The sequence below is a fragment of the Bubalus bubalis genome, chromosome 6 (genome assembly GCF_019923935.1).
Source record: "Bubalus bubalis isolate 160015118507 breed Murrah chromosome 6, NDDB_SH_1, whole genome shotgun sequence".
NCBI lineage: Eukaryota > Metazoa > Chordata > Mammalia > Artiodactyla > Bovidae > Bubalus > Bubalus bubalis.
In genome coordinates this window covers 8,212,575-8,334,470 of record NC_059162.1, presented here as the reverse complement: position 1 = coordinate 8,334,470, position 121,896 = coordinate 8,212,575, and the positions used below count along the sequence as shown (strand labels likewise).

General features: G+C 41.7%; 3 protein-coding genes, 1 long non-coding RNA gene and 1 other non-coding gene across 9 annotated transcripts; 2 read left to right on the top strand and 3 right to left on the bottom strand.

The window, feature by feature from the left end:
- Window positions 1-12,148: 12,148 nt before the first annotated feature.
- MPZ (myelin protein zero) lies at window positions 12,149-17,073 on the bottom strand. Its single transcript, XM_006048460.4, has 6 exons — window positions 16,935-17,073; window positions 14,542-14,708; window positions 14,075-14,288; window positions 13,698-13,833; window positions 13,506-13,566; window positions 12,149-13,403 (listed from the first exon to the last, which is right to left on the bottom strand). The coding sequence occupies exons 1-6, from the start codon at window positions 16,999-17,001 to the stop codon at window positions 13,302-13,304; spliced, it is 747 nt and encodes a 248-aa protein (XP_006048522.3). The 5' UTR covers window positions 17,002-17,073; the 3' UTR covers window positions 12,149-13,301.
- Window positions 17,074-20,135: 3,062 nt separating this feature from the next.
- SDHC (succinate dehydrogenase complex subunit C) lies at window positions 20,136-50,128 on the top strand. 3 transcript variants are annotated; one of them, XM_006048458.4, is made up of 6 exons: window positions 20,137-20,239; window positions 25,443-25,499; window positions 28,668-28,769; window positions 36,060-36,121; window positions 42,941-43,104; window positions 49,264-50,128. In XM_006048458.4, exons 1-6 carry the CDS (start codon window positions 20,175-20,177, stop codon window positions 49,366-49,368), a joined length of 555 nt encoding a protein of 184 aa, XP_006048520.3. In that variant the 5' UTR covers window positions 20,137-20,174; the 3' UTR covers window positions 49,369-50,128. The 3 variants fall into 3 exon arrangements, with proteins under 3 accessions (XP_025143269.2, XP_006048520.3, XP_025143268.2); XM_025287484.3 differs by lacking the exon at window positions 42,941-43,104 and having other exon boundaries at window positions 20,136-20,239; XM_025287483.3 differs by lacking the exon at window positions 25,443-25,499 and having other exon boundaries at window positions 20,205-20,239.
- On the top strand, window positions 36,128-38,055 carry LOC112585521. Its single transcript, XR_003109880.3, has 2 exons — window positions 36,128-36,619; window positions 37,822-38,055. It is a non-coding gene; the product is annotated as an uncharacterized LOC112585521 (long non-coding RNA).
- A 2,001-nt stretch (window positions 50,129-52,129) lies between the features above and the next one.
- On the bottom strand, window positions 52,130-103,700 carry CFAP126 (cilia and flagella associated protein 126). Of its 3 annotated transcripts, XM_025287482.3 has the most exons (6): window positions 103,684-103,699; window positions 83,141-83,692; window positions 54,385-54,447; window positions 54,109-54,189; window positions 53,442-53,618; window positions 52,130-53,068 (listed from the first exon to the last, which is right to left on the bottom strand). In XM_025287482.3, the coding sequence occupies exons 2-6, from the start codon at window positions 83,225-83,227 to the stop codon at window positions 52,802-52,804; spliced, it is 675 nt and encodes a 224-aa protein (XP_025143267.2). In that variant the 5' UTR covers window positions 83,228-83,692; window positions 103,684-103,699; the 3' UTR covers window positions 52,130-52,801. The 3 variants fall into 3 exon arrangements, with proteins under 3 accessions (XP_025143267.2, XP_006048518.2, XP_044800049.2); XM_006048456.4 differs by lacking the exons at window positions 83,141-83,692; window positions 103,684-103,699 and adding an exon at window positions 55,971-57,702; XM_044944114.2 differs by lacking the exons at window positions 54,109-54,189; window positions 54,385-54,447 and having other exon boundaries at window positions 103,684-103,700.
- On the bottom strand, window positions 91,453-91,525 carry TRNAV-CAC. The gene has a single exon. It is a non-coding gene; the product is annotated as a tRNA-Val (tRNA).
- Window positions 103,701-121,896: the final 18,196 nt, after the last annotated feature.

The following is a 121,896-nucleotide window of genomic DNA, read 5'->3' as shown; positions in this document are numbered from 1 at the left end:
CAGGTGGCTTCCCAACCACTGGACCACCAGGGAAGTCCTCATGCATGTTTTAAAGAAAGGCTATGGTAGCAAAACATAATCTGTTGCTTTGGGAAAGATAGTTCAAACTGGAAAGAAAGGTTTAGGCAGCTTTTGCTAAACAAGTGGCAGTTCCCGTAAAAGTTCTGAAAGCTGCTTTCTATCTGCCCAGGCTACTTCTACCATGGAGCATTCAAATTGAGCCTCTGCTCTCTGATATATCTGTAACTCCTTCTTGGGGCCCTAGAATTCTGTCTTTCTGCCTTCTGATTCCTACTACTGGAAACATGATCCTTCAGTACTAATCACTGAGGAATTATTCCTGAGTGCTTTGTTTTGTGGAGCAAAACCTGCAAGTTCTTTGAGGGATCGGTGAACGCTTTTATAATAAGTGGTTAGGTAGAAGATACACACATTAGAAACAGTCAGGGAGGAAAGCAAATGCAGCTATCACGCCTGTATCACTGAAAACTCTTTTGGTGTTTTTTCAGTTGTGTAGGAGTGGGAGCTGGGAGTCGGGTCCTGACAAAGGTGGAAGGCTGGAGATCTGAGCAATGGCTACTTTGAGATATGCTCCCAAAGCCCAAACTTGAGGTGAAAGTCTTCAGAGAAACTCAGGTAACCAAAGGGACAAGGATTCTGCTTCCCTGGACAACCGACTTTCAGGGACTTGGTGTCATTGCGGGGTAGGACTCTTCCCCTCTCCTTGAACTTGCCCCAGTATAGAGCCAGCTTTCCCACTTTGATCTCTTCCGTCGTTCACTGTTACAAGGAACCCCTGTTCTATTGTCCGTTTTGGAAGTTCCTTCCTGTCCACCTCTGCCTCTCTCTGTCTGCCCTTCTTGTCCTTGCTGAGTTTTCTCTATTTCTGGAGTTGTTTTCAGTGGGGGTGGCTCCTGGCAGCTCCTTTGTTCCTGCTGCCCTCTCCCTGAGAACTGGTCCTCACTGGAAGCACTCTCCAGTGAATTGCTGTCTTCCCATGTTAATCCCCTGCTCTCTGTGCCTCTGAAAACGGACGCTTTGGGGCTCAGGTAGTTTGTTGAGATGGACATCACTGGTACCTTCTGTTCTGGCTGTTTGGGTGGCCGTCCTGACTCCAGATCTGCAAAGGCAGAAAGTCACAATCCACAGATGGACAGAAAGTCAACCTGTTCACAAGGCTGCAGGAAATGCTTCTGCATTCCCTCTTGGACTCCTTCCCTCCTCCAGGCACTGGGTTGGGGTGACATTGGCAGCCCTCCCTCCTGCTAAGCATTTTAGCCTCCCTTGTTAGACTATTATTACTACTACTACAAATGGGCTTTTCTTAGGCCCTGACCACCTAGATCTTTAAGCATGAAGCAAGAGAGCCTTCTTCCCTAGATCACCTGAGTATTCTTACCTACACATAATGTTCTGTTAACATAGGTTTCTTCATAGTGTCTTCAGGGATGTTCAACCCCCAAGTTGGGGCAACTCCATAGTTTTATGCTACCTTCAGGGCATGAATGGTGATGACAAGAGTAATATCTAGATTTGGAAAGTACTATGTGCCAGACCCTATTCCAAGTCCTTTTACATACGTAAACCCATCTAATTCTTACAACCCTATGACATATTATTCTCTTTTACACATGAGGAAACTGAGACCCACAGAGATTAAATAACCCTCCCAAAGCAAGTGAATAAGAGAGTTACAATCAGAACTCAGGCAGTCTGTCTCCAGAATCTGTGTTCTTCATATCACCTTGATAAAGGACTGGGTGAGTGAAGGATAGAGACCTTGGTTATTAAGGATGTTGTCTAGCCTAATACAGAGGGTAGAGAGGGCCAAGTTGCCCCTAGCTGAGCCCAGGCATACCTACTTGGTCCCTCACAGCCCACACAAGATCTAGACCCTCTCAATCCCTCATATTTCTAGAGAACCACCAGCCCTGGCTTTACCTGATTGTTCTGCCAAACTCCTCCCAGAGTTCTATCACTAGCTTGATCTCATCCAGCTGCCTCTCCTGGTATTCCAAGGAACACAGGGGAAGGCTCTCTGGAATTAAAAGTTGTTTGAAGTGAAATGAACAGAGAAATGGGGCTCAGAACTTGGGAGGCAGGACTGATATGCATGCTCAGAAAGGAGGAAAGGTCAACAGGCTCACATTAGGATACAAAGGTGAATAGAAGGGACTTCCCTGGTGGTCCAGTGGTTGAGACTCTGCCCTTCAATGCAGGGGACGTGGGTTCACTCCCTGGTCAGGGAACTAACATCCCACATGCTTCAAGGCATCTGAGCCTATGAGCTGCAACTAGAGCCCCAATGCCATGCCACAACTAAGACCCATTGAATCAAAAAATAAATACATATATTTTTTAAAAAGCTGAATAGACATGGGCATTATGAAATGAAATCAGACTGTAACTCCTGGGAGGGCGCTAGGTCTCACTTACCCCCCAAGCCAACAGGAGGATGGCTTGCGGAGTTATCAATGGGAGGATGTACTGCCCTCTAGGGGATGTTTTGGAAATCCATGGGGGTATTTTTTGATTGTCATGCTATATTGGGGGGTGGGGTGGGGATGGGTAGGGTTTCGTGGTTTTGAGTGCTCAGGAGCAAAAGATGTTATAACCTGGATAGTAACCTGCAATAAGCAGGATAGTGCTGCACAAGATAAAATTGTCCCACATCCCACATGTCCTTTAAAAATATCATTGAGGACTCCCCTGGTGGTACAGTGGGTAAGAATCCACCTGCCAATGCAGGGGCCAGGGGTTTAGTTCCTTGTCTGGGAAGATTCCACGTACTAGGGAGCAGTTAAGCCTGTGCGCCTCAACTACTGAGCCCACATTCCAGAGCCCACAAGCTGCAGCTTCTAAAGCCTGCACGCCTAGAGCCTGTGCTCTGCAGCAAGAGAAGCCACTGCAGTGAGAAGCCTGTGCACTGCAGTGAACAGTCGCCCCTCTCACCACAATTAGAGAAGTCCCTTGCATCAGTGAAGACCCAGCACAACCAAACATAAGTAAATAAATAAAAGTATTAGAGTAAATAAAAATAACGTTGGATATTAATGTGAAAAACCTGTTACAATTTGAGTGCACCTAGAATCCAACCTGATTTTACATATAAACACAAAGTACTTTTTGCACCATTTTAAATATCGAGTTTCCCAGAAATGCAACTAAGATGTAGATTGAGGGGATTTATAATTTGTTTTGTTCAGATCTTTACCATGAATTGCTTACCGCTTCAGAAATCTGTGTCATCAACAACAGTGCTGCTTATGGCATCAGAGTCACTGATACCCATGCAAACCCACCAGTTGGCATTTGTTGCCGTTGCATTCACAGTGATTCTACACGTAGTTCAGGTCTCTGACTACTACATATACTACATACAGCATACTATATATGCTTCCAGTCGAGTTATGTCTGAATATTACATATTAAAATATTTATAATCTTATTATAAATTATTTTTTATTTCACCTTTATAGTATGGTTAGAGTATTATATTTACCTTCTAAAATTATGTTTATTGTTTATATTATATACACATACAAATCCTGGGTAATAAAAGGGACACTGGGTCTGAGGGGTTTGGGAACTATTGCTCTAAGGTTTTGAAAAGCCATGCCCAGCACTAGCCTGAAGATTCAGGAATTCATCTTCCTCCTGCCTCCAACCCTTTTCTCTCTAACACAGCCCCTGAACCTTGCTGCCAAGCTGTAAGTTAGGGCTGGACACTCAGAGCGAGGCCACAGGATAAACAGTGGGGGGCTCCCCTGGGAGCCACACTTCCTGCCCGGAAAGGAAAGCCTTAGCAGGATCGTGTCTGTGTTGTGACGATGTCTGAATTGTAAAGCAGACAGCCGTAGACAGAGATCTAACCTGTGGGCGAGTTAGGCCCTCTTGCCTGAGTGTGCGTTGGGTGAGAGGTCCCCCACTTGCTTCGCTGAACAGAGGAAGAAAAAAGAGGAAGAGGATGGATGACTAGGAACTAACATGGGTGGAGCTTCTACTCCATGCCAAGTACTTAGTGGTGTCGTTTATATCTTCAATTTCTTCTTTTAAATGCACCATAGGGTAGATATCAGCTTAACAAAACTCAAGGTTCTGCAGTCAGGTGATTTGTCCCAGGTCACAGAGAGCCACAGCAGGAATTAAAGCAGGACTGGTTTGATCTCTGTTTTAGATCTTCCCAAAAACAGGGATGAGTTCCTTCTTTAGACAATTCCTAACTTTTGGTTCTTTTAGAATAAGCAAAAAGATTTAAGTGAATCAGAGATTCTGTTGAATTTTTATTCTACCCTTGAGAGAGTCATTTCCTAGGCAGGTTGATAGGGAGTCTAGGGGTCCCCAAGGAGAGAGGGGTCTGGAATTCTCAAGGAGGAAGAAAGGACAAACTTTTTTTCTTTCTCCACATTCCTAAGGATTATATAACAATAATGTATCCTGCCTAAGGACAGTCTTTGGATTAAACCTTCTGTTATCTTAAAATGTAAATTATGGGAGTAGACCTGGTCTTTACAAGGATGTATCCTGCCTGAGGACAGTGTTATCTTAAAATGTAAATTGCCTCCAGACATTCTTTGGATTATATAACTTCATTGTTAACACTAGCAAGGGGGTACTCTTTCTGCCCCCTTCTGATGCCTATGTCAGAAGCTTTCTCTATCTCCTTTATACTTTAATAAAACTTTATTCCACAAAAGCTCTGAGCGACCAAGCCTCCTCTCTGGCCCCGGATTGGATTCTTCTCCTCCAGGGGCCAAGAATCCCGCACCCTAAAGCAATGTTAAAGAACATTCGCACACATCACTTCAGCTTCTAAGACCTCTCTCTCACTGTGTACGCACACATCTGCTAAGACCTAGACTCCCCGCTTTTGTTGGGGAGACCACACATGCAGCTTCACCCGCACTGGCTGATGCCTCCTGAGGAGGAGGAGTTCTGATCCTTTTACTTCTTGTGCGTCCCTAACCAGGAGGCAGGAGAGCCAATAAAGACTCCCCTATCTCATGGAGCCTGGCTCAATGGACAGGATACTCTGCTCTTCATCTAATTTCTCACAAGAACTTTGCAAACATTACATGTTCCATTTATCTCAATACATCAAAACTGTCTTCTGGGACTTCCCTGTTGGTTCAGTGGCTAAGATTTTACTTTCCCAATTCAGGGGGACACAGGTTCAATCATTGGTTAGGGAATTAGATCTCACAGGCTGTAATTAATACTTCTGCATGCTGCAACTAAGATCCAGTGAAGCCAAGTAAATAAGTGAATATTTGTGACGTAGATTTTAGTATAACCCATCCCACCACCCAGCTCTATTGACATATAACATTGTGTAAGTTTAAGGTATACAGCATGACGATTAGACACATTTATAAATCACAAAGGACAACCACCATAGTATTAGCTACTACTATATATCATCACGTAATTACCAATTCTTTTTTCATGCTGAGAAATTTAAGATCTACTCTCTTAGCAACATTCAGGTATATGATACAGTATTATTAGCTATTATCCGTATGTTGTACATTTGATCCCCGAACTTGTAATCTTATTGATACATTGGTATAACTTATTTATTCACTTTTTGCTGCCTTGTGTCTTTGTTGTGGCGGGGGCTTTCTCTAGCTGTGGCGGGGGTAGGGAGGATGTTGTGCTTTGTGGTGCACTGGTTTTTCATTGTTACCGCTTCTCCTGTTGCAAAGCGCGGGCTCTAGAGTGTGCAGGCTTCAGGAGTTGCAGCACCCAGGCTCAGTAGTGGCGGCTGGCAGGCTCCGAGACGCAGTAGTTGTAGAGCACTGGCTTAGCTGCCCTGAGGCATGAGAGATCTTCCTGGACCAAGGATCTAACCCATGTCCCCTGCACAGGCAGCCGTATCCTTAAGAAGTTATACCAGGACTTCCCTGGTGATCCAATAATTAATAGTCATATTTGTTAATTCCATTTTTCTAAGGGAAGAATACACTAAATTACATGGTAAATATTAGGAGGGCTTCAGGACTAGAAAGATAAATATAACTTAAAGTCTTCCAGATGACTTCAAAGTTGAGTGCGTAATATATCAAGAGCAGAGGCCAATACTGAGTCCCTGATATGTACTATTCTTGTGGGGATCAGCCAGACATTTGATGTCAAGTTAATTATATTGGATTTCTTTCTTCGTGGAGAGGGCATAGATTTATCTTTACTGAAACAGGCACATTTTGGACATGCCAGCACCAGCATTGGTAGATCCACAGATACGCCTTATTCATAGTTACGATATTGCCCATAGCATTGTGTCCAATCAAGGAACTTACTTCATAGCAAAGGAAATGTACTTGTGCTCATTAAATTAAGTGATCTCTCCATGTACCCCATCTGAAAGCAGATGCTTATTTTAAATGTAGAATGTTTACTGAAGAGTCACAGCAACGGTTGGGAGACAATTCTCTGAAAGTACGAAGTTATGGCTTACAAGATGTGATATAAGCTTTGAATCAGGGACGATTACATGGTGTTGTCTCCCTCATGGCCAGAATATAAGGGTTCCGGAGTCAGAGGCTGAAAGTGGGGGTGGCTCTTTCACTATTATACCCAATTATAATTATACCCAAGTGTAATATACACTTACAGAATTTTTGTTTTTCCTAGAAACTTTGAGCTCTGCTGGTTTGGAGAACTTGGGTTCCAAAATGAGAATGCTTCTACCATTAGACACTATGGTTCCATTGAATTAGAAGAATCTGCTACCTAGTCATTTGGGGGTCTATATATCACTGAATCAAGAAGCAAAGAAAAAAAGTGATTACTTGGCTCTCTGGTGTGATTGATCCTGATTCCCTAGGGGAGATTGGGATGCTGCTACACAATGAGAGAAGGAGAGCATTTCTGGAGCCCAGGAGAGTCTCTGGGGCACTTCCTTGCCTGGTAGTAAAGGTTAACATAGCAACCGAAGGGGGAAAAAAAGGCAGCACAGACCTTGAGTTGGCAACGAAAGCTTTGATCATTCTACCACGTAAAGAACCCTGACTATCTGAAGTTCTGGCTGAAGACATGGGAAATATGAGATGAGCAGTGGAAGTGGTTCAGAGATGTCAGTTATGGCTTCCTAACCAATTACAGAAATGAGGGCTGTTGTAACTTAGCATATTTTCTGTTTGTTTGTTTTAGGTGTTTGTCTAAGTAACCATTATATTCCTCTTTCCCTTTCTTTCCATTTTTGTTACTATACAAGTTGTTGGAAGTGAACTTCCCGATTTAGTCTTCTTAAAAATTCTTATTTTTGGCTGTGTTGGGTCTTTGTTGCTGCACTTGGACTTTCTCTAGTTGCCTCGAGAGGGGCTACTCTTTAGTTGCTGTGTGTAGACTTCCTGTTGTGGTTGCCTTCTCTCATTGTGTAGCATGGGTTTTAGAGTGTGCAGGCTCAGTAGTTGTGGCGGCTGGGCTTAGTTGTCCCAAAGCATGTGGAATCTTCCTGGACCAGGGATTGAATCTGTGTCCCCTGCATTGGCAGGCGTATTCTTTACCAATGGACCACCAGGGAAGTCCCTAGCACTTCTCTTTAAAAAAAATTTTAATTTATTTATTCGAGTGTGTTGGGTCTTAGCTGCAGCATGCAGGATCTTCGTTATGTCATCCAGGATCTTTTGTTGCAGTACCTGGACTCTCTAGTTGTGGCAGGCGTGTTCCAGAGCATGTGGGTTCAGTAGCTCCAGGGCATGTGGGATCTTAGTCTCCAACCAGGGATCAGACCTGCATCCCTTGCATTGCAAGGTGGATTCTTAACCACTGGACCACCAGGGAAGTCCCACACAATTTAGTCTTTTTTTTTAAAATATTTTTTTATTTGGCAGCATTGGGCCTTAGTTGTGGCATATCGCATCTAGTTCCCTGACCGGGGATTGTGGCGTATGGGATCTAGTTCCCTCCCAGGCCCCCTGCATTGGGAGCATGGAGTCTTAGCCACTGGACTACCAGGAAAATCCCTAGCATTTAGTCTTTAGATAACAAAGAATTCAGTGGGACTCTGTGTTTGATGAGTAACTAATATAGCCAGAGAAGAACATGGTGACTGGTGGCCTGTTTGAGGAACTGTGAGAAACTCTGGGTGTAGTCTGAAATGAAAGTGAAGTCGCTCAGTCATGTCCGACTCTTTGTGACCCCATGGACTGTAGCCTACCAGGCTCCTCTGTCCATGGGATTTTCCAGGCAATAGTACTGGAGTGGATTGCCATTTCCTTCTCCAGGGGATCTTCCCAACCCAGGGATCGAACCCAGGTCTCCCGCGCTGTAGACAGACGCTTTACCGTCTGAGCCACCAGGGAAGTCTGGGGTGTAGTCTGACTATACCTCAATTCTGCAACTTCACTCCCACTCATAAATGTCCAGTTTCTTAGACATTATAAGACAGAGCAGGTAAGACAGAGTATGGTAAGAGTGGTCAAGCAGGTAAGGAAATAAGAGTGATGAGAATTCAGGCTCTATCTAAAGGGAAAAAACAATATTCAGTTCTGCATGATTGTTGCTATGTGATGACCAAATGTAGCTTTAAATAAACAAACACATCACGTGGGACAAACAAAAGATGTCTTTCTGGTTGTTTCAGTCTCTACTTTAAAATTAAGTCACACACACACACACAAAATAAAATAAAATTAAGTCACATGTGCTGTGCTAAGGCATATCCAGCTCTTTGTGGCCCTTTGGACTGTAGCCTGCCAAGCTCTTCTGTCCATGGAACTTTCCAGGCAAGAATACTGCAGTGGGGTGCCAATTCTATTCCAGGGAATCTTCCCGACCCAAGGATCAAACCCAGGCCTCTTGCATATCCTGCATTGGCAGGCAGACTATTTACTGCTAGTGCAACCTGGGAAGCTGCATCTCCCAAATGTGTGTGTGTGTTGGTTGCTCAGTCATGTCCAACTCTTTGCAACCCCATGGGCTGTAGCCAGCCAAGCTCCACTGTCCATGAAATTCTCCAGGCAAGAGTATTGGAGTGGGTCGCCATTCCCTTCTCCAGGGGATCTTCCTGACCCAGGGATTGAACCTGGGTCTCCCTCATTTGAGGCAAATTCTTTACCATCTGAGCCACCAGGGAAGCCAAAAAGGTAGGGGTAAAGCCATGCGAGTGTGTTTCAAAAAAGCCAAGTGATGAAGTGTCATCCAAAAGAGGAAGTGGCCAATAATGTCAAATGCTGCTGAACAGATGAGAAGGGCTGAAAAATGACTATCGAATTTGGCGAAACGGTCATCCCTAGTGCCCTTGGACAGGAGCAATTTCAGTAGAATGGGGGACAGAGGGTTGAAGAGGGAATGGGAGGTTGGAGACAGTGCCCTAGACTTGTCCAAGCAGCTTTGCTATAGAGGGAAGCAGAGAAATGGGACAGTAGCAGGAGATGGGAATAACAGAGATACTAGATTATTATGTGAAGAAGTGCAAATACATTTGCACTGCATTTTTCTCCATGGTTACCAAGTGTCTTTTGGTTTCATTTATAATATATTCTGCCTTTAAAGAGGTTCAAGATTTCATGTACTTCCTTTAAGATTTTTACATTTTTTTTCATGTACTTCCTTTAAGATTTTACTTCCCTTAAGATAAAGTCCCTTATTTAACGGCCTTTCCCATTTGAGGATTAAATGAATATGCTTATCTCCTTCAGATTCTTGTATTTTATTTCATAATATTTGGGTTTTATTTTTATATATGATGTAAGATAAAGATTTTACTTTGTTTTCTTCTAGACATATGTCAATATAACTATTTTTGATTAAATAATCCATTCATTTACCACTTAACTAGAATGTTATTTTTATAATATAGTATGTTCCCACACTTATATGCATTTCTGAAGTCTGCATTCTGGTTCACTGATAGATTCTTTATCTTAGATAGTCTCAACTTTATTGAGTTGTGACTAAGCTTCCTCTATCTCCCTGAAAAAAGCTATATTGACTCTGTTAACTTTTATTTTATCAAAAAATTGTAGTAAAATACATTTACCATAAAATGTACCTTTTAATCATTTCAAGTGTATAGTTCAGTGGTATTAAGTACATTCCTAATACATGCAACTATCAGCATTATCCATCTCCGTAACTCATCATCTCGTAAAAGTGAGACTCTATCCTAATTAAACAGTAACTGCCCATTCTCCCCTTTCTCCAGCCCCTGACAACTACCACTCTACTTTCTGTCTCTATGATTGTGACTATGATAAGTAACTCATATAAGTAGAATCACACTATTTGTCTTTTTATGGCTGGCTTATTTCATTTAACATAATGTCCTTAAGTTCACTCATGTTGTAGCATGTGTTAGAATGTTCTTTTTACAGCTGAGTAATATCCCATCGTATGTATAGATATACCAAATTTTGCTTATCTAGTCATCAATTGTCCATGGACTTTTGGGCTGCTTCCACATTTCAGCCATTGTGAATAATGCCACCAAGAACATGGGTGTACTAATAAATATATCAAGACCCTGCTTTTAATTTTTTTAGATATATACCCCAAAATGGAACTGCTGGATAACATGGTAATTTTATGTTTAATTTTCTTTAGGAACTTCCTACTTTCCACAGAGGCTGCACCATTTTACATCCCCACAAACAGTACACAAAGATTCCAGCTTCTCCACGCCCTTGTCAATACTTTGCTTTGTTTTTGAAGACAGCTATCCTAATGGGTATGAGGTGGTATCTCATTATAGTTTTGATTTGTATGTGCCTAATAGAATCTATTGGGCTTCCCAGGTGGCACTAGTGGTAAAGAACCCAGCTCCCAATGCAGGAGACATAAGAGACACAGGTTTGATCCCTGGATCGGGAAGATCCCCTGGAGGTGGGGGCATGGCAACCCACTCCAGCATTTTTGCCTGGAGAATCCTGTAGACAGAGGAGCCTAGGGGGCTACAGTCCATCGGGTTGCAAAGAGTTGGACATGACTGAAGTGACTGTGCATGCACACAATGGAATCTATTAGCTTTTACATTCAAATGAATTTGGGTTAATTTTCCTTTTAAGAGAAATGGAAGACAGCCCTTGAAATAAATGGAAGCACTCAGGGTTTTGCAAAACTGCTATTAAAAATCTTTTATTTAACCTTTTAACAAGATGAAGAAATGACTTATGAGACTCTTGGGTTTTTTGCCATCAGTAACCAGCAAGGTAAAAAGATACATATATGTTTTTCCAAAGTTATTTAAGGACTCTGGATATTAATGGTGTACCTAAATTAGCATGCCAACAAACTAGCTAATGAGCTATTAATAGTATACCTAAAATGCAACAATGAAACAAAATTGTGTGTGCATTTGAGTTTATATGAGTGAATGAAATTAGTGCTAGCTTGTAAAGTGTAATCCGTTAGGCAAGATTGAAAAACATCTGTAAAGGACTGATCCTTAATATCTTTGTTGTGTATCAGTTTATAAGTTACAAAGGTTTCCATACACAGCATGGAATCATGTGATTCTTACAAAAATCCTGGGAATTCAGCTGAGCTGGTATCATTATCTCAGTTGTTTACAAATGCAGAAACAGGCTTACTTAAATCACGTAACTAGCCCTGGGTCACACAGCTTGCGAGTGGCTGAGATATTTTAAGAATACACAGTTTGGCGAAGAGGGAATCTGTTATAACCCATGTAAACGCAGAGCCTGACACACAGTTTAGCACATAGTACAAGCTCACTGGATAGTTGTTGAATGTATGTCTATGTCTTATGAGTCTGTCTCACAGTTCTTTCCACTAGACTGCTGCTGCTGCTAACTCACTTCAGTCGTGTCTGACTCTGTGCGACCCCATAGACGGCAGCCCACCAGGCTCCCCCGTCCCTGGGATTCTCCAGGCAAGAACACTGGAGTGGGTTGCCATTTCCTTCTCCAATGCATGAAAGTGAAAAGTGAAAGTGAAGTCGCTCAGTCGTGTCCGACCCTTAGCGATCCCATGGACTGCAGCCTACCAGGCTCCTCCATCCATGGGATTTTCCAGGCAAGAGTACTGGAGTGGGGTGCCATTGCCTTCTCCACTAGACTATGTAACCCCATATCATGAAATCAAATTCTTAACAACTGAAATCAGTTGGGGAAGAGTGGGACTGGGGATTAGAGGCAGGGATTACTCCCAGGAGAATGAGGAAACTGGAGATGGAGGCAGCAGCTTCTGGAAATGTCAGTGTTTATTAAACATTTAAGGACATTTGGGGGGTTTGAGAAGAAATATACAGGATGTAGAAAAATCTTAAGAATCCCCTGTGGCTGGGAGTGCAACCTCTTCCCTTTCCCCCTATTTCCCATTTGTTTTTTCTGCTTTTTCTTTGATTATTTAAAAGCTATTTCTTAAGGCTCACTTGCCCCTTCCTCAACCCCTGACCTGTGAGGATCCTTTGTCTCCCTCTCTCCATTCCCGTCACCTTGAGTCCCAGAACAGTGCTCCAGAGTGGTCAGGGGGCACCATTCCTGTAGCTGAGGTTTGAGGATCAGGAGCTGCTCTGCTTGGGCTGGCTCTCCATTAAGGATTTAAAGGGGGGGTGGTGGTGGTGGTGAAGAATTGCAAAAGCCACATGACGTCATTGGTACTCAGTCATGGGGGGAGGGTAGAGCATGGGTACAGATAAACAAACAAAGAAGAATGGATTAAAGAATAAAAAATAACTAACAACCTAAATAAACCCTGAAGGAGAGTCTGATTTGGGTGACCTGGGTGTTAGCTAGGAGGGTAGAGTATGGAGCTTGACCACCTGAAGGAGGGGAGGGAGGGTCAGAAAGAAGAGAGCCAGAGGGACAGGCTAGCTGGTGCAGGGGATCGAAACATCAGGTGGCCTGGATTTGAGGCAGGGGTATCAAGGTCCCTTTCTTCTCGGCGCCAGAAGAACAGGCACCAAACACATAGTCCTTGGGGCAAGGGGAAGATAGGATGGGGCCTGGGCTTCCAGAAAGCCAGGGGGTGAAAGTGGGGGAGAATATGAAGTGCCTGGGTAAGGAAGTCTGGAATGAAACTTACATCTCAAAAGGAAGTGAGGGCAGGGCAGGGCAGGGCTGGGGAGCTAAGGAGGAAAGCACCTAGACGGGGGATAGAGGACCGGAGGTCCCCCTGCTCTGGCAGGGCCTTGGGGCGGGTGATCACTTTTCTGAGTCCAGGCCCATCATGTTCTTGAGGGCGTTCTTGAGGCTGGTTCTGCTGGGGGACTTGACGGCAGGCCGGAGCTCCGCGCTCTGCTCATCCTTCCGTAGCTCCATCTCGATGACCACCACCCGAGGGCCTTTGGAAGCCTCCGCCCCTAACCCCCGATCCCCCGCCCGGCCCGCTAACCGCTATTTCTTATCCTTGCGAGACTCCCCCAGCCCTTTAGTCTTCTTCTCACTGGCAGCTTTGGTGCTTCTGCTGTGGTCCAGCATGGCATACAGAACCGGCGTCTGTGGGGAGGAGCGCATGCATCAGGGACCCGTTGGGTAGGGCTTGACTGTTCCCAGCCCGCCCTCGACGGGCTGCCCGGCGGCTTCCCAAGCCCCGCTAACCTGCCGGCCGCGCTTTGAGGCGTCCTTCGCAGTCTTGTGCAATTTGCCCTTCTCCATGGCACTGCAGGGAAAGGGGGTGCTGTGGATTCGGCGGCTTCCTCTTCCCTTCCGCCCTCCCACCCCTCGAAGTAGTCTCCGCTCAGAGGCCGGGAGTAGTGGGTCGGGGAAGGGGCGTCAGGCTCCGCCCTTTACCTGAGCCTCCTCTGCAGGGCCGCCTGCCTGCGTAGCCAGCAGTACCGAATCAGGTAGAAAAGCAGCAGCGCCAGCAGCACCACGCCCAGGACGCCCCCGATCACGGCTCCCAGCACCACCCCGTACCTCGTAGGCACTAAACGGGGCAAGGCAAACACGTGGGGAATGAGCAGAGACAAGTGTCTTCGGTTCCTAGCCACACACCTATTCCTTGCCGCTGGGGATCTAAGATACCCCAACAAGGCTGCCTTCTGCCCACTGTCCCAGAGCCTGAGGGGCATTAGCCCGGGCATTTTGCCCCTTGCCCCAGACTCTCAGCCAGGCCTGATCCCCTCTCTGAACTGCCTCCCATACTCCCGTCCCACCTCCTCTCACACCTTTTTCAAAGACATAGAGCGTGACCTGAGAGGTCTTGCCCACTATGTCTGGGGGGTTTTTGACGTCACAGGTGAAAGTGCCGTTGTCGCCATAGTCCAGGTTGTGTATGACAATGGAGCCATCCTTCCGGTGAGGGTCCCCTACCCACTGGATGCGCTCTTTGAAGGTCCCCACCTCATCGATGTAGGGCTGTCCCTTGGCGTAGTGGAAGATCTGTGAGGAATGAGGGGAAGCATGCAACTCTCGCCTCAGGGTGAAGGATTCTGGGCTGGAGAGGGTAGGGCTGGGGAGGGAGTGTCGGTGTTGGTAGGTCCCAGTCAGGGAGACAAGACTTGCCACTTACCTTGCCAAAGTTGGAGTTATGGCTCAAAAAGGATTTCCCCTTCCTTAGCCCAAGTTCTCTTTCCTGTGGTTGTTTGAAGCCCCCTTTCTGTTATGCAATCCCAGTATTCCCCCAGGCACTCACCGAGATGGCATCACGGCCCCCTTCGGGCTGGTAGCGCCAGGTGAAGGAGAGGTCATCTGAAACCCACTCACTGGACCAGAACGAGCAGTACAGGGTCACCTGGGAGCCCACAGCACCGTGGACCTCCTTGTCTGTGTAGACCACAATGGCCTGGACAGGGGAGAGCACTGCAAACATAGGGGGGAAATCAGATGCACGTGTGGGCCCGGCAAGGCGTATAGAAGGAGTGAGACCAATGGGAAGTCAAGCCTGAGTCACAGACCATAGCGAAGATTGGGGCAAAAATGATGAATTCTGAGGCCCAGGTCTCTCTGGACTAATTGAATAGAAGAGTAGAAATACTGTGTTGGCTCAAGTTCTTCAGCATGTTTGACAGAGGAAATGAAATCAGCAGTACCAGAGTTCTCCGGAGGACTTTCAGACGTTGGATTCAGTCTCCAGAATCTTCCTTTGCCTTTAGATCAGTATCTAATTCTTAAGCTATCCTTTAGATGCAGGCTTAATGATTTTTAAAACTTATTATAAATTATACAGGTAACACCCTGTGCATTCTTATAACTATGCAAGCAGTATAGATAAAGAAAGCTAAAGTCTGTCTTGACAGCTCCCAACCAATTCCTCTTCTGTGGTCTCCTTCCAGATAGAACCAATGTTATCAGTTTAATGTGTGATCATTTTCTCTGTATCAGACTCAACATAAACTCAAATAGTTTTGTTCTATGAAGCTTTTTTTAAGAAACATATATTGCATTACAGTCTACTTTTTTCCTTAAGAATATACGTATATAAAAGAATACAGGTGTCTGGGAGGGTGTTCCACATTGATGCCTAGTGATCAATATTATTGCTGCATATTATTTCATAGAATGGCAAACTCAAGTTTCTTGCAGAAAAGATGAACATAACTGGAGACTAGAAGTCTTTTTCCCTGGCCCAACTGTCCTCACCGCTGAATCCCTACTTTCCATACAATTGCTCCTGACTGGAAGGGTCAGGGAGGGGAGCACCTCATAGCCCTCTCAGGGGAAGCTGGATTCAAGCAGGAAACCCCCTCACCCCCACCCCAAGCCCCAAACTCAGATGACTCTGCTTGTGAGCCCTCTGTGGTTCTGATTTGACCCTCCTCACCCTCCTTCTGACCATTCTGGCCCAGTGCCACTCCCAAGACTCACCCAGACAAGGAAGGCCATTCCAGGGAGATTATGTGTGTGGGTTGGCCCTGGCTGGGGGCAACTGTAGACCCTTTTGTTCTATGGGAGGGGGAGGAAGCAACCAAATAAATAGAGACCCATTGTCTGACCATTGACCAGTGTTGGGGGCTTATGCCTCCTCTCCCCTTCCCCCGAGCCCATCCCCAACTCCACAGTCCCAAATCTCCCACCTCAGCATGTAATACCAGTGATTCACCTCCTGGAACTCAGCCTTGGAGCCTTCTGGGGAATCCCAAATGTAACAAGTAAGCTTATTCATTGGATCTAACTTCTATTCCTCCTGTTCAAGTATAAACCACTGCCCTTCAGCTCTGTTCAAGGGTTCTATGAGTGGGGCAGATGCTGGACAGTACCCTTTTTCCCTCGTAAACTCCAAGATTCCCTCTCCTCATTTCCCTCGGCATGTCCTTCTCCAATTCCCTATCCTTAACATTTTCTTAGGGTAGCTTCAAATAGTCCAGTACAGCCCAGAGGAGTCTAGATTCTGGGTTTAGCCCTAAAGGAGCTGACAGCAGAGAAATTCAGACATTCTAACCAGCTCTTCCTCCCCTCTCTCTCCCATTTGCCCTACTTCTCGCCCATTGCACCAGGCTTCAGGGCAGTTTGGAGAGGGGAAGGATCCATTCAAATAACCCTGCTTTGAGTTTTTCTTGCTCAGGCAGCATCTGCCATGGGAGGGTTTGGCCAGCTTCTGTGGAAGATAGCTTTAGATGCAACAAGACCCTAGAATCTGACGGAGCCTTCCTTGTACTCTGTTCACCCACATAATGGACAACAGATGCAGAGTTAGAAACTGAGGCAGCAGATCCAAAGAGCTGGGACCACAACCCTTGGACTCCACCCTGAGATCACGTTCCCTGACTCTTTTCTTTGGGGAGACTAAGGTTAAGTTACCTCCTACACTACTGAGGAATGAGAAGGACCAGTTTCCAACCCCTATCCAGTCAAGTCCACCTTGGTTCTGGAAACACTCTACACTCCCTTCTCCCTTCACAGAATACCTTTATCTTAACAGCTTCTCTCCAAACTATATGTATATATATTTTTCTACAGATAATATCACCTTCCTGCTCTTGCTCATTCTTTCTTTGGTTGCAGAGGGCAGTGCAGCGAAGGCCGTGGAAAGGTTGCTGAGAGACAACCTGAGCCCCAGGGCTTCCAGACTGGGTCAGCTCAACTTACCCAAGGAGGAGAAGAGTAGCGCAGCCAGGATAGGACTGGGGCTGGATGAGGGAGCCCCAGGAGCCATCGCTGGGGCAGGGCTAGGGCCCAGAGCGCCTGCGCAGTTGGGAGAGTGGGGGACAAGGAACTGAGCGGGGGTTCCTGGAACCCGCTTAAAATCCCCCGGGACCCCAGTGTGAGGGGGCTGTCCTGAGCCAGTAACCAATTGCAGCCTGGCATGTGCAGTTGAGAGGTGGTGGGGAGCGGGGCAGAGTGCAGGGAGCAGAAGTGGCATTGTGTCCTCTGGGTGGAGGGGTTGGGGGTCACATACCACCCCACACACTGAAGGCTTTGTGTCTGCTGGCCTCCCCCTGGCCTAGGCTGGAATGTCATGTGGTGGGGGGGGGTGAAGGAGAGGGACAGAAAAAGGGACACAAACACATTTCTCTGAGGGACAGATGGGCAGGAGAACCTGAGTCTTAAACCTATGAAAAGGGGTTTTTCCATAGTCTCCTTGCCTGAGAGTGGCTCCTCTAGGGCCCTGGGAGTTAGCGAGCCCCAGAGAAATTTGAAAACAGGATATCCCTACACTCTTGACTACTATGGGCTGGAATACAGGCTTCTTGAGATGACCAGGTCCTTTGGGAGTCTTTTTTTTTTTTCATCTCTCTGCATTTTGGGTGATTCTTTCCAGATAAAACCTTTTCTCCATGGGAAAATATCCAGGGGATAATCCTCTGATCTTACCCTTTTTCAGGAAGCTCTTCACTGCCTCATGCTGAAGTTTCAGTCCATTTCAGTTAAGAGCAAGGCAGCAAAATCACATTGAGTGCCAGCTACAAAGATGAGTATATATGTGGGTAGCTGAGTAATAGAGAGAGGAATAAAAATTAAGATCTTCCTTCAAGGAGTTCAAAATTTAGTTTGGGGAAGTAGAGAGGGGAGAATCAGAAGACAAACCCATTAACAATGAACTATAATAAACCATGATGCTTGGTATAGTAGTGTGATGAACAAAGTGCCAAGAGCATAAAGAGGGCATGCAGAGCTACATTAGGAAGATTAAGTTGTGTAACAGATATTAAACACAAAAATAACTTTCATTTAATAAATGAAGTTCAGAGGAAGGGGGAGTCATGTCTAGAAGTCAGTATTAGATGCAGACCAGCCTTTAAGGATGCATGGCATTTTGAAGAGGAGAAATTGGCAGTGCAGGTATCTGGGAAGGTAGAAGAGCAAGAGCAAAGACAAAGAGATAAGAAAGCATGTGTGTGTGTGTGTGTGTGTGTGTGGAGGGGGCGTTGGGTAGATTTGTGAAGTCTGGGGAATATTCAGGGCAGATCTGGTAACCCCCATTTTGACTTGACATGGGGGATCTTGAACAGGCATCACAGGAAAGGAGGCTGCACAGGAAAGCTGAAGTCAGTTTGTGGAGGGCCTTAAATGACAGACTAAAGGGGTGAATTTAATTTGGTACATTATAAGAATTTGCTGAAGGTTTGGGGTTTGTATTTGGGGATAGGAATGGGAGTGTCTATATAGTCAGAGCTGAGTTTTAAGACAGATAAGTTAAGTGAAACTATTTAAAGAGCTAAGTGAAAAAGACACTCAATGGATTTGTTAATGTGAAACTTCAGAGGGCCAATGACTGGAAGATCAATAGCAGAAAACTCTAACATAACAACTTCCTAAAGACTAAATTGCTTATTAAATGAAACCTGTTTTTTTGAGATACCCATTAAGGAATACATTAAAGCACAGTCTTGAAGATCAGCTGTCAGCCGTGTTGCAGAGGAGATTCCTGAACTAGATAGAAAAGCAGGTTGGAGCACCTCAAAGGTCTCTTCCAAAACCAGAAGCCTATTAAAGTGCTTTCTTTGCCAGAATTATAGAAATGCAAAATAGTATTTTCATTTGATGCAGAAATAAGTGAATCTCCGCTATTTAAGTCCTGAAAGGAAAAGCATAGGAGTGCTAAATATAAATAAGATCTGAATATTAATATAATGAATGTTTTTATTGTAGAACAGGAGTTGCCCTGGGCTGCTGTCTTCCTTCACTTCTCCTCACCCCACCTCCTCAAAAAGGGCTCAAGAACTTTTTCTCTCTTCCATTCCTTGCCACTTGTTTGCTTCTCCCTTAAGTCCTAAGTTCTCTGGAAGTGACTGCTGTGCCAGGTTTCCTCAGAACTGCTTTCCTGCATACAAATCAAAGCGAGCTCCCCCCACCCTCACTCCAGGTTATTCTGGCAGTGGGTGTCGCCCACATAGCCCTGAAACAAGGAACAAGGCAGCGCTGTTGTTAGTGGGCATCTAGCTCATGTGGCAGCTCGAGCCCAGGAATTGTGAGACATAAAGCTCATGGAGGTGGTTAGAGGATGCTCCCCATCCTTGGCGAATAGTGGTCTGGGAGGGTCTATCCCCCACGGATCTCAACTTGTGCACTATTTCTGGTGAAGAAGGTTCACATAAGAATGGGAAGGAGCCCCAAGTATCTTTAATAAACTTTTCTTAAGTATAGTTGATTTACAAAATTGTGCTAGTTTCTAGTATGCAGCAAAGTGATTCAGTCACGCATCTAGTCATACGTAAATATATATATATATATATACACTATTTTCCATACGGTTTATTACAGGATATTGAATGTAGTTTCCTATGCAGTAGGCTCTTCTTGGTTATCTATTTTATATATAGTTAATTTATATCTGCTAGTCCCAAACTCCTAATTTATGCCACCCCCACCCCCATTTGGTAATTAAACATTTGCTATGTGTTTCTGTTCTGTAAATAAGTTTATCTGTGTCATATTTTAGATTCCACATATCAATGATACCCTATTTGTCTTTCTGACTTACTTCACTTAGTATGCTAATCTCTTCGTTCATCCATGTTGGGTAACCCAAAGTATCTTTTCCCTCGGTGTGTCAATCATCCTATAAGACGTTTTTAGTCCCACCTGGGAGGGGGAAGGAGTGAAACCAGACTAAGACGTCTTCAGTGAAGAATCTAGGCAAGTCCTCTGTTTTGTGGGGCTGAACAAACGAGTGTGTACAGCGGTGAAATGTACGCTGCAGAATCTGAGCCCGCCGCACTTCTGCCGAAATCTTCTCATTTTCAAATAGAAGTCAGCTGAGAGACAAAGAGGCAGACACCATAAGAGCAGATAAAACCAGCCAACAAACTGAACTCGACAGGAGCCCAATCCTCTAACGTAGTCGGTGTTGTCACGTGACGGAAGCCCCGCCCCTCCCGCCCAGAGATGGTGGGGCCGTCTCGCGTCACTTCCGTCAGGCCGGAACCCAAGATGGCTGCGCTCTTGTTGAGGTGACTTTAGTTTGGGGCTGGGACTCCGTGCTGGCGGCCCTCAGGGGACCTGTATTGCCCCCTCACGTCTTGCTGATAGCTGTTTACCCCGTGCTTGGGCACGGAAAGGACCCGTGGGTGGAGGCGACGCAGTCTAGAGGTCTAGAGACCCCTTCCCCTCCCCCAGCCACTCCTGTATATCGTGGAGAGCTTCGGAGTCACTGGCGGTTTATCTTTTCCTTACTCCGTTTTACGGAGGGGTCGCGGGGTTCTCGCTTCTTTTGTTTTCCCACTTCTAATAGTTCTTCCCCAGCTTGCTCTCTGGGCCGCGGCCAGAGCCGAGCTCAAGAAAACAGCTCTAACTTTTTCATTTAGGGCTTGAGCTTGGAGAAGAATCTTCGTGTACTTTACTTGTGCATTTTACTCCTGCAAACACCAGCTGCTGGCAGTGGGTGGGCACTGTTCGAGTTCCTAACCGGCCCCTGGTAGAAATTCCGGGAACCCCACCGGGCTGACGATTAGTAACAGCGCCTATAGCTGTCGCTCTGCTGCGCCAAAGCAGCCCGGAAATTCAGTTTTAGTTTATTTTTTTATTTGGTGGGTGAGGGGAGTAGATATCTCAGTTTTTCTCAGCAGTGTCAACTCGTCCAGAGAAATATCCTAGATTTTCTTCCATTCTGAATTGTCCGCTTTTTAAGAGGCCTCGTTCTCACAGCCTTTATAGCTGTAGCCGCTTTAGTGACTTTAGACGCTCTTGGTACAAATCCCAGCACAGTTTTGTGCCAGCACTATTTTTGGAAACGATTTGTTATGGAAAGTTAGCTTAAATGCTGTTGAGATTTAATTCCTGATTTCCCCAAATATCTTCTCGTTCTCTTTCCACTTCAGTCACCCGGCATAAAAATAGACGGACTTTATTTAGTTTTTCTCTGTGACAAAATGATTGCTCTTGGGAGTTGAGATCAGGAATGGTTTATCTTGATCCTTCATTTTTCTCCCTGTCTGTTATTTACAATTGTATCTCTTTCTAAAATGTGTCAGGGCTAGTCTTGCCAGATTGCCTCCTTTATTACAGGTAGTTTGACCATAATTGAATGCTTCTAAATTCCTTGGTATATACATTTCAGTAGATGTCATAGGCTTTTTGGTGGCATTACCTTATAGCTTGTATTGATCATATTGGGTCTGAACAGTTCATTTTAGGAGTTTCATGTTTAGTACTTAGAAAGTGAGGATCACTGTATTCATTGAATATGTCCAAACTAATTTTGAGCTATGGAGGACTATCATTAGGATTCATTAGTGATAGTACAAAACTCTTATGGGAGGGACACCTCTCTTCATTTCTCACAAGGGCTTTTTAAAAGGAGAAGTAGCAGATTTCAAAAAACTTCTTTTTTTTCTTGATGGGAGTTCTGGGGTCTAATTCCATTTCACTAGAGGGATTTGTTTATAATGTGCTGATTTCACCTCAAAGGAAAATACCTTCTAAGAAATTCTAGGAGCTGGTTTCTAGGTCTAGTAGTGTCACTAATTCCATTTATTTTAGACAAGTCTGGGTCATTGATTACATGATTGTCATTTCTTTGCAAATGAAAATAGTCATAACTTGAACTCAGGAGAAATATTTTCTAAATGTTTTTAATGCTTGGTTAACTAAAAATTATTAGTATGGAAGTACTGTATGTTACGGATTTTGAACAGTATTCTATATTTTGTATAGTCCCTGAACAGTTCACAAACTAGCTAGGGATGAATAACCAGCTATGTAGCACAAGCTCCATTGATAGTCAGGGAATGATTTGCCAAAGCCAAGAAGACCTAGATGGAGAACTAAGCTAAGAATAGCTAGGCTTCTGTCTAGTAATATTCATGCAACTTAAGCACAAACCCACCAAGAGTCATTAACTCTCTGGGCATTGCCCATCATTTTAAATACTATATGTGAAGCCCCTCTAAAAACAAGGCTTAATTTGTTTAAAGTCTGAATTCTTAAGACTGCTTTTTAAAATAAGCATACTCATTCACAGACCATTTTTTTGAGCCTGTTCTATGTGTTATGTTGTTATAGGTGCTGTAGATGTAAAGTATTCCATTCTATGCTGGAGGAACTCAAAGTTTAGCACAGGAGATTAATTAATAAGCAACCTAATTTTGATTTAGAGATATGAACAATTGCTTTGGGAGCATGGCAGGTGCAGCAGGTAAGGCTAAAGGAGTGAAGTCGCCATTTGGGAGTTGCTGGGTCTTGAAAGATGAGTTTATCAGACTGTAAGGGGTCAACTCAGAATAGCCTGAGCAAAGGCATGTGGTCAAAAGAAACTATTGCTCTGTCTGTGGGTAATGTAACTTTCAGTTTGGTAGTATAGGGGGCTGAAGGGAACTTGTGGGGGAATAGTTCTAGAGAACTGAATTGGGTCATGTTGAGAAGGACCTTGTTTGACTGTGGTATGAACCTTGTAATCAGTGGGGAACTGTTAAAGACTTTTAGGCAGATGATTGATGAAGTCAGCTTTCTTTTTCAGTAACTTAACTGGTTATATTGAATGATAGGGAAGAGATTGGTGGTGCTAGGAGATCAGTTCAGGAGTTCTTGCTGGAGTTGGTTGGATGCTCATACAGTTAATCAGAACTTCCGTGTATAAATGATTGTTCTTCATTGTGTCCTTCAAGATTATATATTTTAATGTTGTTGTTAACCTCAGACATTTATGAAACTAAGTTTTCATGTGCCATCAGATCAGGTGTAGAGGATGTGCAAAAGAAAGCCATTATATTATACTCATATCTTGTTTTGGACTAAAAATGGTTTTTATTTAATTTGATGACATAGACTTGGCTTTGAATAACTTTTGTTTTTTCCAGAAGTCAGATCCATTTTCGGCAGATGAAGAATTTTAACACCACAAAGAATTTAAAAGAGAATGTGATGTGAAGTCTAAGGACCTTTGGGAAACCAGTGAAATATTAATAAATTACATTTATGTGGTATAGTGCAGTTTAGAGAGTGCTTTCCTATACATTTTCTTATGTTATCCTCCTAGTAATCAATAATGTAGGTTTTATCATTCCCATTTTACAAATGAAAAAGCTGAGGCTCAGTTACTCACTATACACCTTAGGGTGTATCTAGACCTCCAGTCTGACTTTTATTACTTTGTCCAGTGTTCTTTCTACATTACTGTTGTTGCCTCGATACAGGGAAGAGCTTCAGAAACAATTTGAGCAATGATTACATTTAGGGGGAGACATGTATAGTGCATTTAGAAAGGGACAGCACTAACTGGAAATTATAAGTTCTGGTTTGTTAAAAACAAAACAAGGCAACTACTGTTACTTTCTAGCTGTAACATAAAGTGCTATTCCTGGGTTGGAAAAGAAATCTTCTCTGGGTTTCTGGTTTCACATAAAAGGCAAGGATAGATTAGATATCTACTCTTGTCATATTTCAAATAAGGTTATGTAGTTGTGCAACCAGATTCTGTTAGGGCCTCGTGGAAAGTTTACATTGGTATTTGTCTGGGAAACAATAGCACTAGACAGAGAGTGCTGTAGATTCCAACCCACATCTGAAAACTCTTGCTGGGTAGCTGAGTGACTGGACCTAGCCTGGTGTGAGGAATGCGTGCCCTGCAACTTCAGAGTCACAATTACTTCAATTGATATAAAGAGATTTGTTCCCACTTCTTTCTTTCTGGGAGTCTTGGGTGCACAATGTCTGTATTCACCCCTTGCCTCCAAAGCTGGGAAGAGGGAAGAGCTGAAGGAAGTGTTGGTTGGATTATTTTTCCTTCCAGTAGTGGGCCCTTCTAATTTTCTAGTGTAAAACATAAGGTTCTTGAAATGTTTATGCCTCTAATATCAATGATGTGAGGGACATCATGCACTTTTTTTTAGAAGTGTTGGATCTTAATGTGATCTTGTATCCCCCATGTACATAGTGGATATATGATAAACTTTTGTAGATTCTCAGTGTATTTTTAATTTTGGTCCCAGAGCTTCACTCTGATACCTTTCTTAAATAAAGATTTGATATAATGTGAGTTAAAGGGGTGTAGTGATCATGTATTTTTCATGATACCATGTAAACGCTGGAACAGAGCCTCTTTAGGTAGAATGGCTGGGTACATTTTAGTCTTGGACTTGGAAAGCAGTTCTGGTATTGATTGCTATTTAAAAAATAGCAGCATTTTAGTGGAAAGCTTATGTATCCTCTTCAAGTACCTTTTCATGTGAATAGCAGAGAAATCTGCTCTCTCATATTTTTGCATTATTGTATGATGACCTTTTTCACTTCAAGTTCATCCGGGTAGTTCCCTAAAATAACAGTGTAATACTTAGACCCTCACTCTTCAAACCCCTGTTCTTTAAACCTTTTAAATTCATCCATTTGCGCAGGTGTCTGCTTTAGCTAAGCTGTATAGTACTTGGGGGGCTTCCCAGGGGGCAGTAGTGCTAAAAGAACCCGCCTGCGAATGCAGGAGATGTAAAGAGATGTGGGTTCAATCTCTGGGTGGGGAAGCTCCCATGGAGGAGGGCACGGCAACCCACTCCAGTATTCTTGCCTGGAGAATCCCTTGGACAGAGGAGCCTCGTGGGCTACAGTCCATAGGGTCGCAAAGAGTCAGACATGACAGAAGCGACTTAGCACACAGTACACACACAGTTCTTGGTGTTGCCAGTGGCTTATTCTGTCCCTCTGCCTTTTTTTTGCCCCCCCACCCCCCCCCCCCCCCAGAAAAAACCATGTCTTTTAACCATCACCTCCTTTAAGATCTAGCTTGAAAAAAATTGCTTTCTATATTTCTTTTTTTGGCCGCCCCCTGTGGCATGTAGGATCCTGGTTCCCTAACCAGGGATTGAACCTTTGCCTCTTACATTGGGAGCATGGAGTCTCAACCACTGGACCACCAGAGAAGTCCCACTTTCTATATTTCTTTGTTGAGTATTAACTAACTGATTATTCTTCTACCTTGTATTATTTGTGTTTAGCTAAAACCTTATTTTGCATTTGAAAATAATGTTTGTGATTATTCTCAAGTTATTAAAGTTGTAGCTTTCCAACTAGAAGAAAAATCTCAAAATCCTGATACTGTCATTGTTCCCATCTTATTCCTAATTTTCCCCTCCACCCTAAAGTCTTACACAGTACAAAAATAGAGAAGTTGATACACTAAAGTTGGTCTCTAAATGTTTATTGACTGTTGGTTCTCTTATCTTGCAGGCATGTTGGCCGTCACTGCCTCCGTGCCCACCTTAGTCCTCAGCTCTGTATCAGAAAGTAAGTTCCTAAATCTGTGGAGATTATTATTATTTAAACTTTTTCTCATCAGAGAAAAGCAGTATGTTTTTGAGATTTTGGGGATATGTACAAAAGCAGATAATTGTAGATGGTTGGCTGAAAGTTTAGTGACTGTGGTCTCTATTTTTCTTATTTGGTAGTAGAAGAAAGAAGGAATTTGAATATATCTTTGGTCTTTTCTTAATTTTCCTCACTTTACGCTTTTCTGCTATTTTTAACTTCATTTATTTGCTCCATTTTTTGGTTCCTTTCTTGATATTTAATTCTCTTCTGTCTAATCTTTCTTCCTTTTGTACTTCCTTTTTCTTGTAACCTTTAATTTTGGGCAGCTCCCAGGAGTTAAATCTGTTTCTTCTTAACAGTATTCATTTCTAGTCTGTTGACCTCAACAGTTGCCTCTGTATGTTTTTTTTGTCATAAAAAACTTTAAAATATTTATTTATTTATGGCCACACCCCATGGCATGTGGAACTTCTCTGACCAGGGATTGAACCCATGCACCTGCATTGGAAGGTTGGAGCATTAACTGGACTACCAGGGAAGTACCCCTTAACTTTTTTTTTTAATTTATCTATTTTTGTCTGTACTGCATCTTCATTGCTGTGAGGGCTTCTTTCTAGTTGTGGCAAGCAGGGGCTCCTCTAGTTGCAGTGCAAGCTCATCTCACTGCAGTGGCTTCTCTTATCACAGAGCACACGCTCTAGGGCATGAGGGTTTCAGTAGTTGCAGCAGAACTTTTTTACTTATTTTTTTAATCCCCCTTTAACTTTTAATTTTAGAAATATTTCGTACTTTTAGGAAGTTCCTTGGTTGCCTAGTGGTTAGGATTGCAGGCTTTCACTGTGGTGGCCTGGATTCAATCCCTGTTGCATGAACTGAGATTCTGCATGCTGAGCAACGCAGCTGGGGGTGGGGATCGGGGAGGGGGGGGGGGGCGTGGGGGGGTGTGCCGGGAAACAGTAGAAATATTTGGTACTTTCAGAAAAGTTGGAAAAATAGTACAAAGAAGTTCTATATATCTTTCACCTATATTCTCAGTTGTTAACGTTTTGGTGTGTTTACATATCACTCTATATTTTTGGTTGTGCCATATGAAATTATATTTTTGTAGCTCAAAACTTGTGTAATACTGACAATTTAGTGTGGTTCAGCACAATTTAATTATGGTGATTTTCTCCGCATTCTTTGAGATTAAGCTGCAGACATCATGACCTCTTCTAAATACTTCTCCTAAGGGAATTCCTGGTGTTCTAGTAGCCAGGACTCCACACTTCCACTGTAGGGAGCATGGCTTTGATTCCTTGTCAGGGAAATAAGATCTCACATATCTCACAGCACAGCAGAATAAACCCCAATTTGTCCTAAGAACAAGAATATTACCTTATAAAACACAGAATAATTATACAAATGCAGTTATCAAACACAGAAAATTTAACTTTGACCTAATCTTACCTGATATACAGTCAATTTTCAGATTTTTCATTTGTCCCAGTCTGTCTGTCCCCTATCCAGGATCTAATTAGGCTCACATATTATATTTAGTTGTCTTATTTCTGTAGTATCCTTTAATCTGGAACTATTTCTTAGCCTTCTTTGTCTTTTATGACATTGAGTTTTTTCAAGAATACAGGTCAGTTATTTTTCAGAGTTTCTCTCAAGTTAGATTTGACTGATTGTTTTCTAATGATTTAGGTTATGCATTTTTGGCAGGAGTAATACATTAATGATGTTTTATCCTCAGTATATCACATCAGGGACATATGCTGTCATTTGTCCCATTATCAGTGATTTTAACTTTGGCCATTTGAATATAGAAATGTTTGCTGAGTTTTTTCCCAGTATGAAGTTACTGTTTTTAACTTTTGTAATTTGTAAGTAATATATGGGGAAATATTTTTCTTGAGGGGGATGGATCATGTTTAATGTAGGTACATAGTAAATTAAATTGTTGAACATAGCTGTCTAAAAATTGGCTTCAGCCTAGCTTCAGTTCAGTCTCTCAGTCATGTCTGACTCTTTGCAACCCCATGGACTGTAGTATGCCAGGCTTCCCTGTCCATCACCAACTCCTGGAGCTTACTCAAACTCATGTCCATTGAGTTGGTGATGCCATCCAACCATCTCATCCTCTGTCATCCCCTTTTCCTCCTGCCTTCAGTCTTTCCCAACATCAGGATCTTTTCAGATCAGTCAGTTCTTCGCATCAGGTGGCCAAAGTACTGGAGTTTCAGCTTCAGCATCAGTCCTTCCAATGAATATTCAGGACTGATTTCCTTTAGGATGGACTGGTTTGATCTCCTTGCAGTCCAAGGGACTCTCAGGAGTCTTCTCCAACACCACAGTTCAAAAGCATCAATTCTTCCAGCACTCAGCTTTCTTTATAGTCCAACTCCCACATCCATACATGACTACTGGAAAAACCATAGCTTTGACTAGATGGACCTTTGTTGGCAAAGTAATGTCTCTGCTTTTTAATATGCTATCTAGGTTGGTCATAACTTTTCTTCCAAGGAGCAAGCGTCTTTTAATTTCATGGCAGCAGTCACCATCTGCAGTGATTTTGGAGCCCCCCAAAATAAAGTCTCTCACTGTTTCCATTGTTTCCCCATCTATTTGCCATGAAGTGATGAGACCAGGTGACATGATCTTAGTTTTCTGAATGTTGAATTTTAAGCCAATTTTTTCACTCTTCTCTTTCACTTTCATCAGCCTAGCCTAGTGACAAGAAAAATCATGAAACTATTTAGAGGTACTGAACTGAATCTCGTTCTCAATTTTTGAGAACTTGGAAAGGAGTCTTGAAGAGCTGGATGAGAGCAGGTGTTATGAGATATCACACATAACCTGGGTGATATGTAAATGGTTTTGAAATACTGTATTTGCCCTGCTGCCCAACAAGAGTTAATCTTCCATTATGTACTTGGGTGTTGGGGGATTGAGAAGAAGAGTTGCTCTCTAATATGACCTCATTGGGTGGTTGAGGTTATTAGTAGCTGAGTCATACTTGGCAGAAAGATAAGGTGAGTGGACAGACATGTTTTCTTAATATATGGGTTCATCTAGCCCAGCTTACGTTTAACTTTTTATTATGTAAAATTTTAAGCCAAGTTTACTTTTAATCATTTAAACCTTTTGGTTTTGTTTTAGTGCTGTTCCTTTGGGAACCACAGCCAAAGAAGAGATGGAGAGGTTCTGGAATAAGAACACTAGTTCAAACCGTCCTTTGTCTCCCCATATCAGCATCTACAGGTAAGGGCTCTGGAACCAGGGAATTTAGTAGTAGCAGGTAAAAGTTCCGGAGGTAAGTCAAAATGTAATTTGTATTAATTGAAAGAAATTATTTTGAAATCATTTCAGATTTGCATAAATATTGCAGAAATAGTGTGCTGTGTTACTATATACCCTTATGCAGACTCCCAGTGTGTTAACATGTCTGAATGATTTTTAAAAAGTGCAGCGATGATGATACTCATTACTCCTGTGTTAGTTTCTATTCCTGCTGTCATAAGTGCTCATAAACTTGGTAAATGAAAATAACACATTTATTATCTTACAGTCCTATAGTTCAAAGTCTGGCTTAGGTCTTACAGGGCTAAAATTAAGGTGTTGGCAGGGCTGCGTTCATTTCTGGAGGCTCTGGGGGAGAATCTGTTTTGTTGCTCTCTCCAGCTTCTGAAGGCTGTTCTGAATCCCTTGGCTTGGAACCCGTTTCCTCTATCTCAAAACCAGCAGTGGTGTGTCAAGTTCTCCCATCATATCACTTTGAACTTGCTTCACTGTCACATTTCTTCCCTGACTCCCTCCTTCTGCCAGCCCCTTCCACTTTTAAGGACCCTTTGTATTCTCTTGGGCCCATCCAGATAATCCAGGATAGTCTTCTTATCTTAAGGTGAGGTTATTAGCAACTTTAATTTCACTTGCAGCCTTAATTCCCCATTGCTATTTAAGGTAAATATTCACAAGTTTCAGGAATTAGAATGTGGACATCTTTCTGCCTGCTGCAATCCATTAATACTTGAGTGTATGTTTCTTAAATTTGAGGAAACTCTGTATACTATAGCCATCACAGTCAGAAAATTAACATTGATCCTGTGTTAATCACCTCATCCTCAGATCCCATTCAGATTTTGCCAGTTGTCCCAAAAATGCCCTTTATAGGTCCAGGATCCAACTGAGGATCATGTATTACATTTAGTTGTTTAACTACTTGGAATTAGCACAGACCCCACAGGTAGGGGTTCAGTCCCACAAGACTGTCTCCCACTTCAGATGCCAATCCCAAATCCCAGCTTGTTACTTGTACTTCTAACTGAAAGTGTTAGTTGCTCAGTCGTGTCTGACTGTTCACAACCCCATGGGCTGTAGCCTGCCAGGCTCCTCTGTCCATGGGATTCTTTAGGCAAGAATACTGGAGTGGGGATCCATTCCCTTCTCCAGGGGTTCTTCCTGACCCAGGGATCAAATGCATGTCTCTTAATGTCTCCTGCATTGGCAGGCAGGTTTTTTACCACTAGCGCCACCTGGTACTTCTAACTAACCAACTATAAATCAAGAGTTCTCACAACCTCCTCCTTGGGTTCAGTAATTTCTTAAAATGGCTCAAGAAACTTGGAAACATTTACTTAAGTTTACTGTGATTATAAAGGATATTACAGATGATACAGATGAATAGCCAGGTGCCCTCTTAGGTCGTCCCTCTGTGTCTAGAAGGATCCTGAGCACAGGAGCTTCTGTCTCCATGGAGTTGGGGTGCATTATCCTTCTGATATGTGGATTTATTTACCAACCTGAAAACTTCCCAAACCCTGTACTTTGGAAATTTTTATGGAGGCTTCATCATGTAGCCATGATCAGTTATTAACTTAATCTCTAGCCCTTCCCTCCCTAGATGGAGGTGGGGGTGGGGCAGAAAGGTCCAAGCTTCTGGTCACGGGTTGGTCTTTCTGGCAGCCAGCCCCCATCCAGAGTCACCTCATTAGAACAGAGGTCACTCTTACCTCCCAGGAAATTCTAAGGGATTTAGGAACTGTGTGTTGGGAACCAGAGTCAAAGACCAAATAAAAAGATCCTCCTAGCACCCGTATCAGTGAGGAGATTGATAAGGGTCCAGAAACTAGGAACAGATATGTTTTACACACACACACACACACACACACATAAACACACACATTGGTGAAGGTTCAGAAACTAGGAACAGATGTGTGTGTGTGTGTGTGTGTGTGTATATCTCCCCTCACCACATTACTTCTCAATTCTTGTTTTGCCCACAGTTACACTGCTACTCTGATTTATTTTGATGTTCAGATTGTCCCAGACTTGGCTGGTGGAAATTTTTCAAGATGACTCCTGTGAAATCAAGATCTGGGTGCTAGATGTACTCACTGCTAACAGGATATCATTGCTTCTAGACTTTTTCTGACAGAGCTATGATATATATGTACAAACACACACACACACGCACACACACACACACATGTTCATGTGTATATATGAGTATATACATACGTACATCTATTTCTGTTAATTTGTTGTCCTCAGAAGTAGCATTGATGGCTGTTACACTAGTGTCTTCCCAAAAAACTCCTAACCCAGCAAAGCATCTTGAGTTCTGCTACCGTATTTTCTTGAGTTCCTGCCAGGGAAGCTGGTCATTTTTTAACCACCTCCACAAATACCACAACCCTTCAGATTTTTTCCAAACTAGATTCCTGAAATAATTCTGATTGTAGAAATTGGACAGTCTACTAAAACAGAAGAAGATGAATAAGTGTTTGCTACTTTATGGTAAAACTTTCTTTTAAGAGATGAGAGATTTGGGGGAGGATTATAATGAAGAACTTTTCAAATTATCTTGAGTCTATATTTAAAACCTTTTTTCACAAGTCATATTAACAAATGATAATAAGCTAGTGGTATGAGACTTAAACTACTTTGTTTGCTCTTCTGATGATAAAACTCTAGACATACTCATGGAAGAAAAAAAAGAAAAGAAATAGCAGGAAACATGGGGCTGTTTCCAAGGTGATATGTCTGGGAAAGATATCTGAGATATCTGGAGTCATATTTTCTGTTACTAACTTTTATAAATTTTTGGAGGTAGCATGGAAATATATGGTTAAGTTAGCCTTTCTGAAGTATTCTTTATCTCTTAGTAAATTACCATTTTCAAAGCAAAAGTATATATAGGGAATTGCATTTTCAGGAAAACAAGTCATTTTAAAAGATGTTAGAAAAATATTTTAAAAGTTTAGAGTTGGAAGAGTTCTTAGATTTTAATTTAATTTTCAACCACATTGGTTTTAAGAGTGCTGCTTGGAGCTTGGGATATTCCATTAAGTATCACAACTACCCACTTCTGTGGGTAGTTGTGTGGGGCTGGCCAACATGCAGATTGTATTGTAGGCCCTTAGACCTGGCTATAACCAAAGCAACTTGACTTTAAGGATTTTGCTTTTGAAGAAAGGGTGCTACTCAAAAAAAGAAAAAAGTTTAAAAGCCACAAATGAGTAAATTTCCTCTGCAGTACTTTCATAAACAAATGTCTACTTAGGCTTGCATGCCTCCAGTGACAAGAAACTCACATCACCCTTTTCCAGTTTGGAAATTTCTCTTATTATCAGAAAGACCCTTATTTTATTGAACTTACCGTAACTTATATCTTCTGCACAGTTCAGTTCAGTTCAGTCGCTCAGTCGTGTCTGATTCTGCAACCCCATGAATTGCAGCATGCCAGGCCTCCCTGTTCATCACCAACTCCCAGAGTTCACCCAAACTCATGTCCATCAAGTCGGTGATGCCATCCAGCCATCTCATCCTCTGTCATCCCCTTCTCCCCCTGCCCGCAATCCCTCCCAGCATCAGAGTCTTTTCCAATGAGTCAACTCTTCGCATGAGGTGGCCAAAGTATTGGAGTTTCAGCGTTAGCATCAGTCCTTCCAAGGAACACCCAGGACTGATCTCCTTTAGAATGGACTGGTTGGATCTCCTTGCAGTCTGCACAGTGGCTCTAGTTCTACCATAAACTATGTAAAATAGATCTAAGCCTATTTTTTTCCCCTGATGACCTTTTTTGATGTTGAACGTCTTTTCATCTGTTAACTGGCCACCTGTATATCTTCTTTAGAGAAATGAATATTCAAGTCCTATGTTCATTTTTATATTGGGTTGCCTTTTATCCTTGTTTAAAATTTGTGGTAAAATATACATAACAAAATTTACCAGTTTATTGATTTTTAAGTGTACAGTTCAGTGGCATTAAGTACATTCACGTTGTTGTGCAACCATCACTACTCTTCATCTCCAGAATCTTTTCCTCTTCCCAAACCAAAACTCTGTACAGTAATTACCATTCCCCCGGCCCCTGGCAACCACTGTTTGAGCTTCCATCTTTATAAATTTGACTACTTGTATGTTGTGCTTAGTTACTCAGTTGTGTCTGACTCTTCGCGACCCCATGGACTGTAGCCCACCAGGGTTCTCTGTCCATAGGGATTCTGCAGGCAAGAATACTGGAGTGCATTGCTATTTCCTTCTCCAAGGGATCTTCCCAACTTGGGGATCAAACCCAGGTCTCCCACATTGCAGGTGGATTCTTTACCCTCTGAGCCACCAGGACCTCATAAAGTAGAATCATATGATGTTTTTCCTTTTGTATTTGGCTTATTGCATCTGGCATAATGTTCTCAAGGTTAACCTGTGTTGAAGAATCTATCAGAATTCCATTTCTTTTTAAGACTGAGTAATATCCCATTGTACATATGTACCACATTTTGTTTATCCATTCATTTGGATTGTTTCTATCTTTTGGCTGTTGTGAATAATGTGCTATGAACATGGGCACACAGATATCTCTTTGACCCTCTGCTTTCAGTTCTTTGGGGGTATATCCTAGAAGTGGAATTGCTGGATTATGGTAATTCTGTGCTTCATTTTTTGAGAAAACAACGTATTGACCATAGGGGCAGTAGCGCTGTTTGCATTTCCACCAGCAGTGTGCACAAGGGCTCCAGGTTTTCCACATCCTCACCAACACTTGTGATTTACTGTTTTTGTTGTTGTTTTAATACTAACCATCCTAATGAATGTGAAGAGGTATTTCATTATGATTTCGATGTGCATTTCTCTAATGATTGGTGATGTTGAACATCTTTTCATATACTTACCGGCCATTTATATATCTTCTTTGCTTTTTGGTTTTTTGATGGTATTGCTTGCAGTATGATTGTTAGATCACTTGTTGAAATTCATATATCCTCTGTCTCTAGCTTTTTATTGGTTAACATTCTACTAACAGTCAAAAAAAGGAAAAAGAATTAGCACTCTTCAAATCAGGAGATGTTTGTTAATTGCTCAATGTGCCTGGTACTCTTTGAAGTTGAAATACAAAGGTGAATAAGATATAACCTGTTTTGAAAAGGATCTCAGTGTTTCCTGAAAAAAATTGTTCCTAAAGGAAATCTTACTGGCTTCTAATCGTCACTTTTCTCTAACTGAGTTGAATCAGTCTTGATTTTCTGTGCTCGACTCTTACATAATGTTCAGAAGGAAATAGTGGGGGTGACCTATTAGTCTCTGCCCCATGATTTCTGAGGCCTCAATGAGAAAACACAAACTGGGGTGAAATAATTTGAAGATTCATTTACTCACATGTCTTGGGTTGATTCTGGCTTTTAGAGGGGGCCTTCATTTTCTCTCTGCATGGATCTTTCTACTTGATCTCTCTGCATAGACTATTTGAGGCTTCCTTACAGCATGAGAGAAGGATGAAGGGATGGAAGGAGCACAAGTGATTTGGAAGTCATGCAGTGCCAGATCTGCTGTGCTCTGTATCTTGAGGCAGTCAGTCATGAAGTCCTGCCCAGAGTCAAGGGGCTAAATATAAATACGGTGTGATGAGGAGTGACAAGATTCTAGAAGATCATATGGGACTGGAAATACTGTCATGATTATTTAGAAAATAAAATTTCCTTTAGCAGCTCGGTACTAGGCTAACCAGTCTATGATTTTAACCATTTTTTAAAGTTAGGTTAACATTTCACTTCATATCACTCCCATTTTCCATTTCAGTATTTCCTAAAGATTACAAGATCAGTGGTTATATTTCATCTGGGATTTAGTTCATCTGGCCAGGAGTCCTAAGTGCATTTGGAATGCTAAGTAATGTCTTATAATTTCCCCACTCCCCCCCTCAACCAGTTCTCTCAAATCAATATTAGTTCTGTCTTTTTTAGTCTGATAATCATTCTCTTTGACAAATAAAATAGTTGAGCAATCTGCTTTGCACTCTGTCATCCATTAACATAAAATTGTCAGCCCCAGTTCGGAGGCTTGCTTTCCCTGAGTACAATCTTAAAAGCTCCTTTTTGTTGTCCTTGACATTTTTGCAAGCCTCAGCTCATTCTGGGTTTTAGTCTCCTGATTCTTCTGATCAAATTATGCCATTGTTCTCTGATTGTCCTTTGTTATGAGGCTCTTCTTCTGCCTTTTATATTTATCTTGTTAGTCTGAGTTAATCTAGAGTGGTGTCTAGTCAGTATTCTTGGTTTCTTTAGACATTATTCTTTTTTTTTTTTAATACTGTGACCATTTTTTAACATAGAGTTTTTTTAACAGACATTTATTACACTTATTATTGTGACCATTTTTATTACATAGACATTATTTATTACACTTATTATTGTGACCATTTTTATTACATAGAATTTCTTTTCATGATCTTTTCAATCTGCTGGAATTCCTTTCCTTTGGAGTATGGATTATGTGGTCTGATGATGCTCAACATTCTCTATCTAAGCTGACTTTCCAGGATGAATGTTGTTAACTTTATCCAAAGATACCTGTTCTTTCCATTTTTCTAACCATTTCTCTCTTGAGCAAGAGAACTAGGTCCAGATTATACAAGTATTGGTTATCCTTCTAAGGAAAAGCATTGGCAGATAAACAGATGAGAACATGATTTTTAAAAGGGTTTGATGACAGAGTATTTCAAAACACCTGTGGATTTAAGAAACATATACTAAATCCAGCAAAATTAGATTTTAAATTTGGGATAAGTAATTTACTAGGGAATGAATGATATGCTCAATTTGGATATTTTTGGTTATATGATAATAAAGTTCATGGATGACTATGTTATATGAAACAGTAGATAAATAAAACTCATTTTCTTCTACTTCTGTCTTATTACTGGAGGAAAGGAAGGACCCAGATGGTTGTATTCTAGTGTTTATTTTCTAACTGTATGCAACTTTAATTGATGTTTTTGACCCATGTTCTTTCTTTTATGAAAGGAATCTGAGTCTTAATTAATTTCTCATCTCTGTTAGTGATGCAGTCTAGAAAAGGGAGGGACTTCTTAAATAAATCATTTTCTTACTTTTAAACTGGAGAGTAGAAACACAGGAATATGAAAGCTGTTTGGTTTTGCTTTGTGATAAATAGTTGCCTATTTCCAAAGTAGTTTATATTTTCTTTTCCAAGACAGATTCTCTACAATGGTGCCCTCTATCCCTCTTATAAATGGCCTTTGTGTCTTTTCAGCTGGTCCCTTCCCATGGCGATGTCCATTTGCCACCGTGGCACCGGTATTGCCTTGAGTGCAGGTATGTATGTGTGTTTTTAATCTGCATATGAACACACAAACACATACACACATTATTTCTTTGAAAAACTTTGCTATTTCTGTGGCTCTTGATAGTGCCTCCTTTGCAACTCAGCAGCTTGATTTAGAGAAAACGATAAGTCCATTGAAGCTTATTGTTTATTCATTTCTTTAACTGTTAATTATGAGTTCCCACAATGCTCAGGTTCTTTTCTTAACCAGTTTTTTTTTTCCTTTTTTAAAAATTTTTCTTATTTTTTCTTACCCAGTTTTTAAACTATTCCCAGCATGTCCTGATATTATATTTATTGATGTTACAGAGAACAGATACAGAAATATAATGGAGATAGCCTGGCTGACTGAACATTGACCAAACACAGTCCAAGATTAATCATCAACCTTATTCTTTCAGAAAATCCATTTTAACACCCATTTTTCATCACCTGGAATTGATCAAGTACAGAAATACTAACTCATTCTCCATTCTCAAAGGACCCTGGTAACAAACCACAATTTCTGTTTGTTTATTTATATAATATGAAATACAGCTGCAGCATTTGTTTTTCATAATACACTTTGGGGTCCCTCCTAGTCTTCCATAGAGGATGTTTTTACTGAAGTGGTCATCAACAGGACTAGTGGCTCAAGTATAGGGATCCTGCATTTAGAAAGCTACTGCTGCGACATTGGAGAAATTATCTAAAACTAAGTCTGTGATTCAAAATTAATCAAGTAAGGATAGGAACTCCTATCTTAAGATCCGATGTTATTATTCCTGTGTTACCTTTTCTTTGGTTGGTACAGTAATAATGGAATCCGGGTATAAGGATGATTGGTGGTGTCTGAGAATCTGTACAGTTTCTGATTTTTAACGTACTTGCACTTAAATAATAGGATAAATTTTAGGATTAGCCTGTTCTAACTATAAATTCATAGTTACTTTATTTTTTCTTAGAATCTTTATAACTTTTAGATTGATGCTTTTTGCTTAGTTTGGTGGTGTTTATAAACAGATTCAGTCCTAAAAATCATTGGAAGGACAAGAACAATTTATTTATTAGGCTATAGTTTCAATTATTGGGCTTCCCAGGTGGCTCAATGGTAAAGTATCCACCTCCTATTGTGGGAGACGTGGGTTTGGTCCCTGGGTTGGCCAGATCCCCTGAATCTTGAATGGCAACCTATTCTAGTATTCTTGCCTGAAAAATTCCATGGATAGAGGAGCCCAGCTGGCTACAGTCCATGAGGTTGCATAGAGCCATGAGGTTGCATAGAGTAGGACGTGACTGAGTATACACACAGTTACATTATTATCTCAGTATATTTATCGCTACTGAATGAAAAAAGAGGATATTGACTCTTTCATAGACTATAGTGAAAGGAAATATTAGTTAAGTATGGCTAAAGTTGTATGTATTTTTTTCACAGCTGAACTTAATAATTATTTTTTTCTGTTTTTACCCCTTTGAATGATCTTGTATTTGTTAGCATGTATACCCTTCTTCCCAAACCTTTTCCCTTAATTCCGTAACAGTAGCTGATTGCTGTAGAATAGTAGGTACCATGTTTCCCTTAAATTCTGAAAGTCCCTACTTCAAAACTGGAACATATTTTTGCTAGGTGGATGATTTAGGTAACTTAGTTACCTCTCTAACCCTCTGTTAATTCCTTGTTTTAAAATATTAATAATGCCTATTCCAGAGTTGATGGGATTTCAAGAAACTACACTCTGGATGTTGACTTAGGAAAACAGGGATGAGAAGCACAATAAATTTGATAGCAGTAGTCTCTTGGAAGATGGTGTGTACTGGACCAAATGCCGAGAAGAATTGGATCATTTGACCTGAAATGAAGTCAGTCCCAGCAGCTGTGATCATTGCAATCTTGTTGCAGTCCTCCAATCTATTTTTCACACAACAGCAAGAACAATAAAAATCTCTTGAAAATAAATTGAATCAAGTCACACTTAGGATCTTCCTATTATAGTATTTGCCTTTGCACTTAGATTAAAATTCAACTCTCCACCATGACCTAAAATGCTCTACCTGATCTGGCTCTTGCTTAAGTCATCCTGCCGTTTCTCCCCTTGCTTACTCTGTTCTGGCCACACTTGTCTTTGAATTCTTTGGAACAGGTAAATCTCTTTCTCATCCCAGAGTCATTGCATGTTTTATTCCCTTGATCTGAAATGTCTGCTCCTACCTCTTGCTACAGAGTGTGTGGTTAGTTCCTTCTTATTTTGTAGCTCTCCACAAAATTGTCAGCTTAAAGGATACTTTACTCAGCACCATACCTAAAGTAGTAGCTCTGGTTTGTTTCTAGTTCTGTTATTAGTTTTCAGTTTCACAACACTATTCATAGTTCTTATTGCACTGTTTCTTCACAGCTTTTTATAAATCTGTCTCTTTTATTAGACTGTAAACTCTTCAGAGAGTAGGCCCTGCATCTACCTTATTTATCATTCATATCTTCTAGCACTCAGTGGGTGCTTCTGTGAGTGTCTTAGTCAATCAGTCATGCCCAGCTCTGTGACTCCATGGACCATAGCCTGCCAGGCTCCTCTGTCCATGGTAAGAATACTGTAGTGGGTAGCCATTACCTTCTCCAGGGAATCTTCCCAACCCAGGGATCAAACCTGGGTCTCCTTAATTGCAGGCAGGTTCTTTACCTTCTCAGCCACCAGCGAAGCCCAGTAATGGAAACTATTAACCTAATAAACAAACTGCTCTTGTCCTTCCAATGATTTTTAGGCTAAATGAATGCAACCATGTCAGTCACTTTGCTTATGGTGGTCAGTTCAGAAATGTTTGTTCTTCCTCAGTCAGTTTAGTCGCTCAGTCGTGTCCAACCTGCGACCCCATGAACTGCACACGCCAGGCCTCCCTGTCCATCACCAACTCCCAGAGTCCACCCAAACCCATGTCCGTTGAGTTGGTGATGCCATCCAACCATCTCATCCTCTGTTGTCCCCTTCTCCTCCTGCCCTCAACCTTTCCCAGCATCAGGGTCTTTTCAAATGAGTCAGCTCTCCGCATCAGGTGGCCGAAGTATTGGAGTTTCAGCTTCAACATCAGTCCTTCCAATGAACACCCAGGACTGGTCTCCTTTAGGATGGACTGGTTGGATCTCCTTGCAGTCCAAGGGACTCTCAAGAGTCTTCTCCAACACCACAGTTCAAAAGCATCAATTCTTCGGTGCTCAGGTTTCTTTATAGTCCAACTCTCACATCCATACATGACCACTGGAAAAACCACAGCCTTGACTAGATGGACCTTTGTTGACAAAATAATGTCTCTGCCTTTTAATATGCTGTCTAGGTTGGTCATAACTTTTCTTCCAAGGAGTAAGCGTCTTTTAATTTCACGGCTGCAGTCACCATCTGCAGTGATTTTGGAGCCCAGAAAAATAAAATCAGCCATTGTTTCCGCTGTTTCTACATCTATTTCCCATGAAGTGATGGGACCAGATGCCATGATTTTAGTTTTCTGAATGTTGAGTTTTAAGCCAACTTTTTCACTCTTCTCTTTCACTTTCATCAAGAGGCTCTTTAGTTCTTCTTCACTTTCTGCCATAAGGGTGGTGTCATCTGCATATGTGAGGTTATTGATATTTCTCCCAGCAGTCTTGATTCCAGCTTGTGCTTCTTCCAGCCCAACGTTTCTCAGGATGTACTCTGCATATAAGTTAAATGAGCAGGGTGACAATATACGCCTTGATGTACTCCTTTTCCTATTTGGAACCAGTTCCTCCTAACTTCTAATTAATCTTCCGTCATGCATTAGAAATTGGATAGTGATAAAAGCATCTACCCTCAAGGGTAAAAAAGTCTAAGGAATAAGACAAATAAATATTTGTAATGCACTGGGATAATTTTTTAATAGAGATACGAGGTCCCAGAAGTGAGACCAACTGCAGGAGTTGGAGATCTTGAAAGAAGAACGGGTGGGAGAATTCATGAAACGGAGGTGGAGGAGGGTGTTCCGACAGAGAAGCCACCGGATGCAAAGGCACAGGGTTTGCAAAGCATCCAGAATCTTGGATGATGATAAGTAGATCTGCTTGTTTAAGAGCTGTGTTACGAAAGTGGCAGAAGATAAGGTTGGATAATGATAACTAGATCCACTTGTTTAAGAGTTGTATTATGGAAAAAGTGGCAAAAGATAAGACTGGGAAGTACCCTGGACTGTAAAGGACTTTGACCGCTGTGTTGAGAAGTTGGAACTTGATCCCATAAGAAATCAAAAAAGGTTTACATTCTCATTTGTTTCAGTAACAGAACAAGCTGGGCTAGGCCAATCCATGATTAGGTGTTGATTCATACTGTAGAGATTTTGTGGCTGATACTCTAAAGAGCATGTTGAACTAAAAAAGCATGATGACACTAGTTTGACTTGAAATAGAATTTATTGAGGAAGAACTTTACAAGCAGTTCTTTAAAAGATGGAAAAAGAAGGCAGGAACACTTTTCCATTGCTTAAGTTCTGTAAGGGATTAAAATACTTGTGATTTTTTATAGCAACAGTGTAAAAATCTAGGTGAAATTAGGTAAATTCCTTGAAAATGGCAGGTAGCTGAAACTGCAATGTGAATAAGACTGGGAAAGGGTAATCAAAATGCAACGTACAGCAATGAAATGAATGAGTGCCAAACCACAGATGTGTTAGAAGAACGCAGCTGTAAATAAATTGTACAGTTAACTTGAATGGGAAGAAGAATGGTCCTGAATGTTCTGGATAGTCTTTAAAAATAGGTTGGATTGAAAATCAGAGCTTCAGTGAGAGGTCACTTGAGTGTATAGGCAAACCTGCTCAGGTAGTCACTTCTTTTCTAGGAAAGCCAAAGAACTGACAGATTATAAAGTAACTAATGGAACTCTGAAATCCCTGTTTTGTTTTTTTGGGCTTTTCATGAGATGGGACATGAGTTATTGATTCTCAGATTGGATATGTTATACCCTGGTCATTCCCAACTGAGACAGTGTAGAGAAAAAGCACAAACTTCACATATTTCTGACTTCAGTTCCAACTTTGTCACTAACTAGCTACTATATCATCACTTCCTTTTCTGCTTATAATGCCTAGCTAGAACTTTGAGAATTATATATATAAAGTTGCAGCTGTAAACCAGGGTTCCCATGACCCCTTCCTCAGTTTTGATAATTTACTAGAAGAGCCCACCATAACTCAGGAAGATACTTTATTTAGACATACTGGTTTTCAAAATAAAAACCAATGGAGGAGATAACACAGGGCAAGATATACAGGAACAGAGACGAAAGTGTGTATGAAGCTTCCATGCCCTCTCTGGGCACACCACCCTCCTAGCACATCCTTGTGTTCAGTAACCTAGAGGCTGTCCAAATCCTGTAGTTTATGGTGGCTTCAGTGCCTAGGCAAGATTGATTAATCATTGGCCATTGGTTATTAGCTTGATCACCAGCCACTCCCAGGTGTGTGTATGTAGTGAGAGGAAGTGGGGAGTAGACAGGGAAGGGGAGGGATGTATTGGACTAAAAGTTCATTTGGATGCAGAACCCATGGGTATGGAGTACTAACTGTATATAGCCTTCTAGTGGGTGTGAAGTGGCTTCTCATAGTTTTGATTTGCATTTCCCTAGTGACTAATGGTATTGAGCATCTTTTCATATACTTATGGACCTTTTACTTCCTTAGAGAGAGATTTATTCACATCCTCTGCCCGTTTTTAAATTAGGTTGCCTTTTTATTATTGAGCTGTAAGGGTCTTTAATATATTCTGTATACAAGTCCCTTATCACACATAACAATGTGCAAAAATTTTCTCTCATTGTATATGTTGTCTTTTTACTTTCTTATTGGCATTGCTTGTAGCACAAAAGTTTTTTATTTTTTTCCATAGTATTTATTGATTTATCACCACAAATTATTCCTTATTCCATTATTCTTATGTCATAGTTTTGTAATTCAGATTACAGTTCAGTGACAAAACTTCGATGGAACTCAACCTAAAGAAATTCTTTACATTGTGAAATCACTTTGCACTCCTAAAGATACCAGCCTTCCTCATCTCCTCAAAAATCTTTCATGGAATCATAATTTCTGTAGTAGTCTGCATATGCTTGCTTGCTTGCTTCAGCCACAGCAAACTTATAGAAGGTTCCCCCCCCGGAATACAGTGAATGCTCCAACAATCTGAAGTTTCGTCAAAGAACTGAAAGCCATGGTAGTTATTCTCAGCATCAGCGTCCTTCCAGACTAACGGATAAATGGACGGCCCCCAAAAGTGTTTAATTTTGAGGAACTCCAATTTATTATTTTGTTGCTTCTGGTTTGGTGTCGTATCTAAGAAACCACTGCTGATCCAAAGTCCTAAAGATTTACCCCTGTGTTTTCTTCGTTGTATGGTTTTAGTTCTTACATTTAGGTCTCTGATTCATTTTGAGTTAAATTTTTGTATGGTAGAGATTTGATTGATTAAAAATTTTTTTTTCTCAGTCTTTTTCTTGAATTGAGTATACTGTTTTTATTTTTTCTTACTGAGATGATATAGATACAGTAGAGGTGACGTCTAAAGTGGTAGGTAAAGTTTTTATAGAGAGCAATGTTGGATGAAGGATTAAGATGCTAAAATATATATTCTATTCTAAATTTTAAGAGATTGGAGTCAGATTCCATGGAGCCTATCTCCTACTACACATGTGAACATTAGTTTAAATCTTCCCCATTTTAAATTGGTTTCGAATTGTGTGAAGTGCTAGGGACTGTCATAGAAACCAGTTTTATGTGTCTTATTGGTTGTAGCTGATGGACCGCTGTGATGGGCTTACTTTGTTTCTCCTCAGGAGTCTCTCTTTTTGGCTTGTCAGCCCTCTTGGTCCCTGGGAGCTTTGAGTCTCATTTGGAATTTGTGAAGTCCCTGTGTTTGGGGCCAGCACTGATCCACACAGCCAAATTTGCACTTGTCTTCCCTCTCATGTATCACACCTGGAATGGGATCCGACACTTGGTAAGTTAATTGTAGACTTGTACATTTTCTAGGTGCAAGGAATGGAGAGGCTCAGAGGAGTCTCTTTTCTGGTCTGGGTTTAGTACTGTTCTTAAAGTTAGTTGTGCTGGATGTTTGCTCAAGGGCCTCTTGGACAAAGCTAAACTAGATTGCCTGGGCACTGCCAGGCAGCACAGCTGGTGATGTAGCTGAGCACTGGACATAGATCTGGCAGATGCTTTCAGAGTCTCCGTGAATTCTTCCAGTTTTAAGAGGATCATTACTAAAAGAGACCCCTGAAGCCAGGCCACATACCTGGCATAGAAGGCATATTTATCAGAAAGAAATTGCTACCTGTTGTGTCAGGCGCTGTTGTAGACACTGGAGGTTCATTTATGAACTAGATAACATAGTTACTGCTTGATGGGAAGTCTTAATCTTCCCATCAAGACAAAGTGACATATCTGGAGTCAAATATACTGATTATTATTAACTTGATATTGGATTATGTTAACTGCTTTTGTTTTTTATTTGTTTTGAACTATTAGAATGGGACCAACTTCAACAAGAAACCGAGTGTCTAGGATCTCAATATTGGGTTTAGAAATCTTTTGACAGCTGAACTCTGTCCAAGTTGCCTCCTACATGAGCTTGGGGTCAGTTCAAACTGGTGTCCCCTTCTTTTTTTAAAGAATCAAACCTGCCCCAGCTCAGGGATCAATCTCTCCTACAGCACTTTAAGATTTATATTTTGTGGTCTCTCTACCCCTGGTCTTGCTTCCTTTGTCAGGAAGATAATTACAGCTTCCTTCTTTATGGTTTTCCATTCTCTCTCACCGTGAGCCATCTGGCAGTTGGATGTTCTTGCCTTAATTTGACCTTTTGTAACTTCCACATTAGAGCTTAGAGACAAGCACTTTCTGAATTTTAGTCTGGTCCAATAGACAGTTTAATGGAATCAGAAAAGCGAAAGACTAAATGACCTATTAAATTAAGTATATCTAGTAACTGTTCCCTGGGGCAGTGTTCAGTTTGATTCAAAATGACTTCACTTCCCTCGGGGAGGGGGGAGAGAGGGAGAGCATTTCCATTAATGACTTCTTATTCCATGGAACAAAGCTCTCCAATAGAATCAGCTGATCAGCTTCCTCTGTTGGCATCCTGGCTCAGGCAGGGACTTGCCATATATTTGCTTTTGTCTCAGAATGGGGGGAGGGAAGGGGAAGAGATTTTATAAAATGTCAGAACTCAGTCAGGGCTTTTCTTAAGCCCTTAAATCTGCTTTTGTTTGTTCTTCTAGCAAGTCCTGGCTCCCAGGATTTTGTTCTCTGTGACAGTCCATAGTTCTTGCACTCTGAGCTTGACAGTTGTGCTGCCAGAAGATCTAACGGGGCTCTGTCCCCTGGTGGTCTGGTGGCTAGGATTCCTGGTTTTCATCCAGGCTACCCAGGTTCAGTTCCTAGGCAGGGAACTAAGATCCTTCTCTAGGACTGCTCACTGCTGTCTCTCCAAGATCACATCCAGAACTTTCCCTGTACATTCATATTCATGTAAATGCATAGCTACCGTTACATTAAAAGAAAAAAAAAATCTAATGGAGTGGAGGGTGGAATTGATGAAAGAGAGTAGGAAGTGACAGGGTCTCTGATATGCTAGAGAGTATCCCCCTATCACCACCACCCAGTAGGACTCAATTTTTCTGTAAAGCATTGTACCTTTATTTTTTTGAAAGCACTGTACCCCATGAATAGCATGAAAAGGGGAAAAGATACGACACTGAAAGATGAACTCCCCAGGTTGGTAGGTGCCCAATACGCTACTGGAGAAGAGGGTAGAAATAACTCCAGAAAGAATGAAGAGACAGAGCCAAAGCAAAAACAACACCCAGTTGTAGGTGTGACTGGTGATGGAAGTTAAGTCTGTTGCTGTAAAGAACAATATTGCATAGGACCTGGACTGTTAGGTCCATGAATCAAGGTAAATTAGAAGTGGTCAAAAAAAAAAAAAAAAAACGGAGAAGGCAGTGGCACCCCACTCCAGTACTCTTGCTTGGAAAATCCCATGGACGGAGGAGCCTGTTACGCTGCAATCCATGGGGTTGCTGGGAGTCGGACATGACTGAGCGACTTCACTTTCACTTTTCACTTTCATGCATTGGAGAAGGAAATGGCAACCCACTCCAATGTTCTTGCCTGGAGAATCCCAGGGACGGGGGAGCCTGATGGGCTGCTGTCTATGGGGTCACACACAGTCGGACACGACTGAAGTGACTTAGCATATATAGAAGTGGTCAAACAGGAGTGGCAAAAGTGAAGATCGACATTTTAGGAATCAGTGAACTAAAATGGACTGGAATGGGTGAATTTAATTCAAATGACCATTATATTTCCTACTGTGGGCAAGAATCCCTTAGAAGAAATGGAATAGCCCTCATAGTCAACCAAAGAGTCCGAAATGCAGTACTTGGATGCAGTCTCAAAAATGACAGAATGATCTCTGTTTGTTTCCAAGGCAAACCATTCAGTATCACAGTAATCCAAGTCTGTGCCCCAACCAGTAATGCTGAAGAAGCTGAAGTTGAATGGTTCTATGAAGACCTACAAGACCTTCTAGAATTAACACACAAAAAAGATGTCCTTTTCATTATAGGGGACTGGAATGCAAAAGTAGGAAGTCAAGAGATACCTTGAGTAATAGGCACATTTGGCCTTGGAGTAAGAAAAGAAGCAGGGCAAAGGCTAACAGAATTTTGCCAAGAGAACGCACTGGTCATAGCAAACAACTTCTTCCAATAACATAAGAGAAGACTCTACACATGGACCTCACCAGATGGTCAACACCAAAACCAGATTGATTATATTCTTTGCAGCCAAAGATGGAGAAGCTCTATACAGTCAGCAAAAACAAGACCGGGAGCTGACTGTGGCTCAGATTATGAACTCCTTATTGCCAAATTCAGACTTAAATTGAAGAAAGTAGGGAAAACCACTAGACCATTCAGGTATGACCTAAAACAAATCTCTTATGATTATACAGTAGAAGTGAGAAATAGATTTAAGGGACTAGATCTGATAGAGTGCCTGATGAACTATGGACAGAGGTTCGTGACATTGTACAGGAGACAGGGATCAAGACCATCCCCAAGGAAAAGAAATGCAAAAAAGCAAAATGGCTGTCTGGGGAGGCCTTACACATAGCTGAGAAAAGAAGAGAAGCTAAAGGCAAAGGAGAAAAGAAAAACCCATCTGAATGCAGAATTCCAAAGAATAGCAAGGAGAGATAAGAAAGCCTAAACAATCAGTGCAAAGATACAGAGGAAAACAATAGAATGGGAAAGACTAGAGATCTCAATCTCTTCAAGAAAATTAGAGATACCAGGGGAACATTTCATGCAAAGATGAGCACAATAAAGGACAGAAATGGTATGGACCTAACAGAAGCAGAAGATATTAAGAAGAGGTGGCAAGAATACACAGAAGAACTATACAAAAAAGATCTTCAGGACCCAGATAACCACGATGGTGTGATCACTCACTTAGTGCTAGACATCCTAGAGTGCGAAGTGAAGTGGCCCTTAGAAAGCATCACTATGAACAAAGCTAGTGGAGGTGATGGAATTCCAGTTGAGCTATTTCAAATCCTGAAAGATGATCCTGTGAAAGTGCTACACTCAGTATGCCAGCAAATTTGTAAAACTCAGCAGTGGCCACAGGACTGGAAAAGGCCAGTTTTCATTCCAATCCACAAGAAAGGCAATGCCAAAGAATGTTCAAACTACTGCACAATTGCATTCATCTCACATCCTAGCAAAATAATGCTCAAAATTCTCCAAGCCAGGCTTCAGTAGTACATGAACCAAGAACTTCCAGATGTTCAAAATGGATTTAGAAAAGGCAGGGGAACCAGAGATCAAATTGCCAACATCCATTGGATCATCGAAAAAGCGAGAGAGTTACAGAAAAACATCTACTTCTGCTTCATTGACTGTGTCAAAGCCTTTGTGTGGATCGCAGCAAACTGGAAAATTCTGAAAGAGATGCGAATACCAGACCACCTGACCTGCCTCCTGAGAAATCTGCATGCAGGTCAAGAAACAACAGTTAGAACCAGACATGAACAACAGACTGGTTCCAAATTGTAAAAGGAGTATGTCATGGCTGTATATTGTCACCCTGTTTGTTTAATTTATATGCAGACTACATCATGTGAAATGCTGGGCTGTATGAAGCACAAGCTGGAATCAAGATTGCCAGGAGAAATATCAATAACCTCAGATATGCAGATGACACCACCCTTATGGCAGAAAGTGAAAAGGAACTAAAAAGCCTCTTGATGAAAGTGAAAGAAAAGAGTGAAAAGCTGGCTTAAAACTCAACATTCAGAAAACTAAGATCATGGCATCTGATCCCATCACTTCATGGCAAATAGATGGGGAAACAGTGGAAACAGTTAGAGGCTATTTTCTTGGGCTCCAGAATCACTGCAGATGGTGACTGATGCCTTGAAATTAAAAGATGCTTGCTCCTTGGGAGAAAAGCTATGACCAATCTAGACAGCATATTAAAAAGCAGAGACATTACTTCACCAACAAAAGTCTGTCTAGTCAAAGCTATGGTTTTTCCAGTAGTCGTGTACAGATGTGAGATTTGGACCATAAAGAAAGCTGAGCACTGAATAATTGATGCTTTTGAACTGTGGTGTTGGAGAAGACTCTTGAGAGTCCCTTGGACTGCAAGGAGATCCAACCAGTCTATCCTAAAGGAAGTCATTCCTGAATATTCATTGAAAGGAGTAATGCTGAAGCTGAAACTCCAATACTTTGGGCCACCTGATGCGAAGAACTGACTCATTTCCCACCCTGATGCTGGGAAAGATTGAAGGTGGGAGAAGGGGAGAATGAGATGGTTGGATGGCATCACTGACTCGATGGATATGAGTTTGAGCAAGCTTTGGGAGTTGGTGATGGACAGGGAGGCCTGGTGTGCTGCAGGCCACAGGGCCACAAACAGTTGGACTCAACTGAGCAACTGAACTGAACTGTTTCTTTATAAGCAAGCAACTGCCTGTTTGACTCCTAATCTTATCTAGGTAGAGGCTGTTTGACGCCTGAGGTAGGGACATCTTCTCATCTTGAGTTTTTTCCAGGCTCTTATTTTTCTCTGAAGCATTCTTAAAGTGTGGGCTTCTTTGTGTTGATGCGGTCATGTGTGGAAAGTGTGAGACCTGAAGACTCGGCTTTTGCCCTAGGAGAGCTTTTAGAATATGATATGTTGATATCCCTAGGGCACAAGAGAGTCTAAATTAGTGTTTTTTGACTCCGTGGGTAGAAAATCTATTTAGTGGGTTGCTACCAACAAAAAAGAACTTTAAATAGAATATGCCATACAGAATATAACACAGACAGTGTTGATAAATATTGCTTATTGTTTCATGAACTTTTATATATAAGATATATATACACAGACATTGGGTACTAACTAAAAAGATATTTCTTAGTGGTGGGGTCATGTCACAGTCAAAACAAAATTGAGTCTAGATCCCAAGAGTAGTTTTTTTTGGCCATGCCTTGAGTCACGTGGGATTATTTCCCCACCAGGGATTGAACCCCCTGCATTGGAAGTGTGGAGTCTTAACCACTGGACCACCGGGGAATTCCCCAAAGAGTATTTTTTTTTAAAAATACTAGTTCCCCAATGGACAAATGTTGCTTCCCAAAGAGGATTCAGAGGTTGACTATATCTAAAAAACCATGTATTATATCCCCATTTTGGAGATGAACAGTGTGCATTAGTAGGTTGTTTAAGAAGTCTTGTATTTAAACAGTTGCCAAATTTATTTGACCTCAGAACTTTTTTTCCCACATGTAATGCCTTTTAACATTCTGAGAAACTAGTTTTTGGAGAAACACACTTTGGAAAACCTTGATCTGGTTTTGTTGTCACGAGGGAAAGTTTTATCTATTTAGTCTGAAAGTTCTTATATATAGGGACTGAGGATCGATTCCGTTTATTGTCATTGGGATAAGAGGGTGGCAGGTACCGTATTGTGGGTTTCGAGGAAGGTGAAGGTCAGAATAAGGAAGTGCTTTTCAGTTTCCTAAGTGGAGTTCTTTTCTGAGAAAGGAGCTATGAGAGTGACCAGGACCCTGATTGCTGACATTTTTTCTTCTTATTTTTACAGATGTGGGATCTAGGAAAAGGCCTGGCGATTTCCCAGCTACACCAGTCTGGAGTGGCTGTCCTGGTTCTTACTGTGTTGTCGTCTGTAGGGCTGGCAGCCATGTGAAGAGCCGAAGTTCCCAGTGTCGTCATCCTACAAATTATCACATTGACCTGTCTTCCTGTTTGTTACTCTTGTCTTTGGCTAGGGCAAAGTTATTCTGATTTGTTTAGACCCTTCTTTGCTTGCAGATCCCCTTGGAGCTCAGCAGTAGAGTACCTTACAGAACCATAACGGTGGAAAAGGGTCCAGTTTTCCCCTTATTTCTAAGGATGGAATGACTGCAAAAACTCCCTTTTCTTGCCCCCGGCTTGCAGCCTACTCTGGGCTTAGGAGCCTTCTTTCTCTCTCCATGTTAGGCCTTGATTTATGCTGAGGGTCAGCCTTTGGCTCCTTCTTCCTGAGACAGTGGAAACAATGCCAGCTCTGTGGCCTCTGCCGTGGGGACTGGGAGTGGGGATCCGGGTGCCACTGCCTGTGGGTTGCTGGCTCAAAGGACAATTCTGTCCATTGGTCAGAGCCCAGGGTCTTTAGCGCCCACACAGTGTGACTGAAAGGAGAGGGGTGGGGGTGCAGGAGAATTAGCCTGTCCCAGCTAGCGGGAGAGAAAAAGAGTTAAGTTGGCTCTTGGAGCAGGTCTTGGGGAGAAGATATATAGCTTTTGATGCAAGAAGAAAATCCAGAAGATTATTGTTGAATCTGTTATGGGTTATTTCTTTTCCTTGTGTTTCCAGAAAAAGCAAACCTCTTACTGTCATGTTTTCTAATCCAGAATCACGTGACATCTTTTTCTGAAACTGAATTAAAATTATTATTTTGCCTTTGACTCTCGTTGATACTTTGAGAAACCAAGACAGCGGCAACTGGGGAGGAGGAGCCAGTTTCCTCCCTGCCCCGTCTGGTCTCCCTCTGGTCTCCTCTTCTCAGGTGCTTGCATCCCCCCAATCCTGCCTTCCTCGGGAGGGAAGCAATTTGTCCTTTTAAGTGAGTACTCAAAAATTATCAGGGAATCAAATAAAAGTGGCTACGGATTTAATATACAGAAACCTCAGAGAAGAAAGGAGCAGGAGAAAGGAAGTTAAGCTGTGGAGAGCTTTTAGTTTTTTATAAACTCCAGAATCCCACTGAGAACAGATGAGAAGCCCCAAGGTACAGTTCAGCGAGTTATAATCCAGTGGAACAATGGAGGGGATGGCCAAGGGACCATGAGCTAAGTATGTAAATGAGCTGAGGGGAGAGTGGAGGTAAGAAAGAGATTGATGGAAACCTGGCAGACATTTATGGTTTCATGAGAAAACTTGCTACTTTCCTGATCCACATAGGCCAGGCTTTTGGGCCCCTAGCTCCCTGTGGCGGGAGTGCTGTTTTGATAGTCTCCGGAAACTCGGGGGCGACCGATCTTAGTGTGTCACCGAGCTGCTCGCCAGCCAGTTAAAGCTTTGGTTGGAGAGAAGCAGCAGTGACTGTGATTGGTGTCAGTGGGAGAGGAAGACCTTGCTTGGCTGCTTTGTCAGCCTTCATCCCAGCTCCCAGTAGTCCTTGGCTTTAAGTGATGATCACGTCTCCCTTCTTGCTATACTGGCCCTGAGAAGTCTTGGGAGCCTTTTCCAGCACACACCGGGGGCTTCCCTTGTGGCTCAAACAGTAAAGAATCTGCCTGCCATGCAGGAGACTTGCATTCAGTCCATGGGTCAGAAAGGTCCCTGGAGAAGGGCATGCTAACCCACTCCAGGATTCTTGCCTGGAGAATCCCATGGACAGAGGAGCCTGGTGGGCTACAGTCCACAGGGTCGCAAAGGGTTGGACAGGAATGAGCAACTCACAGGCTTTCCAGTGCACACCAGACGTCCTCTGTGCTTGTCCTCAGAGTGAAGCATCCATGCTTACCAGGGAACAACTGGGTACCAGAACTGGGAAAGCTTTGGCAAGCGCATTAAATGTAACAGCCAGTGCCAGGAAGTTGCAGAACAGGGGTAAAGATAAACAGAAATGAGAGGCTGGGAAATGGATAGGGGACTCTTTTGGTGGCTTCTTAATCATTCCCTGGACTTCCCTGGTGGCTCAGATGGTCAAGTGTCTGCCTACAATGCGGGAGAGCTGGGTTCAATCCCTTGGTTGGGAAGATCTGGAGAAGGAAACGGCAACCCATTCCAGTATTCTTGCCTGGAAAATCCCATGGACGGAGGAGCCTGGTAGGGTACAGCCCATGGGGTCGCAAAGAGTCGGACACGACTGAGCGACTTACGACTTAATCGTTCAGGTGATTGGGTCAGGGGAGTGGCAGAGTGGTCATCATGTATGTAATTCTGCCCCAACTTTCTACTTGGCGTGTCGCCCTTTATTTTTCTTGTCTCTCCTAATCACTTCTGTAGCTTCAGTTTTCAAGTTATATTTGTATTTTTGCTTAAGTTTTGCTTTTACAACTCTTAGTTCCCCTGTGTGTTCTGTCAGATCAGATATGATCTCTTACACAAGGGTTACGTCTCTTACCCTGGCATCCCGTTGCTTTTCTTCCCCCACCTCCAAATACACATACACCTGCTCTACTCTAAATGGTCGTACTTCTGACTTTGAAGTTCATGCTCGGAGTGAAAAGTGAGGGGGTATTTATTTCCTCCAACCCTTCTAATTATGGGTTAAAAGAGGTGGCCAGAGTGACCTCGGGCGGCCTCGGCCTGCAGCAGCTTAGAGCAGGGCTTGGTATCCCAGCCAGAGATTAAGGCTGGGCCGCAGCAGTGAAAGCACCAAATTCTAGGTACTAGACCAGTGGTCAGTGGCAAGGGCCCTGGCCCTTCGACTCTGCAGAAAAGAATTCCCACAAAGAAAGTGAAGCAAGTAAGGTATTTATTAAGAGGAAAAAGAGTATAATACATGTGGATAGGCACACAGGCAGACTGTCCCAGACTTGTGCCCTCAAAGCAGTTTGAATTACTTTTATGAGGCATTTCTTGTTGGTTTCCTTTGGCCAATCATTTTGACTTGTCTGGTTCACAGTCCATATGTGGTATATCAGGATTCTCTCAGGTGAGTGCACACATCTCTTAGCCAAGGTGGATTCTACTGAAGAGGTGTTATGGGTAGAGCATCCCTTGACATTGCTCCCCGCTTCTGCCTGCAAGGAGCCTTTCTGTGCATGTGTGGTTGGGGAGGTCTCCTGACTTCCAGAGTGAGAAATGGTTTGAACAGGGCCCAGCCTCCTCCCTTAATTGTCCTGCTATTGCCTTGAAGTGGAGTTTCAGTTTATAGGTAATGAATCTCCAATCGCTTTACCTTGGGGGAGTGAGGTGGAGGGTGCCCATCTACCTCCTACCTCAAGAGCTGAAGAGAAAAATTTCAAGTCAGTAAAAGATTCAACATACAATGTTACTAACACAAAATTGTAAAGCAACTATACTCCAATAACAAAAAAAAGTTTATTTTACAAATTTGCCTTTATTCCCATCTGTAATTTCCCTGATTAAGGGGGGGTCTTCCTTAGGCCACTCAGTCCCTTAGACCCTTACGGAGTTGCAGGTTTGCATTTCTGGACCTCGGCTAGATTACGGCCTGCGTGGGGCAAACACGGGCTTCCAGGTGGGCACTCTGGAGAGTTGAGTGGGCTTTGGGGACCTGGAGTGTGACCCGCAGAGGGATGTGAGCTTTGGAGTTGATCTGGGGAATTGAGATTTGAGGCTGGGGAGCTTGGGATTATGGTGGGGCTTGGTGCTTGTTGTACAGTCTTTGTGATAGATTTCCTGAGTTTCTTCTGACTGTCTGGATAATGGGGCTGTCAGGGGTAGAACAGAAGAGACAATTGTGTTTCCGGTTAGGCCTAGATCGTTCTCAATCCATCTCAATTCTAAATCCCTGTTTCCCCATCCCATGGGCAAGAAGTCAGGTTTCAAATACATGTCAAATTGGTACCATTAACCTCCCCTTGAGATCAGATCATTTTGTACTGTGTGAAGGGGGAGATGGGTGGGGTGGATAAGATGTCCTTAGCTTATCCCTTCAACCCGAAGAGGTTGCTTAAGGACTAGACAAGATAAGACAGAATTGGTGAAAGGTTCCCCCTGCTGGGATTGTGTTAGTATAACAATAGACATTTCTGAGGTTGAAAAGGAAATAGGATTGAGGGAGAGAGTGGGAGAAATAGATACCTTGCCGAAGATTTCAGGACGCAACCCATTGGAAGCCTTAAGTAAATCAGGATTTTTCTGTATCCATCTGGTGAGGGAGGCAGCACCAGCAGCTGTACGGGAGGTCAGGGTCGCCCGAGCAGGGGGTACCTTCAGAGGCATTTGCCAGGTGCCCATGAAGGAGCCCCAGGGACTTGCCTAAATGGAAAAAGATGGGATTCCTCAACAGGGCTTCTCACTCGCAGTAACTGGCCTATTGGCAGTTCTGTTCTATTTGTCTTAGTTCCATCTTTTTACCTTTGGGATTGTCATGAAACAAGACTGAAAGCATAACGTCCCCAGTCTCTTCCCCTTTCTCATTTAGATTGCCCTAATTTTTTAATCCCCTTTACCTCCACTGGCTTAAACTCTACATCCTTAGCCTAAGTTTGGCAGGGTACCCACTATATAACACTCTTGCCTCAAGGTGTTCATTTTATATCAATCATTCATCAACTGAAGGAGTTCTGGGTGTTAAACCTATCCTGTTGGCTGGAAGTTTGGGAGCACTCTTGTCACAATGTAAATTAGATTGCACTTTAATCTTCCAAGTAGTGGCTGCAGGAGATTACAAGTCTTCCCTCTGTTACTCCAGTTCTATGCCTTGGTTCTTTAACTTTCTAGATGAGAATGGAGATGAATATCTCACCTTGGAACGGGGCACTGAAGGCAACAGATGACCACGATCATTGGCAATAATCTGAGTGTAGCCTTGATGGGAAGAAATCCTCTGGGGTAGAGGTGGAGAGAAAAGTGCTTGTGAAGATGGAGTGGAAAAGTGGGAGAAAGTATCTGAAGGGCTTAAATTTGAATTAAGGGCTGAGGGAGAGGAGGCTATGGGAATGCAAAGAATGCTGAAAGAGTTTAGGAGGTGCCAGTGAATTACAGAGTATGATATAAAGAGGGTGCACTGAAGCTGGACTACCTCTTTTGTTGGCTTCGCAAGAGACCAGTTCTGCAGATACTTGGGTGAGAAAGGTTTCTCGTACTGTGGAGAGAAAGATAAGAATCCCTGAGACTCAAAGGTCCCAAGCCCAGGAAATGATAGCTAGACACAGTTCTTTAGATGTGAAGACCAGAGGCATGAACAACCAGCTAAGTAAGCTTTAACTCACTGCAGACAGCATGTAAGTCGTTTTTCTGTGTGCTGCCCAGCATGAAGCCACGAGCCACGTGTGGCTCTTGAGCCCTGGAAACACGACCAGTCCAAGTTGAGGTGCTTTGTATGTATAGTCGACCCTTGAACATGTGGGTTTGAACTGTGCAAGTTAACTTACAGATTTTTTTCAAAAAACATGTACTATAGTACTACATGATCAATGGTTGAATCTGTGAATGTGGAACCCTGGATGCGGAGGGCTGACTGTTAAGTTAGATGCAGATTTTCAATTGTGTGGGGATCTGTGCCCTAATTCCTGCCTTGTTCAAGGATCAGCTATATAAAGAATACTGGATTTTGAAGATTTAGTACCAAAAAAAGGGAACGTGAAACATCTAACTATAATTTAAAATATTGATTAAATGTTAGAAATAATATTTTGGACTTACCGGGCTAAATTAAATATATTGTTAAAATTAACTTTTTCTTTTAAATGTTTCTCATGTAGCTAGCTACCAACCCACTCCAGTACTCTTGCCTGGAAAGTCCCATGGATGGAGGAGCCTGGTAGGCTGCAGTGCCTGGGGTTGTGAAGAGTCAGACACGACTTAGCTTTCACTTTTCATTTTCACACATTGGAGAAGGAAATGGCAACCCACTCCAGTGTTCTTGCCTGGAAAATCCCAGGGACGGCGGAGCCTGGTGGGCTGCCGTCTACGGGGTCGCACAGAGTCGGACACGACTGAAGCGACTTAGCAGCAACAGCAGCATGTAGCTACTAGAAAATTTGAAGTTACATTTGTGATTCACATTATCTTTTTATTATAGTGCTGGTCTAGACCAGGGTCAGCAAACTCTGGCCCATGCGCCAAATCCATCCTCCTGTCTGTTTTGAGATGGCCTGAGAAAGCTAAGAACTGTTTTTAATAGATGAACATTTGCAGTTGATTTGATAAAAGGGAACACTAACTTTGTATCCCAATTAAGCAAAAATATTTTCTCATCCTATAAGAATTTCATTCTTTTCATTAATAATATAAAAAATTATACTGTTATATTTTGAATTTTGTCAAAAATTTTATGGAAAATGTTTTCTCTCATACCTATATAGTATCTTTGATTTTATCACTTGGCCCACAGAGGCTAAAATATTTCCTCTCTGGCCCTTTCCAGAAAAAAATTTGCTGACCTCTGGATTAGAGCCTACAATCTTAACACAGAAATATTTATTACATGTACTTTGGGCCCTCCCTCCCCTGAGAGCCAAGAAGTTAAAAAAAAAAAATACTATCACATAGCACTTTTTTTTTTTCTGTCTATTCAGTAATCAGAATCCTATGGGAGGGGTCAGGCAAAAGGTGGACTCTGGAAGGCAAAATTAAATGTTACAGAAAAGGGAAAAAAGTGCTTACCTGGTTGGCACTGTAGTTAGTGGCCATGATCCTGCCACTTCCTGCTGTTTACCTTTGTTGCCTGGCAACCGCAGAAGGCAGCCCTTGCGGGAGGGCCTCGCAATTAGCAGGGGCTGCCTTTTGCTTCTTGTTATTCATTTTATTGGGTGATAGTGCCCCCAGTATTCTCCCCTGAAACTTAGGTGCATTTTCATTTTAGAGATGTGAGGGACAGAGTAAATAAATGGGGGAAAACTGGTTGAATAGCGGCCCTGACTTTTCTAGCATAACTTCCAGGTTCTTAGCATGCTTTAAGAACTTCCAGGTTGTCTTTGACTGGGCTCTTTAACCACCCTAGCAAATTATGGAGCCCAAGAGCAGTGTTTGTTCTTTGGGTGGAGTGGTGTAATGTTCAACATACTTTAGACCCAGACACTGGGGTCTGAGTCCTTATTCAACACAGGAACATAGGAGCTGTGTGATATAAAGCAATTGACATCCCTTCACTGAATTTCTGTAGTCATTTGTATTGTGAAGATGATATAATAGAACCTTTACCGGGGAAACCAGGTAAAGTGAATTAAGTATCTAGATAATGTGCTCAGTACTGCCAAGACCCTGTTTACAGGGTACACTACTTCATTTTCTCAGACAGAACAAAGGAATGATGTTTTAAAAAGCAGTCTATTCAGATTTGTTCCCAGAAAGAAAAACATATCTTATCTTTTGTTCTTAATTGACTCCTGTCTCTACCATCACTCTCTAGAATCATACAGCCTAAGAATACAGGTGCTTGATGTTGGCTGGGTTGAGGTGGAATCTGGAGTTGGTGCCATGAGACTGAGCAGGGATGATGAAAGAATGCTGTAGTGTGGAAAGTAACAGATTTAGAAGATGAAGTGGTGATGCTAGGACACAAACCTAATATCTATTGGATCAGGCGACCTCTCTGAGACTCATCTAAAATGGCATTATCAGACCTATCTACTGGGTTGTTAGGGAGAAAGTGGAATTGTGCTTTCTGAATTATAAAGTTTATGTGTAAGGTGTTAAGATGAAAGGAAAAAAACTAAGAAATAAGTTGTCAAAGAAAAAAAATAGATCATTGAGATCCAGGAGAGCATTTTAGTGGATGCTTGTCAGTCCTTCTCCCTTCCTTCTTCCCCCAAAGTCCTTATCCCAATCAATACACCAAGTACAAGAACACTCATACACTTCTAGAGGTGGAGGTAGAAACAGCTCTTATTTTAGAGGTAGTTAACAGATGGATAATACGAGGTCTGGAAAGGAGACTCATGTGTTCAGTCGCTGTGGTTCTCATCACTCTCTAGAGTGATAATATTTTGGTCCCTAAAGCCATGATTATACTTAAGCAAGCATCATCTCTCTTAGAACTTCTATATTTAGCTGGTATGCTTTTCTAACAGAGATGTAATGTTATACGATGGTTGCACTCTTATTTTTTTAATTAACTAGTTTTTGTTTCATTAAAAAAATGTACATGGGGAAGAAAGTTTCATTTTTACAGAAGGGTATTTAATGAAGAGCAAATCTCCATCTGACTTCAGCTCCCATTCTTGCTCCTCAAAGGCAACTACTGTTATTATTTTCTTGTGTCTCCTTCCAGAAATATTATAGGCATTCTTAGACTAATGGGAGTAAGCTGTCCACATTGTTTGGTGATTTGCTTTTTTGACCATTTTGGGGATTTTTTTCATAGCAGTATATTATTTCATTTTAGGGTATGCTGCTAAGTCACTTCAGTCGTGTCCGACTCTGTGCGAGCCCATAGACGGCAGCCCACCAGGCTCCCCCGTCCCTGGGATTCTCCAGGCAAGAACACTGGAGTGGGTTGCCATTTCCTTCTCCAAGGCATGAAAGTGAAAAGTGAAAGTGAAGTTGCTCAGTCGTGTCTGACTCTTAGCGACCCCATGGACTGCAGCCCACCAGGCTCCTCCATCCATGGGATTTTCCAGGCAAGAGTACTGGAGTGAGGTGCCACTGCCTTCTCCATTTTAGGGTATACCATCATGTATTTTTTAGTCTAATTTAGATTATATTTAGGTCATCTCCAGTCTTTCGCTGTTACATACATTGCTGCAATGAAAATCTGTATCTACCTATATATCATTATGAGTATAAAGATATATATATATATAGAGAGAGAGAGAAGTGGAGAAGGCAATGGCACCCCACTCCAGTACTCTTGCCTGGAAAATCCCATGGATGGAGGAGCCTGGTAGGCTGTAGTCCATGGGGTCGCTAAGAGTCGGGCATGACTTAGCGACTTCACTTTCACTTTTCACTTTCAGGCATTGGAGAAGGAAATGGCAACCCACTCCAGTGTTCTTGCCTGGAGAATCCCAGGGACGGGGGATCTGGTGGGCTGCCGTCTATGGGGTCACACGGAGTTAGACATGACTGAAGCGACTTACCAGCAGCAGCAGAGAGAGAAGTATATGGCTTTATGAGTATAAAGATATATATAGAGAGAGAGATAGAAGCATGTCTTTATGAATGTATGTGATTAGTAGGATAATTCTAAAAGTGAACTGCAAACTCACAGGGTTTATGAACTTAGAACACGAGTAGACAATATCAAATTGCTGCTCAAAGACACTGCCAGTTTATACATCTGCCAGTGGTACACGTGAGCGCCTAGTTCTCCACTCCCTTTCCAACACTATACCAATGGTTTCCCTGTTTCTGTCCACCCGATAATAAGAACTAATGTGGTTACTATATGCCATGCAGTCTTCATTGCTTTTTATTATATTTTCTCCTTTTGTTCTCAGAAGAACCCAGGCCTAGGAAACAAGAGAATGCATAGTGAGGAGTAGAACCAGGATTCAATCTCAAGTATTCTGACTCTAGAGCAATCAGTTTCAACCATTACACTGTATTGCTTCTTAAACTGTAGGTGAAACGTGGTGTTTCATTTTTTACATTTTCATTTCTTTAATTACGAGGTTTTTTCCCCCTTATGTTTATATGTTTTGTTTTTTTTCCCCTGAAAATAGCCTTTCATGTTTTTCGCCATTTGCTATTGGGCTATTGATCATTTATATTAGCTGTCTGAAACTTTATGTATTGAGGAAATCAGCCCTTTGTCAACTACGTGACAAACATTTTCCCCCAGATTTTCTTGTTCTTTTTTTTTTTTTTTCTATTTTTTAAAAAATTTAATTCCCCCAGGTTTTCATTTAATTTTTGTTTGTGGCTTTTTTTTTTTTTTTTTTGCCATAGACATCTTCTTAATATTTATGTAGTCAAATATATTACTCTTCCTTTCTGTGCTTCCATATCTTGTGCTTTGAAAGCTTTTTGTAAATTCCAGTATTTACCCCTGGTTACAGTTTTTATATTTAAATTTTTGTTCTGTTGGTTTTTGTTTTGGTGACTAAACTGAGGTCAGTCTCTAGATACCTAACTAGTTGTCTCAGCATCATTTACTGAATAAGCCGTCTTTTCCTACTGACTTGAAATACGACCTTTATTGTATTCCCGGATATTTGGATCTCTTTCTGGATCCTCTAGCCCATTCTTCTGTGGGGAGACGTGACCATTTTAGGTTATTTGTGTCTCTTTAAAATCCATGGTTCAATCCTGCCTGAGTCCTGTGTGAATTCTCCACTTAGTGTTTCACAGACACTTACAGGAATTGTAATATAATCAGTAACAGGCATTTACAAGCTTCTAATAAAATTGTATTAAATTTTAGCCATTCTTCTGATTGACTGCTTGACTTCAGGTACAGCTGTTGTTCTTTCATCAAACCAACTCTTTCAAAGTTGGAAGGGCTCATAAAGGCCCCACTGAAAAAACAGGCCTCACGATATTTTCATGATTTGATTCAGTTCTCTAATGCCTGAAATAGACCATTCAGTTCAGTTCAGTTCAGTCGCTCAGTCATGTCAGACTCTTTGCAACCCACGGACTGCAGCATGCCAGGCTTCCCTGTCCGTCACCAATTCCCGGAGCTCACTCAAACTCATGTCCATCGAGTAAGTGATGCCATCCAACCATCTCATCCTCTGTCGTCCCCTTCTCCTCCTGCCTCCAATCTTTGCCAGCATCAGAGTCTTTTCTAATGAGTCAGTTCTTTGCATTGTGTGGCCAAAGAACTGGAGTTTCAGCTACAGCATCAGTCCTTCCAATGAATATTCACGACTGATTTCCTTTAGGATAGACTGGTTGGATCTCCTTTCAGTCCAACGGACACTCAAGAGTGTTCTCCAACACCACAGTTCAAAAGCATCAATTTTTCGGTGCTCAGCTTTCTTTATAGTCCAACTCTCATATCCATACATGACTATTGGAAAAGCCATAGCTTTGACTAGACAGAACTTTGTTGGCAAAGTAATATCGCCGCTTTTTAATATGCTGTCTAGAAATGGTATGGACCTAACAGAAGCAGAAGATATTAAGAAGAGGTGGCAAGAATACACAGAAGATCTGTACCAAAGGGATCTTCACAACCCAGATAATCATGAAGATGTGATCACTCACACTCACCTAGAGCCGGACATCCTGGAATGTGAAGTCAGGTGGGCCTTAGGAAGCATCATTAAGAACAAAGGTAGTGGAAGTGATGGAATTCCAGTTGAGCTATTTCAAATAGTAAAAGATGGTGCTGTGAAAGTGCTGTACTCAATATGTCAGCAAATTTGGAAAACTCAGCAGTGGCCATCAGACTGGAAAAGGTCAATTTTCATTCCAGTCCCAAAGAAAGGCAATGCCAAAGAATGCTCGAACTACCGCACAATTGCACTCATCTCACACACTAGTAAAGTAATCCTCAAAATTCTCAAAGCCAGGCTTCAGCAATATGTGAACTGTGAACTTCCAGATGTTCAAGCTGGTTTTAGAAAAGGCAGAGGAACCAGAGATCAAATTGCCAACATCCACTGGATCATTGAAAAAGCAAGGGAGTTTCAGAAAAACATCTATTTCTGCTTTATTGACTATGCCAAAGCCTTTGACTGTGGTAATAAACTGTGAAAAATTCTGACAGAGATTCTGACCAGACCACCTGACCTGCCTCTTGAGAAACCTGTATACAGGTCAGGAAGCAACAGTTAGAACTGAACATCGAACAACAGACTGGTTCCAAATAGGAAAAGGAGTACGTCAAGGCTCTATATTGTCACCCTGCTTATTTAACTTATTTGCAGAGTACATCATGAGAAATGCTGGGCTGGATGAAGCACAAACTGGAATCAAGATTGTTGGGAGGAATATCAATAATCTCAGATATGCGGATGACACCAACCTTATGGCAGAAAGTTAAGAGAAACTAAAAAGCCTCTTGATGAAAGTGAAAGAGGAGAGTGAAAAAGTTGGCTTAAACTCAACATTCAGAAAACTAAGATCATGGCATCTGCTCCCATCATTTCATGGCAAATGTGGAAACAGTGGAAACAATGGCTGACTTTATTTTGGGGGGCTCCAAAATCACTGCAGATGGTGATTGCAGCCATGAAATTAAGACTGTTGCTCCTTGGAAGAAAAGTTATGACCAACCTAGACAGCATATTAAAAAGCAGAGACATTACTTTGCCAACAAAGGTCTGTCTAGTCAAGGCTATGGTTTTTTCCAGTAGTCATGTATTGGTGTGAGAGTTGGACTATAAAGAAAGCTGAGCTCCAAAGAATTGATGCTTTTAAATTGTGGTGTTTAAGAAGACTCTTGACAGTCCCTTGGACTGCAAGGAGATCCAATCAGTCCATCCTAAAGGAGATCAGTCCTGGGTATTCACTGGAGGGACTGATGCTGAAGCTGAAACTCCAATATTTTGGCCACCTGATGTGGAGAGCCGATTCATTTGAAAAGACCCTGATGCTGGGAAATATTGAGGGCAGGAGGAGAAGGGGACGACAAAGGATAAGATGGTTGGATGGCATCACTGACTCAATGGACATGGGTTTGGGTGGATTCCGGGGGTTGGTGATGGACAGGGAGGCCTGGCGTGCTGCAGTTCATGGGGTTGCAAAGAGTCGGACACGACTGAGTGACTAAACTGGAACTAGGTTGGTCATAGCTTTCCTTCCAAGAAGCAAGCATCTTTTAATTTCCTGGCTACAGACACCATCATCTGCAATGATTTTGGAGCCCCAAAAATAAAGTCTGTCACTGTTTCCATTGTTTCCCCATCTATTTGCCATGAAGTGATGGGACCAGATGCCATGATCTTAGTTTTCTGAATGTTGAGTTTTAAGCCAACTTTTTCACTCTCCTCTTTCACTTTCTTCAAGAGGTTCTTTAGTTCTTCTTACTTTCTGCCATGAGGGTGGTGTCATCTGCATATCTGAGGTTATTGATATTTCTCCTGGCGGTCTTGATTCCAGCTTGTGCTTCATCCAGCCTGGCATTTTGCATAATGTACTCTCCATATGAGTTAAATAAGAAGGGAGACAATATTCAGCCTTGATGTACTCCTTTCTGGATTTGGAACCAGTCTTTTGTTCCATATCCAGTTTTAACTGTTGCTTCTTGACCTGCATACAGATTTCTCAGGAGGCAGGTCAGGTGGTCTGGTATTCCCATCTCTTTAAGAAGATGGTACTCTCTCCACAGTTTGTTGTGATCCACATAGTCAAAGGCTTTGGCGCAGTCAATAAAGCAGAAGTAGATGTTTTTCTGGAACTCTCTCACTTTTTTGATGATCTAACGGATGTTGGCAATTTGATCTCTGGTTCCTCTGCCTTTTCTAAAACCAGTTTGAACAACTGGAAGTTTTCGGTTCATGTACAGTTGAAGCCTGGCTTGGAGAATGTTGAGCATTACTTTGCTAGCATGTGAGATGAGTACAATTGTGTGGTAGTTTGAACATTCTTCGGCATTGCCTTTTTGGGGACTGGAATGAAAACTGACCTTTTCTAGACCTGTGACCACTGCTGAGTTTTCCAAATTTGCTGGCATATTGACTGCAGCACTTTCAAAGCATCATCTTTGAGGATTTTAAATAGCTCAACTGGAATTCCATCACCTCCACCAGCTTTGTTTGTAATGACGTTTCCTAAGGCCCACTTGACTTTGCACTCCAGGATGTCTGGCTCTGGGTGAGTGATCATGCCATCGTGGTTATCTGGGTCATGTTGATCTTTTTTGTATAGTTCTTCTGTGTATTCTTGCCACCTCTTCTTAATATCTTCTGCTTCTGTTAGGTCCATACCATTTCTGTCCTTTATTGTGCCCATCTTTGCATGAAATGTTCCCTTGGTATCTCTAAGTTTCTTGAAGAGATCTCTAGTCTTTCCCATTCTATTGTTTTCCTCTTATTTCTTTGCACTGATCACTGAGGAAGGCTTTCTTTTTTTTTTGAAATCATGAAATTTGTTTATTTATTTCAGGCCAAAGAATCCCCCCAAACAATGAAGATTCTTAGGAGGATATGGCGGAAACACTGCAAAAAGATCATAATCATCAGCATGGCAATTCTTTTTTCAATCATCATCATTCTTTTAAGTACAAACGTTATACCAACTTGACCCTTCTCCCCATCTACAGCGGATACCAATAAATTGTTATATATAACTAGAGAATTCTACCACCACCAATTACAAAAGCATTCTCTAGTAGTGGTAGGAGAGCTTCCCTGGTGACTCATATGATAAAGTGATAGGAGGAAGGGAGGAAGAGGGGGTTGCAGTATTTCCTTGTCTCTTTGGTGTTGACTGTTGTCTTTGTATCTCTTCCATTTCTGAAACCCCATTTGGGTTGAGGGGTGGGGGGTTGTTTTTGTTATTACCATTGCTCCACTGCTATTCTGTTACTATTACAAGCACAAACCCTGGAATCAGACTGCCAAGTTTCAGCTCTGCACTCTGCCACGTACCACAGAGGTGACTTTAGACAAGTTGGTTATGTTTGGTGCTGAGTTGGTTATGTTTGGTGCTGTTTTCGTCTTTAAAATGGAGCTAATAATAATACCACACAGTTGTCTGCTGCTGCTGCTAAGTCGCTTCAGTCGTGTCTGACTCTGTGCAACCCCATGGACTGCAGCCTATCAGGCTCCCCCATCCCTGGGATTCTCCAGGCAAGAACACTGGAGTGGCTTGCCATTTCCTTCTCCTGAGGAAGGCTTTCTTATCTCTCTTTGCTATTCTTTGGAACTCTGCATTCAAATGGGTATATCTTTCCTTTTCTCCTTTGCCTTTAGTGTTTCTTCCCTTCTCAGCTATCTGTAAGGCCTCCTCAGCAACCATTTTGCCTTTTTGCATTTCTTTTTCCTGGGGATGGTCTTGATCACTGCCCCCTGTACCATGTCATGAACCTCCATCCATGGTTCATCAGGCACTCTGTCTATCAGGTCTAATCCCTTGAATCTATTTCTCACTTCCACTGTATAATTTTAAGGGATTAGATTTAGGTCATACCTGAATGGTCTGGTGGTTTTGCCTACTTTCTTCAATTTAAATCTGAATTTGGCAATAAGGAGTTCATGATCTGAACCACAGTCAGCTCCCGGTCTTGTGTTTGCTGACTGTATAGAGCTTCTCCATCTTTGGCTGCAAAGAATATAATCAATCTGGTTTTGGTGTTGACCATCTGGTGATGTCCATGTATAGAGTCTTCTCTTGTGTTGTTGGAAGAAGGTGTTTGCTATGACCAGTGTGTTCTCTTGGCAAAACTCTGTTAGCCTTTGCCCTGCTTCATTTTGTACTCCAAGGCCAAACTTTCCTGTTACTCCAGATATCTCTTGACTTCCTACTTTTGCATTCCAGTCCCCTATAATGAAAAGGACGTCTTTTAGATTTTTGTGAAGGTCTTGTAGGTCTTCATAGAACCGTTCAACTTCAGCTTCTTCAGCATTACTGGTTGGGGCATAGACTTGGATTACTGTGATACTGAATGGTTTGCCTTGGAAACAAACAGAGATCATTCTGTCATTTTTGAGACTGCATCCAAATACTGCATTTCAGACTCTTTGGTTGACTATGAGGGCTATTCCGTTTCTTCTAAGGGATTCTTGCCCACAGTAGTTGATATAATGGTTATCTGAGTTAAATTCACGCATTCCAGTCCATTTTAGTTCACTGATTCCTAAAATGTGGATGTTCACTCTTGCCATCTCTTGTTTGGCCACTTCCAATTTACCTTGATTCATGGACTTAACATTCCAGGTTCCTAAGCATTATTGTTTTTTACAGCATCAGACTTTACTTTCATTACCAGTCACATCCACAACTAGGTATTGTTTTTGCTTTGGCTCTGTCTCTTCATTCTTTCTGGAGTTATTTCTTCACCGATCTCCACTAGCATATTGGGCACCTACTGACCTGGGGAGTTCATTTTTCAGTGTCCTATCTTTTTGCCTTTTCATACTGTTCTTTAGACCATTAGGAAATCTTTTATTTGGATTGGGATCATCTGCCATTGAACAACAAACTTACTTTGTGTCTAGAGGAAATGTATAAACTGTATAATTGAGGGCAGCTACCACCTTGAGCACTGGAATCAGATTGCATGGATTAAATTCTAGCTCTGCCTAAATGTGTGACTTTGGATAAGTTAGTTGATCTTCCTGGATCTGAGTACCCTTATGGTGTGAAATGAGCATAATTTTAGTTTTGAGCATTAAACATACATAACATGCCTAGTAGGTGCTTGATGCATAGTGAGTGTTCAATAATTTTAGCATTATCATTGGCTCAAGACTGCCCAGTAAAAAGAAGTACATATTCAGGTTACCTGAAACAGAAAAGGGGGAATTTATTATAAAGTTATAGGATATTTATAACAGATTTCAAAAGTAGATAGTATAGTTTGGGTCTCAGAGGGTATTAGAATCTGGACGATAGAACATGATCAGGAAGGGAGATTTTTTTCCCTCCATTTCTTTTTCCTCTGCAAGTCAGCCAACTGATTTGCTTCCTCACTGACAGCCACCATCCTGAGATAACTTGGGTTCACACCTTTCTTTCAACCTTGTAAGAAAGAGTCTTAACTAATACAGTAGGAGAGAATGGGAAGAACAGAAAGAATGCTGGTTAGTTTAAGTGGAGAGAGACCATAGAAGGTAAAACTTTTGCTTTGAAGCAGCAGATCTTCTTTTAAAAAAAATAGGTAATAACTTTCCCACAGTCAGTTATCAGTTTTCTGTGTAGTTTTCCATGCTTTTGTGCATATTCAAGAATAGAAATAGTAGGGATTTCCTGGCGGTCTAGTGGTTAAGACTCCATGCTCCCAATGCAAGGGGCACGGTTGTTCTTTGATTAGGGAACTGAAATCCCACATGCTTCACAAAATGAAATAAAAATAAAACAAATTTTTTAAAGGATAGAAATAATACATAGAAAAATATATTTTATTCATTACCTTTTTCATCTATCACAGCATACATACTACTTTATTTTTAAGATCAAAAGACATATTTTGAATATCATTAAATATTAGTGCTAAAGAGCTTCCTTGCTTATTTTACAGCTGCATAGTATCACACTGATGATGTATTATAATTTATATAACCAGTTTCCTGTTGTTGAACATTTAGTTTGTTTTTAAACTTTTGCTATCACAATGCAGCAATGACTAACTTTGTACATGTGTTATTTTTCATTGTGTGAGTATATTTGTATGATAAATTTATAGAAATAAGATTGTGAAGTCAAAAGTTATGTGCAATTTGATAGATACTGCCAAATTGCCTTCTAGAGGTCATTCCCTCTCCAAACATGTATCAGAGATCTTGAGGCCTTGATAGATTGGTTAGACCTTCAAGTTTGCTTTTATCCTGCATCTCTTCCCAGACATTAAAGAAAAATTTGCATTGTTAGGTAAACTATCTCATTTAGTGCTTTCTAATTGGTAACAGTCAAAAGTTTCTACTTGAACTTTCAGTGTATTTTTACTTCCTATGGCAATTTTTCCCCCCTTTTTTTGTCATGCAGCTTGCAGGATCTTAGTTCCCCAACCAGGAATTGAACCCAGGCCTTTGGCAGTGAAATCTCAGAGTCCTAACCACTGGATGGCCAGGGAATTCCCCCCATGGCAATTTTAAAACCAGAAGAATCATTAGTAGCCTCAATAGTAAAAACTTGGTTGTGTTGTTCAGTCGCAAAGTCGTGTCCGACTATTAGAGACCCCATGGACTGCAGCACGCCAGGAATCCTGTCCTTCCCACCCCCCAGTTTGCTCGGGTTCATGTGCATTGAGTCCGAGATGCTATCTAAACATCTCATCCTCTGTCGCCCTCTTCTCCTTTTACCCTCAGTCTTTCCCAACATCAGGTTCTTTTCTAATGAGTCAGCTCTTTGCATCAAGTAGCCAAAGGATTGGAGCTTCAGCTTCTCAAGAGTCTTCTCCAGCACCACAATCCTAAGGCATCAATTCTTCAGCACTCAGCTTTCTTTATGGTACAACTCTCACATTTATACATGACTACTGGAAAAACCATAACTTTGATTATATGTATCTTTGTTGGCAGAGTGATGTCTCTACTTTTTAATATGCTGTCTACATTTGTCATAGCTTTTCTTCCAAGGAGCAAGTGTCTTTTAATTTCATGGCTGCAGTTACCTTACACAGTGATACTGGAACCCAAGAAAATAAAATCTGACACTGCTTCCACTTTTTCCCCTTCTATTTTTTTCTTGAAGTGATGAGACCAGATGCTGTGATCTTAGTTTTTTGAATATTGAATTTCAAGCCAGCTTTTCACTCTCTTCTTTCACTTCATCAAGAGGCTCTTTAGTTCCTCTTCACTTTCTACCATTAAAGTGGTATCATCTCATCTATTACATAGTTTAGCAAACAGCTCTTGAAGGTTTCTTCCAGATGGCTCCAAAGTGCCCTGCATGCTATTTCATTGGGGCAGGTAATGATGGGTCTTAGAGTGGAGGCTTGGCTTTTGCCTGTTTTCCTGAGCTAACAGGATCTTATCCAACCTGCTATTGGCCCGACTTTGAACTATTTAAACTTCCTGTTTTCTATATATTTTTATAGGAACTGAAGACACAGTTGTGTACACAGTAAATACTGAAAAAATGGATGGCTGCAAATATAGAAACGATTTCAAAAATTCTCTATAGATTACAAATTTCTGACCCTATTTTCTTTCCTGCAATGGGGCTGCAAAGAGTTGGACGTGACTGAGTCCACACACACTAAGTACCACATATGAAGATGCTAGAGGAATTCAATAGGTGGGCAGGTGGAGAGGTGGGGTTAAGAGATTCCTAGGTAGTTTTTCAATATTGCTCTCTATATTAGGAAAAACTCCAGTCCTCCTTTACTCTCACACTACTATCTCATTAACACTTTTGACACCAGATCGTGGGGGGGGGGGGTTACCCATACAAGTAATTCCATGACACAAGCTGGGTATCCTACAATTTAGCTCAAGGAGATAATATCTGGTGCCAACATCAGACCCCACAGGTTAAGGGCTCAGTCCCACAAGACTGCCTGCCCTCCTACCCTTCAGATCCCAATTGCCAAGTCCAGGTTGCTACTTGTGCTTCTGATCAATCAGCTGTAAGTCAGAGATTCCCATAATCCCCTCCTTGAGTTTAGGTAATTTGCTAGAATGGCTCACGGAACTCAAGAAAGTACTCTTTACTGCTTTTTATAAAAGGCAATGACAGGGGACTTCCCTGGTAGTCTAGTGGTGAAGAATCCACCATGCAGTGCAAGGGACTTGGGTTCAATCCCTGGTCGGTCAACTAAGATCCCATGTGCCACAGAGCAGCTAAGTCTGCGTGGCACAAAAAGAGAAGTCCAAATGATGCAACAAAGAGCCTGTGTACTGCCACAAGGACCCAGAACAGCCAAAATAAAATGTCTTTAAAAGAATATGATAAAGGATACTGATGAACCTCCAGATGGAAGAGATGCCCAGGAAAGGTGTGTGGGAAGCAGTGTGGAGCTCCCATATCCTCTGCAGGCCTGCCACTCTCCCTGGAAACTCTCCAAACCTTACTTATCTTATTGGGATTTCCATGGAGGCTTTATCACACAGGCCTAATCCATCCTTAACTCCACTTCCAGCATCTCTCCCTTATACAGAGAATGGGGGTGCGGTTGAATTCTAAGTCTCTAATCACAATTTGGTCTTTCTGTGACCAGCTTTCATCTAGGAGCCCCCCAAGAATCACCTCACTGGGAACAAAAGCACCCCTATTACCCAGGAAATTCCAAGCACTCTATTAGGAACCAGGATCAAACACCAAATGTTAGCATAAAAGATGCTCCTAGAGCCTTTATTACGTAGGTATTTACCAGGGTCAGGAGCTGTGTGGGAAAAACGTGGGCAGAGACCAATATATACATTTTCGATCATCTCACATGCGCATATAGACAATAGCCAAAAAGAGACAGAACTTACGTATTACATAATAAAAGTATTAGGATAAAGGTAACCATTAGAACAAAAATATAAACTCTTTTAAATATCAGAAGATATGTTTAAAAGGAGGGAGGAAGCAAATGAAATAGATCATATGGTGAGAGACCTAAATATACAAAAAATATGTAACATAAAACCGTAAGGCAGGACTTCCCTGGTAGTACAGTGGATAAGAATCTGCCATGCAATGCAGGGGCACTAGTTCGATCCCTGGTGGGGGAAGATTCCACATGCCACACAGCAACTAAGCCTGTTTTTACCCCAGAACTGCTGAGCCCCCAGGCCACAGCCACTGAAGCCTATGCTCTCAGAGCACATGCGCCAAAACAAGGAACTCCAGTGCAGGGAGAGGCCCTCACATCCCAGTCAGAGTGGCCCCACTCTCAGCTACTAGAGAAAGCCTGCACGCAGCAACACAGACTCAGCGCAACCACAAATAAACAACTTTTGAAAAAAAGTAAGGCGGATCTAAGGCCAGACATATTGACTACATCAGTAAATATATAAATAAGCTTACCTCACCTGTTAAAATGAGTTTCGTATTGACTACCAAAGCAAAGTCGAACACTATGCTGTATAAAAGAAATATATCTAAATCGAAGAGATTCAGGAAGCCTAAAAATAAATGACTAAAAATGTACCAGAATTTTTTCTGTAATTTAAGCAGGGGTTGCAATTGTGATTATCCAAGAAAGTAGGATTCTGACTTAAAAGGTTTAAAAGAAATAAAGAAATTTTTACCACAATTAAAAGATCAGAAAAATTATACTTAAAATGGGAGAAACAGAAACACATTAATAATAATAGGAACTTTAACAAATCTCTCAGATCTAGGGAGAGAAAATGACAAGAAATTAGTACAGATACAGACAACCTAAACAACACAATAAATAAGGCACATTTAAAATATATTAAACTCTGAAAGTTGATAATAGAGAATATGGACCCCCACACACACCAACAAATGCATATAAAGGAATCACAAAAATCACAGAAACGTGGTCCATTCATCTTCTGGCACGGCATGTGTGTGCTAAGGCATGTCCGACTCTTTGTGACCCCACAGACTTTAGCCCACCAGGCTCCTCTGTCCTTGGAATTTTCCAGGCAAGAAATGCTGGAGTGGGTTGCCATTTCCTTCTGACCCAGGGATCCAAGTCTCTTGAGTCTCCTACACTGGCAGATTCTTTACCACCTGTGCCACCTGGAAACATTTTTGGCCACAGAAAAAATATCTCAATAAAGTCCAATTTAAATTTCCAAGTGGGAAATTTAAAAACCTGCTGTTAACCACTTCTGGGTCAAAGGAGAAATGCAAAACAAATTGAAAATGTTAATAATGAAAACAAGAACTATGGGAAATAGTTAAAACAGCTGTCAGAGAAAGATTTATAATGATAAATGAATAAAAGTTTAAAAGCAAAAATAAATGAATAAACATTATGACTCAAAAAACTAGGGGAAAAAGCAAAGCAAACCAAATAACAGCAAAAAGAAGAAATTAGTCAAAAGAGAGTCAGTGACTGACGGGTTTGAAAACAACAACAAAAGTAGAACTAAAAAATAAATCCAAAAATGTTTCTTTGAAAAAACTAAATTGACAACTTCTTAGCTGAACTACTCAAAAAACAGGGAGGGGGGAATTTCACCACAAATACATAAAACTAGAAAGAAAGAGACATAGAAGAGGAACTTTTAAAATAGTCTATGTAAATATGTTTGAAAATCTATATTAAGTATATAATTTTGTGTAAAATCCCAATTTAATAGAATTGATTCATGTGGACACAAAGTAAAAACAGACCGTTTAACATAAAAGAATTAGAGAAACTGATTAGAGTTATCCCATAAAAGAAAACAGACCCAGATAGTTTCACAGAAGATAATATCAAACCTAAAAAAATAAATCCTTAGCTTTTCAAGCTATTTTAGAACATGGCAAAAGAGGAACATTTTCAAATTCATTTTCCGAAGTGAGTGTAATATTGATTCCCAAACCTAAATTTTGGAATCATGACAAAGGCTAAACAAAAAACACTATAGATCAACTTCACTTGCTAATACTGATATAAAAATCTTAAATAAGATATTAGTAAACAGAAGCCAATAGTACATTAAAAAATTTGTATCATAAACAAGTGGCTAATATACTCCATGGATGCAAAACTGGAGAGTCAAAGGAAATTCATTAATGTAGTTAATCATATTAATGGATCCAAGGTAAAAACGAAAATGTATGCTCATCTCCACAGATGAATTGATAAAATGAGCCTATCACAGAGAAAGACATACACATTTCTGTTAACCATATGAAAAATGTTCAGTATTGCTCATAATTTTAAAAACATGGAAATTAAAAGTACATGGAGATAGCACATCTTACCCATGAGACTGAATACATCCAAAACTTTGATAACTTACTCTGTTGATGAGTCTGTGAGGAAACAGGCATTCTCATATGCTGAGTACGGAAATGTAAAATGGTACAGCCTCCACATGGAGACTTTGACAGTATCTAACTAGCATGATTATCAGGGCCTTTTAATTAAGCAATCCATTTTTAGAACTCCATCCCAAAGATACTCTAACAGAAGTATGAAAAGTGTACACTATTGTATACAACATTATTTGTAATAGCTACAGACTGGAAACAACCCAACTGTCTGTCAGTAATATGGTACCTCCACACAAAGGAGTACTATACAGTACTTTTTACTGTAAAAAAGCAGTGAGGAAGACGCTGCTATGGAGTGATCGCCAAGAAATACTTTAAAGTGAATAAAGAAAGGTGGAGGACATGTGAATAGTGTGCTATTGTTTATATTTAAAAGGAGATATTAAAAAAGGCAGAGGAACCAGAGATCAAATTGCCAATATCTGCTGGATCATTGAAAAAGCAAGACAATTCCAGAAAACATCTACTTCTGCTTTATTGACTAGGCCAAAGCCTTTGACTGTGTGGACCACAACAAACTGTGGAAAATTCTTAAAGAGATGGGAATACCAGACCACCTGCTCTGCCTCCTGAGAAATCTGTATACAGGTCAAGAAGCAACAGTTAGAATTGGACATGGAACAACAGACTGGTTCCAAATCTGGAAAGGAGTACGTCAAGGCTGCATATTGTCACCCTGCTTTAACTTATATGCTGAGTACATCATAAGAAATGCTGGACTGGATGAAGGACAAGCTGGAATCAAGACTGCCAGAGAAATATCAATAACCTCAGATGTGCAGATGATACCACATTTAGGGCAGAAAGTGAAGAGGAACTAAAGAGCCTCTTGAAGAAAGTGAAAGAGGAGAGGGAAAAAGTTGGCTTAAAACTCAGCATTCAGAAAACTAAGATCATGGCATCTGGTCCCATCACTTCATGGCAAACAGATGTGGAAACAGTGGCTGACTTTATTTTTCTGGGTTCCAAAAATCACTGCAGCCATGAAATTAAAAGACGCTTGCTCCTTGGAAAAGTTATGATCAACCTAGACAGCATATTAAAAAGCAGAGACATTACTTTGCCAACAAAGTTCCGTCTAGTCAAAGCTATGGTTTTTCCAGTCATCATGTATGGATGTGAGAGTTGGACTATAAAGAAAGCTTAGTGCCAAAGAATTGATGCTTTTGAACTGTGGTGTTGAAGGAGACTCTTGAGAGTCCCTTGGACAGCAAGGAGATCCAAGCAGTCCATCATAAAGGAAATCAGTCCTGAATATTCATTGGAAGGACTGATGCTGACGCTGAAACTCCAATACTTTGGCCACCTGATGGGAAGAACTGACTCATTAGGAAAGACTCTGATGCTGGGAAAGATTGAAGGCGGGAGGAGAAGGGGACGACAGAGGATGAGATGTTTAGATGGCATCACTTACTCGATGGACATGAGTCTGAGCAATCTCCAGGAGTTGGTGATGAACAGGGAAGCCTGGCATGCTAAAGTCATGGGGTGGCAAAGGGTTGGACATGACTGAGCTGCCTGACTGAACTGAACTGATAAACACATGTCTTTCTAATAGAAAAAACAATGTAGGAAAAATAAGTGATATGATTAGTGATTACCTTTAGAGAGAGAGAGGGAGAGGAGAAATAATGCAGAAAAGACAGAAGATAAACTTGTTTGAATATACTTTGTTTTGTACAGTTGATTTTAGAACCATGTAAATATTTTGTGCGTGTGCTTAGTCACTCAGTCGTGTCCGACTCTGCGACCCCGTGGACAGTAGCTCACTAGACTTCTCTGTCCATGGAATTCTCCAGGCAAGAGTACTGGAGTTGGTAGTCTTTCCCTTCTCCAGAGGATCTTCCTAACCCAGGAATCAAACCCAGGTCTCCCGCATTGCAGACGGATTCTTTTCCAACTGAACCACCAGGGAAGCCCCCCAAATATTACATATGAAAAATACGTAAATATTGTATATAATTATAAAATTAAAGAAAAGTGAAAGAAAGTGAAGTCGCTCAGTCATGTCCGACTCTTTGCAAGCCCATGGACTGTAGCCTACCAGGCTTCTCTGTCCATGGGATTTTCTAGGCAAGAATACTGGAGTGGGCTGCCATTTCCTTCTCCAAGGGATCTTCCTGACCCAGGGATAGAACCCAGGTCTCCTGCATTGTAGGCAGAGGCTTTTACCATCTGAGCTACCAGGGAAGTAAATTATGTAAATATTTAAGTAATTATGTAAATATTTTACATAATTACAAAATTAAGTTAAAAACCAAAAGTTATTCCTACATAAAAAGAATTATCATTGTGAAAATAATGTGGAAATAACAGCTTTTTTTTTTTTTTTTTTTAAAAAGAAGAGATAGTTGGCTAAATGCAACAGCTATATAAATGAATTATGGCACCCCACTCCAGTACTCTTGCCTGGAAAATCCCATGGATGGAGGAGCCTGGTGGGCTGCGGTCCATGAGGTCACTAGGAGTCGGACACGACTGAGCGACTTCACTTTCACTTCTCACTTTCATGCATTGGAGAAGGATATGGCAACCCACTCCAGTGTTCTTGCCTGGAGAATCCCAGGGACGGGGGAGACTGGTGGGCTGCCGTCTCTGGGGTCGCACAGAGTCGGACACGACTGAAGCAACTTAGCAGCAGCAGCAGCAGCTACATGTTCTATATTTTATCTACTTCCGTTAAACATCACAAATTTCATATCGTTTTCTTTCTTAAGATGAAGTCTCCCTCTAGTGGAGATTAGTTTTCCAACTAGTCCGCCTACACTACAAAGGAAGAAATATTTTGCCCATTGTCTCCAAATCCTTAAATGACGTCAGTATTAAAGTCCAGAGTCAGGGACAAAGTCAAGTGTTAAAAGGAAGCTGGTGATTCATGTCAATGTACGGCAAAAATCACTACAATATTGTCAAGTAATTAGCCTCCAATTAAAATAATTAATTTAAAAAAATAAATAAAAGGAAGCCGGGATGGGGTTGGGTGTGGAGTGGGGCCAATCATGAGAGACTGACCATAAGAGCCAAGAAAATCTAGTTGTTCAACCCAGAACAGGGAAGGAACTTCAACTTCTTGTTGGAGGATTGCCACCACCTCTGCCCAGAAAGACGTGATTAATATGTCAGGGTCGCTGTGTACTCAGGGAAATAGCTCCCCCTAAGGAGTTGCTTTAGGGGAAAATCTGGGTGGGAAACAGTGATGAGTAGATGAAGAGTGATTCTCCTGAGCCAGATAAGGTGTGATGCGGTGAACTCCAGGCAGCTCTCCCAGAGACCCACTGGCGCTTGGGGTCAGATGTGTGAAAGGTCTGCCTCCTCGGAGGCTGACATGGGGAAAGGCACTGGCACGGTCCGGTCCTGGCAGGGGAGGAGAATCAGAGACTAGCCCACACTGACAGGGGTCTGTGGGGATACGGGGGGAGGGTCCTTGTGTTCTGGGCTGTCCAGGGTCTCATCTGACCTCACAGAGTGGGAACTACTCAGAGAAAAACGCCTTTAGAGTAGAAACTCTCCTAGCATCTGTTCCAGTTGCTAAAAGTGTGTGCCATCCTTCCCCTCTCTGTCTCACGGTGGCTTGTAGACAACATTCAGTGCTTGCCACCTCAGCATGTATCTCCAACCTCCTTTACAGTTTTAAATAAGAATACAAAAAGAAGTGAACAGGTAGTTTAGTTTCCTAAATTCATTCTCTGGTCCTATAAAACCTAACTCCTTGCAGGAGAAGGATAAATTAGGAGTTTGGGATTAATGTGTACACACTACTCTCTCTCTCTCTCTCTCTCTCTCTCTCTATATATATATATATATATATATACACATACACACACACACACACATATATACACATACATACACACACACATATATATACACATACATACACACACACACACATATACACACACACACATATGTATATAAACAGATAATCAACAAGGACTTACTGTATAGCACAGAAAACTGTACTCAGTATTCTGTAACAACATATATGGGAAAAGAATCTGAAAAAGAAGGGATATGTGTATAACTGAATCACTCAGCTGTTTGTCTAAAACTGACACAACATTATAAATCAACTATACTCCAATATAAAATAAAAATATTTTTAAAAAATCCACCTCTAGGTATATACCTAAGAGAAATTAAAACATAGGCCCACATAATTTAGACATGAGAATTCAAAGCAGCAATACTCATAATAGCTAAAAAATAGGAACAACTCTAATGTCCAAAAACTGATGAGTAGATAAAATGCAGTATAATCAACAGAATGGAATATTATTGAATAATAAAAGGAAGTGAATTCCTGCTATTATTTCTCTCATCTGGTAAGCAAAGAAATGAATTATCTATACACACTACAACATGGATGAACCTTGAGCTAAGTGAAAGAGGCCAGTCACAAAGAACCACATATTATATGATTTCATTTACATGAAATTTCCAGAACAAGCATCTCTGTATGGACAGAAAGTAGATTAACGGTTGCACAGGGCTGAGGAGGGAACTGGGGATGATGGCAAATTGGTACAAGATTTCTTTCAGGGACTATGAAAATTTTCTAAGATTTTGTGATAACAGTTATACAAATCTGAATATGTGAAAAGTCATGAAGTTAAATGAATGAATTAAATAACATTAAATGAATTAATTGTATGGTCTATGAATTATATCTCAATAAAGCTGTTACCAATAAATATATGAGTCGATAACCCCCTTTCCCCAAATCTAACTCCTTACTTTAGCTCTGGGGGCCTTACAGATCTAGCCGGGAATACTGTCCAGGAAATAACTACTCATTTGAATGATTATTTTAGTCCGTTGCCACTCCTGTCTTTGTTCTGCCTTCACTTCCTCCTTTGAAAAGGTGAACTGAAATCCTAGAGGGAAAACACTGACCCGACTATGTATGGTGACCCTTCCTGTGTGAAAAATATAAGAAACATGTTATAAAGGGCCAAAGTTCTTGATATAACAAAAAGTAATGTGAAGTTTATACAATGAAATATTACTAGCCCTAAAAAAGCATGAAATTCTGACATATGCTATAACATTGAACAAACCTTGAAGACATTATGCTAAATGAAATAAGCCTGTCACAAAAAGAAAAATACTGAAAATACTGATTCCATTTATATGAGGTAGTTAATGATCAAACATCACAGAAGCAGAAAGTAGAATTCTACAGATGGGGGCTGGGGGAGCACAGGTAATGGGGATGGGGAGATATTGTTTAATAGGTACAGAGTTTCAGTTTTGCAAGATGAAAAGAATTCTGGAAATGGATAAGGGTGATGGTCACACAACAATATGAACTGTACCCTTTTAAGGGTTCATCTAAGATGATAAATTTTATATGTATTTTACAATAAGAAAAATTTTTTAAAGTAATGTGTAAAGTGAACTCTACTCAAGACTGCCAAAAAATAATGAGACTAGGTACTAATGAATGATGCTAGGATTAGATCTCAGGTCTAATTTTAAGTACCAGGAGGAACACACCTCTCCAGAGTTCTGTGTCCCTCCTTTTCACATGCATGAATCACTCAAATGTCCTCTTCTCCAAGAACATACTGCCTCAGACCACTCCCAAATTTTATCCTCTCCTTCTTCTTTTGTCAGAAATAAGGCCAAGTCACTGACTGCCTAAAAAGTCTAGATCAAAGTTTTCACTCTCACAATCATCAAAATTTTTGAGCTATTAAAGCCAAAGTTTTTAAACTTAAGTTTTGCAAGCCCCATGTAAAGTGAGAATAATATTAGTACATTTTGTATATGAGAAAATTGAAACATAGGAAGCTTAAACAGTATGTCCAAGATATACAGCCAGTTAAGTTGAAGAATGCCAGCAAATTTGGAAAACTCAGCCACAGAACTGGAAAAGGTAAGTTTTCATTCCAATCCCAAAGAAAGGCAATGCCAAAGAATGCTCAAACTACCACACAGTTGCACTCATCTCACATGCTAGTAAAGTAATGCTCAAAATTCTCAAAGCCAGGCTTCAGCAATACGTGAACGGTGAACTTCCAGTTGTTCAAGCTGGTTTTAGAAAAGGCAGAGGAACCAGAGATCAAATTGCCAACATCCGCTGGATCATGGAAAAAGCAAGAGAGTTCCAGAAAAACATCTATTTCTGCTTTATTGACTATGCCAAAGCCTTTGACTGTGTGGATCACAATAAACTGTTGGAAAGAGATGGGAATACCAGACCACCTGACCTGCCTCTTGAGAAACCTATATGCAGGTCAGGAAGCAACAGTTAGAACTGGACATGGAACAACAGACAGGTTCCAAATAGGAAAAGGAGTTCGTCAAGGCTGTATACTGTCACCCTGTTTATTTAACGTATATTCAGAGTACATCATGAGAAAAGCTGGGCTGGAAGAAGCACAAGCTGGAATCAAGATTGCTGGGAGAAATATCAATAACCTCAGATATGCAGATGACACCACCCTTATGGCAGAAAGTGAAGAGGAACTAAAAAGCCTCTTGAGGAGAGTGAAAAAGTTGGCTTAAAGCTCAACAAAGATCATGGCATCTGGTCCCATCACTTCATGGGAAATAGATGGGGAAACAGTGGAAACAGTGTCAGACTTTATTTTGGGGGGCTCCAAAATCACTGCAGATGGTGATTGCACCCATGAAATTAAAAGATGCTTGGAAGGAGAGTTATGACCAACCTAGATAGCATATTCAAAAGCAGAGACATTACTTTGCCAACAAAGGTCCGTCTAGTCAAGGCTATGGTTTTTCCAGTGGCCATGTATGGATGTGAGAGTTGGACTGTGAAGAAAGCTGAGCACCAAAGAATTGATGCTTTTGAACTGTGGTGTTGGAGAAGACTCTTGAGAGTCCCTTGGACTGCAAGGAGATCCAACCAGTCCATCCTAAAGGAGACCAGTCCTGGGTGTTCATTGGAAGGACTGATGCTGAGGCTGAAACTCCAGTACTTTGGCCACCTCATGCGAAGAGCTGATTCATTGGAAAAGACCCTGATGCTGGGAGGGATTGGGGGCAGGAGGAGAAGGGGACGACAGAGGATGAGATGGTTGGATGGCATCACCGACTTGATGGACATGAGTTTGAGTGAACTCCGGGAGTTGGTGATGGACAGGGAGGCCTGGCGTGCTGTGATTCATTGGGTCACAAAGAGTCAGACACGACTGAGTGACTGAACTGAACTGAACTGAAGTTGAAGAATCAGTTTTCCAACTCGCAAACTGACCTGTTTCTAAAAGTCCAGATCCTAAAATTGATAGCTTACAGTGAACGGTGTTGGATTCCTGATCTCCGGAGAAGATTTACCTTTGTGACCAGGGACCAGGCTTGATCACTCAAGAGCTTTTGTGTAGCAGAGTTTTATTAAAGTATGAAATGGGACAGAGAACGCTTCTGACACAGACATCAGAAGGGGGACGGAGAGTGCCCTCACTAGTCTAAGCAAGAGAGTCATATACTTTTTTAATTACTTATTAAAATAAATCAAAAGAATGTCTCAAGTTTGTAAAGATCTACTAGACCTACTCCCACAATTTACATTTTAAGATAACAGGATTAGCCAGAAGGTTTTCAGGAAGGAGAAACTGTCCTCAAACAGGATACATTGTTGTTCTATAATCCTTAGTACAGAGTTTTAACCTGAGTTGTTTGTTGTGTAATCATCAGTTCTGGGCTTAAAGAAAAAATGTTTTATGCGACTAAGACTAAGGAATGTAGAGAGAAAAAAAAAGTTTGTCCTTTTCTCCTCCTTGAGAACCCCAGACTCCTCTCTCCTCCTCGGGGACCCTGGACTTCTTATCAACCTGCCTAGGAACTGACTCTCAAAATCTGAAATCTCAAGCCCTCATTTAACTGGTTTGATCTCCAAGGGACTCTCAAGAGTCTTCTCCAGCACCACAGTTCAAAAGCATAAGTTCTTCAGTGTTCAGTCTTCTTTATGGTCCAGCTCTCACTACTACATGACCCCTAGAAAAACCATAGCTTCGACGAGACAGACCTTTGTTGACAGTGATGTCTCTGCTTTTTAATACACTGTCTGTGTTTGTCATAGCTTTCCTTCCAAGGAGTAAGCGTCTTTTAATTTCATGGCTACACTCACCATCTGCAGTGATTTTGGAGCCCAAGAAAGTGACTGTTTCCATTTTTTCTCCATCTATTTGCCATGTAGTGATGGGACCAGATGCTATGATCTTAGGTTTTTAAATGTTGAGTTTTAAGCCAGGTTTTCACTCTCCTCTTTCACCTTCATTAAGAGGCTCTTTAGTTCCTCTTGGTTTTCTGCCATTAGGATATCATCTCCATTTCTGAGGTTATTGATATTTCTCCTGGCAATCTTGATTCCAGCTTGTGAGTAATCCAGCCCGGCATTTTGCATGATGTATTCTGCATATGTTATAAAAAACAGAGTGGCAATATACAGCTTTGACATAATCCTTTCCCAGTTTGGAACCAGTCCATTTTCCATGTCTGGTTCTAATTGTTGCATCTTGACCTGCATACAGCTTTCTCAGGAGGCAGGTCAGGTGGTCTAGTATTCCCATCTCTTTAAGAATTTTCCTCAGTTTGTTGTGATCCACACATTCAAAGGCTGTAGTGGAGTCAATGAAGCAGAAATAGATGTTTTTCAGGAATTCTCTTGCTCTTTCTATGAGCCAGCGGGTGTTGGCAATTTGATCTCTGGTTCCTCTGCCTTTTCTACATCTAGCTTGTGCATGTGTAGTGGCTTACCATTTACTCATTACATTCAGAGAGGGCACAAGGAGAAGTGGGCAACAGAGGATGAGATGGTTGGATGGTATCACTGATTCAATGGACATGAGTTTGAGCAAACTCCCAGAGATAGTGAAGGACAGGGAAGCCTGTCATGCTGCAGTTCACAGGGTTGAAGAGTCAGACATGACTTGGTGACTGAACAACAATGCACAGGAAAACATGCAGCCTCTGTTATAATTGACCTAACCTGTTCTTAAACCTGTAGCCTACAAGATGTGGAGAAATGGGGAAACTTTAACTGTCCAGTTAAAAATCTCTGCGTTTATTCTTGTTTAAGTAGTAGCGGTGACTGTGTTTCTAAAGATGACAGCAATATCTCTCACCCCATAAACTCTTTTGAAATGTGACCTGGAAAACTACCCTTCAAGAGGTGGAGTCTATTTCCCCGCTCTTTAAATCCAAGTTGGCCCCGTGACCTGTTTTGACCAACAGAATGGAATGGAAGTACTGATATGTAACTTTCAGGGGAGAGCTTTAACAGATCTGTAGCTTCTGCTTGCCTTGGTTGAAGCATTCCCTCTTGCTACTCCATGCCATGCAACAAGACCAGTTACTCTGCCAGAGATAAAGGCACGTGGAGAAAGGCTTAAGGCTAAACTGATCATTCTGGCTCCAGCCAAATTCACATCTGAACCATGAGAAATAATAAATTGTTATTTTAAGGCACTAAATTTTAAAGTGATTATGCAGAAATAGATAATTTTTCAGATGATTCCAGTCCCCAGTCATCAAGTCACCTCTGGCCTCCAAGTCTTCTCAGCTGAAATTCAGAAGCAGAGATAAACTGCCTCTCCCCTCATACTCTTTCCAAATTCCCAACCCTGGAATAGTTTGTTACACAGCAATAGACAACCAGAACACTCTCTTATCCCCCTCCAGGTGGCATCTAGGGGAAGCTGGTGCTACCATGACCTAGAGGTAGCAGAAAAAGGAGGCAACCTCAGGGACCTTACTGCTCTCAGATGTGTTGGGGTGGCCTTGTCCCTAGGTACTATGTGCTAAGTTGTAGCAGATTCTGTTGGATCTTTAGCCAACCTGATAGTAATTGCTCAGGTCCATGGACCCACCCCATTCATTTGCCTTTAGCTGCAAAATCTCTGCCTTGTCCCATTCCCGGACTTCTACGAAAGATATTTGTTCTTGTCTAGGTGTCTTTCCTTGGAAGGAGATGGGAATTGAATCTATTCAGAAACCATTCCTCTCTCCATCCACCCTGCCCCCAACAACTCCCAGTGTGACTGGATTCAACCAGATGGCGGGTCAAGTTCTCACTTCCTACTCTTAGGGGTTTTGGGGTTTGTTTTATTTTTAAATCCATTCCTCAGAAATGGGAAGCTCAGATGCCCTTCCAGCACTAGCCCCACCTTCAGGGTTTCATTGGAGTATCTGGGAGTGTTCTACAAGGGCTACAGCCAGAGCAGCGGTGTGTAAGGCAGCAAGAAGCACTGCTGGAACCCCAACCTCAGTCTCCCCTCTGCCTCAGTCTGTCGTCAGAAGCCAGGCAATCCACCTCTTCCATGGTAGGGCTGGCACTCACATTCCCTTGTTTAACTGGAACCTCACAGTCGCTCCCTCCAAGGACTCCAGGACAAGATGCTCTGATTTAAAAAGGGATTTGTGGACAATCAGTATAAATGACCTGGGTCTGGGTCTAGCTCCATCACTAGAACGGAAACTCAGGCACGTCGCTTTACAAGTTATTTCCTCACCTGTAACATTTTGACATGTGACCTGGAAAACTACCCTTATGATTATCTCATAAGATCGTTAAAATGGTTAAATGACATTGTAAGTTACTGGGATAGCAAAATAACTGCAGCCTGTAAACAACACCGCAGATGCCTCTGAGAAACTGCTCGGAAGAAGCAAGGAGGAATGTCAGTATATACGTGATTTTGGTGAAAGGGGAATATATGCAATTGAGTGCATATTTTTGTCCAGGTTTCTGCTAGTCTCCATGAAGCTTTCTGCTAATCATGAAAACAGTCATCACCCTGAAGGATTTCAGTGATTTTCTAGATATGAGTAGATTCAAGAACTGGGTTCATGAGACTTTCCTGGTGGTACATTGGATAAGAATCCGCCTGCCAATGAAGGGAACCTGGGCTCAATCCCTTGTCCGGGAGGATTTCATGCCGAAGAGAGACTAAGCCACCACAACTGCTGAACCCACACGCCGAAGCTACTGAAGCCGGTGCTCCTCAGTGAAGAGTAGCAGTAGCCTTTGCTCTCCACAACTAGAGAAACCCCATGTGCAGCAACAAAGGCCTAGCACAGCCAAAAGTAAATAAATAAATTAAAAAAAAGAATTGGGTTAGTAAAGGCGGCTCCTGCAAATATCTATTTAAAGAACTGTCCTGCCAGTTTCCTTTCTCCACCCACCCCACCCCAGCACAGAGGGCCTCATTCCTGCTCCCAACATCAGGGGGTGTTGATGGTCAGCAGCGCAACAGCACAGGATTTAGTCCTTCTAGAGGTAGATGGCAAGTGCCCATGGCAAATGTCAACCTGCAGTTAACGCTGGGACTAGGGTGGAGCTGGAGGAGCTGAGTAAACTGGACCCGGCTGGAACACGCACACGAGTGAGAAGCGTTCAGACCTATGCGCTTACCACTCGCCTGGGAGCAAGGACAAGGCCGAGTCATTTCCAGCTCCTGGGGCCTAGCTGGGGACACCAGCAGGACGCTGCCTGCGCTGTACTCCATGTCCCTGCCACCGATGTGTGGCGTGGCTGGTATCGTGTCATGCTGATCCCGATGCCGGGAAACCGTCGCTCCTTTCCAGCTTTCCAGTCCTGACTCAGGCCTGACTCGCCGGAAGGCCCGACCGCGGCAGGCCTGGGCAAGTGCTGGGCGGGGCCCTCCGCGGGCTGAGTCGAGCCGGCGGGAGTGCGGGCGGGGCCCCGTGCGGGCTGCGGCTACCGGACCTCTCAGGCTTCCGGGAAACCTAGGCCGCTTTTTGCCCAAGTCTCAGGCTTCTGGTCCTGGGTTAGGGTTCTAGGGTTGAACAGTTAGGGCGACGAAAGTGGCTTTTGTGCACGGTTCCTGCCTCGGAGTCGGCCCTCCTCCTCCTCGGCGCGCCTGGCCCAGGGGCCCAGGTTTCGGGTCTGTCCCGGCATCCCGGGCCGTCTTGGTTGGCTCGCACGCTGCCCAGCTGCTGGTCCTCGGAGCCTTCGGGAAAAAACGAGGAAGGAGGGGTTAGGTGGAGCTTGGACGCCCCCAGGAGTACGAAGGCGAAATCACGCTACCAATTAATTTTTGGAGAAATTCTCGTTTTTGTAATTTTGTTAATGTGTCCATATCTTCTTTGTCTGTGTAATAAAAGTTTATAACTTCGCCTTTACATAACTAGACTACTCTCTTCTCATGATATTGTGTGTCTTTTTCTTTTTAGCTTGCTTGAATTCGGCTACCCATTCCACAAATTATCCAGACATTTTCACTTAAAGTTAGGTCGCATACACTTCTTTCTATTTAGTCTTAATGGTATTTTTAAATTTTAAAAACATTTGATAATTATTGACTAGGTAATGTATCAGTTCAGTTCAGTCGCTCAGTCGTGTCCGACTCTTTGTGATCCCATGAATCGCAGCACGCCAGGCCTCCCTGTCCATCACCAACTCCCGGAGTTCACCCAAACTCATGTGCATCGAGTCGGTGATGGTAATGTATAAAAGTAATAAAAATAAATTCATACCCTAAGAAAGTTGATAGTGAGACCAAAGGGGCGATAGCCCAGAGGAGAGGAATAGGTGACGAGGTTAAGTGGTACAAACTTCCAATTACAAAGTAAATGAATTAGTGTAAATATACAGTATGGTGCTTGTGCATGCTCAGTGTGCAGAATATAGTAAATGACAATGTAGTATCTTAGTATAGTGACAGATGGTAATCACTTTGAAGTGTATAGAAATACTGAATATGTTGTGCACCAGGAACTAACATAGTATTGTATATCAAATATACCTCAAAAACAAGCAAACTAATAGAAAAAAAGATCAGGGACTTCCCTGGTGGGTCAGTGGTTAAGACTCCACCCTTCCAATACAGAGCCCACAGGTTCCATCCCTGATTGGGAAACTAAGATCCCACGTGCCATACCTCCTGGCGTAAAAAAATACGATAAATAACATTTTTTAAAAAGTAACTTAAAGAGAAAGAAAAATACTAGATTTGCAGTCTGGGGAGAGGCAGAATTGGATGAAGATGGTCATGGGCACAAACTTCCAGTTATAAGTTAAATAAGTACTAGGAACATAATGTGCAATATGATAAATATAATTAATACACATGGACATCACCAGATGGTCAATACTGAAATCAGATTGATTATATTCTTTGCAGTTGAAGATTGAGAAACTCTATACAGTCAGCAAAAACAAGACTGGGAAATGACTATGGCTCAGATCATGAACTCCTTATTGCAAAATTCAGACTTAAATTGAAGAAAGTAGGGAAAACCACTAGGTCATTCAGGTATGACCTAAATCAAATCCCTTACAATTATACAGTGGAAGTGACAGATAGATTCAAGGGATTAGATCTGATAGACAGAGTGCCTGAAGAACTATGGATGGAGGTTCGTGACATGGTACAGGAAGCGGTGATCAAAACCATCCCCAAGAAAAAGAAATGCAAAAAGGCAAAATGGTTGTCTGAGGAGGCCTTACAAATAGATGAGAAAAGAAGAGAAGCAAAAGGCAAAGGAGAAAAGGAAAGATACACCCATCTGAATGCAGAGTTCCAAAGAACAGCAAGGAGAGATAAGAAAGCCTTCCTCAGTGATCAATGCAAAGAAATAGAGGAAAACAATAGAATGGGAAAGACTAGAGATCTCTTCAAGAAAATTAGAGATACCAAGGGAACATTTCATGCAAAGATGGGCACGATAAAGGACAGAAACAATATGGACCTAACCAAAGCAGAAGATATTAAAAAGAGGTGGCAAGAGTACACAGAAGAACTATACAAAAAAGATCAACATGATTCAGATAACCATGGTGGTGTGATCACTCACCTAGAGCCAGACATCCTGGAGTGCAAAGTCAAGTGGGCCTTAGGAAGCATCACTATGAACAAAGGTAGTGGAGGGGATGGAATTCCAGCTGAGCTATTTAAAATCCTAAAAGATGATGCTTTGAAAGTGCTGTACTCAATATGCCAGCAAATTTGGAAAACTCAGCAGTGGCCACAGGACTGGAAAAGATCAGTTTTCCTTCCAATCCCAAAGAAGGGCAATGCCAAAGAATGTTCAAACTACCGCACAATTGCACTCATCTCACATATTAGCAATGTAATTCTCAAAATTCTCCAAGCAAGTCTTCAATAGTACATGAACTGAGAACTTTCAGATGTGAAAGCTGGATTTAGATAAGGCAGAGGAACCAGAGATCAAATTGCCAACATCCCTTGAATCATGGAAAGAACAAGAGAGTTCCAGAAAAACATCTACTTCTGCTTCATTGACTACACTAAAGCCTTTGACTGTGTGGATCACAGCAAACTGTGGAAAATTCTGAAAGAGATGGGAATACCAGACCCCCTGACCTGCCTCCTGAGAAACCAATACTCAGGTCAAGAAGCAACAGTTAGAACTGGACATGGAATAACAGACTCGTTCCAAATTGGGAAAGGAGTATGTCAAGGCTGTATATTGTCATCCTGCTTATTTAACTCATATGCAGAGTACATCATAAGAAATGCTGAGCTGGATGAAGCACAAGCTAGAATCAAGACTTCTGGGAGAAATATCAATAACCTCAGATACACAGATGACACCAGCCCTATGGCAGAAAGCGATGAGGAACTAAACAGCTTCTTGATGAAGGAGAAAAAAGAGAATGAAAAAGCTGGCTTAAAACTCAACATTCAAAAAACTAAGATCATGGCATCAGGTCCCATCACTTTATGGCAAATAGATGGGGAAACAATGGAAACAGTGAGAGACTTTATTTTCCTGGGCTCCAAAATCACTGCAGATGGTGACTGCTGCCATGAAATTAAAAGACGCTTGCTCCTTGGAAGAGAAGTTATGACAAACCTAGACAGTGTATTAAAAGGCAGAGACATTACTTTGCCAACAGAGCTGTCTATTCAAAAGTATGGTTTTTCCAGTAGTCATGTATGAATGTGAGAGTTGGAGCATAAGGAAGGCTGAGCATGGAAGAATTGATGCCTTTGAATTGTGTTGTTGAAGAAGACTCTGAGAGTCCCTTGGACTGCAAGAAGATCAAACCAGTCAATCCTAAAGGAAATCAACCCTGAATATTCATTGGAAGGACTGATGCTAAAGCTGAAGCTCCAAAACTTTGGCCACCTGATATGAAGAGCAGACTCATTAGAAAAGTTCCTGATGCTGGGAAGGATTGAAGGCAGGAGGAGAAGGATATGACAGAGGACATGATGGTTAGATGGCATCACTGACTCAATGGACATGAGTTTGAGTAAGCTCCAGGAGATGGCGGAGGACAGGGCGGGGCATGCTGCAGTCCGTGGGGTCACAAAGAGTCGGACACAACTGAGCGACTGAACAACAAGGAACGTAACGTACAATGTGATAAGTATAATTAACACTACTGTATGTTACATGTTAAAGTTACTTAAGATAGTAAATTCTAACAGTTCTCATCACAAGGGGAAAAACATAATTTTAACCTTATCTTATTTTGTATCTGTATGAGGTAATGGATGTTCATTAAACTAATTATGGTAATCATTTCATAATGTATATAAGTCAAATCATTATGCTGTACACCTTAAACTTATACAGTGCTGTATGTCAAATATTTCTCAATAAAACTGGAAGGGGGGAAATTGTTAAATTAAAGAACAAATGAAGACTGACTTTGAAATTTTCCTGAGCAGCTTAATTTATCTTATTTTGCAAAACAAGGGAGACCAACTTGACTTGGTCACTTCTTGCTTATGCCTCTGGAAATCACAGGCACAACTTAAACTCTTTACCATGTTGGTATGAGGTAACCACTAACCAATTCCTTATCATTTAAGAAAATTCTAATTTTGTAACCAATGCTGTAAAGAATAAGCAGTCTCTGCATCCTCACTAAGACAAGCAGTTTTATAACAATACAGTTGGCCCTCCTTACCCATGCATTCCACATTCTTGGAGTGAACCAACCAAAAATCAAAAATAGTTGGAAAAAAAATTCCAGAAAATTCCCAAAAGCAAAACTTGAATTTCCTACAAGCCAGCAAATATTTACATGGAATTTATATTGTATTTAGAGCTATTTACATAGCGTTTGGGCTTCCCTGGTGGCCCAGTGGTAAAGAATCTGCCTGCAATGTAGGGGACCCGGGTTTGATCTCTGGCTTGGCAAGATTCCCATGGAGAAGAGAATGGCAACCCACTCCAGAATTCCATGGATAGAGGAGCCTGGAAGGCTACAGTCTTTGGAGTTTTGAAGAGTGGGACACGACTGAACCACACACACACACACACACACACACACACACTCTCTCTCTCTCACACACACACACACACACACACACACACACAATAAAAAGGAAAAAAGAATCTATGACGGCATTGTTTGTCATCCACTGGAGTGGGTCACAATCCAGTATCTATAATGGAGGGAAGAAAAGTAAAATGAGTGGGTACCCAGTGTGAAATTATTTACATCAGCTAGAAACAAAGACTAAAAGTGCATACAGCAACCTGAGTAGACCCCAAAGTCACATGCTAAGTGAAAAACATATGCAAGATTAGGAAACAGTTACACGCAGCACAACTACACAGCCTATGAGGATACATACAGATTCATAATACTAACAACACATTAGAGAGAGGGTGGAAGCAGGGAATAGGATCAAAGAAAGTGGTAAATTGACATAAATAAAGCAATAGTCTTGCACCCATCCATGTGAATTAAGGGCAATGAATTGAGATTAACACTGTACCCAAGGTCCACCCCCAAGTTATTCAATGTTGTGAATACATACTTTAATTTCATACAAAAATTTTAATAAGAAACAAAAATACGTATTTGTATGAGTATCCAGAACAGACCTCAATAAATGTGTTTTTTCTTCTGAGAAATTTAAAAACAATCATTAATAGCTGTCTTAGGGCATCCTTGACACACAACAAAGCGAACATATTCAAAATGTACAGGTTGGTAAGTGTTGCCAAAATGTATAGATCTGTGAATGCATCTTTACAACGGGGGGCTGACTTGCCCATTGGGTACAGTAAGCATACACCTGCAAAAATGTGTCCACTCTTTAAAAATATTTTAATTTAAAAAATTCATTTAAATTCAAAAGAACATAATAAGATTTTACAAACGTTTTTATCTAATATTAATGTACTATGCTCAGTCGCTCAGGCGTGTCTGACTCTTTGCGACCCCAGGGACTGTAGCCCTCCAGGTTTCTGTGGGCACAGGATTCTCCAGGCAAGAATACTGGAGTGCATTGCCATGTCCTTCTCCAGGGGATCTTCCCCACCCAGGATGGAAGCTTCGTGTTCTGTGTCTCCTACATTACAGGCAGATTCTTCACCCACTTATATCAAAGCAGCTGTATAATATCTTATATCAATAAATTATATATTATATAATCATATACTATAGTCAATTATCTGTGGTATGTGTAAATAAACTATATTAATAGATAAAATTTAAATTAAAAATATCAGACAATCCTAAAGGAAATCACTGGAATATTATTGGAAGGACTGATGCTGAAGCTGAAGCGCTTATACTTTGGCCACCTGATGGGAAGAACTGACTCATTGGAAAAGACCCTGATGCTGGGAAAGATGGAAGGTAGAAGAAAAAGGGGATGACAGAGGATGAGATGGTTGGGATGGCATCACCGACTCGATGGAGATGAGTTTGAGGAAGCTCTGGGAATTGGTGATGGGCAGGGGAGCCAGGCGTGCTGCACTCTATGGGTTCACAAAGAGTCAGACACGACTGAGTGATTGAACTGAAATATTTCAACATTAATATTTTAATACTTAAACATTATTTTTTATGAGAGGTTCCACGAAGATCAAAGTGTCTAGGGCCAGTGAAAGTCATAATGACTGCCCTGCCACAGTTAAGGTGGACATATCCATTGTTTCCCCTTCCTGATTTTCCCTTTCTAATACTTATTGCCTGCCATTCTCTTTCCTCTTATCAAGCAATCACTGCTCTGCTTTCTGTCATTATAGTTTTCATTTTCTACAATTTTATATAAATGGAATCATACAACACTTTTTTGATTGAAATTTTCACCCAGCATAAGAGTAATAGTAATAATTTTTCCTGGGTAGCATTCCATTTTCTGGATGTAATCATAATTTATCTCTACCTGTTGAGTGACATTTGTATTGTTTCCAGCTTTGGGCTGTTATAAATAAAGCTACTATGAATATTCATATACAATTCAATGCACATACACTTAATTTTCTCTTGTAAATACCTGGGATTAGAATGGCTGAATCATATCGTTGTAGTTGAACTTTCCAAGAAATTGTTAATTGTTTTCCTAGGTGGATGTGACATTTTACACTCCCCTCAGCAGTGTATGAGTGTTCCAGTCCCTCCACATTCTGGACATCTGGTATCATATGCACTGTTTTATATGTGTCGTGATTTGTTGTTTTGTTGAGCTGCTAAGCCATGTCTGACTCTCTGTGACCCCATGGACTGCAGCACGCCAGGCAATCCTGTCCTTCCCATCCTTTGCTCAGGTTCATGTCCATTGACTCCGTGATGCTATCCAACCATCTCATCCTCTGCTGGCTTCTTCTCCTCTTGCCTTCGATCTTTCCCAGCATCCGGGTCTTTTCCAATGAGTCAGCTCTTCGAATCAGGCGGCCAAAGTATTGGAATTTCAGCTTCAGCAACAGTCCTTCCAATGAATATTCAGGACTGATTTCCTTTAGGATTGACTGGGTTGATCTCCTTGCTGTCCAAGGGACTCTCAAGAGTCTTCTCCAGCAGCACAATTCTAAGGCACCAGTTCTTCCGTACTCAGCCTTCTTTATGGTACAACTCTCATATCCATACATGACTACTAGAAAAACGATAACTTTTACTATACAGACTTTTGTTGGAAAAGTGATGTTCTGCCTTTTTATATGCTGTCTACCTAGGTTTGTCATAGCTTTCCTTCCAAGGAGCAAGCGATGTGTAGTGATATCTCATTGTATTTTAAATTTGCATTTCCCTAATGATTAATGATGCGGAATATCTTTAGATATGATTATTTGCTATCCCTCTATCTTTGGAGAAGTGTCTGTGCAAACTGCCCAATGGGGGTGGGAGGAATGTGTGTGAAAATAACTTTTAATTAAAAGAAAATGTATATTGTTTTCCCTTGACTTAGAACCATAGGCCTTAGGGCTTTAGGATTCCCTGTGGGAAAAGACTCAGGAGGGAAGGAGGAAGCATCTCCATGACCTGGAACTTTAGTATTGAATGCATGGGAACAGCTTAAAACGAGAATAGAAATGGGAAGGGTGGGTCTGGTAGTGGTGAGAGAGCAGAGTGACTTGGGATACTGGCTCTGCAACTACGTTCCGTTTATTCCTCTGGACTGCAGGGTAAACATATCTGCTGTCAGCTTAAAGCGAGATAATGTCAGGCACATAGCTGGGTTTTGATACAGGTTTGCAAATTCTCTGCAGGAGACAGCCCCTTGTGGTCCCAGCTGAAGTGTCCGCAGCCTAAGCAGAGGACACCGCCCTGAGTCAGAACTTGGTCCAGGGGATCCGGATCGGATCTCTGACTTCATTTAAGTGGCCAAAATTGTTTTAGATTTACAGTGTCAGAAAAGATAACGAAAAACTCCAAGGGTCGACGTCTGCGAAGGTGCCTGCTGAACTAGTCTCAGGGTTCTGGCAGGAATGAGTCAAGAACCGCTCGCTGATCCAGTCAGGGATCAACCAGCGGGGGAAAAATAAAGAACTGGTTTGTTTCCGCCCGGTTTCGAACCGGGGACCTTTCGCGTGTGAGGCGAACGTGATAACCACTACACTACGGAAACTCTACAAGAACAACGCTCTCAAAAACTCATCTTGAGAGACATCGGCTTGTCACTGTGTCCCTGGCTAGGAGGAAAGCATGGGGCGCTTTGAGCACAGCCCTGCCTGACCCAAGCGCCTGGAGGTGGCCTGCAAGGTCCTGATGCGCGCCCTGCCTCATGGCCGCAGCACCGGAGGAGCCCCATCTTGCCTTATCTGGAACTTCAGGCGCAAGTGCAGCTCCAGCCAGTGTTGTTGCCGTTGAAAGCCGGAGTCTGCGGGCCAAAGTTCCAGGCTTCCTTAAATGCTTGTCGGGCAATTTTCCCGATCCTGGTGGTCCCGGAGGAACGATGGCGGGGATCCGGCCCGCCCTGGGGCCAGGTCACCCGCCGGCCCTTAGCTCACATCCCCTGCTCCGAGACTGGAGAAAAAATGGTGCAGTAACTACAGGTAGGAAGAGACTTGGGTGACAGATTCGGTCAAGATAAGGAAAACCAGCTCATACTTGAAACAAATATGCACCTTAACGTTTGCCCAGAGCTTACTTGTGAAGGCGATTGTAATGGGAAAACTCGGTTCTCCCCTTCCCGTGTCTTTCTTCCTTTTACTACTCGCACCAGGACTTCACTTTTGGGTACCAGGCGGGAGGATTTCCCCCCCACACCAAGCAAATCTGTGTCTGACACCAGCTAGGTGTCCTACAATTTAACTCAGTTTTGACACTGACTACTTGGAGATAGTGTCAGGTCCACAGGTTAAAGGCCCAGTCCTTCCTTACAAGAATGCCCCCACTTCCTTCAGATGCCAGTCTCAAGCCCAGGTTATTACCTGCACTTCTTTTCAAAATTGAAGTTGAGTCTATTTGCAATACTGTGTTAGTTTCAGGTGTATAGCAAAGTAGTTCTACATGTGATTCTACATTTATATGTATATATTAATTTTTTTCCAATTCTTTTCCATTATAGTTCATTACAAGATATTACATATAGTACTTAAGCTATAGGTAAATCCTAGTCACTTATTTTATATACAGTAGTATGCATATGTTAATCTGACACTCCGAATATATCCTTTTCTCTTTGGTAGCCATCAGTTTGTTTTCCATAAGTTCATTTCTGTTTTGTAAATAAGTTCATTTGTACTGTTTTTTTAGATTCCACATACAAGTGATATCATATGATATTTGTCTTTGACTTACTTCGCTTACTATGATCATCTCTAGGTCTATTCATGTTGCTGCAAATGATGTTACTTCATTCTCTCATGGCTGAGTAATGTTCCATAGTATATATACCCCACATCTTAAGTCAATCATCTGTCAGTGAACACGGGTTTCTTCCAATAGTCCCAAATGTCTTGACTGTTACCAATTATGCTGCTATGAACATGGAGGTGCATGTATTTTTCAAATTCATTGTTTCCCAGTATATGCTTAGGAGTGAGATTGCTGAATCATATGGTAACTCTATTATTAGTGTTTTAAGGAAACTCTGTACTGTTTTCATAGTGGCTGCGCCAATTTACATTCCCACCAACATTGTAGGAGGGTGCGTTGCTTTTTCTCCACACCTCTAGCATTTATTATTTATAAACTTTTTGATGGTGGCCATTCTGACTTGTGTGGGGTGATATCTCCTATTTTATTTGCGTTTCTCTAATAATTAGTGATACTGAGCATCTTTTCATGTACCTATTGGCCATCTGTATGTTTTTTTTGGAGAAATATCTATTTAGGTCTTCTGCCCATTTATTGATTGGGTGCATTGTTTGTTTGTTGTTGTTGTTATTGAGTTGTATGAGTTGTTTGTATATTTTGGAAATTAAGCCGTTATTGGTTGCATCATTTGCATGTATTTACTCCCAGTCTGTAGGTTCTTCTCATTTTGTTTATGGTTTCCTTTGCTGTGCAAACATTTATAAGTTTGATTAGGTCCCATTTGTTTATTTTTGCTTTTACTTCTGTTGCTTTGGGATTCTGACCTAAGAAAATATTGCTTGATTCATGTCAGAGAATGTTTCAGTGTGTTCTCTTCTAGGAGTTTTGTGGTGTCGTATCTTCTGACCCGCTGTAGATGATAGATTGGGGGTTCCAGTGATCCCTTCATCAGATTGCATTAATTTGCTAGAGCAGCTCACAGAACTCTTACTTGCATCAACTGCGTCAGTGTATTAAAGAATATGATACAGGATACAGATGGATAACCAGATATAGAAATACATCAGGCAAGATCTAGGAGGCTCTCTAGTGTGGAAACTTCTGTCCCTGTAGAGTTAATGTGCATCCTCCTCCTGGTGTTACATTTTCCAATCTGGAAGCTTTCTGGACCCCATGCTTTTGGGATTTTATGGAGGCTTCCCTTTCTGATGGATGGAGCTGAAAATTCCCAGTTTTTAATCATGGCTTGGTCTTTCTTGTGACCAGCCACGAATCTAGTCGTCAAGCAGGAGCCCATTCAGTGTCATTTCCTTAGAACAGAAGATTCTCCCAGTGCTTTTATCACTTAGGAAATTAAAAGGGTTTTAGGAATTCTGTGCCAGGAGTCAGGGACAGAGACCAATATATATATTTTCTCTTTTCTCTTTTCTTACAGCCCACCAACCCTGGTCTCTGGCCACTGACCCCTTCCATCAAAATGATACACAAGTTCAAAAGTACAAGTTCACATTACTGGAATCCAAAGTAGTCATTAAAAATCATTCCTGTCCATCATCATATTGTATGAGACTGTCTCCCGGGGCAAGACCACTCAGGTTTGCAGGCTTTCATTCCATCTTCTCAAGTTCCAAAAGCAGGCATGTTCTCAGCAAACATATGGCTTCACCCTTTCAGGCACCTTACATAATTGAGCTGAGGCAATATCATGCCTTGTTCTGAGCCTCTTTCAGGGTGTTGATGTAATATGGGAATGTTTCCTTATTACATAATTCATTTATTCATTACTTTACTGTTAACTGCTATTATTCCTCCTTCTCTCTGTTTATACCCAAACTCTTTTGCCTTTGGAAGGGATATTAGACTATGCTGGTCTGTACTGCCCGCAGTAGTACTAGTGTGGCCTGTGCCTCCCCATCAGTCCACTTCTGTTCAGATGAGGTAAGTTTACATAGTGCAGAACTAGTGGGCTATCTTAACCACCAAGCCATATAACTGCCTTCACTGTTAGCCCCAATTTTGTCAGTGGGTTGAAGCCACATCCTGCCCCAATAGGCTCTTAGTAATTATGACCGATCAGAAATCAGATCAGAAGATCAGAAACACAGTTGTACATTTTGGTTAGGATTATGCCTATTTTCAGCTCTAGCTGTAGCCCTGGTCCTATGACCACTGCATCAGTAAAGGAGACAAAAAAGTCGAGGTGATGTGTTGAAGAAAGAATGACTAGCATCCTTCCACACCCCAGTCCCCCAGATCCACCAGTAAAACAGAGATACATTGAGCAGGGAGACTCCTTTAGTCCCTCTTATTTTGAGTGTAAGCACCCTCTGACTCATTTCAGTTCCGTTCAGTCCCTCAGTCATGAACGACTCTTTGTGACCCCATGGATTGCAGCATGCCAGGCTTCCCTGTCCATCACCAGCTCCCAGAGCTTGTTCAAACTCATGGCCATCGAGCCAGTGATGCCATCCAGCCATCTCATCCTCTGTCGTCCCCTTCTCCTCCTGCCCCCAATCTCTCCCAGCATCAGGGTCTTTTCCAGTGAGTCAGTTCTTTGCATCAGGTGGCCAAAGTATTGGGGTTTCAGCTTCAGCATCAGTCCTTCCAATGAATATTCAGGACTGATTTCCTTTAGGATTGATTGTTTGGGACTCTCAAGAGCCTTCTCCAACACCACAGTTTGAAAGCATCAGTTCTTCAGTTCTCAGCTTTCTTTATGGTCCAACTCTCACATCCATACATGACTACTGGAAAAACCATAGCTTTGACTAGATGGGCCTTTGTTGGCAAAGTAATCTCTGCCTTTTAATATGCTGTCTAGGTTGGTCATAGCTTTTCTCCCAAGGAGAAAGTGTCTTTTAATTTCATGGTAGCAGTGACCATCTGCAGTGATTTTGGAGCCCAAGAAAATAGTCTCTCACTGTTTCCATTGTTTCCCATCTATTTGCCATGAAGTCATGGGACTGGATGCTATGATCTTAGTTTTCTTAATGTTGACTTTTAAGCCAACTTTTTCACTCTCCTCTTTCATTTTCTTCAAGAGGCTCTTTAGTTCTTCTTTGCTTTCTGCCATAAGGCTGGTGTCATCTGCATATCTGAGGTTGTTGATATTTTTCCTGGCAATCTTGATTCCAGCTTGTGCTTCACCAGCTCGGCATTTTGCATGATATAAGTTAAATAAGCAGGGTGACAACATATAGCCTTAACATACTCCTTTCCCAATTTTGAGCTAGTCTGCTGTTCCATGTTCAGTTCTAACTGTTGCTTCTTAACCTGCATACAGATTTCTCAGGAGGCAGGTAACGTGGTCTAGTATTTCCATCTCTTGAAGAATTTTCCAGAGTTTGTTGTGATCCACACAGTCGAAGGCTTTAGTATAGTCAATGAAGCAGAAGTTTTTTCTGGAATTCTCTTGATTTTTCTATGGCCCAAAGGATGTTGGCAATTTGATTTCTGGTTCTTCTGCCTTTTCTAAATCCATCTTGAACATCTGAAAGTTCTCAGTTCATGTACTGTTGAAGACTTGCTTGGAGAATTTTGAGCATTACTTAGCATGTGAGATGAGTGCAATTGTGTGGTAGTTTGAACATTCTTTGGTGTTGCCCTTCTTTGGGATTGGAAGGAAAACTGATCTTTTCCAGTCCTGTGGCCACTGCTGAGTTTTCCAAATTTGCTGGCATATTGAGTACAGCACTTTCAAAGCATCATCTTTTAGGATTTTAAATAGCTCAACTGGAATTCCATCCCCTCCACTAGCTTTGTTCATAGTGATGCTTCCTAAGGCCCATTTGACTTTGCACTCCAGGGTGTCTGGCTCGAGGTGAGTGATCATGGTTGTCTGGGTTATGAAGATCTTTTTTGTATAGTTCTTCTGTGTATTCTTGCCACCTCTTCTTAATATCTTCTGCTTCTGTTAGGTCCACACTGTTTCTGTCCTTTATTGAGCCCATCTTTGCATGAAATGTTCCCTTGATATCTCTAATTTTCTTGAAGAGATCTCTAGTCTTTCCCATTCTATTGATTCTACTTAGCATGTCTAATTAACGTTGCTTGAAGGGTGGATGTACATGGTTCCTGTTTTATAATATTAGAGAGGGAAAATATTCCCCAGTCAGATCCAGTGTCCATCCCCATAATACAATCAGGTAGAAGATACATAACCACTTCACATAAAACCTGTTCAAACATACCAATTCTCCTGCCAACTAGTACTGTAATTCCATAAACATTTACACTCCTAACTGTAGCCTCCACTAGGAGTTCATCAACAGATTTTGAGTTTTCAATACTAGGTAAGGGAAGTGTTCCCCAGCCAGACATAATATCCATTTCCAGAAAACATTCACATAAAGGAGACACAGCTTTACATGAATCTTGTTTGGACAGTCCCACTTTTATACTCTTACTGGTGTGCTCACATGTTCAATCCCTGAGTCAGGAAGATCCCCTGGAGGAGGGCATGGCAACCCATTCCAATGCTCTTGCCTGGAGAATCCCATGGACAGAGATAGGGTCCCACAGATTCAGACACAACTGAAGCAATTTAGCATGCAATCTAACTGAAGATGTCATGGCTTCACCAATAGGTTTTGGTACCAGAGTGCATGAGGAATCCTATATCACTTATATGTGTGTCTAGGTCATATAACACCATCTGTGATTGTTCAATAGTGAACTGTGGGTCCTGTCTCAATGTAAATGTGCCCTTCCGCTCAGCAGCATTCGAAATGAAAGACATAGCCCCTCAATTAGCCATTCTCAGCATCCATTTTAATAAAGGCGCTTCAGGAAGCTGATGCTGCTATGAGTCGACCCTTTCACACTATACTCCCTGGTTTCAGTAGTTTGTTGGTTTTCCCCTCCCCCCACATTGACGACCTTCTTGCTAACCAAGGCCTTAGAGGTACTTTGTTGTCCTGGCATAATTTTTCCCACTGTGGGCAGCTTTGAGGTTAGTGGCTGAAGTTCAGACCAACCCAAGTCTGAGGTTGGATGAACATCAAGTTCTGACCCAGCACTTTCTTTATTTTACCTATTACAGATAATGATGACCAAGAGATTATATGTTTAGTGTGCTTTTTATTATATGCATTTCCTTCTTATTAAATGAGTCAGCTCTTCAGGAGTCAGATTGATTCCCGTCTCTAAATTCCATTAGTAGAGACTTGAAGTTTAACACTATGGGTGACCAGGTAGCCATCCAGGGGTCAAAGATTCATCAGACACTACCCTCTTATCCTTTCTCTTCCCAAACCACATGTTTCCATGAGCCAGGGTGGTTCTAGCAAATCCCACTTCACTGGCACCAACTAGAATTTGGAAAAACCTGTTTTTCCCTTCCTATGTTTTTCTTTCCTGTGAGTCTCCTTTATTACTCACACAACACTTCATCCTGTCGCAAAATATGTGGAGGTTTTTCTCCATACTAATTCTCAGTCTGTGACACCAGCTGGATGTTCTACAGTTTAACTCACTTTGGACACTACATAGTGTCAAACAGAGAATTGCTTGCTGTGAGGGAAAAATCTCCACACATTTGGTGACCAGAGTGATATGCTGTGTAAGAAATAAAAGAGACTCATAGGAAAGGAAACATACAGTGGGGAAAAAACGGGATTTTCCCTACACAGAAGAAGGAGAACTAAAGTGTTCCCTTTTTAGCACTTTCATGCTCTCTCACATTTAATGAGAGAGAGTGTTCATAACAATGATATGAAGGAAGGGAGGCAGGAGAGAGATGGGTCCCAGGCTAAACAGTTTCTCTGCTGTATACAGATACTCCAAAATAGCAGGAGTGAGAGAGAAGCTGGGACTTGCCCAGATAAGAGATAAAAGACCACATATTCCTTATTCTTGAAGTCAGAGAAACTCCCCAACTATACATGTGCAGAAAGGCTCCTTGGAGGTCAAAAAGGGAGGGTCGCCACTCCAGAGTAAGTGATGTGATGCTTATCACCCATCGGCCTCTTCACTGGAATTCATCTTGGCCAAGGGGTGTGCACGCACACAAGGGAGGACCCTGTCATATCCCAAATACGGATTCAGAACTAGGCAAAGCAAAATGACTGGCCAGTAGAAACTTGGAAGAAATGCCCCATAAAGCTGGCTCAAACTACCGCAAGGGTGTGACTTTCTCCCTGAGCCCACCCATGTGTCTATCCACATGTACTGTACTTGTTTCCCTTCCAATAAACACTTCTCTTGTTTCATTACTTTCTGTCTGTTGTGGGAATTCATTTCTACACAGCCGATGGGCCAGGGCCTTGTCACTGGCCACAGGTCCCTGGCGGTCTAGTGGCTAGGATTCAGTACTCTCACTGACAAGGCCTGACTTCAGTCTCTGGCTGGGAACCGAAACTCTGCTTCAAGCCACTGCAGGCCGAGGCCACCTGAGATAAGATGTGTTAAAGATGTTTTAAAGCGTGTAGAGATGAAGAGACTGAGCTAAGCACATTTTACTTGCTTAAGATGGAAGAGTCAATTAATATCAAAAAAGAGTGCACGAGCCTGATCGTCTCAGGCTGTATCTAGTCTTACCAGGACTATACCTTATAACCTGAGGAAGCAGGAAAGAGTGGAGGCCTAAAGACTACAGACCCTGCAGTGACAGTATGCCTGGAGGGGTTCAAGAAACATCTGTGGGTGGTAGGTCAGTCAGTCAGTCAGTCAGTCAGTTCAGCCGCTCAGTCGTGTCCGACTCTTTGCAACCCCATGAATTGCAGCACGCCAGGCCTCCCTGTCGGTAGAACCCCAAAATACTTTGTGTAAAATGATCGCTGAGGTCAAATGACCTCATCTTCTCAACGGTGTCAGGGGTGGAATTATCTGAGGAGGTAAGGAGTAGAGACAGTTTGGGGATACCATGTGAGAAAAACATTGGGAGGTTAAGAGAAAGGTGAGAATATTACCAAAAGAGCAGAGGAGACTTACTTGTGGTTGGATGATACACATTTCTGGGGGACTAGACATGGAACAACAGACTGGTTCCAAATAGGAAAAGGAGTACGTCAAGGCTGTATATTGTCACCCTGCTTATTTAACTTCTATGCAGAGTACATCATGAGAAACGCTGGGCTGGAAGAAGCACAAGCTGGAATCAAGATTGCCAGGAGAAATATCAATAACCTAAGATATGCAGGTGACACCACCCTTATGGCAGAAAGTGAAGAGGAACTAAAAAAGCCTCTTGATGAAAGTGAAAGAGGAGAGTGAAAAAGTTGGCTTAAAGCTCAACATTCAGAAAACGAAGATCATGGCATCTGGTCCCATCACTTCATGGGAAATAGATGGGGAAACAGTGGAAACAGTGTCAGACTTTATTTTTTGGGGCTCCAAAATCACTGCAGATGGTGACTGCAGCCATGAAATTAAAAGACGCTTACTCCTTGGAAGGAAAGTTGTGACCAACCTGGACAGCATATTAAAAAGCAGAATTATTACTTTGCCAACAAAGGTCTGTCTAGTTGAGGCTATGGGTTTTCCAGTGGTCATGTATGGATGTGAGAATTGGATTGTGAAGAAAGCTGAGCACTGAAGAATGGATGCTTTTGAACTGTGGTGTTGGAGAAGACTCTTGAGAGTCCCTTGGACTGCAAGGAGATCCAACCAGTCCATCCTAAAGGAGATCAGTCCTGGGTGTTCATTGGAAGGACTGATGCTGAGGCTGAAACTCCAATACTTTGTCCACCTCATGCAAAGAGTTGACTCATTGGAAAAGACTCTGATGCTGGGAGGGATTGGGGGCAGGAGGAGAAGAGGATGACAGAGGATGAGATGGTTGGATGGCATCACCAACTCAATGCACATGAGTTTGGGTGAATTCTGGGAGTTGGTGATGGACAGGGAGGCCTGGTGTGCTGCAATTCATGGGGTCGCAAAGAGTTGGACACGACTGAGCAACTGAACTGAACTGAACTGAGAATGGCACCATGTTGGCTGACTACTCCAGAAGCTCTAATCTGAAAAGGGCCTAGAGGAGAAAGTGGGTATGGGATAAATAACCAAAGGATAAGGAGGTTTAAGGAGCTATGAAACGCGATGTGAGGGCACCAGGGGAGTAGATGTTTGTGGGCTGAGAATGTGCTGAGTGTGAAAAGACATCAGAAATGGCTAATGGCCTGAATTCTCATTGGAGAGTCAGAAGTCTATCAGCTGAAGTAAAATTAATAGAAAATGCATAAATTGGCTTGCTGCTGCTGCTGCTGCTAAGTCGCTTCAGTTGTGTCTGACTTTGTACGATCCCATAGACGGAAGCCCACCAGGCTCCCCGTCCCTGGGATTCTCCAGGCAAGAACACCGGAGTGGGTTGCCATTTCCTTCTCCAATGCATGAAAGTGAAAAGTGAAAGTGAAGTCACTCAGTCGTGTCCGACTCTCAGCGACCCCATGGACTGCAGCCTACCAGGCTCTGCTGTCCATGGGATTTTCCAGGCAAGAGTACTGGAGTGGGGTGCCATTGCCTTCTCCGATAAATTGGCTTACCTATCCTCAAAATGCCACCATCAGCAACTCGGATTATAGGCTCCCTTGTCCACATCTAGCAGGAAAAGTGTTTATTTCTCACAGAACTCATTATTGAAGAGTAATTGTACTATAGATAAAGAGGATGGGATGTGCTTCTTAGTTTGAGCCAATCAGGGCTACTCTTGAAGTTAGAGGTAGGATTAATCCTACTTAGACTTTATGGCTGACAAATTCAAGGTTTTGTGAAGTATGCCAAAGAGACGGGAATGCTGAGGTGGCAACCCTCAAATGTTCTTACAAAGGATAAGATGGTAAAAAAACAACAAAAACTGGGGGGAAGGATGGCATACACTTTTAGCAACTGGAACAGATGCTAGGAGAGTTTCTACTCTAAAGGCGTTTTCTTCTGAGTAGTTCCCACTCTGTGAGGTCAGATGAGACCCTGGACAGCCCAGAACACAGGGACCCTCCCCCCGTATCCCCACAGACCCCTGTCAGTGTGGGCTAGTCTCTGATTCTCCTCCCCTGCCAGGACCGGACCGTGCCAGTGCCTTTCCCCATGTCAGCCTCCGAGGAGGCAGACCTTTCACACATCTGACCCCAAGCGCCAGTGGGTCTCTGGGAGAGCTGCCTGGAGTTCACCGCATCACACCTTATCTGGCTCAGGAGAATCACTCTTCATCTACTCATCACTGTTTCCCACCCAGATTTTCCCCTAAAGCAACTCCTTACGGGGAGCTATTTCCCTGAGTACACAGCAACCCTGACATATTAATCACGTCTTTCTGGGCAGAGGTGGTGGCAATCCTCCAACAAGAAGTTGAAGTTCCCTTTCTGGGTTGAATAACAAAATTTTCTTGGCTCTGAAAAGTCATGTCACTCCTCCCGCATCTCACCCCTGCCCCACCCCACCCCACTTCCTTTTAAAACTTGACTCTGTCCCTGACTCTTTGCAATCCCATTGCTTAATGTCTTCCATCACACCCTCCTCCTCAGGACTCTAATACTTATGTAATGTAAGGACTTGGCAGCAAGAGACAATGGGCAGAGACTTCTTTGTGGCGTGGACGCTGGTGGTGGTGAGGAGGAGGCAAAGGATGTCCTAGAACGAGTTTTCAATAGAGGAGGCACAGTCTCCGGGAAAAAAATTACACATTAAATTTGCAATCTGGAGAGGAAGTAGAGTTTTGAAATGAACTTTAATGGCTTCCAGATTTCACTCTCATAACCCTGATGCTAGACAGTTTCTCAAAGAGGCACAGTTGTTTTGATTAGAAATGAAATGAAGCATAGTCAATAGAAATAGAAAATAGTCATAGAAAATGAAGCAGAGTCAATAAACTATTAGACTACGAGAATTCAACAAGGTTGTTAGCTACAAAATGAACACACAAAAATCGGTATATCTACCACATCAGCAGTAATCACCTAGGAAACTTAAGAGGACATAGAATAAAAGCCTAAAGTACCTACAACAAGCCATAGAACAAATTCACATCATCTTTGTATGGAGAAATATTTAAAATTACTGAAGGACAAGAGGAGAACTATTTAATGAAGACATCTACATTAGTCACAAATGAAGTAATTTGATAGTATAAAGATGACAGTTTTTCCCAAATCCTCCTACAAAATCCATGCAGCATCTATATACCAACAGGGTGGCTTTATAACTTGACAATTGATTTTTAAATTTACATGAGTACATAAATCTGTGGATAATTAAGGGAATTTTGAAAAAGGATACTGTCAGTAATGCCTAACACGGCTCAAAAGACTGAGTAGAGACTCACTATACTTGATATGAAAAAATAATAGAAAGCCATAGTAATAAAATGGTATTATTCTATCATTGGTATAGGATAGAAATAGCAGCATAAATTAATGAGTTGCTTAGTAGATAATCTTGGGTAAAGTGACTTACTGTATACCGTAAAAAGAAATTTGGATTGTAACTCACATAATTACAAATTTCCAATAGAGTAAATATTAAAAAGTGAAAGATTGAACTACAGGCCGAGTAGGAGAACAGGCAGAACGGTGCTTTTGCTACCTTGGGGTGTGAAGGGATTTTTTAAACATAAGATTGTGAAAGCACAAAGCACGGAGAGAAACACAGATGAATGTGAGCAAATGAAAAGGAAAGACTTCGACACGGCACCGCACAGACAGCGTGAACAGCGACAGATGGGGCGAGGTACCGCAGCATCTAAAGCAAACGAGGGGCTGATATTTAGATTCTAGAATTTACAAAGACCTTTCTTTAAAAACGGAGATATAATTGACATATGAGGAACTTCCTCAACAATAATCTCCCCCGCCCCGCCAAAAAAAAAATAAATAAGAAAGCCAACTGGAAACCCAATAGGAAGAAAAGTGTGCAAAGAATATCATTAGTCAATTCACAGAAGGAGAAAACGAGATGGCTCAAAATTTGAAGAGACGGTGAATCTTACTAGTACTTAGAAAAGTGAAAATAAAACTGAGATATCACCTCACATTTTTGAGTGGGAAACATTAGAAAGTAAGTTTAACTAAAATATAGAGAAATGGGAATACTCACGTCTTGTTGGTAGAAGTTCAAATAGCTCAGCATAGTGGGAAGCGACCTGGAAGCCCTTACGTAACCATGTGCTCTGACTCAGCAGTCTTCCTACTATATGCCACAGAGAAATGAACATGTAGGTCTGTTAGGAAACTTGTACCAGGATATTCAAGATAGGACTGTGTGTGATAGTGAGAGCTGGATGCAGTCCAGATGTCTATCACTATAGATTAATTTATGCTTGATTTACTTATGCTTATGCAACATGGAGCTTGACAAGAAAGCGATAGTCCCACTGACTTTTGTAAGAGTCTCTCTATTCACTCTGGAGAAAATGGTGTATAGAGATAAGCTACTCTGCACTGCTGTTGACTGGTTCCTATAAACTGATATCCGCTATTCCTTTGCTCTCCCCATCTCTGTGTTTTGTATCTTTTTAAAATCTCATACTATTGTTTTACTGAGGGTTGAAGAGAGTGAAATTAGATACGCTTATGCAATCTACCGTCTTCATCTGTAACCTCTTCTTGCTGCTTGTCTTTAGTCCGTTCAGGCTGCTATTAACAAAATACCACAGACTCGGTTTGTAAACAGCAGAAATGTATCACTTACCATTCTGGAGAGTAAATGAAACCACAGAGATGTATATTCTAACATGGATGATTACACTGAAGCCAACTGTCATTATTTTAACATATCTTGGCAAAGATCCTTGGACACAAGGGAAGAAAATTAAATATTAGATTTTTTAATGCAGAGGAAAAACACAAACATTCCCTCAAAAGAGGAATTATCTCATATATGCATCCATATCTACATATATCTGAAAAGATACAGAATATGCTAGTATCTATTGCTTCTGGGGATAACTACATGGCTGAAAGAAGGTTTTTAGACTTAGATTTTACTCTTTGCCCTTTCAAACTTTGCAATGTGTACATATTATTTATTTAAATAATGAAAAAAATTCCTCTGCTTCAGAGTTTATTGTAGTAGGAAATGGCAGGCTGAAAAAATAGGCAGCAACTGAAAAAATAGAATACTTTAAAATTATATATGATATAATATATTGCAGCTCTCTATATAATACATACCGTGTGTGCATGCTAAGCCGCTTCAGTGTTGTCTGACTCTGTGCGACCCAATGAACTGCAGCCCACCAGGCTCTTCTGTCTGTGGGATTCTCCAGGGAAGAACACTGGAGTGGGTTGACATGATCTCCTCCAGGACATTTTCCTGACCCAGGGATCAAACCTGCATCTCTTACATTTCCTGCATTGGCAGGTGAGTTCTTTACCACTACAGCCAACTGGAAAGCCCAATACATATAGTATTTTAATATAAATATAATATGTAAACCGTATGTAGTTTATGTAGTTGGAGAAGGCAATGGCAACCCACTCCAGTACTCTTGCCTGGAGTACTCTTGCCTTGCAGTCCATGGGGTTGCTAAGAGTCAGGCACAACTGAGCAACTTCACTTTCACTGTTCACTTTCATGCACTGGAGAAGGAAATGGCAACCCACTCCAGTATTCTTACCTGGAGAATCCCAGGGACAGAGGAACCTAGTGGGCTGCTGTCTATGGGGTCGCACAGAGTCGGACATGACTGAAGCGACTTAGCAGCAGCAGCCGCAGTTTATGTAGTAAACTGTAAATGTAATACTTTAAAAAGTTATTAGAGGGCTGTGAAGCAAAGAGGACTAGATGAACGAAAATTATATAGAGAAATAGCCTCAGGTAAGCTGAGATTGTTAGTTGTTCTCTTCCCTCTGAAAATTTTCTGAGTCTGGGACCAAGGTGAGAATTAGATATCAGGTCGCAAAGAGTTGGACATGACTGAGCGACTGAACTGAACTGAGGCAGAGTATTAAGCAGCAAAGACAGCACTTTGCCAACAAAGGTCCGTATAGATAGTCAAAGCTATGTTCTTTCCAGTAGTCATGTACAGATGTGAGAATTGAACCATAAAGAAGGTAGAGCACCAAAGAATTGATGCTTTTGAACTGTGGTACTGGAGAAGACTCTTGAGAGTCCCTTGGACTGCAAGGAGATCAAACCAATCAATCCTAAAGAAAATCAACTCTGAATACACATTAGAAGGACTGATGCTGAAGCTGAAGCTCCAATACTTTGGCCACCTGATGTGAAGAGCCAACTTATTGGAAAATACCCTGATGCTGAGAAAGATTGAAGTCAGAAGGAGAAAAGGGCAACAGTCTGTCCATGAACTTGGGCAAATGCTGAGAGATGGTGAGGGACAGGGAGGCCTGGTGTGCTGCAGTCCATGGGGTTGCAAAGAGTCAGACATGACTTGGCAACTGAACAATAACAACAAAGGCACAGGAACCCTACTAAAGGAAAGAAGAACTAGCAGAACTTTTGATGGCCATACTGGTTTGTTGATAGATAAAACTCAATGGAACATCAAACAAATGGCTATTTCCCCACACACAACATTTGTTGAAAACTGGGTTACCATGGGAGGCTGAGTGCTGAGATGAAAAGGCAGAGTGAGATCTTCTGCAACGTCTCGGTGCTTGGCAGACAGGGTGCCAGAGAGAGTGGCCTGCAGTAAGTACAAATATATATATCAGAGTTTACTCTTGAGATCATTGATATCAGAGTTGGACTAAATCTGACTAAAATTGTACCTATCCATCAGTTCAGTTCAGTTCAGTTCAGTTGCTCAGTCGTGTCTGACTCTTTGCGACCCCATGAATCACAGCACACCAGGCCTCCCTGTCCATCACCAGCTCCCGGAGTTCACCCAAACCCATGTCCATTGAGTCGGTGATGCCATCCAGCCATCTCATCCTCTGTCATCCCCTTCTCCTCCTGCCCTCAATCTTTCCCAGCATCAGGGTCTTTTCCAATGAGTCAACTCTTCACATGAGGTGACCAAAGTATTGGAGTTTCAGCTTCAACATCAGTCCTTCCAATGAACACCCAGTGGAGAAGGAAATGGCAACCCACTCCAGTAATCTTGCCTGGAGAATTCCATGAACAGAGGAGCCTGGCAGGCTACAGTCCATGGGGTTGTAGAGTCAGGCATGACTGAGCAACTATCACTCACACTCATTCTTAATAGTGCCCTTCCTAAATACCATGGGGAATACAACAGTTTCTAGAGAAGCACTTTGAGCACTCAAAGCTTTGTTTTCTAACTGGTATTCCTCAGCCACTTGTCCATCAATTACTCCTATGGTTCTAGCATATATCTTCTGAGAATTAATAGTGAGCAATGTTTCGAAGCAAGGTTTCACACTTAACCGTGATTAATACAATTTATGCCTGCATATGCTCTAGATTTGGAGGATGATGATACATTTGATAGGAGATAGTATCTAGATTAGCCATTGTTATGTGCATTTTGATACATTTTTAGCTTCTCAATAAAAGGTGATTTCATGCTTCAGTGAATTCTTCACAGATTTCAAAAATAATGTGTATGTGTAAATACACGTATTTCACTAGAAAGCAAGTACCTTTAAGGAATTCCAGGTGTATAACATGGCCCCGTAACTTTCTTCGTAAGTAAGGAGGCTAGATAAATGATGCTTGATGATAATGTACTCCACCTCCTATTGGAAAATTAACATTATTTACCAAGAAGGAACTAGGGGAATAGGGGGCAAAGATTTGCATTGCTGAAGAGTCAAAAATCCACTGAAAATATTTTCTACATGCAAAAAGGAAACATGTATATTGAGAGCAAAGAGAAGAACAGTGAAGGTGCATGATAAAGCTTTTTTTTAATGATGAAAACGTAATGGTTCATAAGTGTGTCTAGAGCTTAATTTCTAACAGGCAAGCTGGGGATTTTAGGTACAATGATCCAGTTTAGTTTCTCAAAGCCTAGCTGCTATAGCCACAGTATAGGATCTCTTCCTATTAGACTGCTACTGCATTGAAAGATTGCAACTTCCTAGAGTTCTTTTTAAGAACAAACTATGTTGTTGCTTTGAGGGAACCAAAGAACCTAAAATAGCCCCTGGCCAGTATTGCTCTGAGGTCTCAAGTGTTATTTCTCTGGGAAACTTGGTACATGGTACAGGAGTTTAAGAGTAGCATTGTCTTGCCTTAATTTCTGTACTGGGAATTTCAGCAAATAAACTATGATATGAGGAATTCAAAAAACAAAACAAAACAATGAACACCCAGGATTGATGTCTTTTAGAATGGACTGGTTGGATCTCCTTGCAGTCCAAGGGACTCTCAAGAGTCTTCTCCAACACCACAGTTCAAAAGCATCAATTCTTCTGTGCCCAGCTTTCTTTATGGCCCAACTCTCACATCCATACATGACTACTGGAAAAACCATAGCCTTGACTAAACGGACCTTTGTTGACAAAGTAATGTCTCTGTTTTTTAATATGCTGTCTAGGTTGGTCATAACTTTCCTTCCAAAGAATAAGTGTCTTTTAATTTCTTGGCTGCAATCACCATCTGCAGTGATTTTGGAGCCCCAAAAAATAAAGTCTGACACTGTTTCCATGTCTATTTGCCATGAAGTGATGGGACCGGATGCCATGGTCTTAGTTTTCTGGATGTTGAGCTTTAAGCCAACTTTTTCACTCTGCTCCTTCACTTTCATCAAGAGGCTTTTTAGTTCTTCTTCACTTTCTGCCATAAGGGTGGTGTCATCTGCATATCTGAGGTTATTGAGATTTCTCCCGGCAATCTTGATTCCAGCTTGTGCTTCTTCCAGCCCAGCGTTTCTCATGATGTACTCTGCATAGAAGTTAAATAAGCAGGGTGACAATATAGAGCCTTGACGTACTCCTTTTCCTATTTGGAACCAGTCTGTTGTTCCATGTCCAGTTCTAACTGTTGCTTCCTAACCTGCATGCAGGTTTCTCAAGAGGCAGGTCAGGTGGTCTGGTATTTCATCTCTTTCAGAATTTTCCACAGTTTATTGTGATCCACACAGTCAAAGGCTTTGGCATAGTCAATAAAGCAGAAATAGATGTTTTTCTCGAACTTGCTGGCTTTTTCAATGATCTAGGGCATGTACCTATCCATGACCCAGATTAATTCACAATTGGATTAAAGTGATCAACTCTAATCCTCTCTGCCTGACAGAAAAAAATAAAAGGGAAAAAAACCCTTTGGGAGGAAACATCTACTTCAGTCTCTATAGTTATTTTATTCAATGTCCATCATACAATAAAAATTAGGAGACATGAAAAGAAGGAAAATGTGACCATTAATCAGGAGAAAAAGCAAATGGTAGAAGCAGAAACAAAGGTAAGCCAGTTGCTTAAAGTTATAGACAAGAACTTCAAAATAACTATGGTTATTATTTAAAGAAAATACAGAGAAACATGAAAAATAGATGAAAAGATGGAGCATTTCAGTAGAGATGTAAGAATCCATACAAAGATGCAAATGGACTTCTAGAACTGAACTCTTTGGATGGCTTTAACATCAAACTGGACAACAGAAGATGGGATTAGTGAACTCAAAGACAGGTCAATAGGAAATATCCAAATTGAAGCACACACATATGCAAACAGAGAAGGCAATGGCACCCCACTCCAGTGCTCTTGCCTGGAAAATCCCATGGGCGGAGGAGCCTGGTGGACTGCAGTCCATGGGGTTGGGAAGAGTCGGACACGACTGACGCGACTTAGCAGCAGTAGCAGCATATGCAAAACATGGGGGAAAAGAGACTATACCAAAAACATTGCATTTGGTTCCAGTAGGAGAGAGGAAAGATAATGGACAGAAGTGATTTTGAAGAGATAGTGACTGAGAACTTTCCAAAACTGATGAATGACTCTATTTCCAGACTCAAGGAATTCTGCAAATCCCAAGCAGGACAAATACAAAGAAAACCACATCTTGTTTTTTTCTTTAAATTACTAAGTTTCTGAAAAATCAAAGTTCAATTACTAAAAATACAAGTTAAACATAAAAATCATAAAAATAGAAAAAAAAAAGATGTTACTTTTAAAAGAGTACCATATTGAGAGAGTTAATTCTTAGGTAGGTTGATAAGGGGTCTGAATCCCTCAAGAAAGAGAAAAGGACAAGCGTTTCTTTTTTTTCCATTGGTTTGTCTTAGTCACATAAGACTTTTTTTCCTTTAAGCCCAGAGCTAAAGATTACACAACAAAACAACTCATCTTGCTCAAGGGTATGTTATTCCTTATAAGCTCTGTACTAATAGGCAGAAAAGTTATGACCAACCTAGATAGCATACTAAAAAGCAGAGACATTACTTTGCCAACAAAGGTCCATCTAGTCAAGGCTATGGTTTTTCCAGTGGTCATGTATTGATGTGAGAGTTGGACTGTGAAGAAAGCTGAGTGCTGAAGAATTGATGCTTTTGAACTGTGGTGTTGGAGAAGACTCCTGAGAGTCATTTGGACTGCAAGGAGATCCAACCAGTCCATTCTAAATGAGATCAGCCCTGGGTGTTCTTTGGAAGGAATGATGCTAAAGCTGAAACTCCAGTACTTTGGCCACCTCAAGTGAAGAGTTGATTCATTGGAAAAGACTCTGATGCTGGGAGGGATCGTGGGGCAAGAGGAGAAGGGGATGACAGAGGATGAGATGACTGGATGGCATCACTGACTCGATGGATGTGAGTCTGAGTGAACTCCGGCAGTTGGTGATGGACAGGGAGGCCTGGTGTGCTGCGATTCATGAGGTCGCAAAGAGTCGGACACGACTGAACAACTGAACTGAACTGAACTGAATGATTATATAACAACAATGTATCTTGCTGGAGGACATATTTCTCCTTAACAAGAACCTTCTGACTAATCTTTTTATATTAAGATGTATATTGTAGAAGCGGTCTGGTAAGATCTTTTTATTGTTCATTCTAATCTTGTTAATTTAAGATGTGTGTTATAGGAGTGGGTCTGGTAAAAGTATATAAAAGGCCTTGATAAGACTGGCAAGGGGGTACTCTCTGTACCTTCTGATGTCCATGTCAGAAGCTTTCTCTGCCCTTTTTCATTGTAGTAAAACATCTGCCGCACAAAAGCTCTGAGTGATCAGGCCTGGTCCTTGGTCCCAAAGCTAAGTCTTCTTCTTCAGAGATCATGATTCCGACACCGTTGTTAGCTGTCAATATGAATGATGTCTGGTTTTCCAACAGAAACCATGGAAGACGTGTCATAGCATGTTTAAAATGCTGAAAAACAGAAGAAACACCTACCATCCAAGAATTATATGATCAATGAAAACATCCTTAATATGAAAGCAAAATAAAGACATTTTCAGGCAAAACAAAAGCTGTACATTTCCAGCTGACTAAGAGGAGTTTTTTGGATGAAGGAAAATGTCTCCACATAGAAAAAGGTATGTATAAGGAAAAAAAAGACAACCGGCAAACTGATGCATATAAATATGAAATAGCATTGCCTATTTTAAGTGACAGTGATAACCATGTTTTGTGGTGGTTATAACCTATGGTGAAGTAAAATATATGACAAAAATAACACAAATGCAGGAGGGTAAGTAGAATTGAACTGTTAAGATTCCTGTGTAGTTCATAAAGTAGTTGTAAATATACTAATTTAAGTTAAGCTAAAAGAAACCAAGGATGCCTATTGTAATCTCTAGGATAACCACTAAAAGAATACCCCAAAAAACAATAACTACAAAGTTAATAGAGGAGATGAAATTGAATAACAAAACATACAATCAACATAAGAGAAGAGAGGAAAGAATAATAAGGAAATAAATAACATAAGGAGCAGGTAGAAAACAAACAGATAAACTTAACTGTGTGAGTAACCGTAATAAGTGTAGATAGACTGTATACCCCAGTTAGAAAGCAAAAGTTGTCAGACCGGATCAATAAACAAACCTAAGACTCAACTATGTGCTCTTTACAACACACAAAATACACCTCAGGTATTAAGACACAGATTGGTTGAAAGTAAAAGGTCAGAAAATGATACACCATGCAGCCATTAACCAAAAGACTGGTGTGCCAATATCATCTAAAACTGGGAAAAATACCCGTATATCCATTATTCAGTCAGTCCAGTCGTTCAGTCGTGTCCAACTCTCTGCGACCCCATGAATCGCAGCACGCCAGGCCTCCCTGTCCATCACCAACTCCCGGAGTTCACTGAGACTCATGTCCATCGAGTCGGTGATGCCATCCAGCCATCTCATCCTCTGTCGTCCCCTTCTCCTCCTGCCCTCAATCCCTCCCAGCATCAGGGTATTGGAGTTTCAGCTTCAACATCAGTCCTTCCAAAGAACACCCAGGACTGATCTCCTTTAGGATGGACTGGTTGGATCTCCTTGCAGTCCAAGGGACTCTCAAGAGTCTTCTCCAACACCACATTTCAAAAGCATCAATAATTTGGTGCTCAGCTTTCTTCACAGTCCAGCTCTCACATCCATACATGACCACTAGAAAAACCATAGCCTTGACTAGACATTATTAGGAGACTGGATTTTAAAAATGTGATATATAATGTAATACTCATAGCAACAAAATAACTATATACTGATATCCTCAACAATATAATTGTTTTTAATAATCATTATGTGAGTGAGAGACGCTCTACACAAAAGAGAACTTACCCTGTGCTTTCATGTATGTGAAATTTCAAGAACTGTGATAAATATCAGAACAGTGTCTCCCTCTGGTGGGGAGTACAGATTGAGAAGGAGCAGGAGAGAATCACCTGCTGCTGCTGCTGCTAAGTCGCTTCAGTCGTGTCCGACTCTGTGCGACTCCAGAGACGGCAGCCCACCCGTCCCTGTGATTCTCCAGGCAAGAACACTGGAGTGGGTTGTCATTTCCTTCTCCAATGCATGAAAGTGAAAAGTGAAAGTGAAGTCGCACAGTCGTGTCCGACTCCTAGCAACCCCATGGACTGCAGCCTACCAGGCTCCTCCGTCCATTGGATTTTCCAGGCAAGAGTACTGGAGTGGGGTGCCATTGCCTTCTCCAGAGAACCACCTAGAATGCTGGAAATATTCTGTATCTTGAGTGGTGATTGCACAGGTGTATGAATATATACAAACTCACCAAGCTGTAAGTTTAATATTAGTTCAGTGCACCTTAAATCTCAATAAGAAGGAAAAATGAACAAAATGAAATTCCTTAAAAATTACAAATTCATATTTCTTTTCACTTAGCAATTCTTCCATGAATTTATTCTCTGGATATAGTTGCACATTTTCAAAATGATACTTGTACAGGTTATTCAAGTAGCGTAATAATAACAGATTGGAAATAACCTAAATATTCATTCATAGAGTATTGGTGAAATAAATTATAAACATCTACATGGTCGAATACTATGCAGCTACAAAAAGGAATGAAGAAGATTATTTAAATTAATAAGGCAGGTATAGAAAAAAATATGTATAGTATAGTATCATTTGTATAAAGGGGGAGTATAGACATTAGGTAAACAGACGTGTTTAGGCTGTTCCTGGTTGGTTCTCATTATCCCTCACTTCTTATCATGGCACCTCACTCCTCATGTGGGAAGCCACAAAATCTTCAGTGTGTGCATCCATGAGCCTCTAAGGCACTGGGTGGGAAATTCTGAACGTGTAGCAGCCTCTCTGCAAGAGTGGGATGTTTGAAACAATTGTATCAGATACTGGTACAGGATCTACTATAAACTTTTCTTAACAGGCAGACTTTATTCAAGCCATTTTAAAGGTTGATTAACCTTAGTATGTATATGAATGACTTAAGATTTGCCTTTCATCTGCAACAGAAATAGAATGATTCATCATAGTTTAATTTCTCTGAAATTCTAATACAATGCAATATTTGTCCTTTTTGTTTGTTTTCATAACTTATCTTATACAGACCCAAAGGGCTGGATCAAATGGGAACTACATATGTCTGTAGATTATTTTAGCTTGACTCTAACTGAAATGAAATACCTTGTCTGGCACTATATAATCAGTTAATCCAGGATGACAAGTCTATAGAATGGGACATTAAAATAGGCCAGAATGAAAAGTAATATGTTATGCAAGTTGGTCATCAATTTTTAAAGTGTACAAGCATGGTTTCTGAGCTGCTGGGATAAGAATATTTGAACACACACAAAACTCTATTCTTCTATACATTGAGTACTTCTGACAGAGACGTGTGGTTTGTTCCCCCAACACTGACCAGTTCTCTGACACCAGCTGGGTGTCCTAAATTCAACTGAATTCTGACACTGTCAACCTGGGGTTACCCCAGACAGGTTAAGGGCTCAGTCCCACAAGACTGCCATCCTCCGTTTCATATACCTATTGCAAGTCCAGGTTGTCACCTGTGGATCTGATCAACCAGTTATAAATTAAAAGTTCTCATAACTCCTTTCTCAAGTTTGAGAACTTGCTAGAATTACTCACTGAATTCAGGGAAACAGGTTGCTTACTGGATTATGGATTTATTATTAAAGGATGCAACTCAGAAGCAGCCAGGTGGAAGAAGTACATAGGGCAAGATATGCAGGAATGGGCTTGCAGTTTGACACTCTCTCCAGGTATGTCACCTTCCTAGCACCCTCCATGTGTTCACCGACTTGAAAGGCTTTCTGAACTTCTCTAGTTAAGCTCATCTAATAAGCTTGACTGTAGCTTGACTTTTTTGATTTAAAGTATAGTTGATTTACAATGTTGAATTGGTTTCTGGTATACAGCAAAGTAATTGAGTTATACATTTATATATGTACATATTCTTTCTCATACTCTTTTCCATTATGATTTATTACAGGATATTGAGACTAGCTCCCTGTGATATACAGTAGGAACTTGTTATTTATTTCATATGTTGTAGTTTGTATCTGCTAATCCCAAACTCCTGATTTACCCTTTCTCCATTCCCTTTTCCTCTGGTAGCCATTAAGTTTGTTTTCTGTGTCTGTGAGTCTATTTCTGTTTCATAAATAGGTTCATTTGTGTCCTATTTTAGGTTCCATATATAAAAGATGTGCTGCATGCTAAGTCGCTTCAGCTGCGTCCAACTCTTTGTGACCCTCTGGACTGTAGCCTGCCAGGGTCCTCTGTGCATGTGGTTCTCCAGGCAAGAACACTGGAGTGGATTGCCATATCTTTCTCCAGGGAATCTCCCTGACCAGGGGATCGACTCCACGTCTCTTAAGTCTCCTGCATTGGCAGGCGGGTTCTTACCACTAGCGCCACCCCAAAAGTGTTAGTTGCTCAGTCTGGTAAGATATATCATATGGTCTTTATCTTTCTCTTTCTAACTTACTTCACTTAGCGTGATAATCTCTAGGTTCATCCGTGTTGCTATCAATGGTATTATTTCATTCTTTTTAATGGCTGAGTAGTATTCCATTATGAATATATACCACATCTTCCAAACTCATTCAGCTGTTGATGGAGGTTTAGGCTGCTTCCATGTATTGGCTATTGTAAACAGCTGGGCATGCTTCATTATTAACTCAGTTTCCAATCCTCTCCAAAAGATGGCAGTGGGGAAATGGTAGGGGGCTGAAATGTCCAGGCTTCTAATTACAATGTTCTTTCTAATGGCCGGAGAAGGCAATGGCAACCCACTCCAGTACTCTTGCCTGGAAAATTCCATGGACAGAGGAGCCTGGTAGGCTGCAATCCATGGGGTCGCTAAGAGTCAGGCACGACTGAGCAACTTCACTTTCACTTTTCACTTTCATGCATTGGAGAAGGAAATGGCAACCCATTCCAGTGTTCTTGCCTGGAGAATCCCAGGGACAGGGCAGCCTGGTGGGCTGCCGTCTATGGGGTCGCACAGAGTCGGACACAACTGAAGTGACTTAGCAGCAGCAGTAGCAGTTCTAATGACCAGGCCCCACCCTGAAGCTATCCAGGAGCCCACCAAAAGTTGCCTCAACAGAACATAAGATGCTCCTATTATCCAGGAAATTCCAAGGGATTTAGGAGTTCTGTGACAGGAACCAGGTCAAAGGCCAAATATTAGAACAAAAGATGCTCCCAGGAAATTAGAAAGGTTTTTAGGCACTTTGGCCAGTAGCCTGGAATGAAGACCAAAATATGTATTTCTTCTTATAACACAATATTTCAGAAACTATATGGAGTCTCTCAGACACTTGGCATAAGGAGACTGGAAATCTTTATTTTACAAGTCTTAGCACTAGCTATTAAGCCAGACAGACACCAGGCCCTTCTCCCACTTTTGGAGAAAGGGAGAAGGGGTCCATGCAGCCACAGTTCTCAAGAGAAACAGAGGGCAAAGTCTAACACCCAGCTGCTAGGTTGATCAGCACCTGAGGGAGGGCTGTGAAGGTTAAAGATGACCTTCAAGTCACTCCAAAATGCCACCCCCATTGAGAATCACTGATTCGTGCTTTTGTGGGGAGTGGGGCATACCTCACGGCCTGCAGGAGCTTCGTTTGCTGAGCAGGGAACAAACCCAGGCCTGGCAGTGAAAGTCCTGAGTACCAGCCCCTGGGCCTCCAGGGAGTTCCTTGGTTTATACTTTAAAAAATTAATTTTTGCACTGAAACATACACAATATTTTAGACATCTTCTAAATCTTGAAAGATTATATTAGCACAGGCACAGCATTAATAATTATGAAACTTTCCCCCATTTTGAAATAGTTAAAATTAGAGTTCTAGGAATTCCAGTAATTTTACCATTTTTGGTCTTTCCACTGGTGGCTGTCACCAGCTGCTTCATAGGGAAGTCCAGAACCACTCAATATTCTTACCCAGCTTGCAAAATCAGGGATGTTATTCATTTGTATTTCTTGTAAAATAAGAATGTATTTCTGTATAATAACTGGTTAATTTTGCTTGTAAGCCAATAAATAAAATGAATAAACAAACGTGATGTGGTAACAAATTAATTAAATGTTTGGGAAATAAAATCCTAATCTCTGTGACAGATGATAATAATCTCTACTATGCTAATAAGGAAGGAGACAGAGTATTTCATCAAGGTTGGTAATCTCCTTCAACTGCCTGGTTCTACCCTGTGTACAACTAGCTAAAGACTTGATGCTCTGGTCTTTCCCTCTATATTCTGGTCCCATTAGTTCCCAGGTACCACCAGCAGCCAGTCCCCTACCTGTGGCAGAGTAAGAGACCAGCATAGGAGTGGGACTTGGTGGAAATGCCAGAAACACTCTTGGCTCTCCACCTCTTCCCCACCCAGACCCATTTGCATGCTGCAGCATTGACGCAGATGGCCATAGGCTGAAGAGGTTGCCCTGCAATAGCCTGGGAGGAGCAGAGATTAGGTTTGGCCAAGTGGCAGGAAAATCCAACAGGATGCTCTGGAGAGATGCATGCCCTGTTCAGCTCCTGCCTGCAAAGAACAGATTGGGAAGAAACAGTCGACTTCTACCCGACTGGCAAAGAAAAAAAAAAGCAATCAATCGGGGATAGGGGCTAGCTGGCCACCTGAATGGGAGGTACAGCATAGGTGTTCCAGAGTTCTTTGGCTGCTTGGTCAAGGCCCAGAACACTGGAAATGTTGATGGCATAGTATCAGGAGCTTAGTAATAAAGAAGAAAAATGGATAACAAAACCAAGACAAACTCTAGCTGGGAGTTTGAGAAAGAAGTCTTAACAACTAACGCACAAGTATATACCAGGAAACCCAACTTAGCTCTTTGTAAGTTTACCCTGGTAATTTTGTACCAGGATCAGGTACAAAATTATGGGGCCCAGAGCAAAATGAAAATGTGAAAACTGCTGTTAGAGGTAGTGAAATGTAACACTTTTTCCTTTTTTTCTGTGGTCTCTCTCGTGACTTGTTATGGTGTTTTTTACTTGCTATTTAATGTCTATGTAAAGAAAAATTAAGAATTTAAATAGCATGAATTTTATTTATTAACTTTATATCATGCAATGCCAGTTTTATATACTGACCAAGTTCTCACTGTTGTCCATTCCTTATCCTCTGCTTTTTCTTGACCTAACTTTAGTCAGGTTTCTCTACTCCCAACAGGCCCTTAAACTTTGGACTGCCCCTGATGGGCATACAAAATATGTTCCTTCACCAACTTATCCTGGGAATCAGGGTAGACAGGGAGACGCATTTCCTGGGAAACTGCTCTGATCCTGCCATCTATTTATACTCCCTTGATTCCTCACCTTCCCCTTAAAAGTTTCTGCTAAGCTCTGCTTACTCTTTCCTCTGAAAGAAACACTCTTTTTTCTATTTAATTTTGAGATGCTTGCAGATTTCTGAGATTGGAACATTCTCCCTTTTCTCTTTGAAAAGTCTTTGCTTATCTAAGTCTGGATTTGTTTTTATTTGACAATACAAATATAAAATTCATATGCATATGAATTCAGCATAATTCATAGGCTGATCACTGAGACCCCCACTCCATATTTGATAGCTTCTATGGGCACATGACTTTTGTCTCTACTGGAATAGTGGAAATGCTGCACAAAACTAACTCAGCTGGATTTGCTTTATTTCTTGATACACACACGTGTGTGTGCTCAGTCACTTCAGTCATGTCTGACTCTTTGTGACCTTATGACTATAGCCCCCCAGGCTCTTCTGTCCATGGGATTCACCAGTCAGGAATAGTAGAGTGGGTTGCCATTTCCTTTTCCATAGGATCTTCCTGACCCAGGGATTGAATCCATGTCTCTTAAGTCTACTGTATTGGCAGGTGGGTTCTTTACCGCTAGTGCCACCTGAGAAGTCCTGATACACACATACTACCAACATTTTATTTGGCTTGCTGATAAGTAAGGACTGAAAGGAAAAGGAACTATGAGTTGTTCTATCTTTTTTTTTTCTGTCATTGTCTTCAGCATAGTTCAGTTCAGTTCAGTCTCTCAGTCGTGTCCGACTCTTTGCGACCCTAAGGACCGCAGCATGCCAGGCCTCCCTGTCCATCACCAATGCCCAGAAGAAGTGAAGTGAAGTGAAGTTGCTCAGTCGTGTCTGACTCTTTGTGACCCCGTGGACTGTAGCCCACCAGGGTCCTCCGTCCATGGAATTCACCAGGCAAGAATACTGGAGTGAGTTGCCATTTCCTTCTCCAGGGGATATTCCCAACCCAGGGATCGAACCCAGGTCTACCACATTGCAGGCAGATGCTTTAACCTCTGAGCCACCAACGCCTGGAGTCCACCCAAACCCATGTCCATTGAGTCGGTGATGCCATCGAGCCATCTCATCCTCTGTCGTCCCCTTCTCCTCCTGCCCTCAAGCTTTCCCAGCATCAGGGTCTTTTCCAATGAACCAGGTCTTCACATCAGGTGGCCAAAGTATTGGAGTTTCAGCTTCAACATCAGTCCTTCCAATGAACACCCAGGACTGATTTCCTTTAGGATGGACTGGTTGGATCTCCTTCCAGTCCAAGGGACTCTCAAGAGTCTTCTCCAACACCATAGTTCAAAACCATCAATTCTTTGGTGCTCAGATTTCTTTATAGTACAACTCTCACATCCATACATGACTACCGTCAAATTTGTTGACAAAGTAATGTCTTTGCTTTTTAATATGCTGTCTAGGTTGGTCATAACTTTCCTTCCCAGGAGTAAGCGTCTCCTAATTTCATGGCTGCAATCACCATCTGCAGTGATTTTGGAGCCCCCCAAAATAGTCAGCCACTGTTTCCCCATCTATTTGCCATGAAGTGATGGGACTGGATGCCATGATCTTAGTTTTCTGAATGTTGAGCTTTAAGTGAAGTGATATCAGAAAAGATATGATAGGATTCCCTGGTCATTTGTTTTTCTTAGTATGTCACTGCCTTTTTGCATTTGAAGCAAGTTCTGCTTTGAAGGGCAAGTGTGGCCTCTAGGCCAAGCAGGTCAGCTTATTCAGTCATAGAAGCAATGTGCCTACCTTATATTACTCATCTTAAGTCTTCGAACTCCCACTGCATAGTGGGTCCATCCAGAATTCTGTGTTCATCAAGCAAAGTAAATGCTATTAACATATACAGATGGGTGGCAAGGCAGGTGATAAGAATGTTGCTGATATGTGCTCATTGAGCAGGCTCCACTGTTCCATTGGACTCCAGTTATAGAATGCCCATTCAAAGATAGAATTATTTAAAATTTCAGGAACATTTTTCAGGATCCCTAAAAGTTCCTAATATTTGTTCGCGTGATTCCCAAGATTGTTTTCTAGAAGGTGCTGTCTGTCCTGGTACCCTTCGCTGGTTGTGTGTGGTTAGGATTCAGCATTTTCACTGACTTGGCCTGTCAGGGAAGTTAGCTTTCTTTCTGACCACCTGCATTCTGCTGCTGCCATGGCTGCTGCAGCTTCCACAGCTGAGTCTTCATGAGGCTTGCTTGCCCACACCCCAAGTCATCCTGTCCTGAGGTATATACTTCTGAAGGGAACAAGGCGACAGTGAAGAGTGAAAAAGCCCTCTCTGCAGATACAGACTCCCTTACTTGTGCCTCACCCCACTGGGAATTACTGATTTCTGTGGCTTCTTGTCCCCCACCCTCAGTGCACAATATAAGTAATTTCTACATAAACAAGTGAGTTATTTCAAATGACTTACAACTGTGTTAAGGTTTGATTGACACAGGCACCGTTTTAGTAACAATGTAATTTTTCCTCTAGTTCATTGAAATCCTAAGAGCAGTTCCATTCAGAGATGTAGAGATCCCAGGTCATTTTACCAGATCCACTGTGGTTTCCATTGGTGGCAGCAGCTGGGTGTTCCAAACTGCCCCACTAGGAAGTTGAAGCCATCCATTATGCTTCTGTATGTATTTTAGGAATAGAAAACCACACTTCATCCATTGGGTCTTTTGTAAAAAGAACACATTTCTGTATGGTAATTGGCTAGTTAACTTAACCTGTAAGACAGGAATTATAATAAAAAGATCAGAGATGATCTTATTAAAATGGCAAGTTACATGACAGCAGTCCTTAGCTCACAAGAGACGTCGTCCACAATTGTCAAAGTTGACTTCAGAATCTCCTGAAAGAAGTTTGAGAGGCTTGAAGATTTCACATGCCACTCGATAATCTGAAAATCCTGGAGTTCAGCATTGGCAGGCAAAAATCAAGAGCCATCTGGTCACTTGCAGATCCAAAGATTGTGTGCAAGGCAAGCCTTGGCTATTAAAGAGGTGGTGGAAGCCTCAACAGCAATAAACTATTGGTGGCCAGAAAGGAAATCCAGCTTCCACTAAAGGGGAATTGAACCCAGCCTGTGATGGTGAAAGCCCCAGGTCCTAGCCACTAGACTATCAGAGAACTTGGTCAAGGCTGAAGGCTGAAGGCAGCACTTTGTGGGAAAAGATCTTACAAATGATTCAGACACATATTAGAAAACTTTCAAGGACGTCTGAAGAATGTTTTGAAGTGGTGTGTGTGGTGGTACTGCGGTGACCACCATCTGGGTCAAAGGATGGAAGGGAACTTTAGTGGCAGAAAAGTTGGAAGAAAGATTGTGATCAGTCAAGCCAAGCAAGAAAAGGATAATTTTTCCTACAACACTTTTATCACTGACATTGACCATACAGGTTTCTCTTTCTCTCTCTTTATTTCTTCTTTCCTTCCCTCCCTTTCGTCCTCCCTTACATTCCTAAAATGTGTATGTCTCTCTTGCTTCTGTAGTTTCCCCATTTTTGACTGAGGAAAACACGTCCTTTTTTCCCCTACTCTCCCCCTACAAGGATGATATTCCTGGTCTTCTCCAAATTTCAGTCAGTTAGGTTCAGTTGCTCAGTCATGTTCAACTCTTTGTGACCCCATGGACTGCAGCATGCCAGGCTTCCCTGTCCATCACCAACTCCCAGAGCTTACTCAAATTCATGTCCATCAAGTCAGTAATGCCATCCAACCATCTCATCCTCTGTCATCCCCTTCTCCTCCTGCCTTCGATCTTTCCCAGCATCATGGTCTTTTCAAATGAATCAGTTCTTTGCATCAGGTGGCCAAAGTACTGGAGTTTCAACTTCAGCATCAGTCCTTCCAATGAATATTCAAGACTGATTTTCTTTAGGATTGACTGGTTGGATCTCTTTGCAGTCCAAGGGACTCTCAAGAGTCTATACCACAGTTCAAAAGCATCAATTCTTTGGCGCTCATCTTTCTTTATAGTCCAACTCTCACATCCATACATGACTACTGGAAAAACCATAGTTTTGACTAGACAGACATTTGTTGGTAAAGTAATGTCTCTGCTTTTTAATATGCTGTCTAGGTTGGTCACAGCTTTTCTTCCAAGGAGCAAGCATCTTTTAATTTTATGGCTGCAGTCACCATCTGCAGTGATTTTGGAGCCCCCCAAAAAGTCTCTCACTGTTTCCATTGTTTCCCCATTTATTT

Coding starts and splice junctions, on each gene's coding strand:
- MPZ (XM_006048460.4), bottom strand. CDS start 17,001: ATGGCTCCTGGGGCTCCCTCATCCAGCCCCAGTCCTATCCTGGCTGCG. Junction 14,709..16,934: donor GCTACTCTTCTCCTCCTTGG/GTAAGTTGAGCT, acceptor CTATGTTTGCAG/TGCTCTCCCCTGTCCAGGCC. Junction 13,834..14,074: donor GCTCTATGTCTTTGAAAAAG/GTGTGAGAGGAG, acceptor TGCCCCGTTTAG/TGCCTACGAGGTACGGGGTG.
- SDHC (XM_006048458.4), top strand. CDS start 20,175: ATGGTGGGGCCGTCTCGCGTCACTTCCGTCAGGCCGGAACCCAAGATG. Junction 20,240..25,442: donor ATGGCTGCGCTCTTGTTGAG/GTGACTTTAGTT, acceptor CTTATCTTGCAG/GCATGTTGGCCGTCACTGCC. Junction 43,105..49,263: donor GGAATGGGATCCGACACTTG/GTAAGTTAATTG, acceptor TTATTTTTACAG/ATGTGGGATCTAGGAAAAGG.
- CFAP126 (XM_025287482.3), bottom strand. CDS start 83,227: ATGGAGTACAGCGCAGGCAGCGTCCTGCTGGTGTCCCCAGCTAGGCCC. Junction 54,448..83,140: donor GGCCTTGTCCTTGCTCCCAG/GCGAGTGGTAAG, acceptor TTCTCTCCACAG/TACGAGAAACCTTTCTCACC. Junction 54,190..54,384: donor TTGCGAAGCCAACAAAAGAG/GTAGTCCAGCTT, acceptor CCTCTACCCCAG/AGGATTTCTTCCCATCAAGG.